The following is a 126602-nucleotide window of genomic DNA, read 5'->3' as shown; positions in this document are numbered from 1 at the left end:
GAGCACCTTTGGGAATTTTCACTCAGGAAAACTTATCTAAAGGAACAAAATATCCCAGCCCAGAATTTATTACTGATATATCACCTCATGTCTTTTTGTGGATTTTTGCTTAAAGAGAGCAACTCATAAGGGCAAAAGGGTGGAAAAACCATTCTAGAAATGTAAACTACTAAGTGTTATTAAAGCAGAGCTTGTGGATTTCTACAGCAACCCAAGGTATATTGGTATTCAGAATTTGTTATGGGCTTTAAAGAAAGGGTGAATGATACTTAGTTTAGAAAGCCGGGCAGCAATTGCTTGTATGTCCAAGTTGCCACCAAAGCCAACCTTTACTCCTGTTAGGTCTGTGATCAAAGGAGCGAGACTGATACAAAGCGAAGGTCAAGCAAAGCTTTGTTTCGAGCCAACCATCGAGAATCAAACTGTTCAGGGCTGCCTCTTCCAAAGAGGGTGAGCCACTCCCAGCCTCACAGACTAGCTTTTTTTTTTTTTTTTAAAGATTTTATTTATTTATTTGACAGGCAGAGATTACAAGTAGGCAGAGAGGCAGGCAGAGAGAGAGAGGAGGAAGCAGGCTCCCTACTGAGCAGAGAGCCCGACGTGGGGCTCGATCCCAGGACCCTAGGATCATGACCTGAGCTGAAGGCAGAGGCTTTAACCCACTGAGCCACCCAGGCGCCCCCAGACTAGCTTTTATTGAGCAAAGGCCATGTGGTTGAGCCTGGCCACACACAAGTGGCCAATGAGATTGCAACACACAGAGAAAGCTGCACAGTCATACTAGGTCACACACAGGTGGCCAATTGAATTACAATTCACCCCATAGTAGCTATTTGAACTAGCTTATCACCTTGGTCATAAATGGTACCCAAAAGGCGCCCAAAAGGCGGGGCCCACACTCCTTGGTAGCTAGGGAGACAGTATGCGCGCTCCACTGATTGGATGTCTCCACTTGGTCCTGCTTTCCGGCTCTGTTATCTCCACCTGATCTGCCCTGCCCTTGTATTTGGGCTCTGTTACCTGGGACTGGTCGACCATATTTTACTAGTTTCCTGGACTTGCTTTTAAGAAAGTCCCCTGAGGGAGGGGGCAGGGTCAATTTAAGTTTTACTGCATAAACAACAAAATCACTATTTAACCGAGATGAAATCGCTCTGGCTAAATAGGTCCTTACAACTCCCATTTTCCGAATGTCACGCAGGATCACAAGAGAACATCTGCATGGGCCCTTTGGTTTGTTCATGCCAATGCCTTCCCTGAGGCCCAGCCAGGCCAGTGTTGTCGCTAGGATACCTCCTTACCCACTTTGGGCCTTGGGATTCTTTCTCCCATAGGACTACTAAAATCAAATCTTCTGGTACTCTGGATTTTGAATATATTTGCTCCAAACTAATACTAGGAAAACAAAACAAACAGGGAGTAACAGTAAATAACAAAATGGGTGATTTCCCAAGGGTTGCAGTTTCTCACAAGCTTCTCAGAATAGTCCTCTGGGCTACAGGTCCCAATTTCCTTAAAGAAAATTTCTCCTTATACCTAATGCCACACACATGTGTATGCATGCACATACAAACATACATTTCCATCACTACCTTTAGTGCTACCAATAAGGCAGGGCTAATGGAATCGATGCCTCCTTTGCTCAAAGGGACAATATACATTTCTGGTGACTTCCAGACTGGGTTATGCTAACTCACTCAGCTTCTATCTTATTCAAGAGTGGCCTCTTTTGGAATTTCCTTATGTAAAATGACTCCTAGCTTGAAAGAATTAGTAGCATCCTCTACTGAGCTAGGTTATTGATGAAATTGTATGAAAACTCTTTCCTAAATAATCACAGACCTCTCAGATTCAAACATTCTAAGTACATTTTCCCACACAGGAAAACATATATAAATTAACTATACCTAGTATTAATATACCTATTTCATGACTTAACATTATTTTTCTATGAACTCTGAACTAACAGAATTTTCTATGAACTACCCCTATTAATTTTTTTTAAGAAGATGTACCTGTTAAACACATAAACCTGCAATTACTGGCCTTGCACTGCTTTTGTCATGAGAGTCTAATCCCTTATCTTTTCAGATAGATTTATTCTGGAGAATGTTTTTATAGTAAAAACTGAGTTATTGACAAAATATTTTCAGTTACCGTTTTCTTATTTCTGGGCCACACAAGTCCTAATCAAGGTAATATATAAATAGGATATCTGGGGTTTTTTTTAAAGAGTATTATACAAAATCTTTAGAGAGTTTTCATTGGTTATATATTTCTTTTTTAAATTAAATTCAATTGGTTAACATATAATGTATGATTTGTTTCAAAGGTACAGGTCTGTGATTCATCAGTCTTACACAATGCCCAGCACTCACCACAGCACATGCCCTCCCCAATGTCCATCACCCAGACACCCCATCCCTCCCACGCCCCTCTCCTCCAGCAACCTTCAGTTTGTTTCCTGAAATTAAGAGTCTCTTATGGTTATACATGTTTCTTAAACCAAACAGACACTTCACACTAAACCAGTGGCTCACAAATCTGACCGTCCATCAGATATTCCTTGGGCACGTGTTAAATCACTTTTTGTTATGCCTCACTCCCACTTTCCAATTCAGTAAGTCTGCAGTAGCCAGAGAAACTGCATTTCTGATAAATTCTTAGGCAATATTAATGCTACTGATCTCCAGACCAAACTTTGAGAACCATTCAACAAACTGGCTGCATGAATCTGAAAGGGTGTTACAACCCAAAATTATTTATGGCGGTAACTACCTCATGAAATAGTTTCAAGTCTCTACATATATAATGTACCAATCACAATACAGGTCATTTTGACATTAAAATAAATCGACCCACAAATCAACAAGTATTTATTGAGTTTGGAAGAGTGCCAAGAGTATTCAGTCCAAGTCAATGCTAATCCCAGCTTTACAACTAATGGTGGTCTTGGTGCCAACCCTCAGTCTCCCTACACCTGAGTTTCCACAGCTGCAGACTGAGGGGAGTGGGCAAGATGAAGTGTCAACCATATCTAAAAGCACTGTTGATTTTTTGCATCTATGACATACAAGCCAACGTGCTGAGTGAAGTGAGGGAGTGTGAAACATAGAGCTTTCTCCTTTGCTGGGAACACAAGATACATACCCAGAAAAAGATACAAGCCAAAGGGAAATGGTGCTTCAGAATTCATCCCGGTGGAATGATGTTAGGAAAACCACCTCTTCACTCAGGTTCAGACTAAAGGTTCTGTTCTATAATATTAATATAATATAATATAATATAATATAATATTAATAATACCTTTTTTTGTTTTTCAAATATTCAGACTACTTTCCTTTCACCTTCATTCACTAAAACATAAATAAGACGTAACTGTGTTATGTCCATGAATAGTCTCCCTGAGCTATGGAGTAAATGCAGATTTCCAAGATGAGCTAAGTTTATAAAATATAACCATATATATATATACAAACACATGAAAGTGATAGCAATGGCTCAGTTACGGAGTTGTTATCCACACACAGCATGTTCATAGGCAGATAGTCTTGTACCTTGCTATCATGTTAGTTTAGGACTTTGAAAAAAATCAGCATGATTAGAATTCTATCAAATTATGTCCTAAAAGTGTAAATGTATTACATGAATGCATACATTTTTAGTTCTTTTCTTTTTTTAAATTTAATTTAACTTTTTCAGTGTTGCAAGATTCATTGTTCATGTACCACCCCCAGGGCTCCATGCAATCCATGCCCTCCTTAATACCCACCACCAGGCTCACCCCCCTACTCTCTCCCACAAAACCCTCAGTTTGTTTCCTAGAATCCACAGTCTCTTATGGTTCATCTCCCCTTCTGATTTCCCCCAACTCACTTCTCCTCTCCACCTCCCAATGTCCTCCGTGTTATTCCTTATGCTCCACAAGGAAGTGAAAGCATATGATAATTGACTCTCTGACTTATTTCACTCAGCATAATCTCCTCCAGTCCCATCCAAGTTGATGCAAAAGTTGGGAATTCATCCTCTTTAACAGAGGAAATGTCTTTCGCTTTTCTTTCTTCCCTCTTTCCCTCCTTCCTTCTTTCTTTGTTTCTTCCCTTTTTTCCTTTTTCTTTTAAAAAATTTGTTTACTTATTTATTTGAGAGAGAGTGAGTTAGAGAGAGCAGGAGAGGGGAAAGGGTCAGAGGGAGAAGCAGACTTGCCACTGAGCAGGGAGCCTGATGTGGACTAGATACTGGGACTCTGGGATCATGACCAGAGTGGAAGGCAGTCACTTTACCCACTGAGCCACTGCGGCGCTCCTTTTTGATAAATACTTACTGGGACCTGTAAGACAAATGGAAATGCCTGAGTAAAGTTAGGACAAACAGCCTAAAACCAAGCCAAACGGCTGAACAAGTTACTTTACCTCACTAAGCTGATTTCTTCAACTGCAACACTGTTATTGTAAGCTTCATTTGAGATAATATACATAAAGCTTTTAGTGAAGGGCCTGCCACATAGTAAGAAAATTTTATATCTTCCTAACTCCTCTGAGTACGCAGTGTGATGTAGGACTAGAAACTTGAGTGACTTGAAAATGAACAATGGCCTTAAATGTAGGCCTTGGAGATGAGAGTAGAGAATGGAGAGGGGATGAAAATGGGTGTGAACACTAATGGAGGGAACATAGATCAAGTGGGGAGAAAAGGAAAAAAATTCACTATTTGTGGATTAGGAAGTGGAACAGCACGGTGTTTAAGAGTTCGTGCTTTTGGGGCACCTGGCAGGCGGAAGGCAGGGTTAACCTCTGGAAGGCAGGGTTAAGCCTCTGCCTTCAGCTCAGGTCATGATCTCAGGGTCCTGGGATCAAACCCCACAACCCACATCGGGCTCTCTGCTCAGCAGGGAGCCTGCTTCCTCCTTTCTGCCTGCATCTCTGCCTACTTGTGATCTCTGTCTGTTAAACAGATAAATAAAATCTTTAAAAAAATTTTTTGTGCTTTTGCAGACAGACTGTCTGGATTTGAACCCTGGCTTTGCAATTTACTAGCTGTATTGTGTGATCCCAGGCAAATTATTTAACCATTCTGTGCCTCAGTTTCCTCATGTGTAAAATGAAAATAATGGTTCTAGCTTTTTATCCTCAAAATTAAACAAGCTAAAAACCTGTTAAGGGTAAGACATACTTGGCACATTATAGAAGCTTAGTAAGCAAAAGCTGCTATTATTATCAATTTCCAACTTAATTCCCTGGGTCACTCCAGCAAGACTCTTGTTCTAGGAAATACTAAATAGCACAGAGAGGCTGGCATTGTTTCCAGCGGAGCTGCATTCCTGGAAATGCTTCCCTGAAGACTCCTGCTTTTCTCCTCCGACGTTGATAACATACAAAGCTTGATCAGGTTCACACTCTTTTCTTAAAACTGAGCAGAGGACTTAAGGCTGCAATTCCCACATTTTACTGCACATTAGAATCACTGGGGAGCTTCTAAAAGTACTGATGTCCACATTGTGACCCTTATCAGTGAAATTAGAATATTTGAAGACAGGGCCCAGGAATCAGCATATATTTTTAAAAGATTTTATTTATTTGAGAGAGAGCCAGAGATAGTGAGAGACAGCAGGAGTGGGGAGGAGAGGGAGAAGCAGGCTCCCTGCTGAGCAAGGAGCTCGGCATGGCACTCCATCCCAGGACCCTGGGATCACCACCTGAGCCAAAGGCAGACCCTTAATAGACCAGCCACCCAGACGCCCCAGGAATCAGTATCTTAAAGATTCCAATTTGAAACAAAGTTGGAAACCTCTGGCTTAACAGACTGGTTTTCTTTGTGAGTTTATGGTACTAAATAAATCGATGCCTTTATCTGGGACCTTGTTTCATTTTTCTAAGTAATGCGTATAAAAACTATGACGGCAGTGAACAAGGCTGTTCAAATTGTAAACGAAGCGCTCTTCAGACAGTCAATAGTGCCCCCTGGTGGTGAGATTAGAATCTAAAATAATCTACTTGGGATAAAAATGTTTTAAACACTGGGAAAAGGTGTCAATGAGGACTATCCCCGACCTCTGTGCCCCTCTACCATAAACACATATATCTAGAAAGGAAACTTTAGGTCTCAGAAGTAAGCTAACCAAAAGCACATAATAAAACCATTGGTTGCTGTGGAACTGAAATTAATTGGTCCTCCAACTTCCCCCTCCTTTCAAAGTCATCCTCCCCAGAGTGGCCTCATCTTAACTTTCCAGTGCGAGCACCACCTGAGAAGTAATAATTTCTTTCTTCTATGTCTGAGGGTTCTGTTTCTTCTTTGGAGTAGAGGACAAAGTTTGCAATGTTGGCTAGGAAAGTCATTGACTGGGCCTTCTGGTTAAGGATAATAATTGTCTCCATTTTACAAGTGAGAATAAGGCATAATGGAAGGTGTTGCCATCATCGGTAGGTGATGATTCATCTTGATACATACATTTCTTCTCTGTCCTGAGTCCAAGGGGCTTCATATCAGGCGGGGAAACTGAAGCCCAAGTACAGAACTGTTCTCCACCAGCACGCTTCTGAAAACCCCTGGCTAACTTGGAGCCTCAGTCTAATAGGGAACCAGAGCCTAAAAGGGCACTAGAGATGTCATGCTCAGTATGAGGTAACACTAAATGATGTCAGGATACTAGCAAAAAATATGGCACTATAGAGTCTGAGAGGAAGGAGGATATCAGTGTTGTATATAGAGACTGACGATTTAGGTACTGGAGGTGGGGAGAAGGGGTGGGGTGGATTCTTGCACATAAACTGGCAGAATTGAGTCTCTGAAGCAGAAATGGAATGGAACTGAAGATCAGGAACAGGGGAGAAGGAAGGTCTGGGTCCCGTTTAGGTAGTTTCCCCGGGGAACGAAACTGAGACTGAGACGGAAAACAGCAGCTGCTCCGCTGTCCCTACCAAGACTTCTGCAGCAGATGCCTGGTGGCCACCAGTGTGACTCCTAGGAGATGGGGCTTCTGGGGACCAAGACACCATCTTCGGGGGTTCCTGGGGGGTTCAGTGGGTTAAGCCTCTGCCTTCTGATGGGGTCATGATACCAGGGTTCTGGGATCGAGCCCCACATCAGGCTCTCTGCTCAGCAGAGAGCCTGCTTTCCGGCTCCCTCTGCCTACCTCTTCGCCTACTTGTGATGTCTTTCTGTCAAGTAAATAAATAAAATCTAAAAAACAAAACAAAACACCATCTCGGCCGGTGGGAGTGGAGAAGACCTAGCAGTCCTAAGCCATCTGCCGTTGCTTGGCACAAAGCAGGGTCCGGTGTAGCTGTCTCCCCGCCCCTTTCCACTCCTTCCAAAATGTCGATTTCTTGGAACTTCTAATGACTCCATGGTCTAACAAACTGTGACAAGTCTAAAATAGGCTTCGCTGAAGCCAACCTGGGAAAGCTAGGGATTGTCTCCGTGGCTCTGGCTCCCGTGGCAGAAGGAATCACCCCAACACACCGGTTAATTCTGCCCTTTGTATTCTGATGAAAGAAAAGCTTCCAAACACTAACTGAAGCCCTGCAGGGCTTTCTGGGAAACATAGTCCTGGATAAGGAAAATGCATTCCCAGAGGATTCTGGGATTAGTAGTTTTCGGTCTGCAAACACGCATGCCCAACTCCTCATGCGCAATGCGCTCTGGACCTTCGTGCTGGCTCCCATGCCAAGTAGGCACATGCTGGGTGTCACCTGGGGTTTGGATTGGTGCAGCTTGAAGGCTGCACGGCTGGCAAGGCGACTGTTCATCCCTCTGCTTCTTAATTGAGGTTCAGTCTGACCTTCCTACTGGAAAGGACTTATTCATTCCAGAGCTCACAATATGGGAAGGGCTAACAAGCAAACTGACAAAATAGTGTGAGTAGAAGGGCATGTATTGTAATGGCTGTGCTGAGCAGAAGCAAGTAGGTGAGAAAGGTTTCCCAGAGCGAACGAAGTTGGTGATGAAAGGTGAAGGATTGACTTTAAGGCAGGGGCCTGGCAAGAAGTACAGTCAGGGCCAAGGCTTCTAGTAGAGTATAATGTGATTTTAGTTTTCTCCTCCCACCTGAAATTTTTACCCTATTTTAATAAACTGTTAATTTCTCGAGTACTTCCTAAGATGCCCATAGTTCAAGTAAAACAAGTAAATTTTTGTGTCTTTAGCTAAGTTTAGCCTGTTAGTGTGATGCCACGTTTAGATTTGGGGAGGCAGGGTTTTTTGTTTTGTTTTCACCCTTTTTTCTACTATTGACTTTTTTGTGTGACTTTTATTTTTTTATTTTTAATTTTTAAAAAAGATTTTATTTATTTATTTGACAGAGAGACAGTGAGAGAGGGAATACAAGCAGGGGGAGTGGGAGAGGGAGAAGCAGGCTTCCCAGGGAGCAGTGAGAGCCATGCAGGGCTCTATCCCAGGACTCTGGGATCATAACCTGAGCCAAAGGTAGATGCTGAATGACTGAGCCACTCAGGTTCCCCAATTTTTTTGTGACTTTTGATGTCTTTGTGTATATTTTCAGTTGTTACCTTAAATTGTATGATGTGAGGGATAACATTACACTACTTTTCGGATCTGGAAATGAGCATTTAGAATGTAGACCTTTGGGATAATCCTCAGTAATGAAGGAAAATATGTAATTTTATTGTGTTTTGGGACTTTGAACTCCCTTAAGAATAGAAATCTAGGGGTGCTGGTTGGCTCAGTTAAGCGTCTGCCTTCGGCTGGGGTCAAGATCCCAGGGTCCTGGGATCGAGCTCCGTATCAGGCTTTCTGCTCAGTGGAGAGCCTGCTTCTCCCTCTCTCTCTGTCAGCAGCTCTACCTACTTGTGCGCGCGCTCTCTCTCTCTGTGTGTGTGTCAAATAAACAAATGAAATCTTAAAAAAAAAAAAAAGAATAGAAATCTAAAGCAATAATATTTGTAATGATCCCCTAGCTCTCTGAATGAGAATATTTTTTAAATAGGTAGGAGGAGAAGGAGAATAACATACGGTTTTACAGTAACAGTACAGTAAGATTTTTAGGTTGATGTGGATTTCTGGCGTTTGCTAGTGTTTAATGTGGAGGGGGTAAGAAAGGAAATCTTTTGGGGCACAGGTCAATTATGAGGGGTTAAAGAGACCTGTGATGGTCTTTTAGTTTTGTTTTGGATTTGTGTTTGTTTTGTTTTGTGCTGTTTTAGCTTTACAGACAATCCCTAATTTACGATAGTTTGACTAAATGATTTTTTTTCTCTTTTCTGTGGTGCAAAGGCAGTATACATTCAGTAGAAACTGCACTTTTAATTCTGAATTTGGGTCTTTTTCTGGGCTACTGATATGCAGTATGATACTCTCTCGTGATACTGGGCGGCAGCAGCAGCAGTGAGCTGTAGTTTCCAATCAGCGATGATATCACAAGGGTAATCAGCTGATACTGATTTACAGCCTTTCTGTTTTTCACTTTTAGTACAGTATTCAACATATTATATGAGATAATACACACTTTAGTATAAAATTGTTAGATGATGCAATCCCACTGTGGGCTAACAAATCTGAGCATGTTTAAGGTAAGGCTGGGTTTAAGTGATGATGTAGGTTAAGTGTATAAAATGCATTTTCAACTTAAGACATTTTCAACATGGGATGGGTTTATCAAGACATAACCCCATAAGTTGACAAAAGGTCTATAGTTTGTTTTGGACAGAGACAATATTCATTAAGGAAGATACCTGGGTGGTGGACAGCAGGATAATCCCTTGGTTAATTAATGCAACAAAAAGCATGTCAAGTCTCAGTGTTTAGGAGAATATTTAATCTCTTGTCATTTTTGTAGTCCACCCCAAAATCTATATTAAATTGATATTGAGAAATTCAGAACTGCATTCTTTTGGGATTTAGTTGAGTGAGGTTTTCATTTCTCTGTTTTATACAGTCTTTTAGACATTCTTTTACCCACAATAAGCACTTAATCATATTTTAAATTGGCTGCTTCTCTGACTTGTTTGTTTTTTCTCCAGCTTTAAAGACCCCTTTGCAACCCACCCATTGAAATTGTCATTCCCCAGGGCGCCTGGGTGGCCTAGTTATTTAAATGGCCAGCTCCGGTCATGATCCCAGGGTCCTGGGACAGAGCCTTGTTTTGGGCTCTGAACTCAATGAGGGAGTCAGCTTGAGGATTCTCTCTCCCTCTCCCTCTGTTCTGTTCTTGTGCATGTACTCTCTCATTAAAGTAAGTAAATCTTTTTTAAAAATGAAATTGTCATTTTCCTCCAGCTTAGCTGCTTCCTAGTTCATGAAGCCTCTAAACACCGCTTCCTAGTTCCCAGAGCATGATATTTCCATTACTCTGCTTTGTTAATTTTCCTTGCAGTTTAGTGATTTGTATCTCATTTTGTTTACTTTGCTGCTTTATAAAACCATTTAAGACATGCAGTATTTCTTTTGTGTATTTAAAGACCATATGTTAGTTATCCTTTATTCTTTTTTTTTTTTAAGTACACTGGGTGTGGAGCCCAGTGGGGGCTTGAACTCACAACCCTGAGATTGAGATCTGAGCTGAGAGTGAGTTAGATGCTTAACTGACCGACATGATCCTTTTGTTATTTTTTATTTTTAATATTTTACTTATTGATTTGAGACAGGGAGAGTGAGTGAGAGAGCACAAGCAGGGGAGCAGCAGTGGGAGAGGGAGAAGGAGGTTCCCCACTGATCAGGGAGCTGGAAGTGGGGCTAGATCCCAGGACTCCAGGATCATTACCTGAGCTGAAGGCAGACACTTAACTGACTGAGCCACCCAGGCACCCCCTTCCCGCTGTCTTTTATTCTTTTAAAAGATTTTACTTGTTTATTTATTTATTTATCCACCTATTTTTGGTATCAAAAAAAGGGTTAAACGTAGCTCCTAAAATAAAAATGTATAGATTTTTAAAAAGCTTTTAAAAATTATTTTTACTCAAAATGTATAATTCAAGTTTGTTAAAAGCTAATTAAAAACTCTTGATTAAAAGCCTGAATAAAGGAGCACCTGGGTGGCTCAGTCATCTGCCTTCAGCTAAAGTCCTGATCCCAGGGTGCTGGGATTGAGCCCGACATTGGGATCTCTGCCTGGCAGGAAGCTTCCTTATCCCTTTCCCACTCTTCCTGCTTGTGTTCCTTCTCTCACTGTGTCTCTTTCTGTCAAATTAAAAAAAAAATCTTTAAAAGTAATAATAATAATAACCTGAATAAAGTTCTAGGTGATCTTTCAATAACAAAGGGATTTTTGGGAAAAGATTGAGAACTATCCTACTTAGTACTTTGTACAAAAAAATTTTAAGAAGAACCCAAAAGACAATATGGTAGAAAGGCTCTTTCCTTTTCATCTGGTGGCAGCAATTTAGCTAAAATTCAGGGAAGGTGGGTGCTTACAAGTACATCCTGGGGCTATGGAGGAAGAAGCAGTCAGATATAATGGGCTTTATTCTCAGAGTACACTGCTAGCAGTTCTTCCAGCTCTCTGCACTCCCCAGGGTAACCTGCCCAACCTAGCCTGATAAAGTGCACAGACTGGGATATAAGACCATGCAAGTTTATATCATATATCAGACTCAAGTACACAGTGGTGATGGCAAACACCCAGTTCCTAAGGGTGCTACCTGTTCACCTAGGGTTACATCTGACTTTCTTTTTGACCCAATATCTTATCTATAGATATTTGAGAAATGGAAATTTTATTTGTAAATACTACAAAATTAGCAGTTCAAGGAGGATATTAATATATTTTGTCCCTAAAATTTCATGTTTATGAACTTGAATCTTTTGGAATTTCTAATTCTGTTAGGTCAGGAGATTAAATTCCTCTCAAAATCTATTCAAATACTCTTTTTCTTTAAATTTGAGAAATGTGTTGGACATTTTGCCGTTTTAAAGGACTTTTGGAAATGGCAAGTTAAGCCTTAATTCTGGGTTAACAACCATAATCCTGTGGTTGTAGGATGCAGTAGTTTGGTAAATTATGATGATAACTGATGATTTATTTATTTATTTATTTATTTAAAAGATTTTATTTATTTATTTGACAGAGAGAGATCACAAGTAGACAGAGAGGCAAACAGAGAGAGAGAGAGAGAGAGAGAGAGAGGGAAGCGGGCTCCCTGCTGAGTAGAGAGCCCGGATGCAGTGCTCGATCCCAGGACCCTGAGATCATGACCTAAGCTGAAGGCAGTGGCTTAACCCACTGAGCCACCCAGGTGCCCTATGGCTGATGATTTAAACTGATTGGCTAATACAGTGAAGTTTCTCACATTTGTAAAAAGTGTTTTTGATAATCTCCAAAGTATATTTAGAGTTGAAGTTTTGATCTTTTAATTTTTTAGCCATAAAGAAGAAAGAAAAACATTCACCAATTCTTGTAGTATTATTAAAATAAGTGCTTTCAGGGCACCTACGTGGCGCAGTTGTTAAGCATCTGCCTTCAGCTCAAGTCATGATCCCAGGATCCTGGGATGGAGCCCTGCATCAGGCTCCCTTCTCAGCCCAAAGCCCTGCTTCTCCCTCTCACACTCTCCCTGCTTGTGTTCCCTCTCTCCCTGTCTCTCTCTCTCTGTCAAATTAATAAATAAAATCTTTAAAAAAATAAAATAAGATCTTTCACCATGGCCATGACAAGAACCCTAAATAATTCCATGGCTCGGAGTTGTGCTTTCCTGAAGTTCGGAAAAGCGTCCTATGCAGGACACAAAGGAAGGGATAGATCCCCTGATTCTTTAGCAAATTCTGGTCTTCTGTTGAATAGGAGCACTTAGTGAGTCAAGGCCTAAAGGAGGAGGAAACTAGTATCTCCTGGGAAAGTCCTTTGTAATCTGGAACACCACAGATTTCTCAGAATGGGAGTTGGCATCAGAGTGTCTTCTGGTTCTTGATGAAACAATTCAGTATGATCAAGGACACACATCTGGGAAAATAACTGGCTTCTAAAAACAGTGTTATTCTGGTATTTGGGAATAACTCAGCTGCTGAGCACCAGGAAATAAGCTTCAGTCAACTATACTTCTTGATAAGTGCTAGAGAAAATTAGATAATAATTCTATTACAATAATAGTAATGGCAATAAGCATTTATTATTTAAAGGCAGGCACTTGATATTCATCATATTATTAAGACTTTTACTTGGTATTCATTATATATTATTTCCTCTGCCCTACCAGCTGTTGTACCCAGAAATCTGCCTCAGAATCTGTTGTGGTCCTGATTAAGTCTGAGAAAATTCCATTGTAAATAGCTAAGTTACAAAAGATTTTATCTTCCATCATTTCCTCTGTCTTCTTATTTAAAAAAAAATGTTAGAAATAGTATTGTACCAATGTTTTTTGATTTTGATAATTGTACTGTGATTGTGTATGTTAAAATAAATAGGGTAAGAGATGTGTAATTTTGCAACTTTTCTTTAAGGCTAACATTAATTAAAAACAAACTTGAGGGGCACCTGGGTGGCTCAGTGGTTAAGCCTCTGCCTTCGTCTCAGGTCATGATCTCAGGGTCCTGGGATCAAGTCCTGCATCGGGCTCTCTCCTCAGCAGGGAGCTTGCTTCCCCCCCTCTCTCTGCCTGCCTCTCTGCCTACTTGTGATCTCTGTCTGTCAAATAAATAAATAAAATCTTAAAAAAAAACCTTGAAAAACTTCATAATTTCTTTACTATACTTTATATCTTTCATTATTTTCTTGTGGCAGAAAAGCAATACATGTTCAAAACAGAAAATTTTACATGCATGTAAGTAAAAAGAAGAAAATGAAAATCTTCTAAGTCAACCAGCTAGAGGTATCTGCTATACCTATATAAATGTAAAGTCACTGAGAGTTATATGTGTATGGATATGTAGTATGTATTAATTTTGATCACTGACTCCATCTACAAAGATGAAATTTTGTATTTTTTTATTGAACTTAATTTATCTTATACCTTCAGTTTTCCTAATGGGAGGTAACTTAATTTAGTCACTTCCAGGTTGCTCAGGCATTTTAAGATTTAAAGTCAATTAGATACAGGTTTCAGATTCATTCTCCTTTCTCTTACTGTATAGGCTATGTTTGGGTTCCATTCACCTTCAGCAGGTACCAACTACTGAAACTTCACAGTGCTGGAGGCTCACTGGGAATTATGAAAAGCTTTTGAAAGGCTGCCCTTGAGCTCCTTAACAGAGCCACCTTATTAGCTTTTACTCCTTTATTGCCCTGGCGCATTTCTGATCTCTTAAGACTCTTAAGATTTGCAGAACCTTGAGGCTACACTCTGGAAAATGAAGCATAGCTGTCTTTTTTTAATGGGATCCCCAGAAATTACTGGGCTATTATCCTTCCATTTGTGGTGCTTGGCCTAGGGTGATGGCATTCAGGCTCTTTCCCTGAGATCCACTTAAGAAAGATTTACTCTGTGAACTCTAATATGTTATTCCTGAAAATTCTCCTCTTCCACTGAACTTTGTCTTTATCTCCTTACAGGTGAATAAAGCAAGCAAACAAGCAAACAACATCATATATTCTTCCGAACCTATTAGGACATAAACTTGGAATATTTTGTATTACAATCGGCCTTTTGGAAATTCAGATTCTTGTTTTCTTTGCCAAGGGTTTCAAAATTCCATTCTGTTAAATTATTTTTTAAAAAAATTTTTGTATACAATTGTGAAAATTTGATTATGTTATTTGAAGATACCAAAGATCAATTTATCATTAATTTTGTGGGGTGTGAGAATGGCCTTGTGGGTCTGTATGAAAATATTCATAATTTTTTTTTTATTTTAAAGATTTTTATTTATTTATTTGACAGAGAGAGATCACAAGTAGGCAGAGGGGCAGGCAGAGAGAGAGGAAGGGAAGCAGGCTCCCTGCTGAGCAAAGAGTCCGATATGGGACTCGATTCCAGGACCCTGAGATCATGACCTGAGCCGAAGGCAGCGGCTTAACCACTGAGCCACCCAGGCGCCCAAAATATTCATAATTTTTAGAGAAGTTAGTGAAGGCTTTTATAGGCAGGCTGGGTTGGGAAGTGATAGGAGTGGGAGGTAGGGGACAGATTATAAAGAGTCACACCTGCCATTCTTTGATTTCAAGCTCACAGTATCAAACAGGAGAGTGACATGATTAATGTGCATAAATGGGGAATGATGAGAAAGTGTGTTTGTGACTGGAAAGTGAGCGGCTGGAGGAATTTTTTATTCCTTCCCCTCCCTCAGCATCCATACTCAAATCCATCAGCACACTGTGTTGGTTCTCTAGCTTCATCATCTCCCTTTTCCAAGCTACCATTATCTCTTAGCTGGACACAATTATTTCCTAAGCAGCCTACTTCTGTTTTTTCCCTATAATCTCCACATGGCTGCCAGAATGGATTCTTTAAAGCCTAACGCACAGTGTTATTCTCTTGCTTAAAACAATTGAGGGTCTACTACATTTAAAATAAAATATAAACTCTATCATAGACCCTAAATTTCTATGGAATCCGGCTCTTACATTCACCACCATCCTCTTTGTGCCATGACTAAGTGAAAGATTGTTCAGCTGCTAGATCTGAAATGTAAAACAATGTAAGATACTAAAATTGTTGACTTTAATGTCAAAAAAGTTGACTTTAAATGGCATTTTTTTTACCCTAATCTGCATTCTTTAACAATGGGGCGGTAATTACAGATCTTAAGGAGTTGGGTTTACCTCTATTTTCATATTAGCAATTTTGTCTTTCAGTCTAATGATCACGGCTTCTTCATTGATTTTACACATACAACATTTTCAGTCTGAGTGCTTTCTGGCATATTTTCCAAAAACTTACTTAGATTTTGGCACACCAAAAATTAACTATATTGCCATTTATCTAATAGTTCCAGAAGAAAGTAAATTAATATTATTTGAAATGCCACTGTTTTCATCTTCTTCATCATCTTCCTTCTGTTTAGTGAAATGAATAAATTGCTGCAAATTCAATTTCTCTTTCCATTGCTAGTTCATGCTTACAGATGATAGCTTAAGAAAATGAACAAATGCCTCTTCAAAAAACTGTCTTATTGACTACTCTTCATACTCTGCTGAAGGAAGTGTAAAAATCACCACTCTATGAAGGGCAAGTGCCAGTATTGACCACATTCACAGATACATTTCCTCTTTGATCTTTTCATTCTTCTTTGACAGTTACACAGAGCCTAAGTGCTGTTCAAAACCAGCACCAGCTTCTTACTGTGGTGCAGCTGCTGCACCATTTTAAAGGTCAGCCGAATTAGCTTGTTCTGGGCTCCCAAGATGCAGAGCTCAGCCTTGCCAGCCTCTTGGTTGCAGTCAGCCCGCTGGCCAACCCCCCCAAAGTACATTTTCTGATTCTCCTCTGACTCAAAAGCCAACTGTGTAGCTCCCTTCCTCCTATGGTTCCTGAAGGAAAACAAGCTTCTTTCCACCTATTCACATGGGTAGCCACGTGCCTCAGGTGTAGCCAGTCCTGCTCATCACTCCCCGCTATCAACAACTGCTAGAAATGAAATTTTCCTTAAAAAAGAAAATGGAAGGGGGGGGGGACCCTGTAAATCTAAATTCCAATTAAAGTCTCCTGAATTCGTTGTGTCTCATAGATTCGCTAGTGACATTTAAAATGAAGAGTTTGAGGGCAATCACCCGAGGTTCACCACAGGAAATGAAATAAAGTATCTCGCTGGTCGCTCCAGGGCTCATAAAATCGCGGAGCTTATTCAGTGTAAAATCCTGCTACAGGTCACATGAGATGAGGTAAGGATGAGGCAGGATGAGGTCAGGCCTTAAGAATGGGTCTGAGACAAACAATGGAAAAGGAGGGTCATTCTGCTGCGTTTGAAGCTGGGAATCAAACCGTAAACGCAGACACCGCCCGCACGCCACTCTGACTCCTAGGGCCGCGTGGCTTTCCCGCGCGCTCGCCTCGGGGGCGGGGAAGAACCCGGATGGAACCGCCCCTGCAGCCGGGACCCCCTACAGTCTTTGAATCCCTGCGTGGGGCGGAGTTGCCCTCCCTTCCATACTCTGATTGGTTTATTTCCGTAGGCCCTCTCCTCGCGATTGGACTTTGCCAGTGTCAGTCACAAAGCGTCACTGGTCTCTTAGATTGTTGCTAGAAGGCGACGGCGTCGACGTCTGACTAGATTCGCGGCGTCTCACTTCCACCAGAGCGCTTTTTCTTCGGCGCTCGGAACCTACCCTCAGCTTCTCCGCTGTGGGGCCTGGAGGGAGGCGTATTGAGGCGGCTCGAGAGCTATCTGGGGCGCCCAAGCGTTCCGTTCGTTACCCGCTCAGCGCCATGTCCTGGATGTTCAAGAGGTGAAGGGGGCGAAGGGGGTGGGGCGCAGGGGGTAACGGCCTGTTGGCGTCCCCAAATGAACCTGACCTTCCCTGCGTTCCCTTCGAGTTCTCCTCGCGTTCCCGGTGCAGCTTATATTCGTCTTGCTGGTGGCTCATATCACCGCGGGAGAAATAAAGGCATTGCCTTAGCTGGCGAGGGGAGGCTCCTCAGGCGAGCCTCATGCCAGGGCTTGGGCATATCAGGGGTTATGGGGGGATTCTGGGGGGCCCGGGATTCAAAGCTCCGCTCTTTAACATGGGTCCTGATCTGAGCTTTATTCAGTGAGCACCCGTTAGATGCTCAATGTGCGCTAGACGGTGTGCTCAGAATAAAGGACCAATTAAGAGAGCCCTTGTCCCCAGGTAGCTTACAATTTATGTGCATGTACATACCTGGAAATACTATTTGCAATGGAGCCAGAGGTATGCGGAGCGTACAAGGAAAACGCGGGGAAATAGCTTCCGTCTGTTTTTAGGAGAGTTTCAGGAAGCCCCTCAATGGACTTCCCCTTATTTTTCATTTTCCAAATTGGTGCACACGCCTCTTCCTGGAACAGTTATCCATGAAAGGATTGAGGGTACCCTTAAACCAATGGGAATGGAAGGCTTGAGGTCATCTTCCCGTGATGGTATGATTTGGATGCCTGAATAAGGGTTCTGTTTGGAGAGAATTAAAATAGTGGATGCTGGACGTATTATCTGTAACCGTATAGATGGCTTCACATATAATAATAGTTCTATATTTGCAAATCCTTTCTAGTTCAATTTTTATTGAAATTTGGTTTGTGATTAGAAGTACAGACATCATATACATTTTAGTTTAAATAAGTTATCATCACTAGGAAGATTTGTGAGCCCTTGTTGGAGTTTTCATTTTGAGTACTCAGTGGGTAGAAGAGGCATTACTGAGCAGGTAGGGTTCCTGGAGACCTTCCCCACTCACTCCAATTCCTGCTTTACCCATAGTAGCACTCTCTCGATCTTTTTATATAACAGTTCCCTCTAAAGATTTAAATGTCGAAATAAAATGAGAAAACAGTTGGCCTGTGAATATAACATGGTCTTTGGTTAAATGGTGTTATCATTTTCTTGTGCTTTTTCTTTTTTAATAGAGATCCTGTTTGGAAGTACTTGCAGACTGTCCAATATGGAACCCATGGAAATTTTCCACGCCTCTCATATCCAACTTTCTTTCCCCGTTTTGAATTCCAAGATATTATACCTCCAGATGACTTCCTAACTAGTGATGAAGAGCTAGATTCAGTTTTATTTGGAACTTTGAGAGGTCATGTAGTTGGACTACGCTATTACACAGGAGTAGTGAGTATTAGATATTAAGTTGAAATATATTTATCTTATTAATCTAAGAAAGAATTTGAAGGTGATATGTATAATTACTACTTATTTTACTTTAATTAGAATGTATCTGGTTAAGAGATAACAAATATTTAATGACTAATTTTCTTTTGCATTTATATTCTGCTTGTAATACACAGGGCACTTTTTCCGGTATGGTTTCATTTGATAGCTGTAATGACTCAAAGGTAGATAGAACATCTGTTATCCCGTTTTTATAACTGAAGAACTAAAACTTAGGAAGGTTAGATGACTGGCCCAAAAAGCAGATACTTGGGGTACATTTGTAGAGTAACTTCCAAGTCAGTTCTTTGCTTTCTCCCCTTCTGTCCCTTACCGCATTTCTCTACTTCAGTATTTTTAATTTAGGAAGATTAATTCCTGCTAGATAAGGGAATTGTCTACTTTTAGGTCCTTTTTTTCCCCTTTCTGTAGTAAGACTACCTGTCTCCTAATTTTTCTCCCTATGTCTATCTTACTGTATCTCTTTTTGCATTGTGTGTATGTGTGAGAGACACAGATAGTACATGATTTCATAGCTGGTGAGAAGTTGTCTTTGTTATGGTTATGTAGGATGTTTCTGCGTTATTTGGATGATGTGTCACTAGTTTTCTTCTTTATTACGAAATATTTTAAGCATGCATAAGAGTAGAATAGTATAACAAACTCCCATATACCCAAATCCATATACCCAAATATAACAAATTTTTCTCACATTTCTTTAATCACTTTTTCTTTTGTCCTTTAGGACAAAAAAATCTCTACTCTATCAGTTCATATTCATATAATTCAGTATGTCTCTCTAAAAAAATTCAAACTTTGTTATTTTCATACTTAAAATTAGTAATTCCTTATTACATCTAATAACTAATCCATAGTCAGTTTTCTTGATTGTTTAAAAATGTCTTTTTATAGTTCTTCTCTTTTTTTGAGAGAAATCAAGCTAGAGCATGTGTGGGGAGGGTCAGGAGAGGAAGAGACGGAATTTTATGCAGGCTCAAGTGTGGAGCCCCACAGGGGGCTGGATCTCATGACCCTTAGACACAACTGACTGAGCCACCTCACCTGGCACCCCTCCTATATTTTCTTTATATTGGAGCTTCTTAGGATATTTTGTAATTGTTTGAAATGTGTTGCTAGGAAATTTCTTAGGAAAGAACACGATTTCCTAAGTTTTTCTATGTTTCTAATTGTGACATTTATATTAACGGGCAGTTTGGCTAAATACAAAGTCCTTGACCCATTTTTTGCTATGTGATATTTTGATGTTGCATAAAATGTTGGTTAGAATTCTGATGACAATATGATTTCTCTCCCATATAAGTGAATTGGGTATTTTTGCCTCCATAACTAAAGGGTATTTTTCCTTATCTTGAAAGGTCTTATAATTGCCCTGTAACTTCATTTTTTTCTGTTCCAGAAATTTTTTCTTTAATTATAGCTTTAAATGTTTGTTTTGTTTTTCAGGGACTCCATTCTACCATCTATGTATTAGATCTCCTCTGCATATATCTGTGCCCGTGTATATGTCTATTGCTGTCTCTGAAATCCTTTTTTAAAAAAATTTAAATTATATTAACATTTTTTAAATTTAATTTTGTTTTTTCAGTGTTCCAAGATTCATTGTTTATGCACCACACCCAGTGCTCCATGCAACACGTGCCCTCCTTAATACCCACCACTAGGCTCATCCTAATCCCCCACTTCCCTCCAAAACCCTTAGCTTGTTTCTCAGAGTCCACAGTTTCTCATGGTTCGTCTCCCCTTCTGATTTCTTCCAATTCACTTTTCCTTTCCTTCTCCTACTGTCCTCCATGTTATTTCTTATGCTCCACAACTAAGTGAAGCTATATGATAATTGACTCTCACTGCTTGTCTTACTTCATTCAGCATAATCTCCTCCAGTCCCATCCATGTTCATACAAAAGTTGGGTATTCTTTCTGATGGAGGCGTAATATTCCATTGTACATATGGACCATATCTTCTTTATCCATTCGTCTGTTGAAGGGCATCTTGGCTCTTTTGGCAGTTTGGTGATTGTGGCCATTGCTGCTATGAATATTGGGGCCCTTCTTTTCACTACATCTGTACTTTGGGGTAAATACCCAGTAGGGCAATTGCAGGGTCATAGGGTAGCTGTATTTTTAATTTCTTAAGGAATCTCCACACTGTTTTCCAAAGTGGCTGCACCAACTTGCATTCCCACCACCAGTGTAAGAGGGTTCCCCTTTCTCCATATCCTCTGCAACAATTGTCCTTTCTTGTCTTGTTAATTTTGGCCATTCTGACTAGTGTAAGATGGTATCTCAATGTGGTTGATTTTTTTTTTTTTTAAAGATTTTATTTATTTATTTGACAGAGAAAGATCACAAGTAGGCAGAGAGGCAGGCAGAGAGAGAGAGAGAGGGAAGCAGGCTCCCCGCTGAGCGGAGAGCCTGATGCGGGGCTCGATCCCAGGACCCTGAGATCATGACCTGAGCCGAAGGCAGTGGCCTAACCCACTGAGCCACCCAGGTGCCCCTCAATGTGGTTTTTATTTGAATCTCCCCGATGGCTAATGATGATGAACATTTTTTCATGTGTCTCTTAGCCATTTGTATGTCTTCTTTGGAGAAGTGTCTGTTCATATCTTTTGCCCTCTGAAGTCCTTTCTGTCATACTTCTTCACTTTTTAATTTTTCATCATTTATTTCCCTTACCATGTAGTTATCCACAAGGTCTGTGCACTTTGTGTTCCTTCTAGTTTTTAATTCTGAAATAGTTTTTCATTTCTAATTTTTTCCTGAAATCTATCAGTTCCTATGTCCTATCCATCTCTTTTTTCCTTTTTAAATATTTTATTTATTTGTCAGAGAGAGCGCGCCTGCATAAGTAAGGAAAGCTGCAGGCAGTGGGAGAAGCAGACTTCTCACAGAGAATGGAGCCTGTTGTGGGACTCAATCCCAGGACCCTGGGATCATAACGTGAGCCAAAGGCAGACGCTCAACTGACTGAGGAACCCAGGCATCCCCGTCCATCTCTTCTTTAGTTCTCATATCAATCTCTGAGCTTGCCTATTTCTGATTTGTGCTATTTTTTCAAAAACTTTGATTGTTTTCTAAATTATTTTAAGCCATTGTGAAATACTGGATTATGGTTTCTGATTTTAGAACATTTACTATTTGTTGAGTTAGAATAATTTCCATGATATTAATAAGCTAATAAAAATATTGAACCCATTAAAAGTATTCATCACTTAAGTTTTTTTATTTTTTAAAATATGTATTATTTTATAAGTAATACATATTCATTATTTTTAAATGACTAAAAGAAAAAACATTAAATCTCCCTGTAGTTTATCATCCTGGACCATAACTTAACTCATTTTATTTTCTCACACTTCACTCTATGAACATATGCGTGCAAATTGAAATCATATTATGTGTTAAAAAATATGATCGTTATTAGTCTGTTATAGTGATCACCCTTTTTTCTCCTGGTAGAATATTAGGACTATCTTTTCATGTCAGTACAAATCTATATCATATTTTTAGTTTCCTTATTGATGGGCATTTTGGGGTTGATCACTATTGTGAAAATATAATAAAAATTGAGGTATTTAACTTTGCATAGTTTTTTGCAGTTTTATTGAGATGGGATTTACATGAGAATATATGCATATTTTTAAGTAAATGATTCCACGAGTTTTGAGAAAGATAAATACATGATAATCACCGCTCTAGGCAAGATGTAGATTATTTCTATCACCCCTAAAAGTTTGGTTGTATTTTCTTGTTCATTTCTGCTCTACCTGCCCTACAACTACAACCTAATTTCTGTTGCTCGTAGTTAGGTTAGCCTGTTCTAGAGATTTATATGCATTAAATCATACATTATGTACTTTTTAATTCTCATTTCATTCAAACTCAGCATAATTAAAATAGTCAATTTTGGCAATTTATATTTTTAAAGAAAATCATCTAAATTTTCATACTTATTGTTGGAGAGTTGTGCTTAGTAACATTTTGTGTTCATTCTTTGTGCTATACATTTGTGTCTAGTTTTTATCAGTTAGCCTTGGTAGAGATTTAAGTTTCATCTTTTCAAACAACCTTTCTTGGATTTTTCTTAATGGTTGTTATTTTTCTTCATTCCTTCTGTTTTGTATCTGTTATCTTATTTTCCTGAAGTTTATTTTATTTTATTTTTAGATTTTCGATTTGAATGTTTCATTTTAACCTTACTAATAATAGCTTTTAGGGTCGTCTGGGTGGCTCAGTCATTAAGCATCTGCCTTCAGCTCAGGTCCTGATCCCAGGGTTCTGGGATGGAGCCCTGCATGGGGCTCCCTGCTCAGTGGGAAGCCTGCTTATTCCTCTCCCACTCCCCCTGTTTGTGTTTCCTCTCTTGCTGTGTCTCTGTCAAGTAAATAAATAAAATATTTTTTAAAAATAATGATAGCTTTTTGGGGTGCCTGGGTGGCTCAGTGGGTTAAAGCCTCTGCTTCCGGCTCAGGTCATGATCTCAGGATCCTGGAGTCAAACCCACATCGGGCTCTCTGCTCAGCTGGGAGCCTGCCTCCTCCTCTCTGTCTGCCTGCCTCACTGCCTACTTGTGATCTCTATCTGTCAAATAAATAAAATCTTAAAAAAAAAATAGCTTTTAATCTTTTAAACATTCTTCAAAGTACTATATTAGTTGTATCTCCTAAGTTTTGATACAAAAAGTTGGCATTGCTATTTTTTTAAGATTATTTATTTTATTTTTAAAGATTTTATTTATTGTATTTAGTTGAGAGAGAAAGAGCTCCAATTGGGGAGAAGGACAGAGGGAAAAGGAAATGCAGACTCTCCGCTGAGTAAGAATCCTGGGGGCCTAATGCAGGGCTCAATCCCAGGACCCCTGGATTATGATCTGAGCTGAGGGCAGATGGTTAACCGACTTAGCCTATTTATTTGTTTTAGAGAGAAAGCACGCACGTGCGCGCAAGTGCCTCCACCTGCACTTGCACAGGGGGAGAGCTAGGGACAGAAGCAGACTCCCTGCTGAGTGTGGAGCCCTGTGTGGTGCTGGATCTCCCTGAGATCATGACCTAAGCTGAAGAGTCAGTGTCTGAGGCTTAACTGACTCAGCAATCCAGGTGCCCCAGGAATTGCTAATTTTTTTTTTTTTAACGTGCTTTTTTAAGTTTATGGTTAAATTTATTTCTTGACACATCAAAGTATTTTATAATAAAATAGATGATTTTTTTCCTATTCTAGAAATACCGTTATAAGTAGTCGTAATTCTCTTTTTTTTGTTTTTAATCTTTTTTTTTTATTTTAATATGTCCTTTTTTGTCTTGGTGCTCAGGTCTTGTTTTCTTTGTTTTTGTTGTCTCTAGCATTTTGGCCTATATGTATTCTATTTTAAATTCTACTATCATTAATTACTTTCTACTATCTATCTACTGTCTACTATCAGTAATTACTTATGTCTGTAGTAAGTGACAGTTACCTAATTTTAATAAGTGATAATTTATTACAATAAAAGAAACTTACCTAATTTTCTTGTTTGAGATAAAATCTAAAAAATATTGGTTGTTTTCTTTTTGCCTTTTTGAGGTTATATATTTCCTGGGATTTGCATAATTTTGTGTAAAAAAATATCAGGCTTGCAGGCATTGGCAGAAAGTATGGGACTGGGAGAGGATAGAGCTATGCCTTATGAATATTTCCAAAGGACTAGAGAGGAGTATCTGTCTGATAATCTGATTGGTCAGGCTATAGTGAAAAATCAGTAGACAGATCTTGGTGGTGGTTTGAAGCAGCATTCCCTTCCCTTGTCTTTTTCAGACAGTTAAAAAAGTGATAAACACTACCATAAAATTCACCATTTTTATTTTTTTAAAGATTTTATTTGTCAGAGATAGTGCACAGATGCACACACATACAAACTGGGAGAAGGGCAGTCGGAGAAGCAGGCTCCTTGTTCAGCAAGGAGCATGATGCGGGACTTGATCCCAGGATGCTGGGATAGTGACCTGACCTGAAGGCAGACGCTTAACCAACTGAGTGACCCAGGTGTCTCAATATTCACCATTTTTAAAAAAAAAAATTTATTTATTTATTTGACAAAGACAGAGAGATCACTAGTAGGCAGAGAGGCAGGCACAGGGAGAGGGGGAAGCAGGCTCCCCGCTGAGCGGAGACCCCTATGCGGGGCTGCATCCTAGGACCCTGATCGTGACCTGAGCTGAAGGCAGAGACTTAACCCACTGAGCTACCCAGGCACCCCTACCAATATTCACCATTTTTTAAGTGTACATAGAGTTGAGTGGTTTTTATTCACAAGATTATGTAACTGTCCCCACTGTCTGGTTCCAGAATGTTTCATCACTCCAGAAAGAACCCTGAATGCATTAGAAATCACTCGCCAGGGGCGCCTGGGTGGCTCAGTGGGTTAAGCCTCTGCCTTCGGCTCAGGTCATGATCTCAGTGTCCTGGGATTGAGCCCCGCATCGGGCTCTCTGCTCAGCAGGGAGCCTGCTTCCCCCTCTGTCTCTGCCTACCTCTCTGCATACTTGTGATCTCTCTCTCTGTCAAATAAAATAAATAAAAATCTAAAAAAAAAAAAAAAATCACTCGCCATTATTCTCTCTCCTCAGTCTCTGGTATCTACTAATTTATTTTCTACTTCTATGGATGTGCCTACTGTATGCAATGCATATAAATTGAGCCATACAATATGTGACCTTTCTGTCTAGCCTTCATTACTGCCATCTTTTGTGTTAACATTCTCTGTGTGCCATTTTAATTTCGTTTCTTTTGCTATATATTTTGAGTTGTTTCCTTATTTGCTGCTCTGGGAAATTACAGTTAATATCTTAATTCATAAAAATCTAGTTTGGATTAGTGCCAATTTAATTTTAATAGCATACAAAAATTTTGCTTATAGATAGCTCCATTTCCCTCATCCCCCATTCCTTTGCGCTGTTAACATACAGATTATATACAGTGAATGCTCATCAACATGGATTTATGATTGTTTTATGCACTTTTAAATCAGGTAGGAGAAAAAAGTTAATAACCAAAAGAAATTATACTGTTTATATTTACCTAATTACCTTTACCTGTCGTCCTTATTTCTTTGTGTAGATTCAAGTTATTGTCTAGTCCTTTGATTTCAGATGTAGGTCTCTAATATTTCTTATAGGACAGGTCTGCTGGTGGTGATTTCTCAGTTTTTGTTTAACTGGTATGTCTTTAATTTCTCCTATACTTTTGAAGGGTGGTTTTATTGGATATACAGTTCTTGGCTTTAGTTTTTTTGGAAGCACTTTGAAAAGTTATTGCACTGTCTTCTGGCCTCTATGCTTTCTAATGAGAAATCAGATATTTAACCTTATTGAGGATCCCCCTATAAATAAGAAGGCGTTTCTCCTCTTGTTGCTTTCAGCATTTTTTACTACAGCTTAATTATGCTGTGTCTGGGTTTAGATCTCTTTTAGTTTATCTGGAATTTGTTGACTTTCTAAGATATGTAGATTAATGTTTTTCATCAAATTTGGGGAGTTTTCAGGTATTATTTCTTCAAATATCCTCTCTACCCCTTTTCTCCTCTCCTTCTGAGACTGGTGTGTATCTTAGATATGGTTGCTATTGTCCCACAGATCTCTGAGGCCTGTTCATGTTTCTCCATCTTTTGTCTTACTATTTCTCAGACTCTGTAACCATTCTTAGACTATCTAATTGACCTGTTTTCAACTTCATTAATAGTTCTGCCTCCACATATCCGCTATAGAGCCTTTCTAGTGAATTTTTTTTTTTTTTTTTTTACTTCACTTTTTGACAATAGACTTTGTATTTGGTGAGACATAGTTATTTATTTATTTATTTATTTGACAGAGAGAGATCACAAATAGGCAGAGAGGCAGGCAGAGAGAGAGAGGAGGAGGAAGCAGGCTCCCTGCAGAGTAGAGAGCCCGATATGAGGCTCGATCCCAGGACCCTGGGATCATGACCTGAGCCGAAGGCAGAGGCTTTAACCCACTGAGCCACCCAGGCGCCCCTGATAGCTTTTTTCTTATGAGTGAACTATACCTTCTCATTTCTTTGCATGTCTTTTGTTGTTGTTGTTGAAAAGGAGACATTTTAAATAATGTGGCAACAGTAAAAATTAGATATTCTTCTCTATCTCCAGGGTTGTTTGTTGTTGCTGATTTTGCTAATTGTTGGCTTGTTTAATGATTTTCCTGAATTAACTCTGTAAAATCTACTGATGTCTGCATTTGGTTAACTTAGTAGTCAGCTTATAGTTATACCAGTCTCTCAGTCTTTACTAAATGAGGGGATCTATATGCATTTGGGGCACTCTTCAGTTGACAGTGCTTCCTTAACATTCATGTCCTGCTTGTTCAGAGCCGCAAGTGTAGTCAGAGGTGTGAGCTTAGGGTCTTCTGAAGTCTTTCCCTGATCATATGCACAGCCCCAGGCTTGCATACAGCCCTCTGCTTGAATATGGCCTTGTACATTCCCAGAAATGTATTGGAACTTTTCAAAGCCATTCAAAGATGGACATCTTAGTCCCCAGCTTTCCTTTTAATCTTCTTGGTTATTGTATTGTTTGCCCCAGCTATTACCCACTGCCTTTAAAATTGTTTCTGATAAATACCCACCCAAGGAAGAAGGTTTTTTTTGTATTGGATGCGCTCAGAGATCAAATAGAAATCACTTTGCACATGGAGATATTCTGGAGAACCATCATACAGGTCAAATAATGACAATTCTTTGGGAATGAATCTGTGAAAGATTCTGTTCCATTGCACTTCCTTTGGTGACTGCTAGACTGCACCAAGAATTTTAGCAAGTTATTTTTAAAGGCTATCATGCAGCTGAGAGCTGGAGAGGGACTAGAGCACTGATGTTTAGCTGTTTTTCTCCAATTAACACCCTTCAGGTTTCTGCAGTCCTTTGGTTGGTTTTCTAGATGTCTGGAAAAGTTGATTCTGACAATTTCTGCCATTTTTTTCGTTGCCATTATGGAAGAGAGAATTTTCAAAAGTCCTTAACTCTTCTGTTTTCAGTGATGTCACCTTCAGGCAATTTTTAATCTGGTAGAATCAGAATGGCATGAGTTGAAGGTTGGATATATTTTCTTAATTTTGTTCCATTCTGACTTAGAATTAATAACTTTTTCCCTTTTTAGAGTCTGGAGAAATCACACTTAGGAACTGGCTTGCTTGGATGTAAATTCTAATTCTATGTAATGTACTTAGAACAATAGCATATAATGAGCACTCAATAAAGATCACCTGTTTTCGGAATTTATGATGTTGAAAAATTTTAGTGTGACTCTTTTATTTAGTTTTGAATGTATCATGCAGATGTCAAGGATCTTTTAACTTTCCAGTGAATGTAAGTTTAAAAAATACTATAAAAAATATTATAAAATATATTTTTATGTTAGTATACAAATATAAGCCTAATAAAATATACATTTTTATATGCTATTATTAAGTATTAAAAAATAAATGGGAAGCCCAGAAAAGTTTAATGAAGAAAGCTCCTATTGCGTTTATTATTTATAATATTTTCTGTTTATTATTAGGTTAATAATAATGAAATGGTTGCATTACAACGAGAGCCCAATAATCCCTATGATAAGAATGCAATTAAAGTAAACAATGTAAATGGAAATCAGGTTGGCCATTTAAAGAAAGATCTTGCAGCTGCATTGGCCTATATCATGGACAACAAATTGGCACAGATTGAAGGGTAATGTATTTTCAGAGTTTAGTTTTAATAATTAGAAGTTGTGATCTTTGAATTTGTTAAGAGGCTATATAGTTGCCCTTACAACTTATCACTATGCCTTTATTGTGTGTTAATAAATGTGTTAATTCTTTTCCCATCTGCCTCTACTACCCCATCCATGAAACAGCTATTCCCTTACTTTTCTACTAAATTATTACCATGGAGAATAATAGACTTTGGCTCAAATATTAGGAGGCCCACACCATGTGTCCAAACTTTTTAGTGCATCGATTTGGGAGTTTAAAAGTGTTTAAATCAGAGGTTGTAAACTAGTAGCCTGTGATCATATGTAAGTGAGTTTCAATTTGCCTACATAGTGTTTTATAATTTTTCATTCATTTCTAATATTCAAATATCTGGATATTCTGCATTTTATACAAGTTTATTTTTTACCTAATGTAAAAATTATTTATATAGCTTTATCTTGACAAATGGAAGATCTGACCTTCATTTTCACAGGATATCAGTTGACTGGAACAGAGTAGCAGCTGCTACTTTAGGCAAGGCCTATATGCTCCCAGTTCTACCACCGCTTCCTTTTTTAAAACTCCCCGTCTCCTTGGTTACCTTTTTTTCTCTTCTAGGCATTTAGTCTGTGAGCTCAACTTTAAGTATGGAATGTTTAGAAAATGAAAAGGTGATGTTGGATGATAAATACTGAGTAATGTCTTCTCACTTGTTTTCTCCATTCTCAGTTCATTAAATTTTTTGGATATTGAGAATAAATTTTTAGTGAATCCTGGGTCAAAAATGCAGTTGACCCTTGAACAACATGGGTTTGACCCGTATGGGTCCACTTAAATGCAGATTTTTAAAAAATAAATACAGTATAATACTGTGAACGTATTCTGTCTTCTTTATGATTTTGAATGTTTTCTTTAGCTTACTTTAAGAAAACAGTCTCTCATGCATATAACCTACAAAATATGTGTTAACTGTGGTATTGATAAGGCTTACAATAGGCTATTAGTAGTTAAGATTTTAGGGTGTCAAAGGTTATATGTGGATTTTTGACGGCATAGGGGGTCAGTGTCCCTAAACCCCATGTTGTTAAGGGTCAGATGTAGTTCTTGCAAATTAATTCCCATTCTCCCAGAATTGGTTGCTACCCTCAGTGGTTCTGTTAGTGAAAGCTCTACCCCAATAAAACTTACTATTGTACCTATCTTACAATCTCAATTATAGGTTACCCTGTTTTATTCTGTCTTTCAGTTTCTTCTGACTTTGTTTCAAAAACAGAGGAACAGAAAGTGATTGTTGTTGATACTGTCCCTGTACTACTTCTGTCTTTCTAGTTTGCCCATATAGTTCCTTCTTGTTTCACTTCCTTGCAAAATTTGAATGAGATGCTTACAGTATTTAATAGTCACATTCTTAATGGAAGTAAAAAATAAAACATTTCTAATTTTCTCTCTCTTCTTTTTTTTTTTTTCTCTTCTCTTAAATATAATAGGGTCGTTCCTTTTGGTGCAAACAATGCCTTTACCATGCCTCTCCATATGACTTTTTGGGGAAAAGAAGAACATAGAAAAGCGGTTTTAGATCAGTTGAAGAAGCATGGATTTAAATTGGGTCCTGCACCAAAAAGTAGGTTTAGAGTTTAAGCTCCTATTTTTTTTGCTATTGTAAGATGTAGGAATTGTAAAACATTTCTTCTCTTGAGAAATAATTTGAGTTTGTTTGGCTAAACTGATTTGTGTGTTGAAGGCTCTGAGTTGTAACTCAGAAATTGTTTTAAGGAAATACCTGATTTTTTTTCCTCTTTATTTTGAAATTATTATAGCTTCATAGGAAGGGGCGCGCGCGCGCGCACGCGCGCGTGTGTGTGTGTGTGTGAACATGCACACACAACACACACTATGTACAAAGAGGTTCTGTATTCCCTTCCCTAGGTTTCCCCAATGATAACATCTGGAAATCACTGATTTTAAACTTCATCTTTGAAAAAGAAAAAAAGAATCTCCCAATAGGAAATGAAGACCTAATACTTATTTGGCAAGAGTTTGTTCAAAAACGTGAAATTATTTTAACAATGTATTTTTTAATGACTTTTAGGTTTTTGGTTTTTTTTTTAAGATTTTATTCATTTATTTGACAGAGAGAGAGATCACAAGTAGGCAGAGAGGCAGGCAGAGAAAGGAAGGGAAGCAGGCTCCCCGCCAAACAGAGAGCCCAACACGGGGCTTGGTCTCAGGACCCCGGGATCACGACCTGAGTGGAAGGCAGAGGCTTTAACCCACTGAGCCACCCAGGCGCCCCGACTTTTAGTTTTTTAAAAAATCTTTTAAATATATTTCAAACATAAGTTCTCAAAGTCACTTACTAAAAGATAATTCATTTGATGATTTTATTCTTTTCATTTTGTAAATTACAGCTTTAGGATTCAGTTTAGAAAGTAGTTGGGGCTCTGGAAGAGCTGGACCAAGCTATAGTATGCCAGTTCATGCTGCAGTACAGATGACAACTGAGCAGGTATGCTGCTTTTTTATTTTATAATCTAAAAGTGAATTTTAAATGTTGAAGATAGTGTTTTAAAAAATAAGATAAATATGTATGTGCTAGTATTTGTGATCTTAGGGTATGTTAAGTTATGAAACATGTTATAGAATATATATTAAAAACTTTTTTTTTTAAGACTTTATTTGAGAGAGCAAGTGAGGGCAAGCATAAGCAGATGGGAGGGGCAGAAGGGAGAGAGAAGCAGACTCCCTGTTGAGCAAGGAACCTGATATGGGGCTCAATCCCAGGACCCTGAGATAATGACCTGAGCTAAAGGCAGATGCTTAACCAACTAAGCCACCCAGGCGTGCCTATGTTAAAAACTTTTATGTGAAAAGAAAGCAGTGATAAGGAATGCATACACATTCGTACATATATTAAAACACATGCATTGTTGTATATGCATGGGATGTTTTAGTATGTTTTGATGTTTTTATATTATTTGGATTTTTTAAAATGTTTTAAAAAATTTAAGCTTGAAACTTGTTTCAGTAAGTTTGCAAATGGGATGCAAAAAAAATTCTAAATCGTAGGCATTAGTGTATTTCTTACTTTGTCTAATTTGTAATCTAAGATACTATTAGGCTAAGTTAATTTGGGAAAAAAGAATATAAAATAAATTAATGGAGATCAGTCTATAAATACATCAGTTTTTGTTTTGTTTGTCTCTACCTATCTCTGTTAGCCTTTTTGTCTTGTAATTGTAGTTATCGTATTTTACCTGCTTATTGTTAGTAGGGCTTGAGCCTGTGTCTGGTGGGTGAACCCCAGGTTACCTCTAACTTTTTTGACTTGGCCTGATTTCTTCTGGGCTACTGCTTTATAGTCATGTGCTTATTTATAAAAGTAATTATAACACATGTTGTTACAGAATTAGATTAGATCAGTTTAAAGAACCAACTAAATTAGCATAAGATAAAAATCATCTATTAATATTTTGCAGCACATAGCAAGTTGTTTGTAGTAATAGTAAATGAAGTGTCATTAACTTAGGAAAAAAGTCAAATAAATGTACCTGGAGGATCTGACAGAATGTTTTGAATACAATTAATAGAATCACAGAATTGCAATGGCAGAAGGAACCTTAGAGACACTCTAAATCTAAATTATCCCTTTCATTTTATAAGAGTGAGATATAGACAATAAGGGTTAAATCTCTTGCCCAGTGTTATGTACAGATTTGTGACAGAGCTGTGACAAACCCTAGATTTATCTCATTCGTATTCTTTTTTTTTTTTTTTTTTAAGATTTTATTTACTTATTTGACAGAGAGAGATCACAAGTAGGCAGAGGCAGTCAGAGAGAGGGAGGGAGAAACAGGCTCCCCGCTGAGCAGAGAGCCGGATGCGGGACTCGATCCCAACACCTTGAGATCATGACCTGAGCTGAAGGTGGAGGCTTAACCCACTGAGTCACCCAGGTGCCTCTCATGTATATTCTTTTGATTGTAACACAGTTCCTCTTAAACCTAAAGCATCTATTCATTCTGCCTTCAGTGAGCAATGTAGCAACTCAAAAAATGTGTTAGGTACCTTTTGGTATTCCAATCTTTTAGTTAATTAAATGATTTGAAAGCCCTGAATTAAGTGAAATTATTTTAATTGGTTTGTTTCATGATGTTTCTTGTTCCTATTTGTTATAGCTTAAAACGGAATTTGACAAATTGTTTGAAGATTTAAAAGAAGATGATAAAACTCATGAAATGGAACCAGCTGAGGTACTGAACCAATATTTTCTACTTATTTATGTATATATGTATGTAATTAACTTTTAAAAATACTTTATTTAGAAAGGGAGAGAGCATGCTTATGTGAGATAGAGAGAAGAGGCAGAGGGAGACAGAGAGAGAATCTCAAGAAGACTCTGAGTGTGGAGCCTGATGTGGGATTCAATCCCATGACACCAAGATCATGACCTGAGTTGAAATCAAGAGTCAGACACTTAACCCTCTCAAATCAGTCTACAAATACACCAGGGTTTTTTTTTTTTTCCTCTACCTATCTCTGTTAACCTTTTTGTCTTGTAATTGTAGTTACCATATTTTACCTGCTTGTTATTAGTAGGGCTTGAGCCTTTGTCTGGTGTGTAAACCCCAGGTTACCTCTCTAACTTTTTTGATTTGGCCTGATTTCTTCTGGGCCACTCAGGCACCCCCCAATATTTTTTATTTAGAACTATTTGGAATTTTAAAATACGATGTTAATCTGTGTAGTTTTTAGTTCAAGATCAAGTGTTTTCCAGAATCTGCATGGAGAAAAAGAAAAGACTGGTTTTATTTCTATTTAAGACCTTCCTTTTATTTATAGGCTGTTGAAACACCATTGCTTCCACATCAAAAACAAGCTCTAGCTTGGATGGTTTCACGGGAAAACAGTAAAGACCTTCCGCCATTTTGGGAACAGCGTAATGACTTATACTATAACACAATAACAAATTTTTCTGAGAAGGACCGACCAGAAAATGTTCATGGAGGAATTTTAGCTGATGATATGGGTTTGGTAATTATTTTTTTTTCTTGAGTTCATAAAATTTTGTTTTGTAATTAAGATTTTATTGAAGGTAATTTTGAAGTAGATAGGAATATGTTGGTGCCAGTATGGGACTAGATTTCACTTTCAGTATAGAATAATTTTCTCTATGTCTTTAACTTAAAATGAGGTTATACTTATTTGTTTGTTTTGGTTTATTTTGTTAGGGTACAATTAATACAATATTGTATTACAATACAATATTCATACAATAATGTATGAATGTACTTTCAGTTTTCTTTGGAAATTTGAGGTAGCTTATCTTTCATGGATCTTTACAAAAGGGAGGGAAAGACAACAATGTTATATGAAATTGTTTGTATTCTGTCACAGTATTATGATATATAGAGTATTAAATATATATTTGTGATTCCTTACACAAGCAGTTTTAATATTTTTTGGTCTCAATAACCATTACATTCTTAAAAAAATTTTTGACAGTCCCAAAGGGCTTTTTATATTTGCGGGTTATATCAATATTAATAGTATTAATTATTAAAGTAAAAATTTTGAAGTTAGTAATTTAAAAACAATAAACTCATTACTTATTAACATACATAGCATATTTTTAAATGAAAAGGGACTATTCCAAAACAAAAATAATTTAGATAAGACTGGCATTGTTTTACATTTTTGCAAATCTCTTTAATGTTTGGCTCAAGAGATGAATTCTGAGTCTTCATAAGTGCTTTTTCATTCATTCTGTTGATAAGGTGCTTTGATATAGGTACATAAGGATTAGTTCTCACACAGATATGTAGTTGGGAAACCTAAGGAGTATCTTAATAGTCTTTTTAGATAACTGTGTGTAATTCTTTGGTACAACAAAATTAAGCAAGGATTAGTTTATTAAAGGATAACAGTTACAACATGGAACTTAAAAATGGTATGAGTGAGCTTTTTGTACTCTCTTGCATTAAAATCCATTGGTGTAGCTTGCACATTGAATGAATATTGCGCTTATGCATAATTTTATAACAGTCATTGCTTATTTGGAAAATACTGGTTCATTGAGTTACACAGACCTGCCAGATGTTGATAACATTTCATTATATAGTATCAAAAGTTTATATTCTTTGATAGTACTGCTAATCTTACTAGAAAGGCATTTACATTTTGGGAAGCTGCTGTGCTCATGGTGTCACATACAAGTTTTAACCCACTGAGCCACCCAGGCACCCCCAGATACAAGTTTTCCAACATTTTAATTTTTGCTTGAAGGTTCAGATTTTATCACTTACAACAAATCTGTCAATTATTTTCCATTGAAATAGCTGTACTTTGTTAATTTTTTAAAAACGTCTGCCACTCAGTCATGAATAACTGATTGTTGGTCATTCTTTTAAGTAAAAATAGTGATGCATGGTGCTAGTTGAGCTTATAACCTCAGTCTCACAAGTCATTTTTCTCTAGATAGCCCTCATATTTTGGTGTGGAACAAGAGTATTTTGATGTGCTCTTCCCATCTTGTTATACTTAAGAATATTTACATGTATACTTGAGGTAAAATTTAATAAAAGTCATGTGTACTGCTTCATCAAGAATATTCTCAGAGAATATTCTTATAAGTCGATTTTTTTTTTTTTTGTAATATGTGAGTATGTGGCAGCCAAGAATACACTGACCACTAGTATGATGTAGTGCCAGCTGCTTTGTTTTCATGCTAAGGCACCAGTGGTTTTGTCCATAATTCCTTTTTGTGGCATTACTATAGATAACAACACAAATAAGGTCTTAGCAGTATTTTGAAAATAGATTTGTACATGCTGCCGAGAGGGTCCTGGAAACTCTAGGACCTGTGGGCTACACTTTAGAAAACTGTTGCTTTAACTATTTTAAAATTGCCAAAGAGTTATTTCTGTATTGCTAATTATAAACTGAGCTATAGAAAGTAATGAAAAGTTACATGCTTCTATTTAAGAAAAATGCACAAGAAATATGTCGTTTATGCTTTGTTGATAAGTTAAAGCTTTTGAGTCTTAACAGTGATCCTTAAATGAAACTTAATAAAATTATCTTATGTGCATACTGGAATTACTAATCATTTAATTAGCTCTGAATTACCTGGCAAGCAAAGTTTTAGTTTCATGATAAAGTTATTAGTTCAGGGTTAAACATCTTATAATAGCAGTCTTTCAGTAGAATGACATTTCTCAGGGATGCTTATAGTATTTTATAGAGTAAACCATTTAATAATTCTTAGTAATACAGTGTGGGAAAGCATTTCTTAATCAATAAAGTACTTTTTATTAATACATAGATTATTTAATACAATAGTATGCTTCTGTGACCTTGAATGCTATATGATTTTGCCCATTTGATTTTAAAATTGGTTTTGGAATGTTCTCTGGTTAAGTAGGTTTCAGAATCTGACCATTTGTCTTTTAAAAACATTTTTAAAGGGCAAAACTCTGACAGCCATTGCAGTTATTCTTACCAACTTCCATGATGGCAAACCTCTTCCTATTGAAAGAATTAAAAAAAGTCAGCTGAAGAAGGTAAAGTTGAGTGTGTTTTCTCCCGAAGTCCCTGGTTCATTTTAATTTTGTCATTAAAAAATAATTTGCCAAAAAATTGATAATATCCAGTGTTTTTAGAGAAATGATGAATGGCCTCTCTTATGTGTTGCTGTAAGAGTGAAAGTTGGGTACTGTGTTCTTAATTGGGGAATATATATCAAGAATCTTGAAAGCGTTTATAATCTGTGACTCAGTAGTGCCATTTCAGTGAAATTATGTAAAGGAGTTATCAGAAGAGTGCTTGGGTGGCTTTGTCAGTTAAGCATCTGACTCTTGATTTTAGCCCACATCTTGACATCAGGGTTGTGAGTACAAGCCCTGTATTGGGCTCCACACTGGGCATGGAGCCTACTTAAAAAAGTAAATTTGTTTAAAAAATAAAGAAGTAAGTAAATCATCAGAAATCCATTTTTTTCCAGAGATAAAAGTAGAACCTTTTTCCTCTATGCATTATTTAAGGCAGAAAAGAAACTCCTCCCAATAAGTTCTATTATTATATAGCCTTAAAATTTAATATTTTATAACTATAACATCCTATTTTTGAAGAACACTTATTTTTATATTTCTTAGTTAAAAGAAAAAAAGAGGCTAGGGACAAATTTGTGAATAAAGTTGAGTCTCATTTTATTTATTTTTATTTATTTTTAATATTTCATTTATTTATTCGAGAGAGAGCGAGACAGCATGCACGAATTGGGGAAGGAGCACAGTGAGAGGGAGGAGCAGACTCTTGGCTGAGCAGGGAACCCGATGCAGGACTCAATCCCAGGATTCTGGGGTCATGATTTGAGCCAAAGGCGGACACTTAACTGGCTAACCTCCCCAGGTCCCCTGGGTCTCATTTTAGAAAGGTGTATTTTAGTATATGTGCTGCCGAAGCGAGCACTAGAAAGGTGTATTTATGTATGTATGAGTCTGAATGTAGTCATACATAGTGACAGTCATGTCCTAGTGATGATAACAAGGGTGACTTTCTTGATACTTAATTTTTATATATTTTTTTACATATTGCATATAAACATACTTCACTCAGTTTCTAAGAATAAAAAATGAATTAGTTTTATGGAAAAAATAAATTTTATTAGAATGAAACAGTTATTTTCCATTTTCAGCTTAAAATTCAAAGAACTTAAAGTAGGGAATAACAGTAAAAAGCATATATAAAATACCTCTTTTTAAAATTTTTTTTATGTGTTTTGACTTAATTTTTGACCTTTTTTTTAAACTACTGCTTTTCTAATTCTTTAGTTTTCAAAGAGGCTGTGTATCAGTTTCCTGCCACTGTTTATTCAGAGTCTGTATTATTAATTTCTGCATCTTGGTTGCATTTCCTACTTTGTACTTTTGTTGGAGTTTAATTCTATTGTCAAATATCTGGGATTCAGTTCCTTACATGAGTAGTTTTGATACTTTATATCCTGTTTTTCTTACATTTTGTTATTAAAACAGAACACTACCACACAAGACAACTTTCAGCTTCAGTAGCAATTATTAGCTTAAAAAATTATCTATTACCAATAAGGCCTCCCCCGCCCAGCCCCCAAAATCAGCCATGCATTTAAGGTGTTATGTAGCAGGAAGGTGTTAGTGTTTCTGCTTTGTCAAATTTATTGAAATTGAGGCTGAAAGTGTGATTTCCAGCTAAGAATTTATTGTAACAAAAATATTACAGTTTTAAATAGATTTAGCTAGTCCAAGCTTATAGAGCGAAATGTCATTGATTTAAGTTCCATTAGTTTGGAGTGTAATATGACTTGATAGATTTGGATGTTGTAGAAGGCTTAATTTTGAACTCTGTGTAGAAAAAACTTGGCTGAGTAAAATCATTTCATATAAAAGAATAATGAGGGGCTCCTGGGTGGCTCAGTGGGTTTAGCTTCTGCCTTCAACCCAGGTCATGATCTCAGGGTCCTAGGGTCAAGCCCCTTGTCAGGCTCTCTGCTGAGCAGGGAGCCTGCTTCCCCCCTCTTTCTGCCTGCCTCTCTGCCTACTTGTGATCTATTGCTCTCTCTTTCAAATAAATAAATCAAATCTTTTTTTTTTTTTTTTTGAAGATTTGATTTATTTATTTGACAGAGAGAGATGCAGCGAAAGAGGGAACACAAGCAGAGGGAGAATCAGGCTTCCAGCTGAGCGGGGAGCCTGCTGTGGGGCTCGATTACAAGACCCTGGGATCATGACCTGGGCTGAAGGCAGACACTTAATGACTGAGCCACCCAGGTGCCCCTAAATAAATACAATCTTAAAAAAAAAGAGTAATGAGCATCCTTTATTTCTGGATAAACTGTTAGGTTCATTTTTGCATTTGTTTAATAAATGGTTGAACTGATTATTAAAGAGGAGTACATAGAACATTTGATGAAAAGCAATTTTAGTATCAGTTTCTTATATTGGGTATTGTATATTAAGTGATGAATCACTTCAGTTCTACACCTGAAACTAATACTGTTAGCTAACTGGAATTTAAATGAAAACTTGGAGAAAAAAATCAGATCATTTATCGAGCTTGTGAAAAAAATTAAAGAAAGGTGTAATACTGTTATGATAAAAATGGCAATTTTGGACTGCAGTGTGTTAATTTTATAATGCTTATGCAGTCTTAATGTAAATATTTGACATTGATTAAAATAAAATATCCTCATCTCTGAAAAAATACAAATAAAAATTACTTAAAATAACTATTTAACATGACTTCTAGATATGTTATGTTTAAAATTTTCAGCTTATTTAGACTCATACCATTAGAAGGGGATGGATCTTTTCATCTACATTTTTAGTAAAACTTGTAGGATTTTAGAAGATGTTTCAAATTATATTTTTTAATACTAAAATTATCCTTTCTTATCCCAATCTCAGCAAAAATTACTTTGTACTCCTGCTGCCCCCCAGTCCTAGTCTCTACTTGATATGACTTAATCACCTGCCTTTCTTTTTTAGTGGGAAGAATTAAATTCACCCCAGTTGGCATTTGTCATTTGTACCTATAGAATGAAAGAAAGATTAGAGGAACTCTACCCTTTCAGACTTATGTAAAAATATTTTTACAAAGAACTGTAAATTTTTACTTCTACAGAAGTTTTGGTATTCATGTATTCTATATGTACACTGATAGATTTTGAAACAAAGGCATATACATGAAGGGAAAAAGAAAAAGTCAGAGTTGGCAAGAAAATCCCTAATAGAGTATGATAGGAGGTACTCTGAAACCTGTACTCTTGTGTCTACCCACCTTGGCAATTCTGGAGACCAAGGATGACAGTGGCAGCCTCATTAAAGATAAGTTATTTACTGAGTAGGGACTCCTGGCTAAAAGTTAGTAGTCTGAGAATTCCTTTTAATTCTAAAGTAAATTTCCATTTTATGTTTAATGTTTCTTACAGTAATTATATGCCATTTATAATTGAGTTTTGCTATTTGTATTCCTTTTGAACAGGTAAAGACCAACTAGTTTTCTCTTTTGAGATACCTGTGAAAACATTTTTAATCTGTTTATTTTTTCCTCTTCGCTTAATGCACCTCCCTGCATTGCTCCAGAATGGAGTACCAATCTAAGTAATCTTTAATATGTAAAGTAAAGCAATATAAAGGATGCATTTTAAGTTTATTTAAAACTGACAGCAGTGCTATGTAAGAAATATGCCTTTTCATCCAGGAGTGTAATGTTAACGATCAATCTATGAAACTTGGAGGAAGCAATACCAGTGAAAAGGCAGATGGACTAATCAAAGGTAAAGTTTACTTTTGAACATGATCCTGTATTTACATTTTTCCAATCTGATGATGTAATTTGAGCTCTGGCTTTGTAATATGTAAAAATTTTAGGATCTCTTCTAAAAATCTCATGGGAACTGGTCGTCAGGAAAAATTTCATCAAGGAGGTCACGATGCAATTGGGTGGTTGTACACCAGTTAGAGAAGATGAGGAGAACATTTTGGTTGAGAAGAAATTACATGAAAGGGCAGTAAAAACAAAACAATAGGAACATAAGGCATATTTTGTTCTGAGACCTCAGAGAAATTTATGATAATTGTAATGTACATGGACAATAGCAGATAAGGGTAGAAAGATAGGTAAGAGCCAAATTGTGAAGTGGAGGAGAACTGAAAAGAGATCTCTGGATTTAGCAGTTACATAGCTGATTTAGCAATAAATTCACAAAATTAATCTTTGAAGATTGGTTAGAGTGGAGCAAAACCAAAAACATTTTAAGATCAGTAGGTGAAGACTTGGAAATAACAGTTGTTATTTATTATGTATTTTGCTAAGTTTGAAATAGAAATGGAGAAATAGTTGGAGATGAAGGCACAATTGAAAGAAATCCATGAATAGGAAGAGATTTGGGGTACTATGTAGAGAATTTGTAGGCCTCTATGGGGGCAGAGGGATCAAGAGAATAGATAGGTGAGTTAACATTAGGAGGAAAGGAGGAAGGAAGTAAGGTTGATGGAAAATACAGGTAATTGAGGGAATAAAATGTAGGAAAATTAGCAGTTTATAGAAGATAGCATTCAGTTTTCTTTGTGAAGTGAAGTAGATCATCATCTGTGAGTCAAAGGAGTTAAGAGTCTAAGCACAGGTTCCAGTATGGTGTAGACCTTTGTGGTGAGTGGGTGGAGAGAGGAGCTGGCCGATTGAAAGAACAAGAATGAAGATATTTAAAAAGTTGAACTATTGATTTGGAAAACCAAGGTTTTAAGGATACTGCTAGTAGTCAAGACAATTTACTAATACTCTGTATATTTGTCCTTTTCTTTGAAATGAAAGGATCTAGATATAGTGGAGAACCCAGTATTTCAGATGTCAAGGGAAAGAATAAATATCCCAAGTCAGAATTGTCTAGCTCCCGCCCCAAAAGGTAAACTTTGCTATGGTTTGATTGTATGTAATGTTTGTTTAAACTCTTTCTCCATTTTCTTAGATATAGGAGAGAAATATAACCATTTATCTCAGTTATATAGTTCTTTCAAATTCATTCTGTTACTTGAAACTTCCAAAATCACTGACTTAGGCAGGTAGGTGTTCTCATTTCATAGGTGAAGAAAAGTAATACTAATCTATGAAATAAGTGAATTGGTAGTTAATAATTACTTATCTTTCTACTACCTTTTTTCTGTTTCTTTCACATAGGAACTAAGATCTAGCTCCTAAGGTTTTTTTTGTTGTTGTTGTTGATTTTAGAAGAGTTTTCTTTATATTTTGAGGGGATGAAAACAGACCGCTATAGATGATTTGATAGAAGCGCTCTTTGCTCATCGCAGTTGTCATTTCACCTTTAGAAATAAGAAGTGATGAGGTTTTTTATGGAGAGTATTATATTAATGTAAATTAGAGGGAGAATTTGAATAAAATACATAATGCTCCTCTGATCTTAACTTGAATCTGTTAACTTTATAAATTTCATTTACCCTCAGAAGTAGGTCTACATACTTGGCTTTTTATATATTGTCTGCCATAATATCTGTAGGTGGGACCACAAAACCGAGTCTGTATTAGCTAGTCCAGTAAGGATCTCAAAACTGGGGCTTTGTTAATTTTTTTCTGTCATTAATACCTGTCTAAACTGAGCACAAATCCAGGACTCCTCAGTTTCTCATATAGATCTAAAATCTTACAACTCTGAACTGACCACTAGCATGAGAACAGCACTGTTAGATTCACCAAATAAGATATAAAGGACATGGAAATTGTAATGAGGCCATGGAGGAAAAAGTAATAACTAACACACATAGGATAGTTAATACATGTACGTTTACTGGGCAATAGGCACTGTTTTAGGGACATTGCATATAGTAACACATCTTATGAAGTGAATTGTATTTTTATTTCTGTTTTGCAAATGAGGAAACAGGCATAGAAGAATATTAAGTGACTTCCCTAAAGTCACATAGCAAATAAGTAGGGGAATAGAAATTTGTATCTAGACAGTCTGACTCCAAAGTCCATTATTTTTAGGTGCTTAATCACTGTAATGTAGTGTTTCTACACAAAATACATACAATTTTTCATTGTAAGAGAATTGCATTTTTGCATCTTATCTGCTCATTTCATTATATTAGAAGTATTTCCTTTGACAAGAGTTACTTTTTAGTTCTACTTTTATATAGATGTTTTGTTTGAATTGCCAAATACTAAGCTCAGTATTAAAAATGAGTATTTTTAGTATGGTTGACTTTTTCAAATTTAATAATAGTGGTACTGTATTTTGTGTAGTAAATGCATCTGCGTATAAAAGCAAAATGCTTTTAGCAGATTTTGCATACACTTGTCAAATTTTCCTTGAAATTTTTTCAGAAGATAAACAGGCAACACAGAAGCATTTATACTGCATGTATTAAACTGATGTTTTCATATCCCATTTTGTTTTGGTTTGAAAAAATTTGTGTATACTTCTATTTTAGAAGAAAAACTGCTATCCAGCACACTGAAAGCAGTGATTCAGAGGAAAATGAAATAAGTGAATTGCCACAGAAGATGAAAGGTAGTATGAAATGGATTTGATTTTGATAATGTGTCTTACATTCTAATTTCCTAGTGTGACTCTTTTTGTGTTTTATTTTGTTGTAGGGAAACTGAAAAATCCACAGTCTGAGACTAAAAGAGTAAAAGGTATATATATAAATCTCAGTATCCATAATCTACACTTAAGGATTACTTAAAGTAAAACTCCATAGGTTTATATTTATCTTTCTTGGATTCTTTGGTAATAGGTTTTACACTTGATTGCCATTTACACTTATCAAGGGTGGTAAATGAGGCAAATTGAAAGATTAATTTCAAATTAAAATCTAGCAGAAATATTTAAACAACTTTAAACAAAGTAATTTTTACTACTTATAAAATGACGCCTCTAAAACCTTATGTGAATAAATTTTAATTATAAAAGTTGGGTGGGAGCTCCTTCTTGGTGTTAGTACTGTTCACTTCATCATATAGATGTAAAAATAACCAGTGAGTATCATTACTTTTTCCTATACATTTAAAACATAACTCTTTTCTTGTAAACTAGATCATACTGTATTACTAATTAGTTGAGAAATTATATTATATTATATTTGGAAAATTACTCATTACCACCAGCTGATAATATGAAAATTTGGCAGCCTCATCATTAGAAGTCAAACATCCGTTTCCTTGAAAACATGCTTCCACCTGCAAGCTGAATCACTTTGTATATGGTTGCTCCTGCTTTCACATCTCTTCCTCAAGAGAAGTAACACTTTATGACAAGTGACTACATTTCTTTGTTGAGCAGGAATGATATGCTATGTCAACAATTTTGGTCACCAGATAATTGGGGGTTTTTTGGATAATATACACTCTTAAGATTTGGAGTATGAAAGTTCTATCCTCAGGAGGTACCTGTGCCTCAGCATAGGAGAGAATAAGTTTCCAAATATCTTAATGATTTTGTGGTTTTATTTCAGCAGGATCTTCTAAGGTTAAAGAAGATACAGAGTTTGTATGTGCACTTACTTCATCTACTCCTACAACAAAAAGGAGAATGTTGAAAAAGGGTCAGTAAATTTCATGGTTTTTTAGCTTTTGTTTTTCAACTTAAAACTTTTGTTTTTCAATTTAAAAATGTTTTAATGACAGCAGTTAAGAGAACATGTACAAGAAGTTTAGAAAGTAGAGAAAAGAAAAAGATAATTCCATTTTTCCTGGAAGTGCATGTTTATATGTTCTCCTAGTACCTTTTCTAATTCTACTTATTTTAGTTAGGTAAAAAATAGATGGAAAAGAGGTCCTTAAATCATCTGAGTAACAGAAATGTTTTCTTCTACTGAAGGCCCAGAGCAATTGATGGCTCTTTAAAAGCTAAATTATTTGAATTTATTTAAATTATAATAAAGATTCAGTTCTTGGTATGAGTAGAATTTGTTTTTCATTTATGAATGTTAGTCAACTTTATTATAATTTTATATTTTGTAGTTCAGAGGAAAACATTGCATAAGAATCTAAATATTTGAGAAGGAAAGAGTTTGAACCCTAAGGTTAAGGAAATCTGGGTCTAGTTATTTTATCTCTGTAACTTAGTCTCCTATATCTTACATGTTGGGGATATACCATGCAGAAGTCTATTTTCATGAAGTTTATGTCTAATGATGGGAAAACATAAACAAGGGAATATACAATTTTAAATAATGGGAATTGTGAATAAAATAAAGGGGGATAGTGAAATAATGATTGATGAAAGGGTCCTGTTTAAGGAGATGATATTTGGCCCAACACAGAATGACAAAAAAAGAGCTAACTTTTGGTCTGAGAATTAATTAATTGAATTGAAGATATAGGCATTTCAGATTACTCTTAACCCTAATTTTAGAAATTTTAAGAAACATGGAATTCTTTTTTTGAGGTAAAATTAGAATTCAGATATAATTAAGTTCATCTCAAAAAGTTCTTTCTTGCAGGCTCATAACATAACTTCTACTATAATAGAAGAGAAAAACTTTAAAGTCATACCTGTGAAAAAAAAAAGTAACCACATTTCTGAAAGAAAAACAGAATAGAAACAAAAATCAGTGAGTGGAGACAGAAATGATTGTGCTTTCTTAAATAAGACACAAAAAGTCATAAAAAATTGATAAAATTCTCCTACATTTTAAATTATCATGCATCAAAGTATATCATAAACAAGGTGAAAAATGATAAGACTGAAGAAGATATTTCTGGTTAAGTGTAACTTAAACAGAGGATTAGTATCTAGAATGTGTAAAAGAAACCTCTGCAAATCAGTTGGAAAAAGACAATCCAGTAGGGGAATAGCCACTAAGAATACAAATGCACATTCTAAGGAAAGTAAACGTAAAGAACCAGTAAACGTAGGGAAAACTGTGCAGATAGAGTCAGTCACTGTAAAAATCAGACTAAAGGAACAGAGATACCATTTCACCCATTATATTTACAAACATTTAAAAACCTCACAGTGCCATGTATAGGCAAGATTGGACAGCAACAGGAACTCTTATGCACTGTGGATGGGAGTAAATTACTATGGAGAGCAGTTAGGCAAGATATAATGAAGATAGATATATCATCTAGATATGTAGAAAGACACATGAAAAAGCAGTTTTCACTGCTGTGTTATTTTAGAAAAATATTGGAAGTAATGTAATACTGTCCAGTAGGGGAATGGAAAATAAAATTATAGTGTGTCCTTTCATAGGCTGCCTGAGTATTCTTGCAACATGGCAGCTGGTTTCCTCCAAAGGGAGTGGGCAGAGAGAGAGAGGAAGAGAGCACCCAAGACAGAAACTGCATCTTTTATAACTTAATCCCAGAAGTGGTATACCACCACTTTTGCTGTATCCTGTTTGTCACTAGTAGAGGGTGGGAGGAAATTACATGAGATTGTGACTGTACAGATTCCAAAAACTGCATAAAACAAATGCTATCTTAATGAATAACTATGAATAACTTAAATACATATCAGGAGATACTCCAAACTTTTTCCTTGTATTTACTCTCAATCATAATTCTCTACCTCCCCTTATAAGTAATCACTGTCTGGATTTTAGTTGTTTAAAGGGACAAGGTAAAAAATAATAAATTGATAAGGTAAAAATCTAGTTCTATTATGTCATCATGGCTGGAAACAGTAGTCTATCTACTTCATTTTAATTCTTCCTATTTTCTCTTTTCATGAAGGCATATATTGTCATTTCTTTATTGACTTCATATATATGAGAATAAAACTAAAGACCGTTTCAACTGATTCATTCTTTTCAGGAGCATCTGCAGTGGAGGGTTCAAAGAAAACTGATGTTGAAGAGAGATCAAGAACAACACTGATCATCTGCCCACTTTCTGTGTTAAGCAACTGGATTGTAAGTCTTGACAGCCTTTTAAAAATATGACATAATTTATATTTTAGTCATGTATAGTAAAAAGTATTCTGTTAGAGTCATTCATTGGGAAAGATAAGCTTGGTCAGCACGTTAAGTTAAAATAATTGTTAGGTGAATTAGGGTTTTATTTGCTGAATAAAAGTAATTATTTGGAGATTTATAGTAGAGAAGGAAATATTTTTTTTTTTTAAAGATTTTATTTATTTATTTGACAGGCAGAGATCACAAGTAGGCAGAGAGGCAGGCAGAGAGAGAGGGGAGGAAGCAGGCTCCCTGCTGAGCAGAGAGCCTGATGTGGGGCTTGATCCCAGGACCGTGAGATCATGACCCGAGCTGAAGGCAGAGGCTTTAACCCACTGAACCACCCAGTTGCCCCAAGAAGGAAACATTTTAATTATTATCAAGATTAGGTTTGTACTTCTCCTCTGCCATTTCTGTCCCACAAGGTAGGAAAGATACATAATTTAAGGTTGCTATATTTACAAATTATTGAAAACTCTTTTCTAAGAACGACACTAACTTCTGTGTATAACAACTTGTAGCATTTACTAAGCTCAGTTTTTCCCTAAGCTCTTTTAATTGATTTTCTCATTTAGTCCTCACAACCATTATTCTCACTTTCCTGGTGATCAAATTGAAACACAGAAATTAAGTAATTTGCTTAAGATCATCCAGCTAATAAATGACGAAATTAGGATATAGTCTTCAACATACTGATTCTAGAGCCTGTGCTTTTAAGGCTACCCACCAGAAAACTTTTTTTTTTTCTTTCCAGATTGCTTTTCTATTCTAAAATATTACATTGGAATGGAATCTCTTGATATATTATTTATAAGGAGCAGCTTGTTTAGGTTTCCAGTCTGAGCTTCAAGCTGCATGTTAAAATGAAATAATGGCTCTATTAGAAGTATTGTGAACAGAAAGACTGCTGGACATGAACTTCTATTCTTGCCACATCCAAGGTTGTTGCATCTCTTCTGACCTTTCCTCCTCTAATCTCAGATATGGACGAGGTCCTAGTCTTTTTAAGATCATTACCTTAGGTGTGTACATTGGATTCCATCTCTTCCCACCTTTGCATTTTATCTGTTATTTTTTCTTGTCTGGTTAGTCTTTTCCCACTGACTTTTTCATGAAACATACTTGGATCTTTTTTATTTTTTTTGTCTTTTATATATTCATTCATTCATTCATTCATTCATTCACTGAGGGAACACAAGCAGGGGGAGTGAGAGAGGGAGAAGCAGGCTTCCCACCAAGCGCTGAGCCCAATTCGGGGCTTGATCCCAGGCTCCTGGAATCATGACCGGAACCAGAAGCAGATGCTTAACGACTGAGCCACCCAGGCGCTCTAGAATCTTTTTTAATTTTGAATACTTCCTCTTGATTATATCTCACTTTTAAGTTGCTGCTCTTATCCTTTCCTTTGCTGTCCTATCTTTTGGGGTTTAATTTCCACTTTGTGCTTGTATTTACTATTTAACCTGTAATCTGGCTTCTGCCACTTTTTCTCTAAATTGCTTTGGAAAAGATTAGTAGTTATTGTCTAATTGTCAGATTCTATGCTTCTTTCTTCTTGACTCTTACATACTCTTGTCTTGTTCTTTTTAAGTTTTTGGTGTATTTTTTTTTTTTTTTTTTAATTAACCTCTGATTAGTGTGTCATTTTCCCTCTTAGGACAAGAGTGAGGTTTAGTTCTTTCTTGGTCTTTTTGGTCTTTTTTTTTATTCCAACAGAAGTATTCTCTTAAGAAATGTACATTTTGGGAAGGCCAATACTTAGGTACTAGAATGACAGTTTGAGGGTGAGGTTTGCAAGTATTAATGGGGATATAAACAGTAGAACTGTGAGCTTGGTTTGGGGATATGTATTTTAAAAATGGGTCATCAGGGGACGCCTGGGTGGCTCAGTTGGACGACTGTTTTCGGCTCAGGTCATGATCCGGGAGTCCCGGGATCGAGTCCCGCATCGGGCTCCCAGCTCCACAGGGAGTCTGCTTCTCTCTCTGACCTTCTCCTCACTCATGTTCTCTCTCACTGTCTCTCTCTCAAATAAATAAATATAATCTTTAAAAAAAAAATGGGTCATCAGTATTTCATTATAATTTTATATGTAGAAAACAAAATTTTAGATAATAGAAGCTTCTGCCTCTCTGCCTACTTGTGATCTGTATCTGTCAAATAAAATAAATAAAATCTTTAAAAAAAAAAAAAAAGGAAACTCCTTGGCAAAGTCTTGCCTAAATGAGATTATAGAAAAAACTGATTTTTAAGGATGAGGGATGGTTGGGCTTGTATGGATTCCTGGTCAAGAATTAGAATTTTGTGGCGTGCCTGGGTGGCTCAGTTGGTTGAGCGTCTGCCTTGGGCTCAGGTCATGATCCTGGAGTCCCAAACCAGGCCCTGAGTCAGGCTCCCTGCTAAGCCAGGGAGTCTGCTTCTCCTTCTGTCCCTCCCCCTGCTCATGTGTGCATACACACACTGTCTCTTTCTTTTATTTATTTATAAGTAAATAAATAAAATCTTTTTAAAAAATTAGAATTTTGCAATCTTTCAATAAGCTACTCTCTTTCTAGCCCCCAAATAAATGTCATAGCACCCTAGTGAGCTGGTAGAACTACCTTATCATTCTTTTTTTGTCTTTAGATAGGGGAGAGTCCATTTAAAGGTGTAAGATACCAATCCCACTTCTAGCACATACTTGTTTTAGATATTTGGACATGTTATCTTCCCAAGAGAAAATGAAATAACACATATTTTATTCACACACACACACACACAAGCTGAAGCACAGTGACTAGAAACTCAATACTCTTTTTCTCTAGAAAGTTAATTTTTTTCTATTTCAGGTCTAATCCTGCTACAGATTTGTTCTGTTTCATTTCAAGGCAGCCCATTGACTCAGTTTTCTCATATTGAATTATTTCTCTTTTTCACCAGATTTCTTAATAAAATTCTGTAAGTTTTCACCTTTACTCTTTCATCTTTTATCCTCTTTCTTAGTATTTTTGTCTTTACTATTTCAGTTATTATTCTCTCTTCAGCCCGCCCTAATAGTCTGTTTTTTTGCTCCCACCCTCGGTAGAAACTGTGAAGGCCTACAGGGACCTCATTGTTACCATGTTCAGTGAGTTCCCTTTTTCTTTTTCTGGGCTCTTTTATTTTTCTTTTTGTAGCATTTTGTTATGTCTTATTTTTATAAGCCATCTTTAAACCTTTGTGTAAAGAAGGGAATGAACATAAATTAGAAGTTAAAAAATCAACACCGTATTCCATCCTGAAACTTTGCTATTTTCCCCCTCCCCTACCCAATTTTGTTGCTTCCCCAATTTTCTGACCACTCTTTTTCTTCCATAGTTTCTATTTAGTCTGCCTTCTTCTGCCCACCCCCACCTTAAAGCGTGGTATGGTTTTTGAAACAGGAAAATTTTTAATGAGATCTGCATTTACTTAACAAGATTCAAAAATTTCAAAAGTCTGCCACATATGCTTTATTTTTATTTTTTTATTTGCTGCAATATTTTAAATTACCCCAATAAAAACAGGCCCACAGTTTAAATACTGCTCCTGTAGGTTCTGCCCTAACTTCTTTTTCTCATTATGTATGTTCTTAGAAAATCTTACTCATTCCTGTAGCTTCATGTACTGTCTGCTGATAACTTTGTTAAGTCCACCTCTCCATTGTATTACAGACCAGTATTTTACTTTTCCTAGTAGGGGCACCTGGGTGACCTAGTCTGTTGTGTCCAGTTCTTGATTTTGATCAGGTCATAATCTTTGGGGGTCCTGGGATTGAGCCATATCAGCTCCGCACTTGGCAGAGAGCCTCCTTGGGATTTATTTTCTCTTTTCCTCTTTCCCCCTCCCTCTCTCCTGCTCCACCTATCCTCCCACTTGCACATTCTCTCTCTCTCAAATAAATACATCTTTATAAGTCAATAAATAAATATTTCTAATATACATATCCAGTCATTCTATAGTATTCAAAAATTTTAAAGTCTAAAATAATAATACTATTTCTTTCTCATTTTAAGATTTTATTTATTTGAGAGCATGAAAGCACAAGCTAGGGGAGGGGCAGATGGAGAGGGAGAGAGAGAATCTCAAGCAGATTCCCTGTTGAGCACAAACCCCCAACATGGGGCTTGGTTCTAGAAGGACCCCAAGATTATGACCTAAGCCAGCCAAAGTCAAACATTTAACTGACCGAGCCACCCAGGTGCCCCATTTCTTTCTCATTTTTATACCCACTTTCCCCTTCTTTTTTTAAACTTCTTTATATCTTTATCATATAGCTTCTAGGCACTCACTTAAAGTATGAGAGTCTTCTTTGTCTCCCCCCTTTTTTTAATATCCCATATTTAATTAGTCCTCAAGTCCCATTAGTCCCTTTTTCTTGGTTATCTTTTACCCATTCTTTTCTTACTTCTGGTACATTAGGGCTTTATTTATCATCTTTCATATGATAGGTTCTCCGTTTTATTTTTCTGATTTTTTTTTTTTTTTTTAGTAAAGATTTTTTTAATTTGAGAGAGAGAACAAGCACAGAAGCAGTGGGAGGGGAGGGGCAGAGGGAGAAGCAGATTCCTCGCTGAGCAGGGAGCCTGATGCAGGGTTCAATCCCAGAACCCCAGGATCATGACCTAGGCTGACAGCAGACACGTAACTGACTGAGCCACCTAGGCGCCCCTCTCTGGTATCCTTTTTTATTTTTTTCCAATCTAACCATGATTTCTTTTTTTTTTCCCCTGCTCAGCATCTCTCAGATATGAGAGAAAAAGGCAGGTGTTTTAAACAGATCATGTCCTCAGAGAGGGCTGGGACCAGGTCTTATTTTTCTAATTTTAGCTTTACTACCTTTCTGTTGATAACCTGGCAAATAGTAAGTCTGTGATAAATGAATGAAAGTGGATACTATCTTGAATCTCTGCCTACATTCTTGAGAATATTGCTTGTTCTTTTACAGTTTAATTTTGATTTTACGAACTTTACTAACTAGAAGCATTAAAGATCCGATCTGTTAAAATACTAAATTAAAAAAAATAATTACAGTCTTAAAGAAATTTGGTTATTTTTCCTCCTAAAAGTGAAGTGGCTGCTCATTGGTAGGGTTAAGCAAAATGTATATAATGCATTATTTCTGCATATATATATCCATTTTCCTGACAAGAAGATAATAATTAGTATTGTTACTATTGTTATTTTAGCTTAGATTATAGGAAACTTGATTTTATGTAATTTTAGTAGTGATTTGTGTACGGGACAGTAGTTTATCAAACTTTTTAAATTATTTTTTATTTATCTGTTTATTATTCTAAATATTTCTAATTTTCTTCTAGGACCAGTTTGGACAACATATAAAAGCAGATGTGCACTTGAATTTTTATGTTTATTATGGTCCTGATCGTATAAGAGACCCAGCCTTGCTTTCAAAACAGGATATTGTTTTGACTACATACAACATTTTAACTCATGACTATGGAGTAAGTATACCGAGACTCATTTTAGAAGTTGAATATAAGAAATAAGCTTCAGGTTTCAAAAGTGTTCTAAAGTTCAGACTTTAGATTTAAATTCTAGGTTTAAATGGTAGCCCTGCTATTTCCTAGCTGTCGTCCTTTGAGCAACATACTTCCCAGCCTTGGTGCTTCAGTTTTTTCATCTGTAAAATAGGAGTAAATAATACTTCATAAGTTTTGGGGCATTTAATGATGTATGTATATAGTGCTCAAAGCAACCTAGTGGGTGTTGATATTAAAGAATAATAATTTGTGTTTACCAAATTACATGAAGTGTACCATTTTACTTTCCTGTGTTTTTTAATTCACATGAAACATTTATTTCAGACTAAAGGTGATAGTCCATTGCATAGCATAAGGTGGCTGAGAGTGATCCTGGATGAAGGACATGCCATCCGAAATCCGAATGCTCAGCAGACAAAAGCTGTACTTGATTTAGAAGCAGAAAGAAGATGGGTATTAACAGGTAAAAAGGTTATGTTTTTTTTTAAAAAAATTAATTCTCAAATATGTATCATTAAGTAAGTTTTAGTGAGGTAACTTTGTAAACTTCACATGTATATAAAGTTTGTCCATAATTATAAAAGTCTTTTAATAAAGTATTTTGACTTGTTTTTCACAGTTGCCTATGCTGTGGCAACATTTGAATTATAGTCAGTTTATGGAACAAATCACTAGACTTTTTTTTTGAACTTTGGAAATTCATTAAACACTTAAATTCTCCAATCAGAATTTTGATTTCTCTGTTTCTTATCTTGAAGCCAGGCCTGTTTGCTACTTGTGACACCTCTACTGGGACATGGGGAAGACAGTATAAACTCAGATTCATTTTTCCTTCTTGCTAGTACTGCTGATTTAAAATCAAATAAACAAATGTTCTTGGATAAGGAGAAAGTTGAATTTACTGGACCTATGGTCTTTTTCTTTGTTAGTATGGTAGTTGAGAGCAAAAATTATAGCAAAACTTCATTTTGAGATTACGTATATGTTTAACAATGGATTATAGTTATACCTTGATAGTTAGTGGGTGTTCCTGGTGCAGAATGCCCATTTTCAACTCTTGTTTCCTCTGATTGGGTGAGATGGATATTCTGAATGGATACACTATAGAGTTACAACAGTTTTCTTTTATTTTTAGGTACTCCGATTCAAAATTCTTTAAAGGATTTGTGGTCTCTTCTTTCCTTTTTAAAACTTAAACCGTTTCTTGATAGAGAATGGTGGCATAGAACAATACAACGTCCTGTCACAATGGGAGATGAAGGAGGACTTAGGTAAGTAATCTCATGTAAACTGATTAATATTGGCAACAAATAACTGTAAGCAGCTTGAACCAATTGTCACTTTATTATTTTAACTTCACTGTTGGCTTTCTTCCAAGAGTGTTTATAGCTTAATGTCTTTGGCTCTCAGAGCCTAGTGATTCTTGTTTGGGGATGCAAGGATTTCTAACTACCACTAAAACATAAGCCTTCCCTTTCTTTGTTTTTAACCAAACAGAAAGGAAAGGCAGAGCTTTGTAGTCTTTGTGTGTTTCTGTTGCCCTTGAAATCACCATTAATTAATTAAACAATGACAGGAAAAACTGTATGCTCTGAGGATCTAATGTGCATTAAATTTTCACAACTTATGTAGCTTTTATATAGTGGTAATTGAATGGTAGGACATACACTGGCATCCATAAGAGTTTAAGAAAGAAAGTTGTTTCTCATGGAGACAGATAAATGAAATTTAGCTTGGTATGGTAGCTATTTCACAGGGTACTGTCTAATATGTGGCTTAAGGTTTTTGCCTAGAGCAGTGATTTTTAGAGTTTGGGATCCATTAGCAGGTCGTAAAATCATTATAAAGATGGCATCAAATATTATAAAAGAAAATGAAATAGTAGAAGATTTAAAGAAATTTAAATCGTCACACATTATTTTGTGAAAGGTTTCTGTTACATGTGTATGTGTTTATATATATATATATTTGCTGGATGGAATAAAATGTGTTTCTTATTGTGGTTATAGCGAAAAAGGTTCAGCAGCCACCAACCTAGTTTACAGAACAGTCTGCTTGATTCTCAGAATCAACTGTGTAAATTCTTTTTTTTTTTTTTTTTTTTTTTAAAGATTTTATTTATTTATTTGAGAGAGAGAGACAGTGAGAGAGAGCATGGGCAAGGAGAAGGTCAGAGAGCGAAGCAGACTCCCCATGGAGCTGGGAGCCTGATGTGGGACTCGATCCCGGGACTCTAGGATCACGCCCTGAGCCGAAGGCAGTCGTCCAACCAACTGAGCCACCCAGGCGTCCCTCAACTGTGTAAATTCTAATTTAGGAAATTGTATTTATATATCAGTGTTAGGAAAAACCTTTCCTTAAAAACCTTTCTTTCTGTAAAGAATTGATGTGCCTCCTTTTTTTCTGATGTTGAGAAGGGAGTGTAAAGGTTGTAGATCCTAGAAGGCATTTCTCCCTCTTCTGAACTGTCACATCATGTTTGAATTTTTTTTGGCATCTTTGTAAAAATTATTTTTGTTCTTTGGTTTTTATATTACTGAAAAATTTTTTTGAAGATAAGATCTTTCCACATATTTGTTTTATGATATTTAGTATAATGCCTTATACTTTGTGTAGGTACTTAAGAATGTGAATGTTGAATATTAGGTGATATAGTTGACAGAAGTGAGAAATAAGTTCATGAATAGAACAAAAAGAAGGAGAAGCTAAGAAAAATAAAGACAGGATAAAAGAAGATTAAATTGTGACAGGTACTGAATTGAGGGCAATGAATGCATTATTGTTATATTTTTCTATTGGTAGAATATATGTCTGATTATCAGATTGGATAAGATTAAAAACAAAGGGATCTTTTTAAAAAAAAACTTGACTTTGCTTCTTAAATAGTAGTAATATATTGTTCTTTTTTGTTCTTGTTGAATCAACTTATATAGAAATAAAAGGTTATGTAATTATTTTATTTTGACTTAGGCGCTTACAATCCCTAATTAAAAATATTACCCTAAGAAGAACAAAGACCAGCAAAATCAAAGGAAAACCTGTTTTGGAGTTACCAGAACGTAAAGTATTTATTCAGCACATTACACTTTCAGATGAAGAGAGAAAAATTTATCAGTCTGTGAAAAATGAAGGCAGAGCTACTATTGGAAGGTATGGAAAAAAGAAAGCTATTTTAGAAAATAATTTTTATTTTCTTTCCAATTTAACTGAATAGTATTGCTTAGAAATGTTAGGAAAGTCTGAAGTATACAGAAAGATAACTTGCCTCTTGATTTAAATTTCTTTTTACAAATTAGTTGAAGTAAATGAAATAGTATTATAATTTACAGGTGAGTAATTCCTTAAGTTAGGAAAAAATTAAAAGTTTACATGAAGTGGCAAGTTCTGAGTGGCTAGTGAGAAGACCTTGCTTGCTTCTATTCCTGGCTGTCTATCAGGGGAGTAGATAAAAACATTGAGAAAAGTACATATAGTGAGAGATAATAAACCTATTTAAGGAACAAAACCTTGGGGAATGCCCATATTTAAGAAATAGGAAAACAAAGAGAAATTACCGTAGAAGATTCTGTGAAGAACAGAATTAGTAAGAAAAGTAAACTGTTGGGAGAATCCCATGAAAGCATAGTCAAGAAAGAGGGAATGGTTAATAGTATCACATGATGCAGAGACTTAGAAAAGCTGTTTAATTTGGTGATTCAGAAGTTACTGGTGTAAACTCTTAGTATAGTTTTACCAGAATACTGAGGTGTGGACCACAAAGAAGTGGCAGCAGTAGGTAGGGGTGAGACCATTTTTCATGACGTTTGCAGAAGGAAGAAGAAAGTAAGACTGGTACATAGGACTGATAGTTGGTTGCTCTGTCAATTTTTTTGCATTTTATTTGGGTAAACTGCTTTGAGGAGAGACCGTGGAAGAGACTACAGATAGAGAAAAGAATAAAGCAAATTGGTGGAGAAAAATGAAGCCTAGTGGGTTGTAAAGAGTACAGTCAGTGAAATAGAAGGCAAGGGTATCTACAGGGAAAGGTGACGGGAAGTTGAGGAAGATCACAGGATTACAGCCATTCTAAAAAGTTGTAAGGTTCTTAATGTGGGCTTAATAGGCTTTCTGTAGTATTGGATATATGTAGAAGTCAATACGACTTTCCAAACAGCACGTGAAATCTTGGGAATAGGAATTATGAAGTAGATAATAAAGGGATTGGGGATTGGTAGAAGGTAAGAAATTCTAGTTGAGGCAAGAACATGTTCGATGTGAGTGCCCATGCACCAGAATGAATAGAAGTGAAGGCAGAAGAGGGCAGAGAAAATAGGGGAATCTTCAAATTTAAAAACTTCACTAGAATACAAAGCAGGTTTAACAGGAATTAGATTGAAAAAGATTGTTCTAACTAAGCAAGTGATTTCAGAGTTCAAAATCTTTCAGTGGTGTTTGAAATTTTCTTCATATTCATTCTGTCAACCAAAATGTAATATGTGCCTGTGTAACACATATTGGGATATAGCATTAAAAAAACAGACAAGAATCTCTGCCCTCAAGGAGTTTATATTTTAACGGAGGGGAACAGACAATTTTAAAAAATAAAATTTGATGGAAAAAAAGCAGAGAAAAGGAATGGAAAATGGTGAAGACCTTACTGAGAAGGGTCTATGTGGGAAAAGATCTAAAAAGAGAGTGGAGTTAGGAGACATTTCAGGCAGAGGGAGCCACAAGTGTAAAGCCTCTGAGTTAAAAGAATATTCAGTGAGCTTGAAGAACAGCAAAGAGGGAAGTGTTGCTGGGTAATATGAGCAAGATCTCATGATGTCAGAGATTGGAGTGGGAGTACATGACAGTTTCATAAGGCATTGCACATATTTCAAGGACTTTGGATTTTACTTTTTATTAGATTAGAAAACTTTGAAGGGTTTTAACCCAGGAGAGTGACATAATCTTATTTATATTTTAAAAGGATCACTGGCTGCTGTGTTAAGATTGATATTCTAGCAGTAAGGGCATAAATAGGGATAAATGGCAATAAAGAAAGAGATCATGGTGTTCACTACAGTAGTAGTAGTGATGAAGGGGGTGAAAAACAGTTGGGTTCTGTTATAGTTTGAAGGCAAAGCCAGCAGAACTTCCTGACTGATGTGGTATGGGGAGTGAGAGAGAGGAGTCAAAGGTAACAGCATGATTTTTCACGTAAGTGTGACTGGAAGTTTGGTATTACCATTTGCTGAACTAGGTCTATGGGAGGAACAGAGGTTTTTTTCAGGGAAGATCAGTTCAGTTTTGGGCCCATTGATTGCATGATGGCCTCTGAGATTTCTAAGTGGAGATGTCTTAGAAATCTAAGTGGAGTTAGATACAAGGTTAGAGTTCATGGAATGTTCTTGATGTTAAATTTGAAAGTCACCTGTGGTTAGTCACCTGATGGTTAGTTAAAGCATGAAACTGGATGAGATCACCAAGAATGAGTGAAGTTGGAGAACAGGTCTAACAAAGAAGACAGGAATGGCTAGTGAGGTTGGAGGAGGCTTCTGCTCTAAATATCTGGTACTCAAAAGGGATTTGTTAAACTGAAGTGCTGACTATTAGTGTAATAAGTGACCATGCCAGGGAATAGACTGTTTGTAAAGGTTATTCTGTTTGAAAAGTTTGAGAAGAATAACTTTATTGAAACCTTAGAAAATAGGTTATTTTTATTCTTTTTAATATGTAGTACATTTAGTAACATTTACTGAGCACTTTTTAGGTGTTAATGCATTTATTTAAGTGCTTTATATGTGTTTTTTAAAGATTTTATTTATTTAGGGGCACCTGGGTGGCGGCTCAGTTAGGTGTCTGCCTTCAGCTCTGGTAGTGATCCCTGGGGTCCTGGAATTGAGCCCTGCGTTGGGCTCCTTGCTCATCCGGGAGCCTGCTTTTCCCTCTCCCTCTCCCTGCCACTCCCCCTGCTTGTGCTCTTTCTCAAATAAATGAATAAAATCTTAAAAAAAAAATTTTTTTTTAAATTTAATCCAAGTGCTAGTGGGGGGGTGGGCAGAGGGCAAAGGAAAAAGAATCTCAAGTAATCCTCTGGGAACAGAGCCCAACACAGGATGGATCTTCAGAAGCCTGTACTGTCATTGTTCTGGTGTACTTCTATTGAAAAACCTGATTTTTATTTATTTATTTTTAAAAAATTTACTTATTTAACAGATCACAAGTAGGCAGAGAGAGAGAGGGGGGAAGCAGGCTCCCCGCCAAGTAGAGAGCTTGATGCGGGGCTTGATCTCAGGACCCTGGGACCATGACCTGAGCCGAAGGCAGAGGCTTTAACCCACTGAGCCACCCAGGCGCCCCAAGAAAACCCTGATTTTATTTTATTTTTCTGGAAACATATACCATTTAAATCTGGATTCCCCCGCCCCGCCCCACTCCCTTTCCTATCAGGTTTTCTTTAAATGTTTTCTTTTCCATTATTTTATCTTCATGTGTGTAGGATGTTCTTTGTTCCATAGGTAAAATTTTATTATGTTTTTGTTTTTCTTTTTATCTCTTATGTTTCCCACATTTTTTTTTTCACAGTGGTTTGTCTCTTTTATGCTGGTTTCAGTGTGGCTTTCATTTTTCTGATGGTTCACTTTTCTCTTTTATACTACTGAGCTGTACCACCTCATTTTTCATCTCTGTTATTTCGCTGTGATGGTAAATCATGGCAGTATCCTTGCTCATAATTTTTATTTGCTTTATGGCAGCCTTTTTTGATGAATATTCTTTCACTGCCATTTGTTCTCCATTGCTCTTTGCTGATTATTACTTATATTTGAGTATCTTGAATTCTGGCTTAGTTATTTGCAAGAGGTTAATATGAATGGGGTGAGAAGGCATAGCGTGTCCCAGATCAATAGGAAGTATCCTTGTTAATTATGTCTCAGGGTTATAGCTGAGTTGTTTCAGGTTTTATTTGTGTTTACACAACAAAGATCAGAAGCTGTAGGGTTCTTTATAATGTGGACTCTAGTGCCTATAATCTTTTCTGAAAACACAGTAGGTTTGCTATGTTTCCTTATTTAGCTTGCCTTCTCGTTTTGATATAAAACTTGTCCATGTAAGTTCAGACCACAGCCATGCACCCTGGTTTTGTTTTTGCACATGAAGGATACTGATTTTACCTTCAGGGCTTGCCATCTCTTGAAGAATTGTTCTCTGGCGGGTCTGTTTGAGATCTGGAGTCCTTCTTTTGCAATTGGCAGCCATTTCTGATATATATTCCTCTATGGTTACAATCTCTTGTGGTTTCATTAAAGATAGTTTTGACGTGATTTCCAGAGAAAAGAACAATGCCATTTTTATTCCACCTTTTAGAATAGGGAATGATATTTAGAGGCCTTCATAATATTTAACATTTTTTACCCCTAGGTATTTTAATGAAGGCACTGTCCTTGCGCACTACGCAGATGTCCTGGGTCTTTTGCTTAGATTGCGGCAGATTTGTTGTCATACTCACCTTCTTACAAATGCAGTGTCTTCCAGTGGTCCCTCAGGTAAGTAGATGTGATTTGTTTACACTATTATATTTGTCAAGAATATTTAAATCAGAATGAAATTTTTTGTATGGCCTATCGTGTCTTATTTGTCAAATGGACATTGTTTTTAGGATAGGACATAAGTGGAATATACTCTCAAATTCTTAACAATGAAATGGAATAATAGTGATGTCTTCCAGGTGTCTTCCAGTTACACTCTTAGATGATTGTTTCAAATTGGATCTGCCTTTTTTTCTGTGGTAGTATGTGCAGATTGTAATGATGCTTTTGTGTAAGATGTATTACGTGGGTTAGCTACTATTTCAGCTTCTGAATTTTCTTTAAATTTAAATCATGTTTGTCTCCTGTGATAAAGGAAGCCTAAATAAAGACTACCCAAGTAAAACTTTTCCCTATATAAGATGAACTTGTCTAATCATATTACAAATCTTGCTGTGATATTAATTTTTCAGCCTTTTCTCTAGGAAATGATACACCTGAGGAACTACGGAAAAAGTTAATAAGGAAGATGAAGTTAATTCTGAGCTCAGGTTCTGATGAAGAATGTGCAATTTGCTTGGATTCTTTAACAGTTCCTGTCATAACACATTGTGCGCATGTCTTTTGTAAACCCTGTATTTGCCAAGTCATTCAGAATGAGCAGGTTAGTTTTGTACTAGGTACATATTCAGTGTTTGACAGAGTGGTACACTAATCATTCTTGAGTGTAATGAAACCTAAGTCCAACAACTAAAGAGTTTTGCACTTGGATTTACCAGTGCACGTTTTATGGTTAATTATGTATGTCAGTATTTCATATTGATATATTTCTTATAATTAAGCTCTTTTAAACATGAAAAGACAGTACACTTTTAGAGGCATGATCAGTTAGTATCCTAGTTCTGTTGGTAAGATCATTGCTGTCTAATAAATAGATCAATAATGTGAGACACAAAGGTAATTTTCTAGTAGAAAGAGATGTAGTTAATGACATTTTTATCTAATTTATCTAAAACATAAAAATTACTGAGTTAACTTAAGCGTTCAAAGTCTGGTGATATTGTACACATAGAACATATCTCAGTTTGGCTTCACCATAGTTCAAGGGCTTAATTGTCTCATTTGTTTATTGGATAAGGTAGGCCTGGATTCTTATGTATGGTATAATTTTTTGAAGTGGAATAATCCTTTAAGCAGTTCTTCAGCAGAGGTAGAGGTGTATTTGTTTGTTTTTAAATATTTTCATTGGCATAGGTATAGAAAAAAATGCACAAGTCATGATTGTACAGTTGAGTGAATTATGAAGTAAATACATCCATGTAACTACTATCCTGGTCTCCTTGTGTCCCCTTCTAATCAGTTACTTTCTCCCTGCTCCCTAAAGGCAATAGCACTATACTTTTAACATTGTTTCAGTTTCAGATTATTTTATTTATTTATTTTTGGTAACGGTATTTGGTATATAGTAATGTAGGACATATTAGCATGTCTTGGTACAAATGGACACAACAAATACTGCTTTGGATGAGTCTGATAGGATTTAACAGGTCTACAACAGCTTTATAAGCCATTAAGAAGGATATTTTTTTCTTCTAAAAAACCATTTCAAATAGTGTGCTGTATTGTAGTTAGGTTCAAGATACTGTTACTCATGGTTTCTTTATTTGTCTGCAAATAGTACAGTTCACCATGAACAATGTAGGAGTTAGGGGTGCCAACCCCCTGTGCAGTTGAAAATCTGCATATCACTTTTGACTCCTTTAAAACTTCTGTCTACTGTTGACTAGAAGCCTTACCAATAACAGTTAACACATATTTTTATGTTATATGTGGTATTTACTTTTTGAAGTTTTTATTTAAGTAATCTCTACAGCCAATGTAAGGCTCACACTCATGACCCCAAGATCAAGAATTGCATGCTCCTCCCAACTAAGCCAGCTTGGTGCCCCTATATGTGGTATTCTTAAAGTAAGCTAGAGAAAATACTAAAATGATAAGAGAATATCCATTTATATTGTACTATATATTATACATATATATATTTGTATATACTATACATAATATATATTATATATGTAAGTACTATGCTGTATTTATTGAAAAAAATCCTACTATAAGTGGACCTCTGGAGTTCAGACCATGTTCCAGAGCAAATTGTATTATAATACTTGTTTGAAGTTCCTGCTGTTAGTCAAGATCACATACTATACTTTAGCTCCCTTTTTTACCCAGTCCTACTTAACACATAGGAATGTTACATCTGTCTGGAGTTTAGCATGTACAAATTTATCTCAAATGGATGAATCTAATAAAAAGTCCAAGAAAGCGTTAGCTATTAAGGATATAGAATTTATCATCTTTTTGAAAATTTTAGGGAAATTTATATTTCTTCTCTGATAAACTTTACTTATATCTTACTCTTATACAGCCACATGCTAAATGTCCTTTGTGCAGAAATGATATACATGGAGACAATTTATTAGAATGCCCTCCAGAAGAATTGGCATGTGACACTGAGAAAAAGTCTAATATGGAATGGACATCTAGTTCAAAGGTAAAATGCACATGGGCAAATATTTGAGTATTTGTTTTACATTTATAAAAGGATACCATGTCTTGGGCACCTGGGTAGCTCCATCAGTTGGGCCTCTGCCTTCAGCTCAGGTCCTGGGATCGAGCTCCATGTCAGGCTCCCTGCTCAGTGGGGAGGCTCCTTCTCTCCCTCCTTCTGCCTGTCCCCACTGTTTGTGCTCTTTCTCACCCTCTAATTAATAGAATCTTTTTTTTTTTTCTTTTTAAAAGGATACCATGTCTTAAAGTAATTCTGCTTTTAACCCTATTGTTATAATATTATACTCTGGGGGCGCCCGGGTGGCTCAGTGGGTTAAAGCTTCTGCCTTCGGCTCAGGTCATGATCCCAGGGTCCTGGGATCGAGCCCCATATCGGGCTTTTCTGCTCAGCAGGGAGCCTGCTTCCTCCTCTCTTTCTGCCTGCCTCTCTGCCTACTTGTGATCTCTGTCTGTCAAATAAATAAATAAAATATTTTTAAAAAAAAAGAATATTATACTCTGTGGGTGTTAACATTTTTATATCTAGTGGTGAGTTTGAGAGGAAAAGAGCTTCAGTTTGAGTGCATTCTTTCAATCTTAGGGTTTTAAAAACATTCGTTTTCTTTGACTTTGGCATTTTAGAGAAATAATGGGGCAGGAACGTTCTTTTCCTAATTTAAAAAAAGTTGTATGTATTTTGCCTATTCAAAATAGAATCTAATGGGTGTCCTCATTTTTTTTTTTTCAGATTAATGCTCTAATGCATGCACTGATTGACTTAAGAAAGAAGAATCCCAACATAAAAAGTTTAGTTGTTTCTCAGTTTACAACATTCCTGTCTTTAATTGAAACACCACTCAGGTAAATTCAATATTGATTCTCACTTTGAGTGAAAGGATTTTGTGTGTTTTGATTTGGTTAGCAAAAAATGTTTTACCAGTTATATTCATTTCATCTATCGAAAATGACAGAATCACAATAAAGAATATTGCCTGGGAGCATAGGATTTTAAAGATTTAGTCCTGACTTTATCAGAAAAAAGAGCAGAGCGTGACATGTTAGTAGATGGGTTAGTATATATTTGTCAAATGAGTAGAAGAATTGGTTGAATGAACAGATTTGTAATTACTTACATTTTTTTAAATCAAATGGAAAGTGTTACTTGTCTTTTTCCACAGAGCCTCTGGATTTGTGTTTACTCGTTTGGATGGTTCCATGGCACAGAAGAAAAGAGTTGAATCAATTCAGTGTTTTCAAAACACTGAAGCAGGATCTCCAACCATAATGCTTCTATCCTTAAAAGCAGGTGGAGTTGGTCTGAATCTTTCTGCAGCTTCTCGAGTGTTTTTAATGGATCCAGTAAGTAGTTCTGTAGACTTTTTGGTATGTTATTAAACTTTAAGATTTTTTTTTTTTTTTTTTTTTTTTATTTGACAGAGAGAGATCACAAGTAGGCAGAGTGGCAGGCAGAGAGAGAGGAGGAAGCAGGCTCCCCGCTGAGCAGAGAGCCCGATGCGGGACTCGATCCCAGGACCCTGACTTTAAAAAAAAATAAACTATTTGGTAAATACCATCAAAGTTGTAACTGATTGTGAAAATTCTTGGTAAAAATAGTAACTTAGTAAATGTGTAATGAGAGCTTTAAGTGCTTTACGTACACCAACTGAAATTCGCACAATATCTCTAGGATACTTCTAGGATGGATCCTTATAAGGTTTTATTATTGTCCTTATTTTATTATTGTCCTTATTTTTACTTCTCTGAAACACAGAGAAATAAAATAACTTGCCAACCTCATGCAGTAATATGCAAACCAGGATTCCATGTTCTTAATTTCTGTGGTTTTCTGCTTCCATATATAAAATTAGTTTCTATTAACTAATAGAAAGTGTAGTGGTTTCATTCATTTGGCCAACAAAAAATGTGAATCCTGCATTGTGTCAGGGAGTCTTACAGGCACCAGGAATCTGGCTATAAACAAGGTAGACAAAGTAGCTACCGTCATGATTTTAATGGTCTGTTTTAATGTGCAAAAAATTAGGTAAAATACAATTTCTTACCTCTGTGCTCAGAGATTAAGGCGTTCTTGCATGAGACCCAGGAAGCTGCATTTTTATAAAGATCATAGGTGATTCAGGTGGAGTTGGTCCAGCATCATAGTTTTAGAAACTAATGCCATTAATGAACAATTTGGGTAAATTTTAGCATCTAATACAGATCACTTGTAGTTGTACAATACAGATCCAGGTGTAGAGTGGGAGCTAAAATTCATTCTTAACTTTATTCACCGAACTGACCTAAGAGAAGCATATATAGAGCAGCACCTTCTTCTAACAGCACATAGTGCTGTAGGCACTCTGGAGTAATTCAGTTTCTAATTTGCACTGGGTTACTGTGTCAGGGCCAGAGGCAACCCTATTTGCTATTTCTGTGATTCACAGATTTAAGATTTGTAGTTTTAGCTTGTTACCTGAAATTCAGAAAATTTTGTTAACAAAGTTCACTGAGATACAAATTTGAGTTATTCTGATTAGGCTAGCTAGTTCATGCATGCACCCATTACCAAGGCTTTTTCCTCAGCTGGGGGTAACCTCCCCAAGTGAAATACCGAACAGAACCACATTTTGACATTCACAGATTTCATACTGATGTTATGGATGGCAGTGATCTATTGTATTTTCTTGCCTTAGTTCTGTGGATGAAGTTTTAAATCTTTGCTAGAGTTTTAATATTTTATGGTTATTATAAAAAAAAGTCATTGTAATTACATATTAAGTTATATTAACTAACCTGATGATAATCTTAGATGATTTTTGGACAAATTCCCAAATTACTTGCTTCTTTTGTTATAATCTTAGTATCTGATACAGAAAAGGTTGTCAATACCAAATATAGTATTATAAAGCCGATCACAGACTGTACTCTTTAGTAGTTTAAAAAAACTGCTAGAATGTTTTAGCAGTTCATAGTAAATTTTCATTGAACACTTCAAATGTTTCTACCTTTAAAATGAAAGCCAGGTCCCAGGAAAATAAGATTAAATCAAAAAAACTTGATTCATGAAAATATTTTACCTTTTCATGGGATGTTGCATTAGAGTTAAGATGTATTTTAAATATTTAGTTTTGGTCTTTTGATAAAGTTAATTACCTTCCTTCATCAGTACTGCTGAAAATGGAAGCTATCAGTTTTATATTATCATGAGATAAATTTGATCCCTGGTAGGGGTACCTAGGTAGCTCAGTTGGCTAAGCATTTTACTCTTGATCTCAGGGTTTTGAGTTCAAGCCCTGTATTGGGGTCCATGCTGGGCATGAGCCTACTTAAAAAAATTTTTTGACTCTGGTAGTCATACTAGATATATATTGCCGCTCACTAGAACGTTCCTTGATAAAATAGAAGACAACAGAAAGGAACGTGTACCTGGGCTCTTGGTAATAACAATTTCAATATGTATTCAATCATGAAATACAGAATATACATAAAATGTGATACTTTTGGAAAATCGTAAGCTAAGTATATTCTTAAAATCTGACTTCTATATGAAAAATCACCCAATACTTAAATTACAATAATAGTAAAATTCCTTTTCTCTAGAGCTCATGGGAACTTTATTTTTTAAGAGATAGGGATGGGAGGGAGACTCTACGCTCAGCACAGAGCCAGATGTGGGGCCCAGTCTCATGACCCCCAGTATATGACCCAATCAAAATCAACAGATGCCTAGCCAACTGAGCCACCCAGGTATCCATCAGTGGAACTTTAAACAGAAGAAAATAACAGCCTAAGTGTGAATCACACTATAAACTTGTCATCAACATAGGCATTTGTGATTTTGTTACATTTTCAGGTGGTATTTTGCTGTATAAAGTTTCCTTTGTCCTAAACATCCTTTAAGAATCATCCCATAGTTTAAAATTTTAATGATCGCTAACCTTGATAGTTCATTATAGTTATTTCCATACCACTTGACTCCTGTCTTTCTAGACAGAAGAACTCTGTATCGTTTTGCTTATTTTTTTCTTTGCTTGTTTCATTCTTCACTTTAAGACAGTCCCCATGATAATACTTGTATTTAATGAGTTAATGTTATTTTAGTTCAATTTAAAGTCAGATTCGGGGCGCCTGGGTGGCTCAGTGGATTAAGCCGCTGCCTTCGGCTCAGGTCATGATCTCAGTGTCCTGGGATCGAGCCCCACATCGGGCTCTCTGCTCAGCAGGGAGCCTGCTCCCCTCTCTGTCTCTGCCTGCCTCTCTGCCTACTTGTGATCTCTCTCTGTCAAATAAATAAATAAATATTCTTTATAAAGTCAGATTCAAATATAGATACAGAAAATTACATCAACAAAGCCTTTAATTTTTAATACTTTTGATTACTCCTGAAAGCTTTTTTTGTGCTTTTATTCAACAAATGGAAGAAAGTGAAAGAAAAAGAATAAAAAGATCAGCAAAAGGGGAGAACACTTTTTCATAAATGGAATAAATTACATCTTTTCTGACATAAATTAAGTCATTTAAGGATGTGTAACCTTTTTTTTTTCCTTTGTTAAACAGACATAGATCAATTTTAAAGTGGAAAAGGTACTATTTGATTACTTAAGCATTGGGTGATTGCTGTGTATTGGGTGATTGCTTTCTATGTATCAGGCACTATATTAGATACTAGAAGCAGTGCAGTGAAATGAGGAATACCTGCCTGTCATAGTTGGGGGTGGGGTATATTTTTTCCCCCAGAGCATTTAGGTCAGTTTCTGAATTCCGTCAGAAAAATCTGAGTCAGTAAAAGGTGAATGAGTAATATTGAAATGAAAGGAATTGGGCAGAACACTCACAGATCAGGGTGGTAATAAAGCAATTCATATTCTTGTTAGGCCTGGAATCCAGCTGCTGAAGATCAATGCTTTGACAGATGCCATAGACTTGGACAGAAGCAAGAAGTTATCATCACAAAAGTGAGTTTTTAAGCCATCTGTTTTAAAATTAGGTTGATGAGGTTTTTAAGATTATACAAATAATGCATGAATGTATTATTATGAAAGACTGCGGTAGAATTAGGCAGAACAAAGTATGAAGGTCAGCTTTAATCTCCTCTAGGGGAAACTACTATCAGTAATTTTACATGTTATTCAAAGTCTCCTTCTCAGTGTTTATATAGATTCATTTGTGTGTATGTCTCTCCTTTAAAAATGTCTCTTAAGGTAAATAAGATCGCCCTTTATTATTCTGCAGCATACTTTGCTCCCTTAACAGTATATATTGGGAACCACCCATGTAAGTACACTACCATAAAAGTACCTATAAACATAGTAAAACATACAGAATATTTACCATTTTATCCAAAGTGTACACTTAAGAGGCATTACATACTTTCACACCGTTGTGTAATTTTTCAACATCATCTGTCCCTAGAACTTTTTCATCTCAATTTGAAACTCAGCCCTCAGCAACCACCCTTATACTTTCTGTGAATTTAATGATTCTACAAACCCATTCTTTTTTTTTTTTTTTTTTTTAAGATTTTATTCATTTATTTGACAGAAATCACAAGTAGGCAGAGAGGCAGGCAGAGAGAAAGGAGGAAGCAGGCTCCCCGCTGAGCAGAGAGCCCAATGCGGGGCTTGATCCCAGAACCCTGGGATCATGACCTGAGCCGAAAGCAGAGGCTTTAACCCACTGAGCCACCCAGGTGCCCCTACAAACCCATTCTTTTTAATATCATATATAGATATATCATAATTTAGCCGGTCTAATATTTTGCTAATAAAAACAATTCCATAATGAGAATTATATTATATGCAAGTACTTCTTCAGGATTAAGAAAACTAGAATTCTGGGGGTACCTGGGTAGCTCAATCAGTTAAACGGCTGCCTTTGGCTCAGCTCATGATCTCAGGGTCCTGGAATCCAGCCGTGTGTTGGGTCTCTGCTCAGTGGGGAGTCCACTTCTCCCTCTGCCCAACTGCCCCTTTCCCCCTATGGGCTTTCTCTCAAATCTTTTTAAAAAAAAGAAAACTAAATTCTGGATTTAGGAGTCTTTAAACTGCTTTCTAAACAGACTTAAAGATGTATGAGAATGATGTAAATTTTTGCTTATGTAATGGTCAGAAAAGTGTTCCTTTAATTTCTGTACATCTAAGACCTTGAGCATACTTATTTTTCACTAATCTATTGTCAGTTAATCTTTTTTCAGTAAATTGTTTTTTTGCCCAGTTTTCATAAAGTACAAATATAGTTTTATAATGTAAAAGACTCCTTTATACACTGATTTTAAATTTGTTACATTAGAAATGGTTTATTTCAAACTCTTTGAACTGGATGTGTTTTTTCATGAAAAAGCTTCAAAAATTTTAAATATATCTTTTTTTTCTACTTATTTGAAGTGTCACTTTTATCATAAACTAATTGGTATATATTAATGTGAATCTCTTTCCAGACTTTGTGTTTCTATTTCTTTGATTTCTTTTCCTATTCCTGGGTCATTACTATTAAAATTACTATGGTTTTCTAAAGAATGCTTTTGTATCTAGCAGAGCAGAGTGCTCTCATTACCCTTCTTTTTGGAAATTTGTTAATACAATTACTTACTCTTAAATTGAGCTTTGGATTTAGGTTACCAGATCTCATTTAAGAAATCTTATTTGGGATTTATTGAAGTTATGATTAATCTGAGAATGATTTTTATAAATATATAAACACTCCTTATAAATAAGGAGTGTTCCCATACAAGAATTTAGTCTCCATTTTTTTTTGGTCTTTTATGTATTTCAGTAATGTTGTATAGTTATTATAGTAACTAGACCTCTATGCAGTGTTGACTAATAGTAGTCATAGTAGTAATTCTTGAACTGTTCCTTTTATTGTTTTACATTGTGACTCCATTGTTCTTGGTAAGTTTCCAGTGGATACGCTTAAGATTAAGGGACATTTATTTATAGGTTAATGAAGATTTTTTTTAATCAAGGTTTTTATCAGAAATGCTTCTTAAGCATCAGTTGAGAAGATGTCTTTTTTTCTTTACTCCATGTTTTAAATTAAACCAGATAAAGGCACATTCTTGCATTTCTGGGAGAATCTCATTTGGCTATTTAAATATAATGCTAAATTTATCTTGCAAGTATTTCAGTTACGGAGTTGCCTATAAAGTTTGCTGGTTTGGTGCTGTTCTTAAGATGTAACTTAAGGCCTTACAGCCATATTCTTTATATAAAAAAACCATATGAGTGATGAGGGAAAACAGTGCTCAGCTCTGGTTATTCTACTGTATTCTAAATATGCTTACTGCATATTGAGAAAAAATTATTAGATATTAGATTATGTATATTATAAAGATTAATAGCTTTCAAAATTGGTTAATCTATGTAATATACTGTAAGAAAGCAAATTTTTTTTATAGTGGACTAACATTTCAACATGTCTTAAGTTTTCATTTTTTTCTATCGAAGATTTTAAATACTGTGACCTAAAAAGTTTTTTTTTTTTTAAAGTTCATTGTGAAGGATTCTGTTGAAGAAAATATGCTGAAAATACAAAACACAAAGAGAGAACTTGCTGCGGGAGCCTTTGGAACTAAGAAAACAAATGCTAATGAAATGAAACAAGCTAAAATTAATGAAATCAGAACTTTAATTGATTTATAATTTGTGGGATTTTGGTAAGGTCAGTTTGATTAGATATATACTGAAATTTTGGAAATGAGAAAATAGTGTTTTAGAAATGAGATCCTAGAGTATGTCTTCTAAAAGAAGTGTATCATTTTATATTAGTAAAGTATTACTGATAATCTCTTCTATATATGAACCTATTTTTAATATTTCAAATAGCAATAAGTTCTGTTATATACTGTGGCCTAAAATAATTTTTTGAGAAAGTTACTTTGTTATTCAGCTTTTCATAGTGTCTTTGCTGAGTATTTTCATATCTTTCAAGTACTCAGCTTTTTCATATTTCAAATAAGGTCAAACCTTTTATAATTTTGACCAAATAAAGAGTTATTTTCTGTGTTGGACACATCTGATTAATCACTAGAGCCTTCCATTTGTGATGTGATGGATTCACAGTCCTTGTAAATGGTTAATACGTAGACTATATACAAGAGATTTTATTACTTTAAAAAACCATATTTGCATTCCAGAATCAAACCTTAAATGAGACTGAAGTCCAGGTTAGCAAGTTAACTTACATTTTTTTTTTAACAGTTTGAGATCTAATTCACATATGTAATTTGCAGTTTTTATGTTTATGAAAATATTAGGAACTGTGTTAGAATACTATTTTTCTCCATTTTTAGTGAAGTAGTACTATTATTGTTTAAATGTAATACAATGTGTTAGTGTGTAAATACAGTCTGTAGGGGTGAGAAGGAACCAATTCTACCCAGTTTAATTTGAATATTTAAATTATGGAAGTGCTGAATAGATATTTCTATATAGAGAGATAATTTTTATTTATGTAGCTTTTTTTAAAAAAATAACTTTATAAATTTTTATAATTCAGAAGACTACTATATGTGAGAGGCGTGATATCTGGATGGAAGTTGGGCTGGATGACCTCCAAAATCGTTTCAACTCTTAAAGACATCTTAATCCTGAATGGAAAAATTTCTTTGTTACGGTGTTTAGAATCAGACATTGATTTTGGAACTTCAGTAATTTCACCCTACATTTATCTATAAAATTAGTCCTCTTTTTCTTGTTAATAATCAGACACAGTAGTTGTTATGGCATTCTAGATGACCCTTTGAGTCACATTTAAACAAGCTCTACATTGGCAATCACGTTAGTGATGTTTTTCCTTAAGGGAAACTTTTTAATCCAAAGAAAGATTACTGTACAGGAGAAGCTTCCTGTTTGACCATGGACACTTAAGAACACTTTTCATTTTACTTATAGTTTTAAGAAAGGACTTAAAGTTGAGCTTGGAGGCAGTGTTGTGTTCTAGAGCATACATCTAGATATGTGCTAAATCTGTCAACAGCTAAATTCTCCCCTCCCTGTGCTTGGTCTTGTGCTCCCAAGGGAACAGTGGATTAAACAGCAAGAATCTTTCCAGCCCTTTTTCTCTTTGGCAGCAGGTAAGGCAGAGGGCTGGTTAAAAGATCAACAGACCTTTCTGTAATGGGTAAAAGTGGAACAGAAATTGGGGTTGGTCCATTAGCATTAGGAGCAATAGGGTATTTCTTTACCTTGTAGAACTAGCATTTCACACACAAAAAAATCAGGTTGATGAAAATCTCATGAAATACAGTATGTGGATTTCTATATACCAATACTCCCATGAGATTAAGTACAAAAAGAATTTTCAGCAAAAATATACACACTTCTCTTGCTTACAAAAGCAAAGCCTTGCAAACTCACTGTAAGTTTGCTTGCGTCTTTACCCATTTACAGACTTGCATTTTTAAGCATTCATAATGATAAATTTGGCAAGTCATTTAAAAAAATACCTGTTTTTGTACAGTCCTCTTAAATGGTGTTAAAATTCATCCTAAGAATATATATAAACCACCAAAATGAAAAGTTCGTATTCTGCTCTACTGTTAATTCTGTTTCATCATTATGTAGAGTAATAGCTTTAGAAGTTATCTTGAAGACATTGTATTCCCACTTGTGGTTCAAACTGAATTTTGTGGTTCAAACTGGATTTTGTTTTAAAATCAATAAAGTTTTAAAAATCAGCTTCTATGCCGTAATTTTTGTGCCTTTTTCCTTGAAGAAAATTTTTATAAATCTCACACTTCTGTGAAGATACCTACTTTACACAATTGTTTTTTACTGACAGTACCTAAAAAGTACTGTAACAAGTTTATTCTTAGCCCTTTATTTTGCTCAAATTGAATTTGCTTAGAAAACACAGTGTGTATATTTTAAAGTTAAGTGCCTTGATTTTCTAAAACATTGGTTCCAGTTATTTTCCTCATCTACCAGGAAAAAAGAATACTTCTATGTAGTGGTATTACTAGATAGCACTCTGTATTTTAGATTTTGCTCTAATCTAGGATTGAAGGAGTAAATCAGGAAAATTTATTACTAGTGAGTACCAATGTAATTATCATCTTCACAGCAGTGTGTGTTTTCTGTTGGGGGAACTCCAAGGCATTGGTGTTTTTTTTTATAGTACTTGCCAAAATTCTATTCATTAGAATTTGGAAGATTCATTAAAGAAGATTCATTAAGAATCTTGTGATACAGACAGAGTTCCAAGTATCAGTTTTGGCTTAATAATAATAACTCGGTTGTTTAACCTTAAGTTTTTAGCTGTATTAGCTATAAAATACTTGCAAAAGGTATAATACAATTTTCCCTCATTAGGAAGTATGTAGTAATCAGGTTCTACATTCTGGAATTTGCTACCTCATTTGTGTAGTACTTGTGAATAAGAAGAGCCAGAAACTGGTCACTGTGAATAATGACTGGGATGCTTCCCTGCAGTACTACCTACTTCAAAGGGAAAACTGTTGATTAGAAAACTTGTAAGCAGATGTCTTCTTTCCCTGTTAATATATTCATATTGCTTGTATGTAATAAGAGACAATAGTCTTCTATATGAACCCACAATAATTTATTTCATTTGAAAGGGCAAATGATTTACTATCAGGATTTTTGATTAAAATGTAGGATGTTTAAATCTTTTTCCAATCCCCTATTCAGCCTTCCTGGTCAAGAGTTTTCTGACAAATTTAAATCCATTTCTACTTTTTATGGAAATTGTTTTCTATAGGAAAAGAACACAATTTTAATAATGTTTGTAATTTAACGTATATGGCACAGGCCACTCCATTAACCTCAGCCAAGTGTCCAAAAACTTTATAATAACTAAGGCTATAGGACTTCATTTAGAAGGCTATCAAATGTCAAAATGATTTTTTTAGATTGGTGGACAAAAATTGTAGGACATGTGTTCACATGAAATAGTCTAGACTATTACAAGAGGATATTTAGTGTGATCAGAAGGGATAGTAAGAGTCCTCAAAGAGTATATATTCTTAGGTATGTGCTGTACTTACTAAAGAAGAGATATGAATACTTTCAGGAAGATTTTCAGTAAGTTTGTGGTGTTTTCAGCATTCTAGTTAATTAAAAATGAAAGCAGATAAAATTAACCAGGATACAGCTTCCTGAATGCTTAACTTACTTTGTTAGGGGAGGGAAGGGCTATTCTCCTACTAGTACATTGTAGGCTTTTAAAAAAAATTTTTTTAAGGATTTTTTTATTTATTTGACAGAGAGATCACAAGTAGGGAGGCAGGCAGAGAGAGGGGGGAAGCAGGTTCCCCGCTGAGCAGAGAGCCCTACTTGGGGCTCTATCCCAGGACCCCAAGATCATGACCTGAGCTAAAGGCAGAGGTCTCAACCCACTGAGCCACCCAGGCACCCCCACTGTAGGTTTTGGGTTTTTTTTTTTTTTTTTGAAGATTTTATTTATTTATTTGACAGATCACAATTAAGCAGAGAGGCAGGCAGAGAGAGAGGAAGAGAAGCAAGCCCCCAGCTGAGCAGAGAGCCAGATGCAGGGCCCAATCCCAGGACCCTGGGATCATGACCTGAGCAGAGAGCAGAGGCTTTAGCCCACTGAGCCACCCAGGCGCCCCCCCACTGTAGGTTTTTAAAGAAAACTTGCCCTAGTATCAATGTTGGTAAAGAAAAGGTAAATTAACTATTTCATGAGAAATGTTCTAGTGAAGGAGACCTAATAGGCTTCTTGCAGGTTTAAGTAAGGAGATTTAAGATAAACATTCACATTAGGCATGAATTACAGACTTTGTTTAAGCATGGAGTTAATCCCCAAAGGCATGGATCTGACCTTTGTGTGGGCAAATCTGTCTTACAGCGAAAGGCTATTCTATCCACCACTGTTCACAAGAAGATTAAAAAGAAATGATATATTGATCCTCTACAAATGTTTTTATAATGAGTTATTGTTGCCATTTTATACATCTTACTAGGTGACTCTTGGTATTTTAGGCTCCCTGTAGTTGGAAAAGTTAGTACTTCACCTTAATTAAGGCATATCTTTTAAAAGATCGAGGGAAGAAATCTGTTAGCCTAGTTCAGTGACTTCTCAGCCCTCTTAACTGGATACTATTATGCACATTATATGCTATTTTCTATGGAATATCTATCACCCTTTTGGAATCAAAACATTAATAGCCTTCAAAAAGTATTTACTTAAATTATGTAAGCTTTTTCACTTTAGAGCTTTTATTGCTTATACAATGTAACAAAAAGGAGGGGGAGGGGGGACAGAAAGTATTAAGACAAAAAACACCAAGTGATATGTTTGATTCCCCCACACATACCAAATCTGATGCTTTGGATAACCTTTTCTCAATTGTTTAAAAAAAAAAAAAAAAGGCTTTGAATCTTGTGATACAGACAGAGTTCCAAAATACACTTAATTATTCAGATTACATACTGCATGGCAGTAGAGTTGTCTGAAAAGATTTCTGTTAATCTCAACCAGGGACCCAGGAGCCAAAAAACTATTTGATCATCTAAAATAGCAGCCTTTGGTAAATCCCTATATAGTTGACTCTTGAACAACATGAGGGTTAGGTGAGCTGACCCCCTCTATGCTTTTGGTTTGTATTGAAAATCCACATAAAACTTCTGACTCCCCCAAAACTTAGCCTACTGCTAACCAGAAGCCTTACTGATAACACTCAACACGTACATAGATACAGATCTTGTGTACTGTATTTTTATAATGAAGCTGGGAAAATTATTAAAATCAAATACAATACTGTATTAAAAAAATTCATGTGTTAAGTATACCCTCACAGTTCAACTTACGTTGTTCAAGGTCAACTGTACTTGACTCAGTGGAAAAGGACTAGCATTCAAAGGCTCTTTCCTAAACATTTGACTCTTCCTATTTTTACTAGGCAAACAGTAGTGAGAAATGGTAGCTGAAAGAACCATTCAAGAAACAAATACAGAATAACCAGGTCACAAGAACTGAACTGCTTTGTATAAGGTGTGAGGAGCCTTTGCCCATACGGGTATATGTTGACCTTGAATACATCACAAGATCACAGAAATAGAATGTGTACCTCTTCTAGGCCAATAAAACCTCTGAAAACAGGGTAACAGAGGCTTCATGTGTAGAGAAGCTGAATCAAAGTCCCAGCCAAATCTCACAACAAATTATATCCTGGAGTTTGATCAGTTTATTTTTATATTATAATTTCAGGCAATCTATTTAATGAAAGCCTTTGTAAACGGTATTTCCCAACTCCTCTTTCAAGCCCCGGTCCTTATCTTCATAGCAAAATGAAAACTCATCTATTATTACGCACTGTATTACTCCCCAGATTTCTGGCATTTGTAATTCTCATTACATAGAGAGGTTTCTCTGATCTCACTATGTGACAATACTTTTTTTTTTTTTTTGACAATACTTTTTTTTAAATGCAGAACATAGCTTTGGGGTTTGGAGTATAATAATTTGAATCAAAATCTATAGATTATTTACCTTATTCTCTGCTTATCTGCGATAATGTGTATACCATATATACATCATAGGATTGACAGAATTGAGATGGAAATGCCCAGTAAACTTTCCTCTTTTGCTTTCTTACATATTATTTAAAGGAGACTGAATTTCAGCATCTGAAAACCAGAGAAATAAGTTAATCAAATAACTCAAGTATAAAAAGACTGTAATCCATTTTGTGTGTTTGTAATAATAAGCAAAGAAAAAAGTAAACCATAACTGACCATTTTAAGGACATGCCAAATCTGACTTTAGCTTAATGCTCCAAGTCTCAGTGACATTAAAAAGATAAACCCTATACAAATATATTTACACGTTATTTATGGTAATGTTTTCTATATCCCTCAAAGAACTGAGATTATCTTTTGGAAAGGCTTCACTTTCATTATTAGAAGTTGAGCCTCCTGCTATGCAACCACCACCTGACCTCTTCATGCATCTTCTGCTAAAAACCTCATTCCCTGTTGTAGTTAGTATAAATACCACTTTAATGTATCAGGTGGTTTTCAAATGTTATTTGGGTTGGAGTCTTTGGATTGCCTGGCAGTTACTTGGAGCAGAGAAAATGCGCTGAGGAACTGGCCTCAACCGAGACCTACTGAATCAATTTTTAAGTGATGAGGCATAAAAAACTACTTACAGTTAAGTCTCCACTGCTTTAGGGAGCAGCGAGGCTGGAGACTCACACAGTTGCTCAAGCCCCTCATCTTCAGTTACTCCTTTTCCTCACTCTTCACTTCCAATCCATCAGCAACTTCACGGCCTTCATCCTGGTGAAAGGTATGCTAGATTACCACAGTCTCTGTCCGGGACCACGAGTGTAAACTAACTGTCCTTCCCATCAACTCTCTTGTCCTCAATTCAAACTATTTTCCACCAGCTGCAAAAGCAGTGTTCTTAAAATGTAAATCATAAAGGTAGAACAATTAGATCATCTTTAAGAATAACTGCAACGAACAGTCACCAACTACATCAAAATTCAGTAATTCATAATGATGCTAAGAACACAATCTCCCCAAAATCACTTTGGTTACCTTTGGAGGATGCCAGGAAACCAGTTTCCTATTTTATATACCCATCTCTTGACTTATGATGGGGTTACATCCTGATAAATGCCCCCAACATGGAGATTCTTGGATTTAGGAATAATTTGAGAAGAGGCACCCAATTGTAGTTTATCTTCAGAAATCATTTATTTGATATTTTACAATTTTAGGTAAATCCTCAGGTACTTCTTGAGCTCTTCTGTAGTCCGCCTCCGAGGTAGCCCTTAACCATTCTTGCCTCCAGGATTCTGTATCCCTGTGTATTCATTTGCACCCAAATTGAATAGGGCTGACTCGTGTAACCAGTAGGATGCTGTGGAAATAAAAGGGTGACCTTGCAGGTTAGTTAGGTCACAAAAGCCACTGCAGCTTCTGCCTAATTAAACCTCTCGCGTTTCTGGTCCTGGTCTTCTCTCCTGGTTGGCTGGGTGGTTGGTTGGTTGGTTGGTTTTCCTCCAATAGAGTAATTACTCACATCGCTTTAAAAAGGTCATTTTGGATCCTGCCCTTCCCTGGCTTGCCATCCTTGCAACCTAGAATCCTCTATACATTTAATAAATATCCTTTACATGTGTATCATGTTAATTCATGGATAGAAACACTAGAAGTCACTGGTTCCAGTACTGATTCTAGAAGTCCGGAAAGATTATCAAGTACGTCCAGAGATTGACAATGAACCTGTGATGATTTTAGCATTGTAGTATTTTCTAAAATCTGAACACTCACTTGATACGGAGAGACAGTGTAGTAACAGAACAGATAAATCACCATCACTGGAGAACACTAGACTGAACTATTTCTAGATATCTAGAAACCAATTCCAAGTGTCAAGTTTTATGCTGGTTTTTTAAAACATTGACAAATTCTACAGATTATGAAAAACTACCCAATACATATTTTTTTTCCAAGGGGAGTGGGAATCCCTTAATTAGACAAACAAAATATGGCAAGAAGCCTTTATTTTCATACAAGGTGCCACCGTAGGTAACCATCAGAGAACACACTGCTCTTTACAGATACACAGAACTGAAAAAAGCATTTTAGCATGCTGCCTTACTGTACACAGAAAACTGGTGAACAATTTCAGACACTACAGTTAGGAAATAAAATGGGTTAACCGCTCGCCGATAGGTTTATGAATCACTCAGCAGTGTTACAGGATATCTTCACCTGAAAGCAGAATCACAATCACTCTGGCAGTCTCTGGGCCATTCTAAATAAAATGCAGGTCTAATGAAAGGTACGACGTGCAAGCGAGAGAGAGATTCCCTGTCCCGTCCTGAAGAGAGACTGATCTAGAGCCATACTGGCACATTTTTTAGAGTCGATAACAGCCATTTTAATTAGCCTGACTCTCCCTTACCACGTATGCTGGCCGTCAACAAAATTAAGAATTTCCGACAAGAGCTGAGTAATGAATAAGCCTAGGGTTAACAAGCAGAACGCTGTCCACATATACAGAACTGCTATTTCACAACTTTTGCCCAGTTCTCACCTGTTGTCTTGCAAAATCCCCTTATCTGATGAATTCTAGCAAAGCTTCTAGCAACTGTAACAGACCTTTCCTAACCCAGCTCGAGATATTAAATATCAGAAACAAGTGCCTGTGAAGTGGATGTGTCCATGGGAAAAAGGCAGTGTTTCTACTGGAGGTAAGTGTCCAGTTTCCTCTTGATGTTGTCAAAGGAATCTGCTCCCATGTAATCAGCCTGGCCCTGCTCCCACCGCTCCTTCCGTTCTTCTGAGGACACAAAAGGTTGGGCTGCAGCCGGGATCTCCCCAAGGGACAGATGTGATACGGCTCCTGAGACGCCTTCCTAAAAAGGAGAGCATAATCACAGACTCCTTAAGAGCTGCAAATTAGACTGTTTTAAAGAACGCAAGAAGTTGAAGGTGAGAAAAGCCAGGATGAATTATCATGCAAAGTAGCAAAAACTGAAAAGTATTACATGAAACGAACAAAAGACACAAAAATACAAGGGTCATATGATTTATTCCTAACGAAATGAAGACTTCTTGACTCAGTGAAAACATTGGGAGAACAAAGTAAATTAGGGTCAATGTTTAAGTTCTGCATACCTTTCTACAGAAGCCACAAGAGAAAGCCAGTGTATAGACCAAGTCTGAAAGCTGCAAACAGTTCATTAGAAAGTGTAAGATGGACAGACAAGGGAACACAGTCTCACGATCAATTCTCGATCTGTGTGGGCTCTGAAAGGTTGAGAACTTAAACAAAATGATACCTAGGAGGCTAACCTTCAGAAAGCACCTAACCAGAGAGCCACACCACAAACACAAGTTGTCATGTTATAAAAGTGGGAGCTAAATGGTTTGAGACTATGCACCAAACTTCTCTGCCTGTTCAAGCTTGTTATCAAGTAGCATTTACTCTCGTAGCTCGTGTTAATTGGCTTAGTCTTGAATAGCTGTTTAAATTCCCATCCCCTTCCCTTGGTTCATAATTTTCAGTCCTTGGGTTGTGGAAGGAACAAGTGAAATGTGCAGGAAATGGAGCAAACCTACTCTACGTTCAATCAGAATCTCATTACTTATAGAAAGGCAATTAACTTCAATTGACTGTAGAAGAATATCAAAGCTATCCTTCAAAAAACTCTGAGGTGAGGAGGTACTAGAAATAGAGAAAAAGGAAGGCGAATGAATGCATACAGGTATTGCTTTTAACAGAGAAAATGGGAGAACAAAATTTTTGATTATTGGTTTTTGTTGCTATATATAGGTCAGTGTATGTATATATCAAGATGTTTAAATATACTGAAACTCCAAGGTATTTGGGCAGATTCCATGGGGAGGTTTCACAGCCCAATTAACATAAATCCCTACCCTGGATTAGCCCTGCCTTTGCTTCCACTTGAACAGCAATGATATTGGGAGGCTCTTCCAGAGTTCTTTTTTCATAATATTGTTTGGAAGGTAAGAGTCTTGCAGACCTAGATTTGGGTCCCAGTTCTGCTTTTGATGAGTATGTTATATCACTAAGAGAAGTTACTTCTTTAAGCCTCACTTAATTTTAATATACAAAAGGACATAATAACAGTATCACTTACTTGACAGTAGTCCTAAGGGTTACATAGTAATAGCTAGCTTTCCTTACACACTTACTATACCAGGCAATGTTCTGAGTACTATACAAAGTATTATTTCATGGTCCATGTAAAGCAAAATAAGAATCTTAGTGTACATTTCCCTTTCTCCTTTTTATATATTGGTACAAGTGTTACCAAGTGAAATGGCTAAAATCTCTACCATGGCGAAGAAAGGATCTCTTACAACCTTAGACTCGACTGTAATTCATCCATTCAGTTCTGTTCTTTGTATCTTAATATGTAGCAGAGAAGTGTAACTTCTCATCTTCCAATTCTTCCAAAAGAACAAACCTCAGAGGAAGACATTTAAACTTGGAAAAGAGGCTAAGCAAGTTGCTGTTAAAATGTTAATGCCATCTTCCTCTTACAAGGAGACTTCTTTTTCAAGAGCAGAAGGATGGCAAACCAAAATAATACTAGAAATGTATTTGTTTTTGCAAGTGTGTGTTTTCACGTGTTACTGTAATGTTCACTGAAAATACATTCTTCTAAGCAGATAGCAAAAATAATATGTCTATTTAAATGTTTGTAGTTTCTAAAACCTGAAATAAGACATTCTTTATACTTTAGGAATAATCTCAGAATCTTAGGATAATGGGCTAAGAATTCTGTACATACTAGATACAGATATATATGTACTAGATACAGATATATATGTGTATACACACACACACACACACACTCTCTCTCTCACACACACATATATACATATAAACCTCTAAAGTCCTTTCTTATGCACTCAGATCTAATAAAATCTGTCACAAAATCTACAAAGTCTTTGGGACAGTATTTCTTCCCTGTAAGATGGACATTTCCTTTTGCTACAAATATCACCTCCATTTAAAGTACCACTAAACACTACCTCTACCAGTATACCAAGTTTTAGAAAAACTACAGCATTAAATTGCCTGAAAGAAAAAAACAGAACATACCACATTTAGGTATGAGTGGGTGTCTTTGACAAGGCCAAATTGTTGAAGCAGAGGTAAAACGCTGGTGGTGAAGATGTCCCACCACAGGTTGAGAAACTCTGGATGAGTCATGGTAGGATCATGGGACTCACTTTTAACACTCTTTGTGCTAGGATCGTAAGTATAATTCCATGGTTTGACTCGTCCCAGGAAATGAACAACTTTGGCATTTGCACCAAATCTGCCAAGAGAGCACAAGTTGAAACCATTAGTGGATTCTGAGCATTTTGTTTTGTAGCCTTAACGATGCACCTTCCACTGGAAATAGTGGTTGGAAAAGAACTTGAGCTTACTGAAAAAAATTTTAGACTTATTTTTGAAATTATTCAGTTGTACGTTAAATATATACAAAAATCCAAAAGTAGCACTGGGTCAGTGCAACAAACCAAACACCAGTCCACTGTGGTAGGAAAGGCACAACCACCTGGAAAACCATTTGGTATAACCTAGTGACACTGGAAACGCTCGCACCTCTGACCCAGACGCTCAGCTCCTAGGAACAGACCCGACAGGTCTTTCCCATGTGGAACCAGAGTCACAGCCGAAATGTTCATAGCAGCAGCGCTGTTTGAAACAGAACTATAAACCACCTGAGTGACCGGATCTTCAAGCTTGTTCAGCAAGTGTTCACCCCTTTTCCCAATCCCCACGGGGGAGTACACTTCCCTGCCACCCTGATAATTAATTGGGCATGTTCACAGAACCTGCCTTTGCCAGTGAAATGGAGGAGGAAGCAACAGTGTGTCTAAAACAAAACAAAAACCTGCCTTCTCTCTGAGGGACCTCTGTCAGCAGAAGAATGCATGAGACCCACAGAGTGAATGTGAATCAAACCTATGGCCCAGCTCCCAAGCCTGCTGAGATCATCAGAGCTGCTCCAGCCTTGCCACCAACATACCAGCAAGAAAGACATACTTACTATTGAATGTCACTGAGATTTTAAGATTATCTGTCTATTTTGTCATTCTTAAAGGACAACTGGTATATTCAGATCAGGGAATACAATATAGCAGTGAAAATCAGCTAGAGCTACACACATTATATAGCAAATGGATGAATTTATTAAATATTCAAATAGAAATTCATACATATGAATCCACTTATACAGGGCAAGACAAAACCAAAAAAAGTACTATATAAAGACTAGAAAACTGGGGGGGCCTGGGTGGTTCAGTGGAATTGGGCATCTGCCTTCGGCTCAGGTCATGATGCCAGGACCTGGGACTGAGCCCTCCATCAGGCACCCTGCTTAGAGGAAGGTCAGCTTCTCCCTCTCTCTTTCCCTCTGCTTCTCCCCCTGCTCATGCTCTCTCTCTCAAATAAATAAAATCTTTAAAAAAAAAAGTAGAGAACTGTAATCAATATATGTGTCATGATGTTGGTCATCTCTGTGGGAAAGGGGAAGCTGTGATGGGAAGGGATAGACAAGACAGCTTCTAAGGTACTAGATGTGTTTGATTTTTTTCTTTTTTGAAGAATTTTTTAAATGGTTTTTTATTTGAGACAGATATATATATGTAGAGAGGTGGGGGGGACAAGCAGGGGAAGAGGCAGAGGGAGAAGAAGAAGTGGACTCCCTGCGGAGCCAGCAGCCTCATGTGGGGTTCGATCCCAGGACGCTAGGATCATGATCTGAGCTGAAGGCAAACTTTTAACCATCTGGGCCAGCAAGGCGCCCTGGTTGTGTTCCATTTCTTAGCCTGGATTAAGTAAAAAAACAAAAAACAAAATTTTATAAACCCTTTTGTTTATATATTTCATAATTTCTTAAAAAGAGTTAAGGGTGGTCCCATTCTAGCGGGAAGGAAATCTACGTACATAAAGCCACATAATAAAAGTGAATATAGCAAGTTCCAAAAGAAATATGGGAACAGTGAATGCTCCGGGAATGTAAAGGCAGGGCGGTCATGAAAGGTCAGTTCTGTGGAGCAATGACTTAAAGCTTGTACAACAGACAGGAGCTGGAGTGCCACGAGTTCCAGGTAGGGGAAGAGCAGGTATCAGGTAGTATATGAGAGTCAGACCGAGGGTACTCCCACTGGAGCCAAAGATGAAACTCTGATAGGGAAAAGGAAAAATGGGATGGATCCCTGGGCACTGGGTTCGAATGTCAGATGTTAGTGGATTTATCCTACAGGCAACCAAAGTGGTGGAGCATGAAGTACAGACTGAAATAATGCAAACTATTCCTGTAACCTTTCTAATCTTTTAAAGCTTTTTGTTTTGTTTTTTTTTTTTTAAATGCCAGAGACCCATTACATAGCTATCATTATCTGAGAGTTTCCTATGTTTAGGGCTCCATTTTTTTTGTTAAGACTTTTTTTTATTCATTTGTCAGAGCCAATGAGTGAGGAGCATGCACGAGTCAGGGGAGCAGGAGCAGAAGCAGGATCCCTGCTGAGCAGCAAAGAGGCCCATGCAGGACTCCATCCTAGGGTCCTGGGATCATGACCTGAGCCAAAGGTAGGCACTTAACCGACTGAGCCACCCAGGCATCCTGGGCCCAAACCTTTTTAAGGGCGTGACTGTGAGTAATTAACAGTCTAAAGGTAGATCTTACTAACGTGTTAACAGACGCTCCTAGAGGCCAGGGGGTCAGCCAGAGCCATATAGCTATTAGGTGGGTACAGCCATTAGGTGGCAGAAAAGGGATTTGGTACAGTTCTGCCTTTCTCCCAAGCCTGCGCTCTTACCAATCCTCCCATTCTGCCACTCCAAAAGTATGCAAGAAAAATAGAGCCTCCTGTAAATTTCCTCCCAAGACTGAGGGACACTACCACAGTGCCTTTCTTCTGAAAATGAAGTAGATACTGGAAATCCCCAGGCTTCATTTCATATTTTATACACACACACACACACACACACAGTACTCTCAGTTTTATCCTTAAAGGGTAACGCTCAAAATTTGTGCACACAGGGCTATTAATTAAATAAGCAACTATTACATACGGTCAGTGCAGGACCCCAAAAGATTTTCACCCGAACAGGGAAAGGAGTCATCTAACATAAAAATGAGGAACAACAGCACAGATGAGGAACAAGCAGGGCGACCCGGCAACGCTGACACAAGGGGCTACGGGAACGAACCCCGAAGCCATGAGTGCAGGTGCGGATTTTCAGAAGAGGCTTTGTGCGGAACAGGGCCCAGCAAAGACCTGGGAAAGAAAGCAGGTGAAGGTAACAAACAGCCTTCAACAAACGCTCCAGTGGTGATGGGGGCTCCCATCCCAGAGACTGGACACTTGCGTGTGTTTTGGGGATTGGCAGGCCCTACCTTGTCTGCAATACCAATCCCCTTGAGACCAGAACAGAGCACTCGCTTCCGCCTTCTCAGACATCCCGCCTCCTCACTCATTTTGCCTGGAGCAAGACTACTTGTTTGCTCCTCCTAGAATAAAACTGACTGGTAGGTTTCAATCCATGATTTTGCCATATGAATGTTCTACAGTCATTATAGGAGAGCAACGATGCTAATTAAAATAAGACGTGGCCAGAACATAAACACTATTCCTTGAACTAACCTGCTTCCCGACAGTTTGCACATGCTTCAACAGGAGTCACAGAACAGCTAGCACCTACTGAGTACTTATGTGGACCAGACACTGGCTGACAATTGCATGTTTTATATCCCAGTTAATCTCCAAAACAACTATGTGAGGAAACCAAGGCATGAAATAGTTCAATAACTTGTCTAAGATCACATGGCTGGTGAGTGACAGGGCTGGGCTTCCACAGAGGCCGTCTGGTTCCAGAGCCAAGGTTCTTAGCCACAGCTAGGCTCTCAGTGAAAGACACTCCCAGAATTGGAAGGACGTCATCTGAGAGTGCATCTGTTACTTGAGAGATTAATTCCCTGCCTACAGACGGTCAGTCTGAAGAGTGGAAAGGATGTGTCTAATGAGCCCTGGAAATACTCCAAATGTAGTCAAGGACAGAGCAAGAAAGTAACCGATAGGAACGAAAGCTACAAAACAGGCAAGCTGGCACTGCCCAAGACGGACTGTTCTCACAAGGGTTTAGTTTGCACTAAGGTAAGGGAAAGGTGGGGAGAACAAGAAATGGATGGTGGCGCTTAGGACCAGCAGCTGACCCCTACGTGGACTGTGCTACACCGGGTGTAAGGGCCACCCAGCTCCTCTCCAGCACCTCGCTCCCGGAACTGGGCCTTTAGAGCTCATGCAAAGAAGGGCACGATGGTCTGGCCCACCGCAGAGCTGCAAACACCACCCAGTGAGACAGAACCCCATCTCAGCTGACGGCAGGAGGGGACACTTCTGTCTCTGGGTCCGTCTGTGCCCCATGGTGGCTCAGGGGCCTCTGCAACCTCTGGTTAGCGACCACCCCATATGGTTCAATGCCTTCCCCCTGCCATGTCCACAGACACCCCATCTGGGGACAGTCCATAGCCTGCACCTCACTGGGGCTCAGGCCTGGGCTCCACCTTCATGAAGCCATGGTCCCTGAGCATCTCTTGAATCTAAATCATCAACACCCTCCGTGGCTAGAAGAAGTATCCTTCCTCCTCAAGATTACCTTCTTTACCTATTCTACTGTTACCACCGAGAAAACTGTACCCACTGGAGGGTCCTTTCCTAGACTGAGCAGTCTTAGTTTGAAGACAGTCCTCGATAAGCCTGTTTGAGGTAGAAGCAGAGGTCATAAGGGGTCCTAAATGTGCATGGAACGGCCCTTTGTGCCCGAAGCCAGGGAATTCCTTGGTGCCAGTGAGATGGGGGAAGGACGAGGGTGAGCGGGATGGTGACGATGTGACATAACCACCCAACAGCTACCCAAGTTTCGGCAAAAACAAAACAAATCATAAAATGCACAATGCGACTAGGTCTCCACTGCGGCTGGGAGGACTGAGGAACTGACCAGAAAGTGCTCATGGAGATTCAGGAGGGAGACAGAGGAGAGATGCGGGGATGCGGGAGACAGGAAGTAAGAAAGACGGTGGGGCATGAAGAAGCCACGTGCAGGCTTCAGAGGTCATGGGGTTAAGGCCATGGTCCAAGTAGGGGGTCCAAGCCCCCTACTTCTGTACAGTGAAGATGGGAACTTTTTTAAGGGATCAAGGTATTCCTTTAACCTAACTACCACACACTAAGCTGATCGAAGGAAATGAGTCGGGGTAGGAGAAAAGCAAGTTTTAGAAGAAGGATTCTTTGGGAAGCACAGGCCTGGCTGTCACTGAACATGGAAAGTTCTGGCCAGCCCACAAGCCCACTGACGGTGGGAGGGTGGGGCAGGGTGCAAAGGAAGGCAGCTGGTAGGTGGGAGACATGGGGCTCTGATAGGAAGGTGGGAGGGAAGAGAAGACAGACATAAGGTAGTCATACACAGCAGTGATCTGGAGAGCACCTAGGGCTGCCCTTGGCTTGGTAGAAGGGATGCTGTCAGGCCTAACACTGGCCACCTTCTATGAAGGTGTGTGAGTTACATGGGTAAAACTATATAACTATGCTCTAACTGTACAAACAGAACAGTACTTATTTACACAGCAAAGTAGCCTGAAGGGCTTGCTCTATTAGCTTTCATAATAGAACAGTTTGCAAAAAAGATGAGCAAAAGGTCTCACTGTTTTTGTATCTAGAATTTCAATTAATCTAGATATGAATTTCATGTAATTATTTTTATCTCTTAATCCTGCTTCCTGAGGAATGTTTTTAAAAATCATTTTCTATCATTTTAATCAATTCTACTCTTACATTTTGTTTAATTTTTAAGAATTTTTTTTTTTAATTAAGTAGGCTCCAAGCCCAGCATGGAGCCCAACACAGGGCTTGAACTCATAACCCCAAGATTCAGACCTGAGCGGAGATCAAGAGTCACACACTTAACCATATGAGCCATACCCAGGGGTGCCCGAATTAGTCTTCAATTATTCATGAAAATCCAAAATAACTATATCAAAATGAAATAGGAGAACAGGTCCTAAGTAAAAAGGGAAATCACTTTTTTGCTTACAAGAATATTTTAGCCTAAATGCAAATTCGGGCATATTTCTTATAGAAAGTAAACTCAGGGTATTTTTCTTGTTTTGGCTCTCTCACCATAGGCCACACACAGGTACCACTCAGGATCTATGTCGCCTGGCTAAAGGCAAAATAGTTAGCTGACAAATAAGAAGGGGAAATACTGATGTCAAAAGATAAAGTTCAACTGACCTCGACCCAGAACAGGGGTAACGGGAAGATTCACTGACTCACTGCCTGATTTATCCACCAAATTACCAGCCAGGAATAAAAAAACAAAAACAAAACCAAAACAACACTGGGTACATATTACAATTGTCTCTAAATTACTAAGAGCCATTCATTCTGACCCAGTAATGGGGATTTGTCTCAGCTTGCATACATCTCTTAAAATAAGTGTTCTAATTTTAACTTGATAGAATCTCAAAAGAGACGTCCAGATCACAAGACATAGTTTGAACCTGAGCCAGCAATAATACTGCTTATGTTAGCCGTTAAAATAATCCCTGTGACCTGATGTTACCAAAAGATCAGATAGAATTTTCATGACTAGTTCAGCAGCTGGTAACGTGTGGCTGAGACTACAGAAGTGTTCAGAATGGAAACGGAACCACCCTGTGACAGTGCGTACGGGAGCCATTTTACGTCTCACTGAGCAATTTATCTGGGATGTTCAATGAGGAGCCAAGAAGAAGAAACACAGCACGGCTTGTGAGACCTTTCTCTGGGAAATGCAGCAGCGGGGGTCTGCCGGCCTCCACCCACCTCCGTGACTCATGTTCCCCTGCACCAGGCCGCTCACTCCTGCGCCGCCTCCTCAGCCTCCCTCTCCTGCACAATCCCTTCCCTACTGCCAGTCAGCCCCCTTCCTCTCTCACCCTCAAATTCCTCCTCTTACCTAGCTACTCATGGTCCACACCAAGCATCATGAGCACAGTGGCCAAGGGCTGGGCTGGCCGCGCAGAGGAGGAGTGGATCTGCTGAGCGTCAGGACCGCGGAGCACAAGCGAGCACATGTCGCATCACCAAAAGATAGCTGCCACCTAGCAGCAAAGAACTGTGGCCATCACAGATCCCCCCTGACTTTTTCCTGCCTTTCAAGCTAAATAACCCTCCCACTCATGCCCTGGACATCAGAACAACAATATTCAGGCGTGGACTTTAACCACCTAGAGGAGGACCAGGTCGACTACTGCCCCTGCCAGGGTGGCCTGTCCTCACCCAGTAGGCCAAGGACACCCCATGACTCTGAGCCACTGTGGAGACTTTCCTAGGGACACCCTGTCAATCTCCATCCCTCCAGCTGGGTGCTTGCTGAACCATTCACTCAACCAAAAAACATGTCCACCTGCCTTCTTCTGTGTCTACATACTCTGCCTTCCTTCAGTTTACAAGACCAAGCTGTCTTGGCTCTTACCTGACACCAACCTCTCCACCTGTGCTCCAGGACACACGTTTTTCAGCTACTCCAGGACCAGACTGCAAAAAGGCCCCCTTCAGCTTTCTGCATGGTTAAGCGCCCTCTCTTACTCTTCTTGACCATTCCCATCAACAGACCACTATGCTCTCACATCTCCCACCTTCGAAAAAACCACTTCTGCTACCCTCTCTGGATCCCATATCCCAATCTAGCCACCAGCCCATTTTTCTGCTCCCTCTCAAAGAAAATGCTTCGGAAGAGTTTTCTACATTCGCCGTCTCCAATTCTCCATTCTCTGGGATGCATTTCAATCAGGCTTTTTCCCACCACTCCACCAGACATGCTCTTGTCAAGGTCACCCAGTGACCTCCACATTCCAGGTCAGAGCCAGTTCTCAACAACACTGTCTGATACAGATGGGCCCCTCCCTCCCGCCGGGGACATTCTCTCTGGCTGGCTTGTGCAGCACCTCCCCTTCCTGGGCCTCCTCTTGCCTCACTGTTCTCGGTCTCAGGGCCCTGCTCCTCCACACTTTCCTGTTTTAGGGCTCAGTCTTCAGGACTCTTCTATCACAGTCACTCTCTGGGTGACATCAGCCTGTCTCATGGCTATAAACAGCACATCTATGCTGACAGTCCCAAAAGTCTGTCTCACCTAGACCTCTCCTCAACTCCCCACTCCTGCATCTACTCACCTACTCCCCATCTTCCCATGGATGCATCACACGCCCTTCAAATGTAATTCATCCCATACTGGATACATTCAATCCATCTCTGGTCAAACCCTGTCCCCACACACCTGCTTGGCCCCATCTTCCCAACTATTTAAGGCCCCAAACCTTTAACATGTTTAACAGTCACTGGACATCTTTCTCCAAATACCTTTTTTCAAAAGAATTTGAAAATCTAGGTTTCATGTGAAATTTCCTGATTTCTAAGCAGTAGTTAGGAAAAAAAAAAAAAAGAAGAAGAAGAAGAAGAAAACTTTGTAAGGAAGACAGAACGTATCTGTGGGACAAAGAAAGAGAGTGTGTGGCCCAAGAGTCTGAGACCTGGAAGACAGTAGGTCTTCTACTCAATCCACACGCCTCTCCCCTTCCATGAGCTCCATCTCCCCCTGAGGACATTTCTCACTCGGACCTCTGCCCAGAGATCCACTCCTCATGCCTTTTTGGCCCACCGTCAGGGCAGCCTCTAATGGCTGGGCTCAGTCTGATGGGGAAGCTTTCCCCTTGGTGATCAAAGTGAAGTAGGGGAGTGGAGCAGGCAGCAGTAAGAAGAGAGGATACATCGCCTGATAAACAGAGAGGAGGTTGGAAGCACCAGATGGCCATGCTGGACACTGGGGGACCTGGGGCCCAACAGGGATTCCTGACACCCACAAAGAAGTAATAAGACAGCTGGGCAACCACTGCTGGATTCTCCTCTCACACTCAAATCATGACGGACCGTGCCACGTGACATCCGGGCAACTCTCCACATGAAGGAAGTCGCAGGCTGATTAAACTAGAGCACCCCCATTCAGCTGTGAGCCCCTGCGTGCCGCGGGCCCACCAACCAACCAACCAAACAGGTGAGTGGACAAACAGACGGCTGATGAAATCAGATAGATCCAAACTCTGAGGCCTCAGTGTTTTAAGTGAAGATGTTAAGAGTGTGAAGGTAAGGAAAACAGAAAACTATGGCTTCAGTGACAACAGTCACAGTGGGGAGCTAGACCTAAGGGTATCTCAGGGGTCAAGGAAAAAAATCAATCAAATCAGAAATACATGAACACAGAATTCTGGACGCCAAATGTTCACTTCATTTTTGGAAAACACTGATTTTAAAGAGGTTTGATGTGGTCTTAGTGAATAAGCCCCATTTCTAAAAAAGAACAGTGGATACAAATATCCTCAGAAGAATTTAAAGCAGTAAGCAAATGGAGAGAAATCTTTTAGGTTTCTAGACACACTTTCTGAGACTAGACCAGGACAGGGCTGAACTCAAGATCAAGTAAACTCAAGTGAACTCAAGTAAAAAGATAAAGTTAAAATATTTTGAAATTATTTGGTAAAACAAGCTCTGGTGTCAATCAATAGGGCTAATTAATTTGGCAACTTAAAGCAATACCAGAGAACTCTTTCTCTTTCCTTTGGGCCCATTTAAATGGCACAAAAGGCCATAAGCAGGTTTTGGTCAGTAGATAGAGTAGAAAACTAAAATAGAGCTAAATGACTGATTTTTAAAAAGGCTGATGAGATTTTGCCTAGAGCTATGCATAAGCCAGATTCTAACCTACATGAATAAAATAGGCCCTCCAGATGAAGAAAACCAAAAAGAAACTCGTATTAACTAAAAGACTACCATTTCCTAAACATTATGGTAGGCACTTTCAAAATATTTCATTAAGAAATGCATTTATGGGGTGCCTGGGTGGCTCAGTGGGTTAAGCCGCTGCCTTTGGCTCAGGTCACGATCTCAGGGTCCTGGGATTGAGTCCCGCATCGGGTTCTCTGCTCAGCAGGGAGCCTGCTTCCCTCTCTCTCTCTCTGCCTGCCTCTCTACCTACTTGTGATCTCTCTCTGTCAAATAAATAAAATCTTTAAAAAAAAATACATTTATGAACTTGTTTCTCAATTCATATATTACAAATTACCTTAAAAGTTACTAAATCAAGCATTTAAACTCTCAAATTATGCTGTGTTAAAGACTATCTCCTAATACAGAAAACAACACTAATTTTGTTTTTCAGAAACTATGTTTGAGAATTCACTCACAGTGGTAAAACTAGTGTTTCTTTTCTTTTTTTTTTTTTTTTTAAGATTTTATTTATTTATTTATTTGACAGAGAGATCTAGATCACAAGTAGGCAGAGAGGCAGGCAGAGAGAGAAGGAAGTGGGCTCCCCGCCGAGCAGAGTGCCCGATGCGGGACTCTATCCCAGGACTCTGAGACCACGACCTGAGCTGAAGGCAGCGGCTTAACCCAGTGAGCCACCCAGGCGCCCAAAACTAGTGTTTCTTTTAGTAAGTGTTTCCTTCCCTATATCCAATGGTATATAGATAAAGGTATGAGAAATGTTGCCTTCATGACTCAAATTCATTTGCCAAGTAAGGTTCATATTCGGCCATCCTTTAGCAAAAACTTCACATAAAACTACAAGGCTACACTGTCCTAAGTACAGCATGTGTTTGAAGATGCCCATGGTTCTAAGATTCTGGGGCAGCTAAATACTGCCTTGGTGACCTCATCATGGCACATGGTTGCCTGGATCTGGTGAGACAAATTTTCACTTGCTCCGCCAAGCCCAAGTCGCTCCGAAGCACTCCATGGTCTCTCATTCTACCTGCCACCACCTACATGCCATTCTAGGGGAGGCAAGCACGCCACAGGGCCACCAGGTCCTGGAGACCCCTGAGGTGACTGAGCCCAGCAACAAGGTGTCACATTCACGACAAGCTCCCAGAGGTCCACGGGGCGATCCGTGGGGGAGCCATGGCAGCCCGAGTGTTCATGATCATCCGCTTAAGCTTAAAAGATTGGGTCATAAGCGGACATTAACTTGGAACAAAAAGGGATAGAACTGTCTTTTACACCCTTCCCAATGGTATGAAAACTGTCTCTGGAGGTGGATCTCTGCAAGAAAAAAAAAGCGTTTTCCGGTAGAGGAAGGGAAAAAGGAGTTCTCTGATGGGGTTTCAACATTCCCAAATAGGCAGCAACAGGGTAAGAGAAGCAGCACTCTGAGAAGTCTTACCACAGAAGCGCAGAGCAGACACCCCCAAGGGCGGGCTGCACGGAGGCACAGAGCTTCTGTAGGGCCATGGGGCCAGCTGAGGGCAGTTCATGGAGGGAGCTGCTCCCAGCCTCCCCAGTGCATCATATACCTTGCATTATGGCAGTAAACCAAGGAGATTTCCAAAATTAGCACTAATTTGTTGAGCCAGGAAGAAGAATCATTCTAATCATTTTGGTCATTTAGACCCCACATTGTTTCTTCAGGAAATTCATTCAGAGGATATAAAAACTGGGTTCCTGAGAAAGGGGACCTGGTTGCAGCAAGTAAGTCTACCCCCACCTTCCCACAATAAACCTTCACTCTGCTCTACGGGCTTCTTGTTCTTGTCAAAACAAAATAAAAGCAAGCCGTGTCTGTGCAAACCAGGCAACTGAAAGGTGCAGTGTGTTCAAATTTTGTGTTGGGGTAAAAATCAGATGGAGTCCAAATGACCCGCAGGGGAGATAGTTGCTAGGCACCGGGGGCCACATTACATGAAAGAAAAACACAAATCTCTGAACACTAGGGTTAACTCTGTTTGGGAACTGAGACCAACTGGAAGGATAGGAGATTCATGTCTTCCCAACATTTTCCCCCCAGGACATGTGCTCACCGGGCAGCATTAAGTGGAACGGTGGGTGGAACTGCTCATACTACTAATGATCCTTTCCTCTTCACCCTCTCATCTTTTTGCTTGCTCAGCGGAGTCTAGTCAATTACATTAACCAACCGCCTTATTATCACAAATTCAGTTCTACAGGATGGAGCTATCATGGTCTCCGGGAGCACCGTTCAAAGCTGCAGCGTTAGTTATGAGGCAATAAGAATGAAAAGAATCAGGCCCTATTTCCAGGCCAAGACAGGCTGGTACTTGACAAGGCCAAGGACGGAGAGACCAAAAAAAAATATATATGTTTTTCCAAATCCACCCCTTGATAGTGAATCCTGTTCTATTTGTGTTCCTCAGATGACAGTTGGTATATTTGATAGTTTGCCTGCTTCATTCTAGAGAGGGAAGACAATCAAGAGGCTGTAATATGTTGGAGACATATGCCAAGAGAACAGTTAGGGAGGAAAGAACACAAGATACTTACAATCCTTATCTGGGGGAACGCTGACAGAGTTTGACCAGAAAAGAACAGAAAAGGAAACACTTCTGCCACGAGAAGCCAGATGCGCTCATTATTGTGGCAGGAGACGTAAAGAGAGGACTCTGGATAACGAAATATGAGGAGAGAAAGGCCCTTTGTTTTCTGCTGGCTCAGGAATGCTGGTGCGGGACAGAGACTGTAGAGCCGAGCCCAACTCAACGAAGAGTTTTGCTGCTCACGGCTGTGTCTCAGGATCAACCTGACAGCTTGGCCGCCACTCAAGAAACCTGAATCATCATCTTCATGCAACACAAATGAGTCAGAGGCTAAAGAACAGGGCCCGGACCCTGTTCAGTGAGACCAGCCCTATAACTAGGCTGTATTAACTGCTGAATTAGAACCACACTGGCATGGCGGGAGGGGTGGGGGGGGGGACACAAACAATACTGCCAAAACCAAGATGTCCACTGAGATCTTTATGCCTGTCTGAACTCGCACTGTCCTCAGGACAACTCTGTGAGGTAGGTCTGATTTTCCTTGTCATTTTGCATACGGATAAACTGAGGCACAGGGCTAAACCACTGAGTAGGTAAGTGGCAGAGTGAGAACACACCCTGCCTTTCTGGCTTCACAGATTATGCCTACTGCTACACCACATCGCCAACTAAAAGGACTAATCATGTGACTGTTTACTGAGTGCCCTCTTCTACCCACCTCATAGGATTACCTCCCTTAATGATCAAGACTAACTTTGGAGGACACTGAGGCAGAGAAGTTCGGTAACAAGTCTAACTCCTCCTGAGACAGAAGTTCAGGAACCAGTCACCAACCAGGAAAAAGCTGCTCCAGAATGTGAACAAGGGAGCTTGGCTCCACAGCCCTGCCCTGGACCAGGACCGCATACTGTGGCCGGCATCTTGCTTCATCCCCCACAGTCACCACAGAGAAAGCTATTAACGTCCTCATTTTAGAGGCACAGGAACTGAAGCACAGCAGCCACTATGACGCAGAGGCTGGGTTTGTGCCCGCTATGGATTCATGACCATGACAGAGGGACAATTGAAAAGAGGGTGTGGCACCCCAAGAACGGGAACTTTTTCCTATAGGTGGTTAAGTGCCCTCAGGGTTACTCTGAACAAAGTAACTGGTAACATCAAGACCTTTCCCCACCATAGCCATGTTTCTCATATGAGAAAGACTTCCCTCCAAATTCCCACCTGCTACTGCCTTCAGAATGACAATGAGGGACCCCCAAACCCATTCCCCTGCCCTGACCTCCCCCAACAGCAGTTAAACCATTTGCACTTACGCTTTAAATGCTGGGAGGTAGGAGTATATAGAAATGCTGCTTAGGTTATAAATAAATGGCAGGTGTTTTCTGATATCTGTTGTTGCCCAGCTGTTAAAAAATGTGTTCAGTAAACCCTGGTCCCCACCTGAAAGAAAAAGAAATGAATTACTGTTATAAACTTCAGAGACAGGTCAATAATTTTATAGGAACACATAGCTGGATCTTTAAAAATAGGTATGGATTCCATTTTTAAAATAAGAAACTCTGTGTTAAACCTACTAAAGCCATTTTCCCAAGTTAATTCACAAATTCAACAAGTATTTACTGAGCAGCTGCTATGTGCCAAACACCAAGCCAAGCACTGGAGAGTCAACAGGGAAGAGAGAAATGGCGATCGTCTTCATGAGGGGCAGGGCAGGAGGAGGAAGGATACACTGGTACCAGCAAACTAGAAGTCAATAAGCATCACCACAGAGGAGGAGGAGAGTGGCGAAGTGCTGGGTGCTGTGAGGCATGTGGAAGTGGCTCAAGAACATGTGACGTGTCAGGAAGGCGTCCATGAGGAGGCTGACAAATACAGGGATAGAAGAGGAGGAGGCCAGATGGTGTTTCAGGCAGAACAAACAGCATGTACCGAAGATGTGAGGTGGGTGGAACATGAGGCTGTGGAAAGACCCGGAAGCTGGCCTGTGTGCCTGGATTGCAGCAGGGGAAAGGGTGGGTCTCAGAGATGTGGGAAGGCACCAGATCACACACGGCTCAGACTACATGGATTTTATCCCCAGTTAAGGATTTTAGACTTTAAGAGGCTATGGGGGCGGGGATGGTAAAAAGCAAAAGAGAGCAAACTGGGTTAATCGAATGGTCTTTCAGAGCCCCAGCTGTTGGCTCATCGACAGAGGCCCAGAAAGACACATCATCCTGGTACATTCTCCTACCACTGACCAAGCCTCTGGACAGGTCCAGGTCAGTCATTACTGGGACCAAGGTCAGCCACGACTACATAGCATCGCATCTGCTTAGCCCTTGGGGGTTCCTGATCTTTATGCCTTCCTTGCAAAGTGACAACCATGGCCACTCATTCAAAAGAAACTAAAAGTGTCTAACCTAAATCATAAACACACAAGTAACCAAACAAGTCAATGTGCCAACTCAAAACATATTCTGACCCATAACTCATGTCCTTTCTGGGTTAGGCTCATGAGATTTTGGAAAACATGCACATACAGCAAAACAGCAGCTTGGGGGGGTGGTGGTGGTGGTGGTGGTGGTATGTGTGTGTGTGTGTGTGTGTGTGTGTGTGTGTACGTGTGTGTGGGGAAGTAAGCGCTGTGTACGGCAGATGGCAGGCAGGGAGAATCCTGCTCTTCCCAAGTACAAGGCTGCCATACTGAGTGATTACCTCCCTCAGTCTGCTTTGCCCCAGGACCCAGTTTTCTTCTTAAATATACAACAGGCCCCACTGCCTCTCATTGTTATTTGGTCTTCACTGGTTTTGAAAGAGACTTTAAAAATCTGGAGATTACACTTAATATTTGCAACTAAGTAGTAAGATCAAAACATTGGGTCTGAAGTCCAAGTGTACCTTATTTGTCCTCTGTGTATCTCACCATTTCTTACTACCCTCAGTCGACTCTAAGGATCAAAGGCCTTCATTGAACTAACGTCTGTGGAGCAACTTCTCTGTACTGGGTGCTTAGATGGGTCCTCATTCTTCAAGGGACAAACAGCTCAACAGAGAAATTGGGATTTTACCCTCATGAATTCTGAAGGATGGTAAAGATGATGGTAGGATGTACTTCACCAGTTACATGAACAAAAACTGAGTTTAGCTACACTGACAACATTTTGAAACACAAAATATTAAAGCCAAAACACCATAACACTCATCAGTGGCTTACTTTGGATTCTACAAAGACACCCCAGATGTGGGCATAAACACTGGAGTTTGAGGTACAGAGGCCTGAAGTCTTACTAATTTCCTTTTGCATGTAATCATCAAAATAAAGGTTGAGGAAATGTTTGTAGAAGCTCTATTCATAACAACACAAAACTGGAAATAGTCCAAATGTCAACAGGTGTAGGAATGTGGTGTCTCCATACAATGAACCATTACTCAACAATATAAAGGAAAGGACTATGCATACCCACAGCAACTTGGAGGGATCTCAAGAGAATTATGCTGCATGAAAAAAAACGAGTTCTACTGTGCCAGCTATAGAACATCCTTTACACTATGAAATTATAAACAGAGAACAGATTTGTGGTTGTCAGGGGTCAAAGAGGGGGAGAGAGTGGAGGAAAAGCGGCCATGGCTCCATGAGAAGCAGGAGGGGTCCCGATGATAGAACTGTTCTGTCTTGACTGTGGTTGTGGTCACACCGAACTACACATGTAATAAAACTGCATAGAAAACCCATACACATACACAAACACACAACACGTCAAACTCTTGAAACTACTGAAATCTGAATAGAGCTTATGGATCGTATCAATGTCAATTTACTTTTTGTGGAATTGAGATGTTATCATGGGGAAACTGGGTGAAGGATACACGGGAACTTTATGTATTATTTCTTACAACTGCATGTGTACCTACTATTCTGAAAATTATTTTTTTATAAGTCTGAGGATTAATGTGCTTAAAATACAAAATATGATGAAGAACTGTTAGCCATTAGATTCTAAATTCTGTAAGGACAGAGACTATGGCTTTTTGCTTTTTACTGTAATTCGACCACATAGCAGAATGCCTACACATACACAACCTATTTGTGGGACGAATGCAAGAAACTTGAAGATGTTCTCTAATAGCAGAGAAGTTGAAAAAACTTGACTATTCCACCCAACAGGAATGGTTAGTACATTATGCTACATACACTGGTGGGAATATTATTCGGCCACTAAAATTAAGGGCTATAATGACCATCAGTCCACCGAGCAATATAAAGATACACAGTGACAGACCTCGTTATCATAACTAAGAACATAAACATTCAGACTGGAAGAAAATAAGTGAAACAATAGTCATTGTATAAGGGGACCGGTATTATAGGTATGCTTTCCCTGATTTTTCCTTAGTAAAGCCGTATTTTTGTTATTTTAAAGTAATAGATGAGGGACAAGAACAAGATTGTGCCAAGACCTTTTGTAAATATTCTTTACCTGTTAATTTATCTTCATTACAAAATATACTGTAAACAAGTATATGTGTAGTTTATAAAACATTAATTATAAAACTCTACCCAATACCCAATTTAAGAACTCATATGCTACCAGTGCTATTTAAACTCTGTGTGGGATACCTAATCCAATCCCACTGCCCATCCCCCAGAACTACTAATGGAAAGTTTTGTTTAATGGTCATGATTTCTCGGTTTTACCACATGTATATGTATCCCCAGACAATATCGGTAGTTTCACTTGTTTCTGAACTTCGAAAAATCAGGCATCATGCTATATATATTTTTCTACTATTTTTTTTTTTAGTTCTACTTTAGAAGACCTTTTTAAAATTAAGCATTTCTACTGAAAAGGACTACTGACTACATGTAGGACAATGAAGAAATCTAACTCCGTGAAGGTCAGAATAGCACTTGTAAAGCAGAACTTCCCAATCAGACAGGATGATCCTGGGAAACGGAAGTCAGCCCTGTTGATCCCTCAAAGCCCCTGGCCAGCTGCCCCTGGCCACCGAAGGCTGTTTCCGTTTACCCTCAGGTACCTTACAAACCTCATCGGTCCCTCAGCCGTGTGCCACAGCAGGGCCGAGCAGCACCGGTGGGACAGGAAACCAGCAAGAGGTGGAACACGCAGGGAAGACGTGGAAGACGTGTGCGTCAGTCATATGCATTCAACTGGCAAATCCTTACGTAGTCAACAAGAACCTTGCCTCTAGAGGGGACAGCACAGAGCATACAACTTCACGGCCTCCGACCTCATTATGTGACTACAGAGGGTCGAATTCCAGCCCAAAATTGCGGATTAAAAATAGAATTAAACATCACCTAAAAGTCTGTAGCTTTTTACATGATTTTTAAGTTTAGCATTTCAAAAATCTTTTTTCAAATGCACAATTCCACATTTCAAGGTCAGGCAAATGTTTTAACTGCATCAGAAAAATCTATGTAGCATCATCAATACTGTGTTTTGAGAAATCCCTGAAGTAGAGCACAATTCAAAGCAGAATGCAAATCTCAGCACGTCCACACTACAAAACACACAGGGATGCTATGAAGACTACTGAATTTTCACTACAAAATCCCCAGGACTTTCTAGTCCAGTACATTCAATCAGACTTCTGGAGGCAGCTTTATTTATTCTGACACGTTAAGACACTTCTAATCTCCATCATCTCTGAACTGACAAACACAATTAGGAGACATCACCAGCAGTTATGATGCACAGGCCAGGGCGTGGCAACACAGGTGAGAGACAGAAGGAAATGGGACAAGTGACACATGGCACTTGTTTTGCAAACAAAAGCAAATATCAGATTCTCCCTCATCTTTCCACCTGGCTGCCCAAGTACAGTAATAACCTTGCAACCACTCCGTATTTTCCAGGTCTTCTGAGCAGGGTCATGAACCGGTAACCATAGACACATCACAGCATTTGTCAGAAGCTCAATCTTGTAAGGCAGAAATGGAGTTGAATGCCGTCTTTAAATCTGTGCATTTGTTTTTGTGCCCCTCCACAGTTTGTTGACACTTGGCCTTCCTCCTCTGGATAGCAGGAAGGGTGGGTCAATTTTGGTTTAAACATGAACCCTAGCAGCTCAGCCACAGGAATGTTCCCTCTAAAATCATCCTAGGCAAAGCAGTCCAGTTTTCAGCACCATGGGCATCACCGGGGAGCTTGACAGAAAGGCAGAATGTTAAGCTCCAACCCAGACCTATAGAATCGGAATCCATGTTTTAACCTCTAGGTGATTTCTTTGCATATTAAAATATGTGAAGCACTGGTTTAGAGTCTTCTAGGGAATTACTTTTTTTTTTTTTTTTAAATCGGAGAATGCAATTTGCACAGTCATTTCTATAGAAAATGTGTGAAGTAACAGAAATTAGGTATAGGCATTATGGCTAGGATGATAAGTAAGATAGGTTTCAGCTCTCAAATGGTTCTCAATCTAATGAAAGGGCAGAGGACCAAGTATCAAGCAAAGAATTTAAAGTAAAATATGCTTAATACTTTACAGTGATACAGGCAAGCACTGAAATGAAAATGTGACTCGCTGTGTTAAAACTGACATCCACTATACACTGGTATCAGCACTTCTGCCTACAGCAAATATGCCAAGGATTATAGTCTATGAATGGCCCAGATCTTGGGGATATTTCTATGAGGTTTACCAAGGATCACTGAATGAACCCCAGTGGCTGGTGGAAATCTAGGCACTTGGAGCTCGGGTCTCACTATTACTGCATATCACCACCACCCCTCTAGTCAGGCTCCCAGCTCAGTGGGGAGCCTGCTTCTCCCTCCCCTACCCTCCTGCCCCACAGTCGTGCACACCCCTCCCATGTACTCTCTAATAAATAATTTTTTTAAGATTTTATTTATTTGGCACAGAGAGAGCTCACAAGTAGGCATAGAGGCAGGTGGGGGTAGGGGGAAGCAGGCTCTGTGCTGAGCAGAGAGCCCGATGTGGGCCTCGATCCCAGGACCCTGAGATCATGACCTGAGCTGAAAACAGAGGTTTAACCCACTGAGCCACCCAGGTGTCCCCTAAATAAAATCTTTTTTTTTTTTTTTAAAGAGATTCGTGAGTGCCTGAGTGGCTCAGTGGGTTAAACCTCTGCCTTCGGCTCAGGTCATGATCTTGGGGTCCTGGGATCAAGCCCGGCATCGGGCTCTCTGCTCGCAGGGAGCCTGCTTCCCCACCTCTCTCTTCCTGCCTCTGTGCCTACTTGTGAGCTCTCTCTGTGTCAAATCTGTAAATAAAATCTTTAAAAAAATTAAAAATAAAAAATAAAAAGAGATTCTTAATAATCAAGATGTTAGATAGTGTATAAAAGCAAGGGAACATTTATTCTTGGGCTAATTTCACTTTTTCAATTTAAGGCAGTTCTTCCTAGTCTAGATTCTCTTAGCACTCTGAATTTATCAGAATCACAATTACATTATTAGTTATGGAATAACTTAATTACATTATTAGTTGTGTAAAAAATGTAATAATTAGTTATTAAATTTCTGTAAGGTCTCATAAGCTTTATAGAGGCAGAGATAAAACTCGGAATTATTTACCAGTCTAACGCTGGTCATTAAACTTAGCATCTTGCCCAGATTAGTACTTAACATTATGTAAATGCTAAGTGGACGAAAGAAATGTAGAGAGTAGTATTTCCAAGAATACTTCCCAGACTCAGAAAACAATGCAAGACCCTTAACTGTGCAGCTGATTTGGAAAGGCAAAGTACTTCTAGAAATTGTGGTTCCGGGGAGAAGAGCCATCAGCTAGAGAGAGAGTAGACTTGAGCCTCCACTGCCTTATCTGTATGTAGGATGAGGAATGTTATCAGCTATTTCCTACTTGGGGGAATGAATTTTAAGTAATTAATCTGTAGTAAGGGCCATGTCCTAGAGATTTTCCTCCAACCTGTATCGCTATCAGGATTCATGGTCATGAATGCTGCAGAAGGGACTAATGGGGAGGGAAGGGGGAAAACCACACACACACCCAGACGCAGAGTCAAGGAACACTGTCTGGTTCCGCCCAGGCTCTGCCACCAGCTAAGGAACCCGGCCAGGCTGCCGTTCTGAACGTGACTACAGGGGCTCCTAGTACTAGTGTAGTGATACAGCAGGCCCTCCAGAACGGTCTGCTGCATGAACACATGAGTGAGTGAACAAGTGAGGCGTGATGGGAGAGAGTGGAGGAGGAGGGCCAGTTTAAGAGCCTGTACACACGTAATAGGTTAGTCTTTTCCCCTTTCTCCATTTCTCACGGGGCTCATGAGCTCTGCTGGTTACAAGGCTAGAGACAAACAGATGGCTAAGTTAAAGAAATACTCATGGGTATAAGGAGGTAAAAATAGCTCTTGAGAAAAAACCTGGGTGCTCATTTGTCTTGCTGTTACATGTTGTGACTTCTACTTTTCATTTTTACTTATTCGAGATGCTTACTACTCAAGCTATCAGTGAAATGACATAAATGCAAGAGAGCAGTTTTCAAAGCAGCTGCTGAAGTACCCTTCAGGCCACCAGCAGCCTCATGTAGGGGCAGCTGAGGCAAGCCTACCTCGGGCGGCAGGCAAGGGAGAAGCCACCCAGTCAGCCAACCCAGGGAGGCACACTGGGATTTCTGAGCTGATTTGGGTTGGACAAGACAAGTGGTATCGAGAAATACCTCTCACCTTCATTCCTTTTGGGGGAAGGTCCAGTTTGAAGCCTAAGTAACTACAAAAATTAAAGGAGATAGCAGTAGGGTCAGTTTTACACTTGATAAGAATTTACCACCAATCTTTTCTGTTAAAAGTTTAAAAAACTTATACTCTCCTCACAGAAAAAAACATCTTACAGTTTAAGGGTCTAAATGGCCACTTAGAATACGGAACATGTAGGGGGCGCCTGGGTGGCTCAGTGGGTTAAGCCGCTGCCTTCTGCTCAGGTCATGATCTCAGGGTCCTGGGATCGAGTCCCACATCGGGCTCTCTGCTCAGCAGGGATCCTGCTTCCCTCTCTCTCTCTCTGCCTGCCTCTCCATCTACTTGTGATTTCTCTCTGTCAAATAAATAAATAAAATCTTTAAAAAAAAAAAAAAAGAATACAGAACATGTAGGTATAAGGACCTCACAGCAGGTCTTGGATTCTGCCTAAAGTAAAATCATACCTAATATTCAATCACCAATTTACTGTCTCCTCTTCTTTCTGAAAATCCAACTATTGACCAAAATTTCTTTACCCCAATAATAGCTTAGTGTTTTTAAGTTACAGTGTAAGTCCCCAATTTAAAAACAACAACAACAAAACACTCCAGCGACACCTGGGTTGCTGAGTAGGTTAAGTGTCTGCCTTCAGCTAAGCGTCTGCCTTCGGCTCAGGTCATGATCCCAGGTCCTGGGATTCACCCCCACGTAGGGCTCCCTGCTCAACCGGGAGCCTGCTTCTCCCTTTGCCTGCTGCTCCCCTTGCTTGTGCTCTCTCTCGGACAAATAAAATCTTAAGACAAAACAAACAAACAAAAAACCCTCCAAATTGGAAAATATACATTCCTCTTTTTGCCCTAGGTTTTTGAAACTAACACATACAGATAAAATTTAACATACAGCAATTCTCAAGCACTAAACTTTTCAACTGTACAAGCACCCATAATTTAGGATATTTTAGAGTAGCAGGGGAAAAGAAAGTAAACCTCAACTTGCACTCAGATGAATTTCCTCAAGGGCCAAGTGCATCATCCTTGTTGTACAGGAGTATGTAGAGACAAAACTGATGATCAGTATCTCATATGCCCTTGCTTCCTTTCACTGCTAACAAACCCCAAATTAACCTGATCTTGTCACATTCTATAAAATGTTTGTGTGCAGATATTTCACAACAGCTATTGTTCAACTTCCAGGAAACATGTAACTTCAGTTATGAAATAAGTGCCAAGACAGTCTGCAAACACAAATAACAGTATAGGAACTTAGACACTTCACAGAAAATTAGAATTCAGCCATGAATGAGGTGCATGGTCTCTAGCTCTCAATTCTAGTACTCTATATATTTGGAAGGAAAGGAGAAGTCAAGGTATCTAGCAGGACTGGCCATGGTACTGTTATTCTTTTGGCCAGAGGCATGGGGAGGGGTAGTCATTAGAGGGCTGATGATTAGAAGCATTCCAGCCACATTCCTCTGCAGCAGAAGGGCTGTAAACGCAGCTGCAAACACTCAGCCACCAGCAGCCTGCCTGGCTTGTCAGTGGACACCCGGCCCCATAGTTTTTGTTGAACGTATGCAAGAGATTAAGAAGGACTTGGGAGATATTCAAACTGAGCTACAATCATCTACAAATGGGTTTCCTTTAATACCGATCTAAAAATACTGGAACCTAAGCCCCCTGTTCAGTAAAACTGGGTGATGAAGGGGGATGGCGAGTATCTGCAGATATTAGAAAATGTGAAACACCTGAAAACATTCCTATCTCAGTGCCTGTGACAGGACTTCTAAACAAAACCGTGCACTGCTGAAAACTCAAAGTAAAGCAAGGTTACTACTGCCGTTAGAAAAAAAAGATGTAGGGGCACCTGGATGGCTTAGACGGTTAAGCATCTGCCTTCTGCTCAGGTCATGATCTCCAGGTCTTAGGATCGAACCCCACAGTGGGCTCCCAGCGCAGCGGGGAGTCTGCTTCTCCCTCTGCCTCTGTCTCTGTCTCTCCCCCAGCTTGTGCTCTGTCTCTGTCTCTCTTTCAAATGAGTAAAAAAAAAAAAATCTTAAAAATAAAAAAAAAAAAGGGAAAAAAATATGTAGCTCTCGATGAAATGTTAAGTGTCAGTCCAGTAAGTCTTTATGTCACACAGGTATTAATTCAATAGGATAGTAAACTCCTCTAGAGTGAAACAGCTTCCTCAGTATGTTGTGAGCTTTTTCTGGTAAGCAAAGTTTATCAACAGGGGGCCTGGGTGAGTTAAAGACTCTGCTTTCGGCTCAGGTCATGATCCTAGGGTCCTGGGATAGAGCCCTGCATCAGGCTCTCTGCTCAGTGGGGAGCTGCTTCCTCCTCTCTCTGCCTGCCTCTCTGTCTACTTGTGCTCTCTGTCAAAAAAATAAAATCTTAAAAAACAACAACAACAACAAAGTAAAGCTTATCAACACAAAGGGAAAACTACCTTTCACTTAAAAGCTGCTAATCTATTCTTCTGCTGAATTTAAATAACATATTGAGAATAACTGTAAGTTCAATCTGCATAACTGAAATTTTCAACTCCTTCAATTAAGCATTTCTATTAACCAAGAAAAGTCAATGCTTCACCACCAACAAGTCAGCTAAATGGAGCACCTTATGGAAAGACCAGCTCCTGGAAACCCTGCTGCTGAATAATGAAATGTGCTACCAGGCGCAGAGAGAATCGCTCAGTGGTTTCAGATTCTGGCCCGAAAAAGCAGAAAGTGCTTTCTAGTTGGGCACTTTCCACACATCCTGGCTTCTTAACAATGAATTCATCAACTCCTCCAGTCCCTCTTTATTCTCAAACAAGATTGATCCAGAGGGGTCTCTACCAGTTAATCAATTAGTTTTATATTCTAAAATTATAACCTGGGTAATTTGCCATGGCATGCTAGTGTTTAGTATCCAAACTCTTAACAAAAAAACCAAGTACTCTTCTAGATTAGAAACTGGACTGACTCTATGCTATTACAGTCATTTCGATGTCAGGTTGCTGGGTCTACTTTTGAATGTGAATTATTTACTGGAGTGGACCATTTACGCTGAGTTTCTGGCGAATTACACTACTTCCTTCAAATTTGATCGGAGGAGGTGAAGAAAGCTCTATTTTGACAGGAAGGTTAAGACAAACTGTGGACTTCTGCTAAAAATACTCTCACCTTCCTTTTGTGCAAAGGTCATGGTTTTAGTATAAGCAGTAGAAATAAAGATTAAGTGTTTTGAACTCAGGTACTAATACCTCTTTCATTTCTTCTATGGACCTAAAAAAAAAATAAGTCAGTGAAGTGAAGTTGCATTTGGTCCTGACCGCAGTGAACACTCAACACAGTTTCCTATTTAAGGATGCTTAAAGTTAAGACTGTACTTTGCATCAGGTGTCGTCATTCATTATGATGTATACACTCCTGCTCATGTAGAGCATATAAGGTCTTGGCACAGAGCAAAGTTTCTCAGCCTTGGCCTTACTGACAACTGGGGCCTGGTAATCCTTCACTGTGTGGGTTGTCCGCATTCACTCAGCAGCAACCCAAGCCTCTACTTACTAGGGGCCAGCAGCACCCTTCAGTTGTGACAACCAGATAGGTCTGTCCCCTAGGAAGCCAAATCAACCCCACAGTGAGAGCTCCTGGCATAGAGTTTAAACTAGCCAAATAGTCACATGAGATGGAGACTTGAATTTTCTTAATCTTCTTAATGACATTTCAATAGTTGTATATGCCAAATCCTTTGTTAAGTGATCAATTTATTTCCTGTGAATAGCAACAACAAAAATCCAATTTCAGTTTTATATAAAGCTGAAAATGTTTTAACTTCAGCAATTTGACAAACTTTTAATCTTTTAGTTTAAAATGTTTAAATTTGAGATTAAGCCTTTTAACTTTATAACTAGTTAATGGAAATGAATCTTCATATCTTTACTGAGGGCCAAACCTTTTGTCAACTGAGGAAAGCTATTTCTGCTACTTTCAAAAGATCTACTCCCTGCAATCTCAGATCTGCTCTTGGGATCTTTTTCTTGGGATTCTTTTTCTCAGGAGAGAGAAAAAGAACCTCCTGGTGCCCAGAATCTGCTTCAGAGCTCAGGGGTCTTTGCCACAATGTCAAGTATCTGATAGTAAGTCCTTTCTTAGAGCAGATCCTTCTTCTCTAATGTAACTAGCATTCTTCTTTATTCAAAAGATATATTAACATTAATTTTAGAAAATGCTGCTTTTGCACATTAACTAGTTCTGTCTTGGGATAGTTTGTTGTTTAAAAAAAAAAAAAGATTATTTATTATTTCAGAGACTGGCCTGAAATGGAAACATACCTAATTCATTTGTTCAAATTTCTCCAAAGGCTGTGGCACCCTAAATCCACGAATAGTCAGAACCTTTCTCTATATACATGTAAACAGGTATGATTCTGTGTTATGGAAAATGGATGCTGATTTTGCCAATGTTCTACTCTTTGACCTTGCAAATACCACTCGTATGTGCGGCTTATAGGGAATGAGAATTTAGAGAGAGAGATTAATCACTTAATTTTCTATCTTTTTTTCCAATGCTTCCCAAGAGAATGAGAGCCAAGTTATCAGGTTTATTCCTCCAATTTCTATGGAAACAATGACTGGTCCTCCTGTTAGCTCCTTTAGTTAAGTTTACTTGGATTTAAAGACAGTGGTTAAAGTTCTTGATTTAATAGTCTTTTGAATTCTTGAACAATCATGGTTCATTTATCACTCTAAGACAGAAGGAAGCCGGTTAAAGTCAGGTGTATAAAAATGTCTCTTAGCTCAATCTTATGCACTTAAAGAAAAATGCATATGTACACACAGACACACAACAGTCTTTCCAACAAGAGCACAAATGAAAATGTTTTCTCCACCTCATGCACTGCTGTCTTCCAGGCACAAGGAATGAAAGCAACTAGATCCTGGAGAAGAGCAGCCTCTAGAAGCTACTACCATTTCATCAAATATAAAGATAACAGATACCTACCATCAAAACTGCCTTGCTCAGAAGCAAGGTGCAACAGCTGACTGTATGTTTCAACTGAAGGCTGATAAACAAAGACTCCAGAGTTGAAGCAGTCAGGCCACCCTGGGTCTGGTGCCGCCGACAATTCTTCTCGCTCAAAAAGATCATCGATATTTGCTAGGACCTAATTCAAAGGGGGGAGGGGGTGGGAGGGAAAGCATTACAGAAATGTTCTGCCCCAGCATACTCTTAAGTTCTCCTTAAGTTATCCAACACAAAAGATGCAATCTGCTGCTGATCTTAACCATTCAGATGACAGCTGTCAGGTAGCCTGGGCTCAGTCTCCTCCATCACCTGATGCTTTCAATGAGTGGTTTTATCTGAACTTCACCGGCAAGTCTTGAGAGCATTCCTCAAATGCCTAACTGGTCTCAGTTACTATATACATCTTTCCAGTCACCAAAGCCACACTCACCAGAGTATCTGCATCCATGAACACACATTTTGAATACTGCGTAAGTGACCAGCAATGGAGTTTCGTTAACGTGACACCCAACTCAGGCCTCTTCATTAAGGTTAGATGTGCAGAATCGCCACTGTCCAAGACGTCTACGGTGATGACTTCATCGAAGACTGTCTCTAAAACTTTTCTGCCAAAATCAAATCCAGAAAACAGCGCTTAGTGTCTTTTCAGACAAGTAACAAGTAACCCATCTAATATAAAATTGTATTCTTATTAGTCTACCACATCAACTACTAGAGCAATCTGTTACTTTGATATAGTACAATCTCTTACATAGGTGGTCTTAATTTACTGCAGGCCAAACTGTATCAATTTGCATGGGCAGCTAACTTCACTAATAAAATTTGCTTTGGTGAGGATAAAGTACTTGTCTTATACATTATTATAGCAGCACTTTTCTATTGTTTATTGCATCACTGAATACCAGGCAAATTTCAGAAACCACCTCTCAAAATTTGACTCCCTTTCAAAAGAGCACATCTTTACAACAACCTATGTATTTAACAATGATATTTCATTAGTTACTTCTGCCGATTACTACATGTTTTACAAATGCTAAGTGCATATAATACCTGCAATAAAGCCTATAAATAACCATTTTTGCTGAAGCAGTTGACAGCGAGTCATGTGTCCCAAAGGACATTAAAGGACTTGGTTATTCAGCTGCCAGTTATTAGAATCAAATATAACCAACACTTACAGTATGCTTAGCACTTTTGGCATAATGAGAGAATCACTTTGGTTTGTGAGACGCAACACTTCTCCAGGCCCCACATTAACTCAAGATTTATTTTAGAAGGCAATCTTGAGGTGGGGTAAGTGGAGGTATACTTAGAACACTAAGCTCAGAGCAGGGGAACACATACCATAAAGCCCCATCATCACTACACATTTATAACAATATGAAACATGCAGAACAAAACTGGTATTGTATTCTCTGTGTCACGCTGTAGAAAAAGATGTTCCAATTCACACAGTAAACATCAGCTTTTTGAAAATAAATGGTCAGTGGAGCCATTTACTACAGTAGAGGAGGAATGGGAGACTACATGTGTTTTCTTGCACACAGCCTCACTAAACAGACTACAAATTAAAATGTACACTTTAGGAAACAGTCTTTTGTGCATTTTCCTAAATTACCCTTTATGAATAAGGTTATTAGTGTGAGAAGTGTCCACCCACAGACAGCAGCCTTTTCAGAGGTCCTCGGCATGTGCTTTCATTTCTTGTAAGAAAAAAAAGTCACAAAAAGGGCATTTTCAATTTCTAAGAGGCATAGGAAAACAAAAATAAATACCTACAGAGCTGCTAGTGTGCCCAGATATTTCTGTAGTATTGGGATCTAGGTAGTTCAATCAAATATTTCAAAGTTTAATACCAACAAATCAAAGTGAACTAACCCAATCAACCAGCAGTTTGTGCCCCCCCTCATCCCCACTCCATCCCCACGCCCAGGGTGCTTTCTTCACACAATCCCTAGTTCAGAAAATCCTGGAAATTATTCTAGTCTATTAAATGATAAATACAGTTCTTTAGATTACAAATGCTAACTGAGAGTGGGGAAAACTGCTACTTTTTTTTTTTTTTTTTAAAGATTTTATTTATTTACTTGACAGAGAGAGATCACAAGTAGGCAGAGAGGCAGGCAGACAGAGAGAGGAGGAAGCAGGCTCCTTGCTGAGCAGACAGCCTGATGCGGGACTCGATCCCAGGACCCTGAGATCAGGACCTGAGCTGAAGGCAGCGGCTTAACCCACTGAGCCACCCAGGCGCCCCGGAAAACTGCTACTTACTTTCGGTCACCTGAGGTTTCCCTGGTTAGAAACAGGAAACAAAGTAGCCCCTCTGCATTTGGGAAAGAAATGCAAGTGGAGTGTGATGACATAAAAGGAATGCCTGGACTAAAACATTCACTCAGGTCATCCTAGAGGCCTTGCTTACAGGAGGGCCCTTCTCACAGCTGGAACCAGTAAAAGCATGGGTCAGAACCACACCTTCCAGAAGGGAGCTCAGCTGGAATAGTTCCCAAGAGCTAGGAAGAGGTTTCAGCTCCAGAAATCCATCACTCAGCAATTCTGATCTTTCTCCACCTAGTGCTCAAGCCCTGTAAATGGTATGGCCTCAACGCCCAGTGATGCCAGAAATGGGATAAAGACTTCAGAGCTCCACGGACAGACCGGCAGGAAGGTCCTCACCTCATGGAATCGGAGACCTGAGGAGTGGCAAGCACAGCCAGCTTCCTGGTGGTCCTGTGCTGCTTCAGAGACGAGCCCAGGACTAAGGCTCCTTTGGCGTAGGCATCGTTTGTGGTCAGTGTCACAAAGGCCTGATCTTAATACAAAGAGAAAGAAAACAACAACAACAACAACACACTCATTATTAATAATATCCTACCTGGAAAAAGCTACCCCAGGACCCTTTTCAACCACTAACTTGGCAAAATCAGCTCCTCTGAGATCAACTTTCTCTATTAATAAAGGAGCAGCTTTTTTGGGAGTAAGGAAAGAACCCAAGTGCCCACTTTAAGAATGATTCAAGACCATTCTTTAGCATCTTTGGCAATCTCCAACAGGCTGATTAGCTTTAAAAATTAAACCCAATTTAGAGTCTGAACACACAAAATTCTCAGACTAAATAGTAGCTTAACACCAGAAAGTAAACCTCAGGAAATTAACAGGTGACAACGCCATCAAGAAGCACATTTTCTGTTTCCTACAAGTACTTTCAGCCAAGCACAAATGCAACTAATGACCTCAATTGACAGCATCTGAAAGCAGAGGCCATATTCTTCATTCTGATGCTTAGGCTTCTGCCAAGCCTCAGGCTTTATATATTGTTTCCTCAACCTGGAGCAAAGGCACCCACACCACCCACCATATCTCAAGTCACTCTGAGTGTCTGCTCAAATATCACCTTGATAGACAGGCCTTCCCTCGTTAGTGCTTCTATCTAACCAGCAGCCAATCCATGTTAGCCGGCTTTAGGGACCACCTCAAAAGCACTAACAAACTTGCTTTTCTTTTTTTCTTTAGGAGAACCAAGCAGCAACCCCTAACCTGTATCCTGGGTCCCCCCAACACACACACACACACACACACACGCACACACCACACACACTCAATCTCGCAGTTGCCAGAAGGGAAGGCAAATACAAGGATTACCCCTCCCTCCAGTTCTCCAGTTCCCTGGAATGAGTCTGAGGTCCACTCTATCTGAGGGGATTCTAGCAAGGCAGTGGGCATCCAAATGTACAGGATACTTAGGATCATACAGTGGCAGGGGTCACTTGGGGGCACTGTTGCCCAACCCAGGAGTTGGGACATTTTGTCATGAAGTCATGCTCTGTCTCATTTTCCCTTTGCCCGTTTTCCAATCTGGAGGCTGGATGGAGGCAGAGTGAATTCCGTTGAGAAGCCAAAGAAAGTTGTAGGCTGTCAGGGGGCTACAGCAGGAGCCAGCGAGCCAGCCACACACCAAAGAGCATCTTCACATCCCACGGGACACTCTTCCTGAACAGGATAGTAATTAAGCTGTAGAGAGACTGGTGTCCCCCACTCCTCAAGGGGTACCGGCTTCCCACCTAGGAAAGCTCAGAACAGTAACCTGTCCTTTGACGTGCCCATCAATCTCTGCCTTGATTTGTTCTTCAACCCATGATGAAATGGCAACATTTCAGACAGTCTGCCCCAGGAGTATGTAATCTGGGAGATGAGGATTGATGTTTTAACTCAAAAGCAGTCCAGATTGGGGGAACCCGGATTCAAGTTTAATAAGGTGAAGAGGACTCAAGGGCTTCAGGAAGCAAGGATGTGGATACTGTCCAAGATGAAGTAGGGACAGGACAGATGCTTAGGAACATGAGCTGGAACACCTAGCAAACATTACACAGGAACAGGAAAGACCAGGGACAGCTGGGTAAAAAAGAACACCTTCGGCTACATCTGCAATCTTTCGGCACTTCAGCCGCTCTCGTAACCGCGCTAGTAGCTTCAGCAACATCGGAAGGACCAACCAATTATCTCCGAGCTTCCCCTTCTCCGGGCAGAGTCAACCCCTGCAACAAGTGAGCCGGCACACGCCCACCGCCTGCTGCCCGCTCCCCTGGGGCGCTCGCCCAGCTCTAGCTTTCCGCAACCCGGCCCCAAAGGCCTAAAAATAGGCTCGGCGTGGCGGCCAGCGCCCCGGCGGCCCGGAGAGGAGCGGGGCCGGGCCGGGGCCGCCGCCGTCCAGGCCTCAAGGCCGGCCCTTCCCGGTGTTCCTGCTTGCGGGAGGCGGGGGCGGCCAACGAGCGACCCCGCGGCGCCCCAGGGCGCGGGACAGGCGCCCCCAGGAACCGGCTCCCCACCCCCACCCGGCCCCGCCGCAGCTGCTCCGCCCGCCCTTCACGGTGAGAGCAGGAGGAAGGGCACGGAGACGGAAGCAGGAACGGGGGCTTCGGCAGAGGGCCCAGGCGCCGCCAGGCTGCCACCCCCGCGACAGCGTCCCGGGCTCCGCGCCGCAGCTCCGGCGCCGGGGGGCGGCGGGGCAGCGGCTGACGCAGGAAGCGGCACGCCCGACTGCAGCCAGCCTGCAACTTTGCGGCGGTCCTCGTCCTGCCAGGAACTCCCCCGGGGCTGCGAGGCGGGGAGGCGGCTGGCGGCCGCAGCGCGGGGCGAGGAGCCGGAGTCCGGGGGGCGGGGGGCGGCGCGGCGCGTACCTGTCATGGTGCTGGCGAGGGGGGCGGGCGGCCGCCGCAGCCGCCGGTTGCTGGCGGGGAGAAGCCGGGTGCCGGGAGGGAGCGCAGCCAGCGAGGACGCGCTGCGGGAGCCGAGCGAGGGCCCGGAGCGCTCTTATAGCGGCCGTCACGTGGCCGCGCACGCTCCCGGCGCCTGCCGGCATCCTCGCCGCTGAGCGGCCGGCGGGGGCCGCCGACCCCCGTCCGCTCCCAGCCCCTCCACCCCCGGCGCTGGGCTCCCGGCCAGCTCCCGAGGGGCACCTGCCCGGGACCTCGCGCCTCCGCATCCCCGCCTCAAGCGGGGATTTGGAACGGAACTTTGGGGCAGACCGTGGCATCGGCAGGACAAACTCCCGAAGAAGCCAAGGGTTAGAGAACTCGAAAAAATAAAAATCCCAGGTCACTCGACTGACGATAATTCACTTGAACTGTTTGAAATAAACAAGGTTTAAATTTCACTCTTCTCCGAGAATTACAAATAGGTTTCTGGAAACAGTTTTTGGTATTCTCACAATGGTCATGTAGCTTTGACTGAAAAATGGAATGAATTCTTCACTGTATTGTTCAGATTCTTGGAGCCCTCTGCATCCATTAGATAAGGTTTTGTTTACTCTTTACAACATCCCCACGAAATAGGTGGTAGCCTTATTTTACAGATGAAGAAACTGAGTTACGGAAAAGATGAGTTACTTGTCTGTGGTCATTTCAAGGGGAGAAGGTGGGCAGTTTGGTTTACAGAACTGACCTTCCTACCGGTAAGGCTATGACATCCCAGGTAGCTGGTGCCCTAAAAAAAATAGCAAATGATGGTAACTCTGGTTGAGTAATATAGTTGTTTAGGTTAATCTGTTTCACAAATTATGAAAAGGTGAATTTGCCATTTTGCTAGGAAGTTGAGAAATCGCTTTCCTATTGTGATCACACCCTTCTCGTCTCCCCATCCCCTCCACCCAGCCCAAACATACCAGGAAAGGAATAGGTAGTACAATTCTCTGCCAACAACAGTTGCTCAGTAAATGCTGCATGGAGGCCAAATAGGAAACTGACAACATCAGTTCAAAAATGAAACAGATGCATAAGAATAAGTGTTTGATTGCAAAGGTGGTATTGATATTCTTAAACCCATTATCTCTGTTCCCTGAAGTGTAGGCCTGTACCACCTACATTAGAATTGCTTAGGGCACTTGTTAAAATGTTAGTTTTTTTAATTTTTTTTTTTTTAACAGACAGAGATCACAAGTAGGCAGAGAGGCAGAGAGAGAGGAGGAAGCAGGCTCCCTGCTGAGCGAGAGCCCGATGTGGGGCTCGATCCCAGGACCCTGGGACCATGACCTGAGCCGAAGGCAGAGGCCCAACCCACTGAGCCACCCAGGCGCCCCAAAATGTTAGTTTTTGGTCCTTAGTCCAAACCTCCTGAATCAGAATCTTAAGGGTGGAATCTAAGAATCAGCATCTTAATTATCATTCTTCAGAAATCTCTCTTGATCCTTTCCCAGTCTCCCATCATGACATGAGACCGCTGATTCACTTGGAAAGACCTCCTGGTTACTTAGCTTTATTAACACTTCCTTTGTAGGAAGTGGAAATGTGGGGCAAAGGTACAATGGAGGGGTGTTCATGTATTCAAACCCTGTGGGTTCAGAAGAGTTGATGCTCTTTAAGGAATATGAAGGCTGTGTGTGAATTGTACCCACGTGGGTGAGGGAAAACAGTGGTGCTCCAGGTCTAAATTGCTTCTTTCTATACTGATATAGAAAATTAGAAATAGTGAAGTGTACATCTTTCACTCTGGAACCCTCCTGCCCTTGATGATTCTTTACCACCTGCTGCTTGACAGCAGAGTGTCCAGGCTGGGCTTTCACAAAGCGTGATGCTGGATGCCAAAGGGCAAAGCCAGCAGAAGATCTGGGGACAACTAGAACAGGAAGGAAAATCTCCTTAAGAACAAGCTCCTTTCTGCTCCATCATCCAGGATGTTTAAGCAAGAGTGGTCATCACAGCCTTCTTTCCTGTGTTTTATGCACATTTACAGTAAGAGAACATTTATAGGTTTCACCACCTTAATCAAATAGGGACATTTTGAGATTGCTACAATGTCACAATTGAGATTACTAATAGTGACGCACCACCCAGTTTTCCTGAGGCTGTTTTACATTGAGTTTCAGTTAGGTATGAGAGCAAGGCGTCTCAAACTTAAATGGGCACACAGATTTTCTGGGGATCCTGTTAAAATGCAGATTCTGACTCAACAGTTTGGAGTGGCTCTCCCTGGTGATGTCCAGGTTGTGGACCAATTTTGCATAGCAAGGTGATTGAACGTTCTGGATTGAACATGCTAGAAGGATTCTGACGTAGAGGAAAGACAGACAATGTTGCAGTGGGGCAGATGTCTGAGAATTTAATTTATTAACTTTTTTTCCAGTGAAACCTGTGTAGCAGAATTTCTAAATCCTTAAAGAGAGATTTAAATAAGTTAAAAAAGAAAACCTACATGGGTACTACCAACAGTGTTATCATGACTATTAACCATTTAAACCCATGCTGAATGTGTATATTTAGCAAGGTTGGGCCAAAATTCATTTTTAGTTGGCTTTGGAATGCATTATGTAATTTTTTGGCAGGATACTTAACCTTCCTAATTATGTTTTGTTTAAGATAATGCTGAAATCAGTTTGCATTCCCTTGAGAACACACACTAATTGATGGTGGGAGCCACTGACCTAGAAATATACTCCAGAGGGCAACCTGCTGGTCTAAGACAAACAGTTCCCACGGACGGTCCATGAAATCAATATACCACATCTGCCCAGACACAGGAACTAACTAGTTAACTAACTACTTAAAATTTTGCCCTTAATTGGTAACACACAAAATCTGTACCTGGAATTGTTGCCAGTGATCACATCCCCGTCTAACTCCAACTGAAAGCTTATTCAAGAAATATTATCCTCAGAGGCCCAAAGTTGTTCATTCTTCACTTGAAAGCTAGAATCTCAAACTCCACAAGTTGCAAGGGCCTGTTGACTAGGGTATTTTTTTAATGCCTTAAAAAGAAAAAAAGACCCAACAACTTTATTAAGATATAATTCAGGGACACCTTGGTGGCTCAGTCAGTTAAACGCCTACATTCCGCGCAGGTCATGATCTCAGGGTCCTGGGATAAAGTCCTGCACTAAGTCCCTTGCTCAGTGAGGAACCTGCTTCTCCCTCTGCCTGCTGCTCCCCCTGACTTGTGCTTTCTTATTCTCTCAGTCTCTCTAACAAATAAGTAAGTAAAATCTTAAAAAAGAGATATAATTCACATACCACAGAATTCAGCCATTTAAAGTATCCAATTAGATGGTTTTGAGTGTATTCACAGGATTGTGCAAATATCATCACAATCTAACTTTAGAACATTTCATCACCCAAAAGAAAACTATACCCATAAGCAATCACTCCTCATTCTCGCTCTCCCTCAGCCCTCAGCAACTACTAATAATTCTGTCTCTATAGATTTGTCTAGAAAGATTTGCCTATATGTGGTCTTTTGTACTGGCTTCTTTCATTTACTACCTTAATGTTTTCATAGTTCTTTCATGTAAGGGCATGTATTGGTGTTTCATTCCTTTTTATTGGCAAATAATATTTCGTTATATGGATATATGATGTTTCAGTTACCATTCATGAATAAACATGTTGGTGAACATTTGGGTAGTTTCCACTTTTTAGATACAGCAAATAATGCTGCTAAGAACATTTATTTGTATCCAAGTTTTTGCTTGAGACTTACATATATTTTTAAAAATACACATTTGTCTCCTCCCGGATCTATACCAACTATAGAATTGCTGGGTCCTATGCTAAATGTACGTTTAACATTTTAAGATGGCCAAACTGCTTTCCAAAGTGTCTGCATCATTTTGCATTCTGATTAGTATGAGAATTTCTTAACCAATGTTGTTGTCTTTTATTATAGCTATCCTAATGGGTTTGGAGTAGCATTTTATTGGGGATTTGATTTGCATTTCCCTAATGGCTTGTGATGTTGAGCATTTTTTCATGTGCTTATTGTCCATTTGCATATCTTCTTTAGAGAAATGACTTTACCCATTTTTAAATTGAATGTATTTTTTGTTATTGAGTTATAAGGTTTCTTTATGTATTCTGGATACAAGCCCTTATCAGATATATATTGTATAATGTATGATTTTTATTTATTTTTTAAAAATTTTTAAAGATTTTATTTATTTGAGAGAGAGAGAGCATGAGCAGAGGGAAGGGCAGAGGGAGAGGAAGACTCCCCACTGAGCAGGGAGCCCAAGGTGGGGATCAATCCCAGGACCTTAGGATCATGACCTAAGCCTAAGGCAGACACTTAAACAACTGAGCCATGCAAGCACCCCTGAGTCATTCATATATATATATGAATGACTCAGGGGTGTATATATGTATATGTATATATATATATGTGTATATATGTATATGTATATATATATATGTGTATATATGTATATATATATAGTGTATATACATATGTAAATAATGTGTAATATATCCTCTTATTCTGTTTGTTGACTTTTTGCTTTCTTGATAGTAGTATTTTAGTATAAAAGTTTTAAATTTCTACACAGTCCAATTTATTTCTTTTTCTTTTTTGCTTGTGCTTTTAGTATTATGTCTAGGAAACCATTGTCTAACCTGCAGTCATGAAGATTTGCCCTTTTGTTTTCTTCTATGAGATTTATAGTTTTAGCTCTTAAATTTAGGTCTATAATCCATTTTGTGTTAATTTTTGTGCATCGTGTGCAGTGGAAGTCCAGGTTCTTTCTTGTGCATGTAGATATCTAATTGTCCCAGCACTGTTTATTGAAAAGTCCATTGTTTCTCTATTGAATGGTCTTGGCACCTTTGTTGAAAATCAATTGACCATCAGTGTGACAATTCTAGTTCTGGACTCATTCTATTCCATTGATCTATGTGTCTATCCTAATGTTAATTCTACATTGACTTGATTTCTGCAGCTTTGTAGTAAGTTTGGAATTGAGAAGAGTGAGTCCTTCATTTTTGTTCTTTTTTCAAGATTATTCTGGTTGTTCTGGATTCCGTGTATTTCCATATGAATTTTAGGTTCAGCTTTTTTAATTTCTCCAATAAGGGAAGACGGGATTTTTATAGAGATTGCACTTAATTTTTAGATAAATTTGAGGAGAACTGACAACTTAAAAACTTAAAACTTCTGATCCATGAACATGAGATTTCTTCTCATTTACTTAGATTTTTCCTTAATTTCTTTCAACAATGCCTACTAGTACATTGCCTTTCAAAACACATAACAAAATTCAAACAAACTAGGTCTGTTAACTGCATAAACCCCACAGTCATGACACCCGATTTTCTTTTTTATCCCGGTAATTTTCATCTTTAATTATTTTTTAAAAATTGCATTTAAATTCAATTTAATTAACATATATTGCATCTAAGTTTCAGAAGTAGAATTCAGTGATTTCATCGGTTGCATACAACTCCCAGTGCTCATCACATCACATGCCCTCCTTAATGCCCATCCCCCAGGTACCCCTTCCCCCCAACCCCCTCCCCTCCAGCAACCCTCAGTTTGTTCCCTATAGTTAAGAGTCTCTTGTCGTTTGCCTTCTTTTCTGTTTTCCTCTTATTTTATTTTTCCTTCCCTTCCTCTATGTTCATCTGTTTTGTTTCTTAAATTCCACATATGAGTGAAATCATATGGCATTAGTCTTTCTCTGACTGATTTATGTCACTTAGCCTAACACCCTCTAGTTCCACCCACATCATTGCAAGTGGCAAGATTTCATTTTTGATGGCTGCATAATATTCATATATATATATATATATATATATATACACATAACCCACATTTTCTTTATCCATTAATCTGTCAGTGGACATCTGGGCTCTTTCGATATTTTGGCAATTGTGGACATTGCTGCTATAAACATTGGGGCACATGTGCTCCTTTGAGTCATTATGTTTGTATCCTTTGGTTAAATACCTAGTGGTGCATCTGCTGGGTCAGAGGGTAGCTCTATTTTTAACCTTCTGAGGAAACTCCATACTGTTTTCTAGAGTGGCTGTGCCAATTTGCATTCCCACCAACAGACACCAGTCTGTGCAATAACCAGGGTTTGGTTATGCGTGCAGGTTGTGTACTATTCAAAAGCTGCAAAAGGAGATGTGTGCAGTCAAGAGTCAGTCCCCTCCCGCCTTTTCCCTACAGCCGCTGTGTTTCCCTACATAGAGCGGCATTATATTCTCGGCTCTCTCTGTGGATCTAAGGATGCCACAGAAAACTCACTTCGGCTTTTCCGATGTGCTATTGATGATGTTTGCTGTGTCACTCACACAAGTTATTCTTTCAGAGGATCCATGGGAAAATTTTCACCCTATTCTTAGAATCAGAAAGAATGTTGCGTCTCCTTAATACTTTGTTTTTTCTTTATTTCATAGGCATTTTGAAACTTATACATACTTTTTTGGTCCACTTAGAAGCTTATGGCAAATTTGCAGCTACTTCTTGTTATTTGGCCTCTGCACCCTGCATTTACTTGCATTACTTACTCTCATTATTACGCTTGCCTTATTCATGAAGTTGCATGAGATCCTTTGGAGGTAGGGGAGGCATGTGGAATTAATTAGTAAATAATTAAATGATCAGAGGTTTCTAGTGGGAGTAGAGCACAGAAAATGAAATTTCAGCTCAATTTGGGTGACTCTGGAGGTTTTGTGGTGGTTTCTCAGTAAAATGAAGATTCCATAAATTAGAGACGCAGGGTTATGGATCCAGACATGGGAATAACCTTCTGTAATTAGTCTAAGACAAAGTAATTGCTTGATCTTTCAATCTTACTTTTATTATTTATTCTACCAGTAACACAATAACAACATGATGGTGGTCAAAAAGCAGAAATAAAGTTGTCCAGGATCTTTAACCATATCTTTAACCATGAACTCTTCAGGGGGGAAAAAAAAAAAAATATATATATATATATATATATATATATATATACACACACACACACACACAGACGTATATATGTGTGTATATATATCTGCCTCTGCCTGCCACTCTGTCTGCCTGTGCTCACTCTCTCTGACAAATAAATAAAATCTTTAAAAAAATAAAATAAAAAATTTTAAAAAAGGATTACAATTCAATGAGCTTTGACAAATATATACTATCATATAACCATCAACACAATCACCTCCCAGATTTCCCTCTAGTGCCTTTGTGGTTAATCTCATCCCCCTACCCTGGTCCCTGGCCAACACAGTTCTGATTTCTGAGCAAATAGATTTGCCTTTTGTAGAATTTCATACAAATGCAATCATACAGTATACAGTCTTTGTGTCTGGCTTCTTTCAGCATAAGGCTTTTGAGGTTTATTATTTGCTGAGTATCAATGGTTCATTACTTTTTATTGCTGAGTAGAATTCTTTTGCATGCATATACCAACATGTATTTATTCATTCACCAGCAGATGGACATTTGAGTTGCTTTTACTTTGGGTTTTATGAATAAAGCTGCCATGAATATTCAACTGCTAGAAGCAGGATTTTTTTTTTCTTAATTTATTTACTTGACAGACAGAGATCACAAGTAGGCAGAGAGGCAGGCAGAGAGAAGAGGAAGCAGGCTCCCTGCTGAGCAGAGAGCCCGATGCGGGGCTTGATCCCAGGATCCTAGGATCATGACCTGAGCCAAAAGCAGAGGCTTTAACCCACTAAGCCACCCAGGCACCCCTACAAGGAGCAGGATTACTGGATTGTGTAATATTGTATATGTAAGTTTGTAAGAATGGCAGTTGACTTTCAAAGTTCATTGCAAAAACTGGATGAGATCATGAAGAATGGAAGTGATTATTTTTATATAAAATTGATTGTGTCCTGAGATGATGTGATGTCCATTCATAGTACACCGAGAGAGAAGGGGACATAACCCCCAACTTGTGTTACTGGAGAATGACCCTCCTTTAGCATGCCAATGCCATCTGCTTCTAACTGTCCAGCATGTGTATGCTTAGGGTCTCATTTGAGGAGGATTAGAAAAGATGACCCCAAGAGTCATTATGATTCAGAGTCTTAGTCATCTGTGGACTGCAGGCTTTTACCTGAAGAACATCACTGTCACCAAACCTCTAGAACACGATATATATTATAGAAAATACTCTCTTGTGGATTATATCATTTGATCTACAAAACAGCCTATCAGGTCATCTAGCCTATCAGGTCACCTACATATTTTTACAAGGCCATTGTGACTCAAGCAATAGTTTTATTCTTTTTTCTAAAAAGCATTCAACTTCCAGCTTAAACAACAACAACAAAACTAAAGGCTGCCCATCCCTGAGCCCTCTTACATTACTGACCTACAGCCAGTCCCTCATCACATCTCTGAGCTCGATCCCAGCCCCGAATCTCCAAAGGGAGTGTGAAGTTGAGGGATGTCTGTTGAACACAATGTTTGGAAACAAAAAAGGTTTTTGTTGTAGTTTTTTTTTCTTTTCCACTGGGTGAAAATGGCCTTCTTTGGTTCATGCAGAATTACTTTCCCTGTATTATAGATGATGTAACTGAAACTCAGAAAATTGCTCAAGGTCATTTGACTAGATGTCTGGAGTTTTTTGTTTTTTTGTTTTTGTGTGTGTGTGTGTGTGTGTGTGTGTGTGTCTGGAGCTTCTTGAACTGTGCTGCCTTCCTGGAATTTGAGTGGGAATCAGAGCTTTCTTCAGAATTTGAGACCTCAGAGACACTCATTGCCAGTTCTGGCAATCCACATCTGCTTCTCCTTTTGACACGGAGGACATGGAAGAGTGAATGAGGTATTGGATTTTTGAAGAAGAATCTCTAAGAAGAAAAAAAGGGGGCAGAAAGTAGGAGATAGATGAATGTTGGAAGCAGCCTGAGAGAGATTCTAGCCCACAGCAGGCAAAGAAGGAGTCAGAGTTCAAGTGAAAAAGAGCCAAGAAGTTTCCAAGGTCCCAAAAAAGCTGCTGTCAAAGGACATATGTCACTTCACTCTTAGTAATTCCTAAGCAGCTTCTAGAATAGATCCTATCGCTTACTCTCATTCTGGGGAGGGGTCATCGGAACAAAGGCTTAATGACTTCTCTGAGTGTCCTAAACTCCTAAAATATCTTTACCGTTCTGAAATTCCTTTTATAGAGGACAATATATTTCACCTATAATTAGAGAGAAAAAATAAATTCTGGTTAAGAAGAGACATTTATTTGAAGAGCTAATTTTATGAGGCACAGTAAGGAATAGGTACCACATACATAATCTCATTTAATCTTTTCGACAGCCCTGTGCAGGAGATATTATTACCTCCATTTTGCACACAAAATGATGAGACACAGAGGTTAGGAAACTGTTTACTTTTGATGTGTGAATATGCCTTTCATGAGCCAGTAAATAGATTCCGTGTCCGGAGCTATTTTTGTCATACATGAATACAGTTTGTGGGTACAGCTTTGCATGACATGATTACTGAAGATATTTGAAAACAAACTTCTTTTTTTTTTTTAAAAGATTTTATTTATTTATTTGACAGAGAGTAGACAGGGGCAGACAGAGGGAGAGGGGGAAGCAGGCTCCCCAATGAGCAGAGAGCCCAATGTGGGGCTCTATCCCAAGACCCTGAGATCATGACCTGAGCTGAAGGCAGAGGCTTTAACCCACTGAGCCACACAGGTGCCCTTGTTTTTAAAAAACTTCTTTTTAAAAAAAATAACCAGGGGTGCCTGGGTGGCTCAGTGGATTATAAGCCTCTATCTTCGGCTCAGGTCGTGATCTTAGGGACCTGGGATGAAGCCCTACATTGGGCTCTCTGCTCAGCGGGGAGCCTGCTTCCCTTCCTCTCTCTCTCTGCCTGCCTCTCTGCCTACTTGTGGTCTCTGTCAAATAAATAAAATCTTAAAAAAACAACAACCCAAACTTTATTAAGATAAGCAACATGCTTTCAGAAGATCCATTCATTGACATATGCCTATTTTGCCCACAGAGCAATTATAGTAACATATAATTCTTAGAACCATGAATACCTAGTGCTTTTGTGGTCATTTATACATTAAAGAGGGGTTTATGTAGAAACTGAAATTTACTCAGTCTTGTAATTAAAAATTTTAAGGGATATTTAAGGGCTTTTTCCAAATAAGTATTTAAAGTTTTTATTTTATTTTATTATTTAAAGATTTTGGTTATTTATTTGAGAGAGAGAGAGACACACAGAGAGAGAGTGACAAAGATAGCAAGAGAGAGCAGGAGAGGGGAGGAGAGGGAGAAACAGGCTCCCTGCTGAGCAAGGCGGGGTGGGAGGGGCACGGGGGGGTGGGGGCTGGATTCCTGGACCCTGGGATCATGACCTAAGCCAAGGCAGATACTTAACTTACTAAACGACCCAGGCGGCCCTTAAGCATTTTTTTTTTTTTAACATAAGGGGAGAACGAGAGACTTTTTATTATTCCAAACAAATCAATACAGCCCTCAAGCTTTAAAATACTTCCCACTTCTGTTTTGTGTTACATAGCTCTTAAACATATTGCTCCTGGCTGCTTCCAATTTTGCTTCTGATGAACTTTGAAGTTCTTTATTTTCATTTTGTTTTGTTTTGTTTTGGGGGGGGTCGGTGTTATAACTAGATAAATCTTTGGTTCCCAAAGTATTTCAGGTTTTTTTTTTTTTTTTTGGTCAGATGATTGAGATCATTTTTTATCTGGAGTTATTTTTTTATCTGGATTCCATTTTTTATCTGCATTTATACAACTTTAAAAATATACTAAAGCGGGGCACCTGGGTGGCTGAGTGAGTTAAAGCCTCTGCCTTCGGCTCAGATCCTGGGGTCCTGGGATTGAGCCCCACATAGGGCTGTCTCCTTGGCAGGGACCTGCTTCCCCTCTTCTCTCTCTACTAGTGATCTCTGTCAAGTAAATAAATAACATCTTTTTTTTTTTTTAAACTGATAATAACAGATACTACACTTGATCTTAGCCAAAAGGCCGAGAAGCGATCTTTTTTTTTTTTTTTTAATAAATGTACTAAAGTATCCACCACATTAAATTTCATTGGCAAGTATTTAGGAATGATTGTCCGCTAACCTCAATATTTCAGAAACATTTGCAATCAATAGCTCAAGGGCTGGTGGGTAAGCCAAACCTGTGCAGTGTGGACTGACTGACCTTGAGCTGAAAATTTCTCACTGTCAGTTTACATTAGGAAAACCCCTCCAGCAGCCCAGGATCTTCCTTGAATACTACAGAGCTGAAAGCTGTTGCCAGAATTTGATACTCCACCATTCTACGCCAGAGAGGGTGCTACAGCCCAAAATGTTTGGTCATGGTACATCATTGGGACGCACCCAGCTTCTGGCCTGGCCAAAAGCTTAAGAGCGGTAATAGCATCTAACCCTGCTGGGCCTATCAGAAATCAGCATGTGAGCTCTTTGGCAGGTTCTGCTTCTGTCAGCTGAGGGCAGCCCTTTCTGGAGGCAAGTGGGTTCTCCTAAAGGAAGGAGAGGTGGCGCTGCCCTGCCACCTCCTAGAATCAAATTCAAGAAAGTCTGTGAGTACCGTATGTGACTCTCATAAAGGCATATCTGTAGGAAAGGTACTGACTACCTGAGGGACAAGCAGAAGAATAGTTTGTATCAAACATATTGGCTACAGGAATTTGACAGATCTCCTCGACACATTGGTTCTTTTTTTTTTTTAAAGATTTTATTTATTTATTTATTTATTTGTTAGAGAGAGAGAGAGAGCGCACAAGCAGTGGGAGGGGCAGACACCCCACTGAGCAAGGAGATTGACCCAGGACTCAATCTTCAGACCCCGGGATCAGGACCTGAGCCCAAGGCAGACGTTTAACCGACTGAGCCACCCAGGAACCCCACGAATCAGTTCTGAAAGAAACAGCATTTGTCCAGAATAGGTGTCTGGATTTTTTTTTTTTTTTTGAGGTGAAAAGAAAAATTCCTTAAAGGTCCAGAAGCCCTGCAATTAGCAGTTCCAAAGAATATGCTCAGCTGGCGAGGACAGCTGGGCATTTCCAGTGTGCCCACAACAAAACACAATGTATTCCTGCCTGTGGAGCCTTAAAGACTGGAGGCTTACAAGTGAAGACCTTAAACAGTAGATAAATAATCAAGACTGATGGGCTGATGTTTAAGGTAAAGTTTAGGTAAGAGAAAAAATGGTGGAGGTTCATATCGGAATCCACATTCTTTTAAGATTTGATTTTTCTCTTTTGGAGATTTCTTAAGGTTTTCTTTATACTTTTACTGGTTTCAAGAAGACTGAAAATTGGGTTCAAATTTTTAGGGTTAGGATAAATAGGCCATTGTGTGATGGTCTCAGTTTAAAAAAAAAGATAAAAAGAGTTAACTGTTCAAGGCAGTATTTCAATACTATTTTTTTTTCAACTGAAAGGGATAGAATAGACCATTTTCATATATTTTAAATTATTTTATTTAATTTTTTGAATAAGTAAGTATTTAATGGTTCAAAAATAAGTATAAAAAGCTCTATGGTGAAAAGTCTTTCTGCAACTCCTGTCCTACTCTCCACAGGTAACAATTTCATGCATAAGAAAAATGAATATATGGGTAACTCCTTCCCCAATTTTATGTAAGGGGAACATCCCATACATCTTGTTATATGGTATTCCCCCCCCTTTTTTTTAAATTAGCAAACTTTATTTTTAGAGTGGTTTTAGGGTCATAGCAAAATTGAACAGAAAGTACAGAGTTCCCATATACCCCCTGTCCTCACACACCTACAGCCTCCCCCTACCAACATCCCACATCACAGTACCACATTTATTACCATCAGGGAACCTACAGTGACACATCGTTATCATCCGAAGGCCACCGTTTACATTAGGGTGTGGTGTTGGTGTGTTCTATATTCTATGGGTTTGGACATATGTGTAAGGACAAGTATCCAGCACGGCAATATTGTACAGAACAGTTTCAGTGCTCTGAAGTTCTTCCGTGTCTGCCAATTCATCCCTCCTTCCTCCGAACCTGAGCAAACACTGATCTTTCAGATTGGCTGCTTTCACTCAGTAATGTGCTTTTAAGTTTCCTTCATGTCATTTTATGGCTGGATAGCTCATGTTCTTTTAGTGCTGAATAAAATTCCATTGTGTACCACAGATTATTTGTCCATTCATCTCCTGAAGGACGTCTTGGCTGCTCCCAAGTTTTGGCAATGATGAAAAAAGCTGCTGTAAACATCCATAGGCCAGTTTTTGTGTGGACATAAGTTTTTGGTTCTGTTGGGTAAATGTCAAAGAGTGTAACTGCTGGGTCATATGGTAAGAATATGTTTAGTTTTGTAGAAATTGCCAAACTGTCTTCCAAAGTGTATGTACCATTTTGCATCTCTGCTACAAATGTCGTTGACATGCTCACAGCATTTGCTGGTGTCAGGGTTCTAAATTTTGGCCATTCTAAGAGATGTGTAATGGTATCTTCTTATTCTTTTAATTTGCATTTCCCTGGTCACTCATGAGGTGGAACATCTTTCCATATGATTATTTGCCATCTGTCTATCGTCTTTGGTGAGGGATCTGTTAAGGCCTTTGTCCTTTTTATTAATTGGATTGTTTGTTTTCCTATTGTTTACTTTCAGGAGTTCTTTGTATGTCGGGGACCGCCTCCGGCCGGGAAAGTCCCCGCCATTACAAGATGGCGCTTGGCTCACTGCCAGCAAAATATGCTGCAAGTAAACACCAAACTTTCTGGTGAAGCCCACCTGAAGGAGGACATAGTCATTGGCTGTTTCAAATTTAATCAGTATAATAACAGGACTCTCATTGGCTCTCCCCATTGTTTGGCCCCTTATTGGTCACCCTGACACATATAAGCTAAGAAAGTTGTCGAAATAAAGAGAAGAAGCATTAACACCATGCCAGGCTGGTTGTCGTTCTTGCGGGCCAAGGGCGACAAATGGTGCCGAGACCCGGGAATAGTTAACGAGTAAGTAAACCTTGCAAGGAGAAAAACCGCAGGTAAGCGGTGAAGGAACCACAATTAAAGTGGTGGCAATCTTGTACAAGACCGCAATAAGAAGCGGGCGGCCATAGAGCCGGGATTTTCTTCCGCGGTAAAGCGGGGAGTAAAGGTCGACTGAAGTATATGCGTGTAAAAAGTCAATGTGTTGGTTAGTGTCTTTAACGTCTGCGTCTGTTGTCTTTGTGTTCATAATGGGATTTGAAGTATCTAAAGAGTGGTCTTCTTGTGCCTCAGAGGGGGGTAGTTCTAGTGAAGAGGAAGAAGAAATGTCAGGGGAAAAGTTAGACCGTATAATGTACTCCAAGTTTGAACAGTTGAAACTGTCGACTCCAGCAACGCCTAGTGCCCCTCCGCCGTATAATCCTATGGCGTGCCAAGGAGCTTGTAGCTGCTGCACCACATGCGGTAGTGGCAGGGCTTCGAGCTGGAGAGATCATGACCTGACCTCTGCCTTTCCGGTTTTAGAGGACCAAAACAACCAGCGGTATCATCAGCCTCTTGATTTTAAACTAGTTAAGCAATTAAAGGAAGCTGCCCACACGTTGGTAAAAGAGCAACTTGCCTCTGGGCATATTCGGCCCTCCACATCACCATGGAATACGCCTATTTTTGTGATTAAAAAGAAGTCCGGGAAGTGGCGATTGTTACATGACTTACGAGCTGTTAGTGAAAGGATGGTGGCCATGGGAGCAGTACAGCTGGGGCTGCCTTTAGTCTCAGCCCTGCCCTCTGGTTGGCCCTCTGTGGTAATCAATGTTAAAGATTGTTTCTTTTCCATCCCATTGCACCCCGAGGACACCCAATGTTTTGCTTTCACAGTACCTACCATTAATCATTCTAGTCCGGATCAACGCTATGAATGGGTGGTATTGCCTCAGGGCATGGCCAACAGCCCTACAATGTGCCAATTATATGTAGATCAAGCCCTGAAGGAGGTGAGAACACAATTTCCCCCACTCATTGTGTATCATTATATGGATGATATTTTGCTGTGCCATAAAGAAGAACAGTATATTGAGAAGGCCCTTTCCTTTCTTTTCAAACATTTTGAGAGATTCGGATTACACATAGCACCAGAAAAGGTCCAAATGACGCCCATTAAAGAGTATTTGGGAACTAGGTTAGAGAATACTAAAGTCAGACCTTTAAAGATAACCCTGCGGACAGATCACCTAAACACATTAAATGATTTTCAAAAATTGTTAGGAGATATCAATTGGATCAGGCCCTATCTAAAACTCACTGATCAGGAATTGTCACCCTTATTTGAGACACTTAAAGGAGACCCTAACCTCACCTCTCCTCGTCAGTTGACTGAGGGGGCAAAAGCAGCCATCAGTCTGATCCAGAAAAGGCTAGAAGCTGCTCAGATAGACAGAATTGACTATTCCAAACCTTTGCTATTTTGTGTCCTCGCCGAAAAACGAGCTCCCACTGCAGTTTTTTGGCAATCTGGCCCCATATCATGGGTTAGT

The 126602-nt window shown here is 38.9% G+C and overlaps 2 protein-coding genes and 1 pseudogene across 9 annotated transcripts; 1 reads left to right on the top strand and 2 right to left on the bottom strand.

The window, feature by feature from the left end:
* The first annotated feature begins 17053 nt into the window (after nucleotides 1-17053).
* On the top strand, nucleotides 17054-71056 carry HLTF (helicase like transcription factor). 6 transcript variants are annotated; one of them, XM_044251570.1, is made up of 26 exons: nucleotides 17054-17272; nucleotides 18406-18613; nucleotides 28218-28384; nucleotides 29877-30010; nucleotides 30798-30895; nucleotides 32565-32639; nucleotides 33229-33420; nucleotides 35853-35948; nucleotides 39622-39697; nucleotides 40735-40825; nucleotides 42369-42448; nucleotides 42535-42576; nucleotides 43395-43484; nucleotides 45703-45800; nucleotides 51161-51304; nucleotides 51668-51806; nucleotides 52479-52614; nucleotides 54314-54493; nucleotides 58727-58851; nucleotides 59307-59497; nucleotides 61262-61387; nucleotides 62132-62244; nucleotides 62562-62742; nucleotides 66255-66335; nucleotides 68868-69034; nucleotides 69877-71056. In XM_044251570.1, exons 1-25 carry the CDS (start codon nucleotides 17253-17255, stop codon nucleotides 69018-69020), a joined length of 3036 nt encoding a protein of 1011 aa, XP_044107505.1. In that variant the 5' UTR covers nucleotides 17054-17252; the 3' UTR covers nucleotides 69021-69034; nucleotides 69877-71056. The 6 variants fall into 6 exon arrangements, with proteins under 6 accessions (XP_044107505.1, XP_044107504.1, XP_044107509.1 ...); XM_044251569.1 differs by having other exon boundaries at nucleotides 68868-69039; XM_044251574.1 differs by having other exon boundaries at nucleotides 43398-43484; nucleotides 59319-59497; nucleotides 68868-71056.
* Nucleotides 71057-77469: 6413 nt separating this feature from the next.
* Nucleotides 77470-111192, bottom strand: GYG1 (glycogenin 1). Of its 3 annotated transcripts, none has more exons than XM_044251567.1 (8): nucleotides 111084-111192; nucleotides 108583-108718; nucleotides 106340-106514; nucleotides 105886-106048; nucleotides 93550-93676; nucleotides 79957-80176; nucleotides 78000-78050; nucleotides 77470-77737 (listed from the first exon to the last, which is right to left on the bottom strand). In XM_044251567.1, the coding sequence occupies exons 1-8, from the start codon at nucleotides 111088-111090 to the stop codon at nucleotides 77564-77566; spliced, it is 1053 nt and encodes a 350-aa protein (XP_044107502.1). In that variant the 5' UTR covers nucleotides 111091-111192; the 3' UTR covers nucleotides 77470-77563. The 3 variants fall into 3 exon arrangements, with proteins under 3 accessions (XP_044107502.1, XP_044107500.1, XP_044107501.1); XM_044251565.1 differs by lacking the exon at nucleotides 111084-111192 and adding an exon at nucleotides 110317-110401; XM_044251566.1 differs by lacking the exons at nucleotides 78000-78050; nucleotides 111084-111192 and adding an exon at nucleotides 110317-110401.
* A 10833-nt stretch (nucleotides 111193-122025) lies between these two features.
* On the bottom strand, nucleotides 122026-122125 carry LOC122910856 (annotated as a pseudogene).
* Nucleotides 122126-126602: the final 4477 nt, after the last annotated feature.

This window comes from Neovison vison, chromosome 6 (assembly GCF_020171115.1).
Source record: "Neovison vison isolate M4711 chromosome 6, ASM_NN_V1, whole genome shotgun sequence".
Taxonomy (NCBI): Eukaryota; Metazoa; Chordata; class Mammalia; order Carnivora; family Mustelidae; genus Neogale; species Neogale vison.
This window is presented reverse-complemented; position numbering and strand designations above follow the sequence as displayed.

What these genes read in the sequence shown, in the direction of transcription:
- GYG1 (XM_044251565.1), bottom strand. Translation starts at nt 110,386, where the DNA reads ATGTTGCTGAAGCTACTAGCGCGGTTACGAGAGCGGCTGAAGTGCCGA. An exon ending in TCATGGATGCAGATACTCTG is followed by an intron (nt 106,049 to 106,339) that starts GTGAGTGTGGCT and finishes CCTTTGAATTAG; the next exon opens with GTCCTAGCAAATATCGATGA. An exon ending in TACCTCCCAGCATTTAAAGC is followed by an intron (nt 80,177 to 93,549) that starts GTAAGTGCAAAT and finishes CTCTCTTGGCAG; the next exon opens with ATTTGGTGCAAATGCCAAAG.
- HLTF (XM_044251570.1), top strand. Translation starts at nt 17,253, where the DNA reads ATGTCCTGGATGTTCAAGAG. An exon ending in ATTGGGTCCTGCACCAAAAA is followed by an intron (nt 30,011 to 30,797) that starts GTAGGTTTAGAG and finishes TGTAAATTACAG; the next exon opens with CTTTAGGATTCAGTTTAGAA. An exon ending in AATGGACATCTAGTTCAAAG is followed by an intron (nt 61,388 to 62,131) that starts GTAAAATGCACA and finishes TTTTTTTTTCAG; the next exon opens with ATTAATGCTCTAATGCATGC.